The sequence below is a fragment of the Tasmannia lanceolata genome, unplaced genomic scaffold (assembly GCF_043159265.1).
Source record: "Tasmannia lanceolata isolate RefF3 unplaced genomic scaffold, GAP_Taslan_0.1 ptg000003l, whole genome shotgun sequence".
Classification (NCBI taxonomy): Eukaryota; Viridiplantae; Streptophyta; class Magnoliopsida; order Canellales; family Winteraceae; genus Tasmannia; species Tasmannia lanceolata.
The window spans coordinates 9,749,867-9,893,555 of record NW_027518680.1 but is presented as its reverse complement, the minus strand read 5'-3'; the positions used below and the strand labels follow the sequence as shown (position 1 = coordinate 9,893,555).

At 38.2% G+C, this 143,689-nt stretch overlaps 7 protein-coding genes and 2 pseudogenes across 19 annotated transcripts; 5 read left to right on the top strand and 4 right to left on the bottom strand.

Annotated features, from left to right (window-relative positions):
* The first annotated feature begins 404 nt into the window (after window positions 1-404).
* On the top strand, window positions 405-3,565 carry LOC143861102 (uncharacterized). The gene is made up of 4 exons (XM_077372000.1): window positions 405-894; window positions 1,633-1,806; window positions 2,521-2,664; window positions 2,749-3,565. Exons 1-4 carry the CDS (start codon window positions 778-780, stop codon window positions 2,869-2,871), a joined length of 558 nt encoding a protein of 185 aa, XP_077228115.1. The 5' UTR covers window positions 405-777; the 3' UTR covers window positions 2,872-3,565.
* A 2,173-nt stretch (window positions 3,566-5,738) lies between these two features.
* On the bottom strand, window positions 5,739-17,386 carry LOC143864935 (uncharacterized). The gene is made up of 7 exons (XM_077375774.1): window positions 16,531-17,386; window positions 16,245-16,418; window positions 14,082-15,221; window positions 10,731-10,981; window positions 8,074-8,956; window positions 7,804-7,977; window positions 5,739-7,184 (listed from the first exon to the last, which is right to left on the bottom strand). Exons 1-7 carry the CDS (start codon window positions 17,384-17,386, stop codon window positions 5,995-5,997), a joined length of 4,668 nt encoding a protein of 1,555 aa, XP_077231889.1. The 3' UTR covers window positions 5,739-5,994.
* A 3,686-nt stretch (window positions 17,387-21,072) lies between these two features.
* Window positions 21,073-25,007, top strand: LOC143861092 (putative wall-associated receptor kinase-like 16; annotated as a pseudogene).
* Window positions 25,008-28,827: 3,820 nt separating this feature from the next.
* LOC143850521 (pyrophosphate--fructose 6-phosphate 1-phosphotransferase subunit alpha-like) lies at window positions 28,828-47,539 on the top strand. The gene is made up of 19 exons (XM_077359766.1): window positions 28,828-28,989; window positions 30,056-30,228; window positions 31,497-31,609; window positions 32,938-33,012; window positions 33,975-34,088; window positions 34,173-34,240; window positions 34,674-34,757; window positions 35,460-35,513; window positions 36,796-36,876; window positions 36,988-37,081; window positions 37,216-37,289; window positions 37,459-37,569; window positions 37,696-37,740; window positions 39,060-39,116; window positions 39,193-39,297; window positions 39,385-39,501; window positions 40,128-40,231; window positions 42,259-42,424; window positions 47,061-47,539. The coding sequence occupies exons 1-19, from the start codon at window positions 28,900-28,902 to the stop codon at window positions 47,190-47,192; spliced, it is 1,857 nt and encodes a 618-aa protein (XP_077215881.1). The 5' UTR covers window positions 28,828-28,899; the 3' UTR covers window positions 47,193-47,539.
* Window positions 47,540-49,307: 1,768 nt separating this feature from the next.
* Window positions 49,308-56,680, top strand: LOC143861084 (diacylglycerol O-acyltransferase 2D-like). The gene is made up of 7 exons (XM_077371982.1): window positions 49,308-49,568; window positions 52,236-52,342; window positions 52,424-52,579; window positions 55,148-55,234; window positions 55,392-55,495; window positions 55,774-55,861; window positions 56,245-56,680. The coding sequence occupies exons 1-7, from the start codon at window positions 49,388-49,390 to the stop codon at window positions 56,344-56,346; spliced, it is 825 nt and encodes a 274-aa protein (XP_077228097.1). The 5' UTR covers window positions 49,308-49,387; the 3' UTR covers window positions 56,347-56,680.
* A 2,170-nt stretch (window positions 56,681-58,850) lies between these two features.
* Window positions 58,851-74,205, bottom strand: LOC143850506 (protein PIN-LIKES 1-like). 4 transcript variants are annotated; one of them, XM_077359762.1, is made up of 11 exons: window positions 73,881-74,205; window positions 73,420-73,635; window positions 72,067-72,146; window positions 71,423-71,547; window positions 70,328-70,449; window positions 69,619-69,714; window positions 66,699-66,791; window positions 62,058-62,158; window positions 60,129-60,181; window positions 59,831-60,016; window positions 58,851-59,100 (listed from the first exon to the last, which is right to left on the bottom strand). In XM_077359762.1, the coding sequence occupies exons 2-11, from the start codon at window positions 73,552-73,554 to the stop codon at window positions 58,976-58,978; spliced, it is 1,116 nt and encodes a 371-aa protein (XP_077215877.1). In that variant the 5' UTR covers window positions 73,555-73,635; window positions 73,881-74,205; the 3' UTR covers window positions 58,851-58,975. The 4 variants fall into 4 exon arrangements, with proteins under 4 accessions (XP_077215877.1, XP_077215868.1, XP_077215865.1 ...); XM_077359753.1 differs by having other exon boundaries at window positions 69,619-69,804; window positions 73,771-74,196; XM_077359750.1 differs by having other exon boundaries at window positions 69,619-69,804; window positions 73,881-74,195.
* A 3,055-nt stretch (window positions 74,206-77,260) lies between these two features.
* On the top strand, window positions 77,261-89,537 carry LOC143850485 (AT-rich interactive domain-containing protein 6-like). Of its 5 annotated transcripts, XR_013236000.1 has the most exons (15): window positions 77,272-77,520; window positions 77,684-78,614; window positions 78,710-78,749; window positions 79,082-79,134; window positions 80,056-80,101; window positions 81,092-81,184; window positions 84,768-84,890; window positions 84,976-85,027; window positions 85,116-85,191; window positions 85,692-85,788; window positions 85,888-85,938; window positions 87,460-87,552; window positions 87,646-87,760; window positions 88,109-88,731; window positions 89,319-89,492. XR_013236000.1 is itself a non-coding variant. In XM_077359734.1 (13 exons), exons 1-12 carry the CDS (start codon window positions 77,941-77,943, stop codon window positions 87,748-87,750), a joined length of 1,503 nt encoding a protein of 500 aa, XP_077215849.1. In that variant the 5' UTR covers window positions 77,267-77,940; the 3' UTR covers window positions 87,751-87,760; window positions 89,319-89,537. The 5 variants fall into 5 exon arrangements, 1 of the variants encoding a protein (XP_077215849.1); XR_013236004.1 differs by having other exon boundaries at window positions 77,261-78,614; window positions 84,768-84,869; window positions 85,722-85,788; XR_013236002.1 differs by having other exon boundaries at window positions 77,264-78,614; window positions 84,768-84,869.
* Window positions 89,538-94,215: 4,678 nt separating this feature from the next.
* On the bottom strand, window positions 94,216-129,470 carry LOC143850471 (AT-hook motif nuclear-localized protein 25 pseudogene; annotated as a pseudogene). 5 transcript variants are annotated; one of them, XR_013235994.1, is made up of 4 exons: window positions 129,215-129,470; window positions 128,174-128,235; window positions 126,962-127,060; window positions 94,216-94,571 (listed from the first exon to the last, which is right to left on the bottom strand). The product of XR_013235994.1 is annotated as an AT-hook motif nuclear-localized protein 25 pseudogene, transcript variant X5 (transcript). The 5 variants fall into 5 exon arrangements; XR_013235992.1 differs by lacking the exon at window positions 126,962-127,060 and adding an exon at window positions 104,033-105,905 and having other exon boundaries at window positions 94,226-94,571; XR_013235991.1 differs by lacking the exon at window positions 94,216-94,571 and adding an exon at window positions 103,891-105,905.
* An 8,968-nt stretch (window positions 129,471-138,438) lies between these two features.
* On the bottom strand, window positions 138,439-143,112 carry LOC143850464 (3-hydroxy-3-methylglutaryl-coenzyme A reductase 1-like). The gene is made up of 4 exons (XM_077359716.1): window positions 142,119-143,112; window positions 141,163-141,344; window positions 140,354-140,700; window positions 138,439-139,204 (listed from the first exon to the last, which is right to left on the bottom strand). The coding sequence occupies exons 1-4, from the start codon at window positions 143,006-143,008 to the stop codon at window positions 138,962-138,964; spliced, it is 1,662 nt and encodes a 553-aa protein (XP_077215831.1). The 5' UTR covers window positions 143,009-143,112; the 3' UTR covers window positions 138,439-138,961.
* Window positions 143,113-143,689: the final 577 nt, after the last annotated feature.

Genomic DNA, 143,689 nt, shown 5'->3' with positions numbered 1-143,689 from the left:
AATGTATACGCAATCGGAAAGGTGTTTAACCTTGAGGACACATCTAACCTAAGCTTGAATTACATATAGAAGAATAAGTAAAGACAAGTAGGTACTGCCCAAATTTTGATTTTCCTGAGAAATAACCAAATTTCACCTAAGGGCTTTTCCATATGGCCTCACTCTCTCTCTCTCTCTCTCTCTCTCTCTCTCTCTCTCTCTCTCTCTCTCTCTCTCTCTCTCTCTCATGTATTATACATATACAGCTATCCATATCTGATACACTGTAACTGTGGTGTAAATACTATCCACATGCTCATGCAATCCCTGACGTATAGCGCCATAATTCATTCACAAAAGTCATTGAGAAATCATGGAGAAGAAAGATAATGGTGTATATAACTCACAATATAAGATAGAAGATCTAAAGCCCATCTTGTAGACATAAAGACAAAACAAGATAAGGCAGTTGCAGAAGAGAAAAAAGTATGAACAAACAAGATAAGAGTATGGAGATCACGGACCATTTATTGCCCACAACAGATTCATCCCCTATTTCATCCCTGACTACCTTTTTCTTCACATCAGAAAATTCAGTAGTTTCCAAACATCAAACTTCAAAGCCTCAAATACCATTTGTTTCAACTCTGCAATATGCTGTTGCTTCAGACAGATCTTCTCTCAAAAAGGATGCAGTTCAATTGCAGAATGTAGGTTTGGAACTAATTAAAAGATTTATGTGATCATGTGCTAATTGGGACGGAGGAAAGGCGAAGGGTCAGACTTCCTTTAGATCAAATGAGTATTATGGAACTCGGGCAACGAGAGGAACATGTATCAGCCATGGAAGGAGAAGAGATTCAGCAACCGCCGGCCATGCCTGTTCTTCCGAGATTGGATCGCCTTGATTATCTGGTAATGCATCTTTGATTGCTGAAAATTTCCTGTTTAGGAATATAGATTTCTGTCTTTTTTATCAGTCGTTTTCAAGCATGCGGAGAGCACTAGCATCTGATAGTAACAAAAGTAGAATGTCCAAAAGGCAGAGCATGAGAAAACAGAAACTGAAAACCCGACTGTAATGTCTTGAGCATGGTGTTAAATTTCGGTTTCGGTACTGGTTTCGGATCTCACCGAAACCAAAATTTTGGTAATTTCGGTAACATATTAAATTAATTAAAAAAAACAAGTGTTTGGGTGAAATTTCAGAATTTCGGACGAAATAAAATACCATCTCGGGTATGTGCCATTTCGGTGTCAATCCCGACCGAAACCCGGATTTCCGTCGAAATTTAAAACAATGGTCTTGAGTACTACTATAATTATCAAATGACAGAAAATAAAGGGGAGTGATAAATCAACCCCAATATATCTTAGATCGACCCCTTTAACGGAAAATGTTGGGCCGTGTGAATAAAGTTTTCATCTACCCTTAGACATCGTACAAGTGTACAACTCACACACCCCAACGTTTTACTTTTAAAGGGGTCGAATTAAGATATATGGGGGTCGATTTATCACTGCCCAAAATAAAATATACAAAAAAACACTAAAATTCCACAATTTTTTAAATGGTGACAAAAGATCCCAAGTTTGAAGAATGCCTCAACATTCATCTTTGTTTATCCTATCTAACATAATTCATTGGTGCAGCTAAATTATCTTGAAGAGAAACAGGATTTATCTAAAAGGAGTTCCACTGGTTCCTTTCGAACTAAAGCAGAGTCAGACAAGCAATGCAAACCTTTATCCTCTGTGCTTGAGGAAGTTCATTTCAAAGGCACACTCATGGAGCGTGTAGCGATGCTTGAGAACCGAGTGTTACAGGTAAATGACAATCATAAATCAATCATAAAATACCACATCTGTTACTAATAAGACAGTGATTGGGACTAGAGGCTACTTAAGTCGGTCACTTTTCAAGCTCCATAAAAAAAATGTCAAGCCTTCCGTAAAATAGATGGTGACCCAATATGGTCGTTATAAGTTTTGAGATCAATTGCAACTTTGCAGTTCATATGTCATAATATAAAAAAGCATTAGAAAAGCAACTATTCTTCAAAAATAACTAATGAAGGTTTCAAAATATGACTTTTGCATGCCTAACTATCAGAATCTGAAATTGTCAAGATTCAGATGTTCCCTTTGCACGCATCTCAAGGTGTCAACAGTTATTTAGGTATATAGGTTTATTAGCCCTCTTCTATGAATATGTAATGTTTATGTTTATCATTACTTACCATGTCTCTGTACGTACCTATATGCCAAATTCTTCAATCTGTTCTTTCTTTCTATAGATGGTTAACAAACCCCAAAATTCATCAGTTTCAAGCTGCCCGACCCACCAACTAGTCATCTCAAGTGGCAATTTAAATAATTCAGAAGAATGTTAATAATTAAAAATGTCAAAAATCAATGTTATTATTTCTTGTAGATTGTATCTGGTTTTTATGAATCAGACTTTGCTGGTGCCACTGGATTCATTGGAAACAGCTTAAGAGGTTACTTGAAATTCCGACACTGTTCTATTTTTTCTATCAGCTGAGCCTGGAGGTGGAGGAGCGAAGTACGTCAAGCTCTTCGACAATACCAGTTTCCGAAAACACCGTACATGATTTGCCTGGGAAAAACAATGAGGAACTTAATAACACTCTTGATGAGAAAGAAAACCAAAACAAGATCCAAGTAAGTAGCAGCTAGAGAGCAGATTAACAGTTAGTCAAACTCATTTGCCTTCCGCACATTAAAAGGATTCCGGTAATTTTGCAGGAAAAAGCCTCTCAAGAAGTGTGGGCATGCAAGCCCCCGGCTTACAAGAAAAGCAGCAAACACAGAACTCTCCCAGTAATGCGATACAGAAAATGGCTGGGATGGATTCAAATGGGATGCTGATGCCCATTAGTGTTTTTCAGAAATATTGACACGAGGAATAAAAAATGAAGTGTTAGTCTGAAATGCTTAACAAACAAAAGATTGCAGCATCTTCCCACCCATGTTCGTATCATTGCACTTGTGTATGGGTAACAGAGCTTTGGCAGCTTTGGCATTTGGATTGATAGAATGGTATTTGGGAGAATAAAAACCCTTTGCAGTGATGAAGTAGCAAACAAAAATGGCCCAAATCATAAACAAGTTACAACCTATTCAGATCACCTGTATCTTACCAAACTAACAATAGTTTTATAATCTATACCCCTCTCCTACCTTTTGCCATGTATTTATAGAAACCGTTTTATAATCTATACCTCTCTCCGACCATTTACCATGTATTTATAGGGAAATGATATCAACATTCCAATGTTTTGATATCACGCTCTACTAGCTTGTCTTTTAGTATTTAAAAGGCTGTCAACAGGTTATTACACTTCCCAAAAAGCTCTCACAAGCCCATTAAACACTACGAGACAAGCAAGGAGAGCGTGGATATCAAAACATTGAAGTGCTGATATCATTTCCCTATTTATATTCTATTTCTGTATTATAGCAGTATATTTATTTCCTATGACTGTTACCACTTCAGTAGAAACACATCTGTACCTCTTTCCATACTATTACCGTAATACACTGTGACATACATACGCTCACCCACTCTTTCTACCATAGTTTCAAAACTCCCCTGGGTCATTGTCGACTTACCCGAGTTGACTCCCTTTCACCTTGGCTGTGTTCTTTTCCAGGTGCGTGTTTGCCATACAATAGTAAGTCGAAAGTCCCTTGACTCTCCCGAGTTATGGCTGCATCAACCGATTACTGGGCCGCATGAACTGAGCACTTGATCGTGCTGTGCCGAGTAGACTAGGATTTCCTTTGACCGCGTTTTGCCTCACATCCGAATTTTGACACAGTAATTCTACACTCGCATGGGACACTTGATTCTTACAAATATATGAACCGTCTTCAAAGCGTAACAGAATGAGTAGTGAAAGTCTATATAAATGTGAATGACTCGTTTCTAAAACACGACAAACTCCGGTACAGGAAGAAAGGATAAAGGACAAGTTGTTAAAAGAGACCATCCTCAACCCGACCCGACCCGATCTGAGTTGCACCCCTAAAGAAAACATCCCTAAAAATTGTCAAGGGCTTTGCACTTTAAATCCTCGGATGCTACTTACATTTCCAAGGGGATGAAGTATGGAGCCTCTCTATGTTGAGATCTGCTAGGGTCCATCGCAGAAGGCATTTCACACTTGGGCTTTTGCATGTGAGAGCTGCCCCCGAGGCTCATATTTTGTCCTATTCATTTAATTCATCTAAGGTGGGTGCTCTCACATGCAACAGCCACGAAATAATAGCCTAGATGCGAAATACCTTTCGCGGAACCCATACTCCATGGAGGTCCGTACCTTGATTCCAAGATTGCGCAATTATCTTGTAAAATTCATCTTTCATGTTTCTTATCAGATTTCGATGATCTCGCACTCTACGAAAAGCTCAGGGAGTCTGCTTTTTATAAAAAATAATTTAAAAATTTTCAAGAGCCATTATATCCATAAGATAATGGGCCTTTGTCCAACCAAGCAAGTGCTAATTTGCTCTTTTTCCATTTTATCTTTTCTTTGGCTTATGGTCTATTGGTCCATTTAATTTCCATTTAACTTATTTTGGTCTGTTTTAGGTGCCCTTGAATGCCTATAAGTGATTTTAAGTGAGGGATTAGACTTTTACAATCTAAGGTACAAGACTTGACTTTGATCTTCAAATAGGTCTTCTTCTTCAAGTCTTTCTCTTGTCCTTCATGGATTGATTTTCAACTTTCTCCAATGCTTTCAATCCCTGACTCCTTGGCTTTGTTCTTGGATGATGTGATCTTCAATTCAAACATAAAACTTAAAAACAAAATTCATTAGTAAATAATGAATCAACTTGTGTTTGGAATCATCAAAACAGGATTAGAAGATTTCCAAGGGTTAATATAAGCTCTCTCTTAAACAAGAAAATATTTTCCCAATGAAAACTATGACCAGGGAAAGGTGCAAAAGGGAACTGATATATTAATTTTCAAAAAAAAAAAAGATTTCCAAGGGTTGAACCTCTGGGCTTCAATTTGCTTCTTTTTTGTCTTATATTAAATTTTGGAATGTTTGATCATTTTTCGTAGGTTTTTGAAAGTAGAAGAAAATCATTTTGATCGTGGCTTGTTAGTTTTCTATCAGAACTCCCATATTCGCACGTTCCATGGGTTATAAGTTTATTACATATTGAAATATATGTAATGCGAAAGTCTTTCATTCGGTTGTTATACTCTCTCTCTCTCTCTCTCTCTCTCTCTCTCTCTCTCTCTCTCTCTCTCTCTGTAGAAGATTTTCATGGAAGCTCTAATTGTAGATTTTAACATTTTTTGTATTTTTATAAAATGAAAGCATTGTAATTCATTGGATGATATGTTTAGAGATATTTTGCATTTTAAGAGAAAAATGTTTCGATCGATTGATTCTTTCCATGACCCGAATGATATCAATCCTTTTATTTGTTCCCTTCAAATATGGTCAATTAGAAAATAAGAAGGCGACAGGTCGACATTCATTTGTGTGACTCTCTAAGAATAGTATCTTAGGTTCTATTTGCTTCCCTAAAAACACAGATTTACTAGGTGTAATTCTCTGTTTCAGAGTGCTACAGCAGCTACTAGGGGAGTTGGGTTGCCATAGAGCAAGTTAACTACTAGGAGATTACTTACCCTGTTGGTCCAGTTGATGTCTATTTTAACTCCTGCCAAACGACTTACAAAACACTTCAAAAATACTGGTTTTTTTTTTTACTGTAGTAAAATTTTGGGCTTTGCCAAACCACTTGAAAATGCACCTTCTTCTATTTCTTCACTCTTGTAATGGATATTTACATGACAACCAAACAACATTTTGGAAAGTCTACTTAAAAGACTACCAAAAGACAACTTCACTACTATTTCACCAGGATACTATATACCAGACTACTGCTCTATGGAGACATAAGACAACCAAACAGCCCATAGTTACTAATTTGGCATACCTTATGGTTTTAACTCTTAACAACTTAAACAACATTCACCGTCTCATCTAATTCCAATATGTCATGGAATAAAAGACTGTCTTCCTCAGCACCATGGAGGCTTCCGTAGCGTCTTGATGGTTCGCTAGCAAACATGCATTGAATCTCTTCATGGTTTTCTTCAACCCTAGAGTGCACCTCCAACTTTCTCAACCCATTGAGTTCTGCAACCACATCTTTCATCGTCGGCCGATCTTCTCCTTTCAATGTCAAGCACCTTCGTGCAAGATTAGCCACTGCGTAGAGCTTCTCTATCACTCCCTCATCCACAATTCGATTCTCCAAGATTTGAAAGAGGCGGTTTTCATTCATAGATGAAATGAAATACATAGCTAAGTTTCTTTCATTCTCTGGCCTATCTTGAGAAAATGCTTTCTCCCCTGTTAGGAGCTCCAACAGAACCACTCCAAAGCTATATACATCACTCTTCTCTGTTAGTTGACTTGTCTGAAAGTATTCTGGATCCAAGTAACCCAAGGTCCCTTGTACTAAAGTGGTTATTTGAGTATAATCCAAAGGAACCAGTTTTGAAGTGCCAAAATCAGAGACTTTTGTCGAGTAATTTTCATCTAATAGTATGTTGCTAGATTTGACATCTCTGTGAATGATTGGAAAGGAAGACGCAGAGTGCAGATAAGCAAGTGCTCCTGCAGCTTCAGCAGCAATCCTTAAACGATTTTCCCATGAAATGGAAGACTTACGGCTCTCATCATGGACATGGTGGAAGAGGGTTCCATTGGAGACGAATTCATAAACCAGTAAAGGAATTTCAGTTTCTAAGCAACAACCAAACAACTTCACTACATTCCTATGCTTGATCTGTAAGAGAATCGAAATCTCATTTATAAACTGGTCGATTTGGATTCCATTAGCTACTTTGGACTTCTTAATGGCGACTATTCTATGGTCTGATAAAATTCCTTTGTAAACTGTACCATATCCCCCTCGACCAATGATTCGGCTTTGTGCATAATTATCAGTTGCCCTTCTAAGCTCTTCTTCTGTAAAGATCTTGGCTGTCTTGGTTATATTTTCATGGAAAGAAATTTGTTCTTGTAATAGCAAGCCTCCGTTTTGTCGAAAGAATTTCTGTTTCAATTTGATGAGCTTTCTTTTCCTTAGTCGGTACATCCAAGAAGTGCCAACACGTAGAGATAGATGGCCTAAAGTTATACCTGGATCAACATATAAAAAATGACAACTGTTAGAGTTAATAAGGAATGAGACAAAAAAAGAGGTGATGGGACCTCCATGCAATTAATTCTGACGCAGGGCAAGTCGGTGGAAGTGCGGGCTCCGAAAGTGATATCAACTTGCAACATCCAAATTTAATTGAGAACCATCTCGGTTTCTCTTCCTTCAATATATAATTTACCATTTCAAAAAAAAAAACATCCAAATTTGATTTTGAAGTAGCCAAATTTAATTCTCAATGCGCCAATCAAAAAACAAAAAAGACCGCCTTTTTTTTTCAAACGGAATCCCGTCTTGCTAGCAACCCTCAATAAAGTAATCCATCTTATTTCATGTGAGTGCGTGCCTTTGTGCGTGCGTGGAAGTGTGTGAGGGAGATCTAGAGAGAGAGATATTAAGCACGATTAAGTACGCTGGTAATAGGGATTTGCTAAGGACTGTAGCAGAAGGGATTTTGTGGACCAGCTGTTGCATAAGAGAGCAGCCACATAGGCTCAGAGTTTGTCTTCATTTAATTATTCATGTGAGATGGCTGCCCTCTTACGCAACAGCCCGTATGCAAAATTCCTTTTGGTAATAAGGAGATTAAGAGAGGATTACCTAGGAAAGCTTGGATGGCTAGAAATCCTGTAGAAGGGTTGGGAATGCAACCTTCTCCATCTATCCCATAATTGCCATGAGTGTCATTTGGGCAGCTGCAATAATAACTTCCTTCCGTATTATGGCACTTCCCTTTGTTGCAGGGATTTGGATTAATGACACATTCATTTACATCTACGGAGCCCTCACAAGCAAGAACATCTCTTAGGACTTAATTAAATATGGTAAAAAATAATAAGTTGCCAAACAAGAGAGAGAGAGAGAGAGAACCTTGGCATCCGTTAGTGAGGTAAGGATTCCCATCATAGCCATGGTTGCAATAACATCGATATCCAGGACCATTAGTTGAAGTAGTGCAGTTACTATGTTGATCGATACATGCATAAGTGGTTGAGCTTCTGTGAGCCTTGTGGCAGGGTTTGCTACCTATCCCCCAGTCTAATACTATTGGTAAACTTGGGATGTTGGTCTCAGAGAAATCTTGACGGGAGACAAGGGATGAGTTGAAGGTAAAGTAATCTTCATCGACTAGAAAAGCATAACTGCATGGACTGAAATTTCTGTTCTGGATGTGGAAGTTGAGGCCATTGACAGAAACCCCGAATTCCTTGATACCCATGGGGATAGAGGTTTGGCAACAGCCAATTCCGAAGCAAGATCCATTGATGATGCTCTCTTTGTTAGAGCAAATAGATGCGCATCCACCAATGTTCTCTGAGTTTGATCCTATTAAGGCGAAAGTGTCACAACCGATGGCTGTGAATTTATTACGTGTATCCGAAAACGTGTATGGGGTACCTACAAAACTGATGGAGAGAGTGGTTTGATTGAGCATGTTGGGGATAGAGGAGTGACAGTCCGATGCCATCCTACCACCGATGAGTACTTGTCCTTGTAAAGATATATCAAGAACCTCAGCATTCCCAGTATGAATGAAAGGTTTTGGAGGGTTGAAGGATTGATTGCAGGTTATGTTGAAGCCTTGGATGAAACAGTGGGGATCTCCAATGCCAAAAGGGTAGGGAATGGTGACATTACCGCATTGATCTTGGCACCCGGGTTTTGCTATAGAAGATGCTAATGCTGCTGTTAGCCATAATAGATGAAGCAACACATGAAATACCATGTCTCTCCTTTTTTTTCCTTTCTCCTTCTACCCAAATATCATGTAAAGAAACAAGAAGCAAGGACATATATAAGCAAGAAGAAGCCCCGATTGGAAATATTTATCAGGGAGCCTTCCAAGGGATTGTCTCTTTTGAAGTGTTGGGTGTCAACGGTTTGAGAAAGGGACATAATCGAGAACGAAAATATGCTCCAATTGAAGTGTCAGTGACACCACTGGGCATTTTAGTACCAGTCATTTGGATAAGCTTCTGATAATTAATACTCACAAAAGGTCATGAAAGAGATTTTAGGATTTTTATTAAGGGTAGATAGGGTTGGTCTGTCTATCCTCAATTTAATTAATCCCCTTGAGAGTATGAGATGCCTTAGATTTCATTTATATATTGTTGAGGATTTTACTTGGGTTTTAATTATGAAAGTGTGAGACATCAGACAATGCTATTTTGATTTAAGTAAAAGGGAATCCTGAACAGGCGGAAAAGTAGCCGTGACTCTTTCAACATGGTGAAGGCTAAGAGCCCATTACCCCCTTGTCTTTTTTTATAAGCTTCTTATAATTAGTATTATGAAAAGCCAGTGATAGAGATTTTAAGATTTTTATCAAGTGGAGAGAGGTTTTATCTGTCTACCCTCAGTTTAATTAACCCCCTTAAAAGTATGAGAGGTTTTATTGGGTATAAAAATTGGCACGCAATCGGAGGCCGACGCATGTCATGCGCGGATTCGAAGGCACCATAGACAAAAAAAATTAACTTCATACATCTTCCAGAAGGCCTAGCAACCCTAAATCTACATCCTTAAAGCTCAGCCGCCAAAGATGATCTTGGAAATCGAAATTCCCGCTTGGAAATCGAAATTCCCGAAAGCCAGCAAATCAGGAGAGAGTCTCGGGGAAGCAACTTTCCTAATTGGGTGAGGACTCGTGCTCAATAAAAAGGGGGACCAAGGTTCAAAGTTACGGATTCGATTCACTTCTTTGAACCCGCAGAGAGATCAGTTCATATCTATTGCCCTTTCTAAGTTAGGCATCAGAGAGCCTCCACTGAGTCCAAACTCTGGTGGATTTATGACATTATTCTGTTCATGGAAGTTGCACATCCTCGTCTTGGGAGCCATTTCAGCGTCGTCCGTCGTTTCGTCGTACGGGAGCCTCAGTCCAGATTTCAGTGGCAACAGATTTCATTTATATATACTTAGTGATTTTACTTGATTTTTAATACGGGAAAAATACAGATACACCCCTCAACTTTCTGACATTTCAATGATTCTTCAACGACACCCCCTTAGTTTTCAATAATTCTTATTATGTGACGGGGTGGACGGGAATGAAGAAATTGTCAGGGAGTGTCTTTGATGAATTTTGAACTATAGGGTCAAAAGTCAGGGGGTTTACTTCATGGACGGTGAAAAGTCAGGGGGTGTCGTTGATGACTTCGAAAAGTCAGGGTTATTATTGAAAATGTCAGATAGTTGAGGGGGTGTATCTGTATTTTTCCCTTTTAATAATTAAGGTGTGAGACCTCAGACAAGGCTATTTTGGTTTAAGTAAAAGGAAATCCTGAACGATGAAAAGTAGCCATGACTCTATCAACACAAATAGTATTTTCTAATAAAATGGGGGAGGTAAAGGTATTATAGCTTTCTCCCAATGCTTTTAGTGGATTTGCTAGAAGGGTTGTTTCATCCGATGTTTAAAAACTCCCAATGCTTTTAGTGGATTTGCTAGAAGGGTTGTTTCATCCAATGTTTAAAAACTCCTAGACTCGACAAGGAAATCGCCCGAGTCGACTACTTTTTACCTTAGCAGCGTCCCGCGTTGCACCACATCCGCATTCCACATTTTGCCCTAGAGTCAATAAACTCATTTGACTCTCCTGAGTTATGACCGCGGCAAACGCGTCAACCACGTTCTTGGCCGCGTTCGCACAGAGTCGACAAGGATTTTCCTCGGCTGCGTTTTGCGTCACATACGCATTTTTAAACACTGTTTCATCCTCTGCTAAATATCGTGAAACCCTGATCCCACTCTCATCAAGGGTGCTCCCAGGCTCTAGTTTAGGGCAATATGTCATGATTTTGAATAACCTTTTTTATGGGGTTTGAAATATCTTGAAAGGTACAATAAGAACTCCCCATTCTATTCAACATCATGATCGGAATGCAAAAATAATTTCTTATAATCTTAAAAGATTTCGACCATATTCTACAATTAAGGGCGGATTAATAGTTTATCTGTTTGCCTTTTTTGTTTCTTAGTTAGTTTTAATCTGTGACTGAATGGAAAATGGGATTGTTTAAGGTGCACTTTAATGTACATGGATTTAATTTGGGCCTATTTAGGTGGCAATTTAAGTACGAACTACAATCTAAAAAGGCTCAAATTGCAATTGGAATGTGCATTCCGATACAACTAAATTTTCAAGGAGAAAAATTAGAGGAAACTGGATTAGGGTTCTGTCAAATAATCGTAAAGCTCTGCTCAGGAGAGAAAATGCAATAAACCAAAGGCCTAGGTCAAAATTAATGCGTTAAGAGTGAAAACATAAAGGGCTTCTACTGAACACACCTGGATCAATTCGGGATTGAATTTGAGGCTGATAAATCCAAGTTTCTTCGTTGATGGAAAAAGGCGGATCTTTAAGGGTTGTTTCGTTAATGCAAAATGGTGAGTCTTTAGGGGTTGTTTGGTTAGCAAGAAAGTAGTGGAAATTTTTGGAAAGGAAAGGTCTTTGCAGGTTTTTGCTTCTTTCCATTGCTTGTTGCGTATGGAAGTGATTTCTTTGGAGGAAAGCCCTTTCCATCTAGAAAAGAAAACTAGGGGTGCAACTTGGGTCGGCTCAACCTGAACCTGACGGGTTCAACCTGATTTTGGCCTGGGTTGGGTTAGCATTTTCTCGGGTTGGGTTGGGTTAAAGCCAACCTGATTTAATTTCAAGTTGGTTTAGGGTTGACGCCTTGGCAACCCGAGCCGACCCACCCAACCTCCGTCCTCTAAGTTTTTCAAGATTTTCTTAGGATTATGTTTTTTCCTTGTATTTTTCTGTTTGGCTCTAGATGAGCCCGAACTCAACAAGAAACTCAACCCGAAGGCGGGTTGGGTTAGGGTTGACCATCCTCTACCCGAGGCTTGTGTTGGGTCGGGTTAGTGTTGAGGGAATGCTATCTCGGGTTGGGTTAGGGTTGGCCTCAACCCGACCCAAGTTGCACCCCTAGGTGAAAACACCCCTAAAAATTGTCATAGGCTTTGCACTTTAAAACCTCGGATGCTACTTACATTTCCTAGGGGATGAAGTATGGGGCCTCTCTATGTTGAATTTTGCTAGGGTCCATCGAGGAAGGCATTTCACACTTGGGCTGTTGCATGTGAGAGCCGCCCCCCAAGGCTCATATTTTGTCTTATTCATTTAATTCATCTAAGGTGGCTGCTCTCACATGTAACAGCCACGAAATAGCTTCTGCGATGGTCCCTAGCAAAGAAATTTTTAGTTCCTTGAAGTGGGAAACCCAGAAGCTCCAATAGCCTAGCCACGAAATACCTTTCACAGAACCCGTATTCCATGGAGGTCCGTACCTAGATTCCAAGATTGAGCAGTTATCTTATAAAATTCACATCTCTCTTGTTTCTTATCAAATTGATCTTGCACTCTACGAAAAGCTAAGGGAGTCTACTTTTTATTAAAAAATAATTTAAAAATTTTCAAGAGCCATTATATCCATAAGATAATGGCCTTTGTCCAACCAAGCAAGTGCTAATTTGCTCTTTTTCCATTTTATATTTTCTTTGGCTTATTGTCTAGCTATTGGTCCATTTAATTTCTATTTAACGTATTTTTGGTCTGTTTTAGGTGCCCCTGAAAGCCTATAAGTGATTTTAAGGTGAGGGATTAGACTTTCACAATCTAAGGTACAAGACCTGACTTTGATCTCCAAATTGGTCTTCGTCTTCCAGTCTTGCTCTTCTCCTTCATGGATCTTCTCCTCCTTGGCCCATTGATCTTCAACTTTCTCCAATGCTTTCGATCCATGACTCCTTGACTTTGTTCTTTGATGATGTGATCTTCAATTCAAACATAAAACTTAAAAACAAAATTCATTAGTAAATAATGAGAATCAACTTGTGTTTGGAATCATATTCCCGCGTTCGATGGGTTAACAGTGGGCAACTTTAACGCTTTTTTATGTCAAATCACACTATAAGGGGGGCGCAGCATAATGCAGGGGGAGTGAAAATATCATCGCCCTATATGTAGTGAGAAAATCTTTCATTCGGTTGTTATACTCTCTCTCTCTCTCTCTGTGTAGAAAATTTTCATGGAAGCTCTAATTGTAGATTTTAACATTTTATTTTTATTTTTATCTTTTCGAATAAAGAAAATGAAAGCATTGTAATGCATTGGATGATATTATGCGCTCGTATATCAGATATGTTTAGAGATGTTTTTTATTTTGAAAATTCTATTACAAAAGATTTTTAAGTGAAAAATGTTTCGATCGATTGATTCTTTCCATGACCCAAATGATATCAATCCTTTTATTTGTTCCCTTCAAATATGGTCAATTAGAAAATAAGAAGGCGACAGGTCAACATTCATTTGTGTGACTCTCTAAGAATAGTATCTTAGGTTCTATTTGCTTGCCTAAAAACACAGATTTACTAGGTGTAATTCTCTGTTTCAGAGTGCCACAGCAGCTACTAGGGGAGTTGGGTTGCCATATAGCAAGTTAAATACTAGGAGATTACTTACCCTGTTGGTCCAGTTGATGTCTATTTTAACTACTGCCAAAAGACTTACAAAACACTTCAAAAATACTGGTTTTTTTTACTGTGGTAAAATTTTGGGCTTTGCCAAACCACTTGAAAATCCACCTTCTTCTATTTCTTCACTCTTGTAATGGATATTTACATGACAACCAAACAACATTTTGGAAAGTCTACTTAAAAGACTACTAAAAGACAACTTCACTACTATTTCACCAGGATACTATATACCAGACTACTGCTCTATGGAGACATAAGACAACCAAACAGCCCATAGTATATCATAAAGTTGTTATTTGTAAATACTAATTTGGTATACCTTATGGTCTCAACAACTTAAAAAACATTCATCGTCTCATCTCTAATTCCATTATGTCATGGAATAAAAGACTATCTTCCTCAGCACCATGGAGGCTATCGTAGCGCCTTGATGGCTCGCTAGCAAACATGATTCTAGTCTCTTCATGGTTTTCTTCAACCCTAGAGTGCACCTCGAACTTTCTCAACCCATCGAGTTCTGCAACCACATCTTTCATCGTTGGCCGATCTTCTCCTTTCAATGTCAAGCACCTATGTGCAAGATTAGCCACTGCGTAGAGCTTCTCTATCTCTCCCTCATCCACAATTCGATTCTCCAAGATTTGAAAGAGGCGGTTTTCATTCAAAGATGAAATGAAATACATAGCTAGGTTTCTTTCATTCTCGGGCCTATCTTGAGAAAATGCTTTCTCTCCTGTTAGGAGCTCCAACAGAACCACTCCAAAGCTATATACATCACTCTTCTTTGTTAGTTGACTTGTCTGAAAGTATTCTGGATCCAAGTATCCTAAGGTCCCTTGTACTAAAGTGGTTATTTGAGTATAATCCAAAGGAACTAGTTTTGAAGTGCCAAAATCAGAGACTTTTGTCAAGTAATTTTCATCTAATAGTATGTTGCTAGATTTGACATCTCTGTGAATGATTGGATAGGAAGACGCAGAGTGCAAATAAGCAAGTGCTCCTGCAGCTTCCGCTGCGATCCTTAAACGATTTTCCCATGAAATAGAAAACTTACGGCTCTCATCATGGACATGGTGGAAGAGGGTTCCATTGGAGATGAATTCATAAACTAGTAAGGGAACTTCAGTTTCTAAGCAACAACCTAACAACTTCACTACATTCCTATGCTTAATCTGTAAGAGAATCGAAATCTCATTTATAAACTGTTCGATTTGGATTCCATTTGCTACTTTGGACTTCTTAATGGCAACTATTCTATGGTCTGATAAAATTCCTTTGTAAACTGTACCATATCCCCCTCGACCAATGATTCGGCTCTGTGCATAATTATCAGTTGCCCATCTAAGCTCGTCTTCTGTAAAGATCTTGGCGGTCTTAGTTATATTTTCATGGAAACAAATTTGCTCTTGTAATAGCAAGCCTCCATTTTGTCGGAAGAATTTATGTTTTAGTTTGATGAGCTTTCTTTTCCTTAGTCCCCAGTATATCCAAGAAGTGCTAACAAGTAGAAACAGAAGGCCCAAAGATACGCCTGGATCAACACAAAAAATGACAGGAGTAAGCTGTTAGAGTTTATAAAGAGTGAGAAGAAAAGCGGTGATGGGACCTCCATGCAATTAATTCTTGCGAGAGATGAGACTCTCTTCATGTGATTTAAGGCACCCCACTAGTTGAAATGGTCGCATCAATTTTCCACCAATGTGAAGTAGTGGACCTACATTTAGGGATCTTCAAAGGTGGAGTCGGGAGGGACCATATAATTAAACATTGAGAATGTAGAACAAAAAACTCGTTTTATTGGTGTGCCGTTTAAAACTCAATTTAAAACTTCTACAACTAATAAAACTCCATTTTTTAGGGAAACATTTTAAACATGTTTTTTGGCCAACTTTCCAATTTTAGCCCCACCATATTTTTTATATGGCAAAATTTTAAACTCATTTTCTTGTGTTTCAATTTTTTGACAACATTTTTATGAACCCATTTTTTTTTTTGCAGAATCACGTTTTGGTAACTACGATCTAAATGAAGGAAGACACTTCTAACACGAGGTCCCGTTTAGAAAATAATGACGGTTGACAATCACCTTTGATTTTGTCATTTTCTCTTATTTTTGGCATTTTGTGGGGATGTGAGTGCACGTTCTTGTCTTTCTTCGCATGTGTCAAATCCAAAGACATAGCTAGTCTTCTTTTTTTTCCAAACGCAATCCCGTCCTGCTAGCAGCCCTCAATGAAGTAATACATAGTATTTCATGTGTACGCGCCTTTGTGCGTGCGTGGAAGTGTGTGAGTTTGTGAGAGAGATTTAGAGAGAGAGAGAGAGAGTGATTAAGTATTCGATCTGGTTATTGGGATTTGCTAAGGACCATAGCAGAAGGCATTTTGGGGAACAGCTGTTGCATGTGAGAGCAGCCACGTAGGTTCAGGTTTTCTTTTATTCATTTATTTCATCTGAGGTGGCTGCTCTCTCATTCAACAGCCGGTCTGCGAAATGCCTTCTGCGATGGTCCCTAGTAAATCCCCTTGTAATAAGGAGATCAAGAGAGGATTACCTAGAACCACTTGGATGGCTGGAAATCCTTTAGTAGGGTTGGGAATGCAACCTTCTCCATCTGTCCGATAATTTCCATGAGTGTCACTTGGGCAGCTGCAATAGTAACTTCCTTCCGTATTATGGCAATTCCCTTTGTAACAGGGATTTGGATTAAAGGCGCATTCATTAACATCTACAGAGCCCTCACAAGCAAGAACATCTCTTAGGACTTAATTAAATATGGTAAACAATGATAAGTTGCCAAAGAAGAGAGAGAGAGAGAGAGAGAGAGAGAGAGAGAGCACCTTGGCATCCGTTTGTGTGGTAAGGATTCCCATCATAGCCACGGTTGCAATAACATCGATATCCAGGACCATTAGTTGAAGTAGTGCAGTTATTATGTTGATCGAGACATGCATAAGTGGTTGAGTTTCTGTGAGCCTTCTGGCAGGGTTTGTTACCTATCGCCCAGTCTAATAATATTGGTAAACTTGGGATGTTGGTCTCAAAGAAATCTTGAAGGGAGACGAGGGATGGGGTGAAGGTAAAGTAATCTTCATCGACTAGAAAAGCATAACTGCAAGGACTGAAATTTCTGGTCTCGTTGTGGAAGTTGATGCCATTGACAGAAACCCCGAATTCCTTGATACCCATTGGAATGGAAGTTTGGCAACAGCCAATTCCGGAGCAAGATCCGTTGATGATGCTCTCTTTGTTAGAGCAAACAGATGCGCATCCGCCAATGTTCTCTGAGTTTGATCTTATTAAGGCGAAGGTGTCACAACCGATGGCTGTGAATTTGTTACGTGTATCCGAAAACGTGTATGGGGTACCTACGAAACTGATGGAGAGAGTGGTTTGATTGAGCACGTTGGGGATAGAGGAGTGACAGCCCGATGCCATCCTACCACGGATGAGTAGTTGTCCTTGTAAAGATATATCAAGAACCTCAGCATTCCCTGTATGAATGAAAGGTTTTGGAGGGTTGAAGGATTGATTGCAGGTTATGTTGAAGCCTTGGATGAAACAGTGGGGATCTCCAATGCCGAAAGGGTAGTGAATGGTGACATTACCGCATTGATCTTGGCACCCAGGTTTTGCTATAGAAGATGCTATTGCTGCTATTAGCCATAATAGATGAAGCAACACATGAAATACCATGTCTCTCCTCTCTTTTTTTCCTTTCTCCATCTACCCAAATATCATGTAAAGAAACAAGAAGCCCCGATTGGAAATATTTATCAGGGAGCCTTCCAAGGGATTGTCTCTTTTGAAGTGTTGGGTGTCAACGGTTTGAGAAAGGGACATAATCGAGAACGAAGATATCCTCCAATTGAAGTGTCAGCTGTGACACACCACCGTGCATTTTAGTACCAGTCATTTGGATAAGCTTCTTATAATTAATACTCACAAAAGGTCATGAAAGAGGTTTTAGGATTTTTATTAAGGGTAGATAGGGCTGGTCTTTCTACCCTCAATTTAATTAGTCCCCTTAAAAGTACGAGAGGGCTTAGATTTCATTTATACATACTTGGGGATTTTACTTGGGCTTTAAAATGAAAGTTTGAGACATCAGACAAGGCTATTTTGCTATTTTGATTAAGTAAAAGGCAATCCCGAACTGTGTAAAGTATACATGACCCTATCAACTTCATTCATTACGTACACTAGTCATTTTTATAAGCATCTTATAAGTAGTACGGTGAAAGAGATTTAGGATTTTTATTAAGAAAATGATATGTCCACCCTCAATTTAATAGTCTCCCTTAAAGTATATGAGGCCTTAGATTTCATTGATATATTGTTGGGGATTTTATTTGGGTTTTAATTATGAAAGTGTGAGACATCAGACCATGCTATTTTGATTTAAGTAAGAGGGAGTCTTGAACAGGCGACAAGTAGCCGTGACTCTTTCAACACGGTGAGGGCTAAGAGCCATGCATTACTCCCTTGTCTTTTTTACTAGAGAAAAATATACTTAGACCCCTGTGGTTTCTGACACATTCAACTTAACCCCTAATGTTTAAAATGTTACAAGTAGACTCCCCGTGGTTTCAATTTGTGTAAGGTAGACCCCCTCAGTTGACGGTTCGTCTATAGATTGAAGGGTTAGGATGACCCAATGTAGCTGATTTTTTAGGCACACCCTATCTATGTTAGGGCCCATCAAATGAACGGTTTGGATCATCCACACAATGTGGGCCCATACCCGAATCAGAACACTACCAAAAACACGGTGGGCTCACATTGTTTGGATGATCCAAACCGTTCATTTGATAGGCCCTGACATAGATAGGGTGTGCCTAGGAAATCAGCTCCATCGGATCATCCTAACCCTTCAATCTGTGGACGAACCATTAACTGAGGGGGTCTACCTTACACAAATTGAAACCACAGGTCTACTTGTAACTTTTTAAACATTAGGGGTTAAGTTGAATGTGTCAGGAACCACACAGGGTCTAAGTGTATTTTTCCCTTTTTAATAAGCTTCTTATAATTAGTATTCTGAAAAGCCAGTGATAGAGATTTTAGATTTTTATCAAGTGGCGAGAGGTTTTGCCTGTACTGTCTACCCTTAATTTAATTAATCCGCTTAAGAGTATGAGAGCGCTTAGCCGCTTAGGTTTTATTGGGGATAAAAATTGGCACGCAATCAAAGGCTGACGCATGTCATGCGCTGATTCAAAGGCGCCTTAGACAAAAAAGATTAACTTCATACATCTTCCAGAAGTCCTAGCCACCCTAAAACTACATCCTTAAAGCTCAGCCGCCAAAGATTATCATGGAAATTGAAATTCACGGAGAGCCAGCAAATCAGAAGAGAGTCTCAAGGAGGCAACTTTCCTAATTGGCTGAGAACTCGTGCTCAATAAAAAAGGGACCAAGGTTCAAAGTTACGGCTTCAATTCACTTCTTTGAACCTGCAGAGAGCTTTGTTGCCCTTTCTAACTTAGGCATCAGAGAGCCTCCACGGAGTCCAAACTCTGGTGGCTTTATGACATTCTTATGTTCATGGAGGTTGCACATTCTCGTCTTGGGAGCCATTTCAGCGTCGTCTGTCGTTTCGTCGAATGGGAGCCTCAGTCTAGATTTCAGTGGCAACAGATTTTATTTATATATACTTGGTGATTTTACTTGAGTTTTATTAAGGGAAAAATACATAAACACCCCCTCAATTTTCTAACATTTTCAACGATAACTCTGACTTTTCGATGTCATCAACGACACCCCTTTAGTTTTCAATAATTCTTGTTACTTGACGGGGTGGACGGGAATGAAGAAATTATTAAGGAGTGTCTTTGATGAATTTTGAACTATAGGATGAAAAGTCAGGGGGTCTACTTCATGGACGGTGAAAAGTCAGGGGTGTCGTTGATGACTTTGAAAAGTCAAAGTTATACTTGAAAATTTCATAAAGTTGTGTATCTGTATTTTCCCATTTTTATAATTAAGGTGTGAGACCTAGACAAGCCTATTTTGGTTTAAGTAAGAGGAAATCCTGAACGATGAAAAGTAGCCATGACTCTATCAACACGAATAGTATTGTCTAATAAAATGGCGGATCAAAGGTATTAGACGGTTTAAAAGAATTTTTGGGATGTTTGAGATTTTTTTGACATTTTTCACATATTTTTAAATTTGTGAAAAAAAAATCATCGAGGGAATAAAATATTTAATATGGAAATTAAATGAGGTGTAAGAAGAGATAGATGAGAGAGAGAGAGATATATATATATATATATATATATATATATATATAGGGGGAGAGACAAGAATAAGGAGAAGAGATGGAGCGTACGAGGTCTACAAATTGCAGAGTAGGCAGTACGAGTGTTTTCAATGCATCCAGAAGCGTACGACAGTCTTTTTCTTGTACAGCATATGGGTCAGGATGTAAAGTTTCTAACTGGAGCTAAGAGGTATTTGTAGAAATAAACTATATTTCATGGATATTTTTCTTTAATAAATTTCCTTCTTTTCTATGTACCAACATAAAAATACTTTTCCTTCCGACCCCAAAAATAAAACCGGAGAAGTAAAATATTGATGTAATTGTGGCTTAAGAAAGGAAGGAAGGGGCCTTCTTCGGCAGGTAAGCCGAGTTTTTATGGTTCCTTTCAACTATTTGGCCTTGTTTATTAAAATGGCTCTTAGCCCCCTCACACTTCCATAATTAATACCCAAGTAAAATCCCCAAACTATATATAAATGAAATCCTAGCACTATCTTACTTTTACGCCACGTTTGGTTAGCCACAAGATTTAGAGTTGGATTTAGTTGACATTTTGAACTGGATCAGATCCTAAAACTTTCCAAATCAGCTACAACAGTGTAAAAAATTCCGATTTTCAAATCTATTCTGTGAGACATTATTTGGAAATCAATATTTGTAGCAACTTCCTTCACCGTTGCTGCTCCTCGACGTCGCTCCTCCAGGAGCGAGATATCCCTTCCTGCCTCCCTCCCTCTCTTTCTCTCTCTCTTAAAACATGTTCATGAAGATGATGGATATATTTTGTATCCAAAACTCAAATCAAAATACAAATGCATGAGGTATCCAATAAATTAAATTGGCGGTAGATAGACCAACCCTCTCCCCCTACTTAAAATAAATCCTAAATTCTCTTTCACTGCCTCATTGACATTTTCGTTCTCCTTTCTTTCCCTTTCTCAAACCATTGACACACCCACACTTAAAAAGAGACTAAATCTCTTGAGAATCTCACTCGTTAAATATTTTACATCCGGGCTTCTTCTTGCTTATATATATCCGGATTCTTCTTGTTTCTTTATACAATATTTGGGTAGAAGGGAGAAACGAAAAGGAAAAAAAAAAACAGGGAGAGATGGTATTTCATGTGTTGCTTCAGCTATTATGGCTAACAACAGCAGCATTAGCATCTTCCATAGCGAAACCTGAGTGCCAAGATAAATGTGGTAATGTCACCATTCCCTACCCTTTCGGCCTCACAGATCCCAACTGTTTCATCCAAGGCTTCGACATAACATGCAATAACTCCTTCAACCCTCCAAAACCCTTCATTTACAACCTTGAGGTTCTAGATATATCTTTACAAGGGCAAGTACGGATAGGCGGTTGGATGACATCGGACTGTTACTCCTCTTCCCCTGACGAGCGCAATGGAACCTTTGTCTCCTTCAATTTTGCTGGTTTCCCATACACGTTATCGGATACACGCAACAAATTCACAGCCATCGGATGCGATGCCGTGGCCTTTATTGGATCGAACTCAGAGTTCACTAGTGGATGCGCATCGTTTTGCGCTAACAAAGAGATCATCATCAATGGATCTTGCTCCGGAATTGGCTGTTGCCAGACCTCTATCCCAAAGGGTATCAAGCAATTTCGTATTGTAGCCGGAATCTTGAACAACCATACCACAACCAGAGATTTCAGCCCGTGCAGCTATGCTTTTCTAGTCGATGAAGATAACTTTACCTTCAACCCATCACTCGTCTCCCGTCAAGATTTCTCTGAAACCAACATCCCAAGTTTACCAATGGTATTTGACTGGGCGATAGGGAGCAAACTGTCTCGATCAACATAGTAACTGCACTACTTCAACAAACGGTCCTGGATATCGTTGTTATTGTAACCATGGCTGTGATGGAAATCCTTACCTCACAGACGGATGCCAAGGTTCTCTCTCTATTCTTTGCCAACTTATCACTGTTTCCCGTATCTAATTAAGTCCTAATAGATGTTCTTGCTTGTGAGGGCTGTTAGTGATTTTGCATTTTCAAAATCATGTATATTACATGTTTTAGTGTTTTGGAAAATGTTTTATCAAAAGCGTTTGGGAAAAAGAAAATGTTTTCTTGGAAATATTTGCTTTTACAAAAGGATGTAGAAGTGTATTTGAAAAAGATAGTTCCACATCGGATGAGAGAAAATAAAGAGAAGGGCTTATAAAGCACTACCTTTTTCTAACTCTTGTTGATTGCACATTGGGTTGAACCCATGGTTGGACCCGCGGGACGGTGCAACGCACCGTTGGCACACGCGCACGCGCGCGCGCGCGCGGCGTGGGCAATGGGCTATAGGGCGCATAGTGGCGCTTTTTTAGGCGCACTTTGCACGTACGCAACGTCGCGAGGTGTTTTTTCTTACCCAACGGGCCCATGACTCCAACGGTCAAAGGGTGTGATCAAATGGGTTGTGTCCCTTTCCCCAACGGTCATGTGCCAAGGGGGTGCGATCCACACCATAGATGGTTGATCTAACGATGACTGGGTTGGAGAGAGGTTTTACTCAAGCCAACAGTCACATCTAGGATCGATCAGGACCATTCAATATCAATGGGTGCGATCTAACGGTCAGATTTCAAACATTCTGGAAAGGTGCCCTGTAGAGGTGTTTTTCACACTGAAAAGACACCAGATGGTCTATAAAAAATGTGCAAACTTCAATCTTTTTAATAGAGAAATCGAATTGGCAATTCTGACTGACTTTACACTCTCTTCTACACTCCTACAAAAATCCCCAAGTATTTCTACATACTGTTTTTTCTTTTGTTTACTGTTCTAGATACTGTTTTTCTGCAGAAACATAATCTAGAGATTTCTCTAAGGCTTGAAATTTCGGAAGGGCATTTCGGGTTTGATTCCGCTAGTGCTACGCGTCATCAAACATTAGTAGGGCTTCCCTACTAGGCTTCATTGTATCTTGGAGGCAATTCGCGGATCCCCTTTGCACACTACTAGTGGGGGCGAATCTTGTCTTAAGGAAAGTGATATCACGCCTTGAAGCAACAAGTTTCTGTTTTCTATCATCAACAGTACCCTCAACAAATTTTTCCAACAAGGGCTATGTAGATATTAATGAATGCGCCGGTAATCCAAATCCTTGCAACAGAGGGATTTGTCATAATACAGAAGGAGATTATTATTGCAGCTGCCCAAACGGCACTCATGGCAATTACGGGATAGCAGGAGAAGGTTGCATTCCCATCCCTTCTGAAGGATTTCCAGCCGTCCAAGTAGCTCTAGGTAATCCGCTCTTTATATCCTTATTTCCAGGGGACTCTCTCTCTCTCTCTCTCTCTCTCTCTCTCTCTCTCTCTCTCTCTCTCTCTCAACACACACTATTCCACACACACACAAACGCACGCTCACACAGGCACGCACACACCTGAAAGATGTATTGCATTATTGGCTTTTGCTAAGGGCACTCTTAAATGCACCTGAAAGCATCATTTTACACATTTTTTTCTTGGGTTTTACACTTGTTTTGATGAAGAAGTCTGAAAACATATGTAAAATTAAGTTCTCAATGCATCTTAATGTTAGCAAAACCCTTCACTAGATAACCTGGACTGTTTCTGCATCTTGAAGTTTATATAGCTATAAGGGACAAGGGCCCTCTCGAGTTTAGCGATAGAGGTCTCTAAATGGAGTTCCACCAATTCACATTGGTGGAAAATAGATGAGACCATTTCAACTCGTAGTGGTGCCTATATCACATCAAGGGGTCTCATCTCTCTCAAGAATTAATTGCATGGAGGTCTCATCACCTCTTTGTTTCTCAATCCTTGATAATTTCAACAACTTATTCATGTCATATGTGTTGATTCAGGTGTAACGGTAAGCCTTCTGTTTCTACTTGTTAGCAGTTCTTGGATATTGTGGGGGCTAAGGAAAAGAAAGCTCATGAAACTAAAAGAGAAATTCTTCCTACAAAACGGAGTTATGCTATTACAACAACAAATTTCTTCCCATGAAAGTCTTACCAAGACCGCCAAGATCTTTACTAAAGAGGAGCTTAAAAGGGCAACTGAGAATTATGACCAAAGTCGAATCATTGGTCAAGGGGGTTATGGAACAGTTTACAAAGGAATTTTATCAGATCAGAGAATAGTTGCCATTAAGAAGTCCAAAGTAGGCGATGGAATCCAAATCGATCAGTTTATAAATGAGATTTATATTCTCTTACAGACCAACCATAGGAATGTAGTCAAGTTGTTGGGTTGTTGCTTAGAAACTGAAGTTCCCTTACTGGTTTATGAATACATCTCCAATGGAACCCTCTTCCACCATGTCCATGATGAGAGCCGTGAGTCTTCCATTTCATAGGACAATCGTGTAAGGATCGCTGCTGAAGCTGCAGGAGCACTTGCTTATCTGCACTCTGCTGCTTCCTTTCCAATCATTCACAGAGATGTCAAATCTAGTAACATACTACTAGATGAAAATTACTCGGTAAAAGTCTCTGATTTTGGCGCTTCAAAATTGGTTCCTTTGGATCACACTCAAATAACCACTTTAGTAAAAGGAACCTTCGGATACTTGGATCCAGAATACTTTCAGACAAGTCAACTAACAAAGAAGAGTGATGTCTATAGCTTTGGAGTGGTTTTACTGGAGCTCCTAACTGGGGAGAAACCAGTTTCTCAAGAGAGGCCCGAGAATGAAAGAAACCTAGCTATGTATTTCATTTCATCTATGAAAGAAAACCGCCTCTTTCAAATCTTGGAAAAACGAATTGTGGATGAGGGGGAGATAGAGCAGCTCAATGCAGTGGCTAATCTTGCAAGAAGGTGCTTGAGAATGAAAGGAGAAGAAAGACCAACGATGAAAGATGTGGCTGCAGAGCTTGATGGGTTGAGAAGTTTGGAGGTGCACCCCTGGGTTGAACAAAACCAAGAAGAGATTCAGTGTTTAATTGCTAGTTGAGCCATCAAGACGCTACGACGGCCTCCATGGTGCTGGGAAAGATAGTCTGATATCCAAAGACATAATGGAATTAGAGATGGGACGATAACTACTCTTCAATTCATTAAGACAATCAGAAAACAAGATTAGTATTCTCAAATAACAATGTCAAGAAAGATTACTGGTCCGTTTGGTTGTCTTCCCATGTCTTTGTGCAATAGCCGTCAAGTGGTCGATCTTTTGGTGAAATAGAAGTGAAGTTGTTTTTAAGTAGTCTTCAAGTAGACTCCCCAAAATGTTATCTGATTGTCATGTAAAAGTCTAATAGAATAGTTTAAAAATAGAAGATGGTGCATTTTCTAGTGGTTTGGTGAAGCCTTGGATTTTACCAATGGGGGGTGAATTTATCCTCAAGCAGTGAACCACTCTCACAGAAACAGTTTAAAGGGGGGGATTTTATCCTTTGGCGCGGGGGGGAGGGGGGGGGGGAGAGGAGGGATAAGTTCTCTATATAAGCTCTCTCTTAAACAAGAAAATATTTTCCCAGTGAAAGTGAAAACTACGTGACGAGGGAAGTTGACAAGAAAATATTTTCCCAGTGAAAACTATGACGAGGGAAGGTGACGAGAAAATATTTTCCCTGTGAAAACTATGACCAGGGAAAGGTGCCAAAAGGGAAATGATGTATTCACCTACTTTTCTTCCTTTGGCGGCCGTTGTAGTGTAAAAAGAAAAGTCATAAATAGAGGCAAATATATCACTTCCCTAACATATGCTACCCCTATGCCCACTTGTAAGACCCAAAATTTGACTTTCACCATCGATCCTGGAAGTGACCCAATACGAGAAACTACGTAGAAGTCACTTTCGCTATCAATGGAAATGGCTACTTTTTGAGCCCTGGCAGGGGCATAGGGTGAAATTAAAAGGCAACATCATGAGATGTGCCACATATATTAGGTCCCAAGTCAGGAGCCTATGATATCTGATCAAGGTGCTCACAACAGCATTTAGCCGGACTTACTGTTGGTGTTCCGATCAACGGATCTTGTCTCCTAAACCAGGCAAAAGTGAGATTCAATAAATTAAAAAAAAAATTTGATAAGTTGCCCCTCCGCCGCATTGTACATGATCATGGTTTGAAATTTCGGTTTCGGCATATATTTCGAACCTAACCCAAACCGAAATTTCAGCCGAAATTCGGTAATGACGTGCGAAATATCGATTTTTTGGGCCGAAATTTTGTAAAAGAATAAATAATTAATATTTTTTTTGAAATTTCGCCGAAATTACTGAAATTTGGTAAGTTTCGGTAATTTGGGATTTCTGTCATTTCGGTGTTGACCGAAATCCGAAATTTCAGTCCGAAATTTTGGATTTCGGTCGAAATTTAAAACCATATACATGACTACATGTTGGTTGTGCATGATGAATGAAATCGTGGAAACAAAATAGGTTAATCCACAGTTAAATGGGCAAAAGCCTACAAATCCGACGGATAGCATCATCCGATCGGTGATGGATGAGATGTAGATGAGTCCGTTATAGATCTTGTCTGATGGAAGACGTGGCCCACAATAACCTAACACGTGTACAGTGGGGATCGGGCCAGACTAGGACTACCATACTTCCCCTCCTTTCTTTGAGCATGACGTTGTCCTGTCATTGTTTCTTCTAATCCTTCCTTTCAAAGGCGTGAAAAGTTTGGGGTTTAGCGGCTCTTGTGTTTGGCTTAGCCGAACGCTTCCGAGCTGAATATTCTCGGATCCAAATTACATTATGCCTTCACCTGCAAGACTGCAATGTTAAGTGAATACCCAAAAATGATATTTTCACCCCTTTAGTTTATCTTTTTATAGAAAATGACTTTATTTCCAACGAAAGGCAAACAGTAGGAGTGGGAAGTGTGGAAAGGGGTGGGAATATCATTTAACGTCCCCAAAAGTAAGTAAAATGTCCTCTCTAAAATTCCAGGGATGTTTGAATTTACGGAAAGTTTTTATTGGAAATTATTTCCATGGAAAAGTATTTTTCCACTGCGTCGTCTAGTTAAAAAAGTGATTCCTTATTATGGGATTTTCCATCTACTTAATTATAACTTTTTGGAGAAATGATAGAATGAAGGGCGCCCTTGCAAAAATCAGCTCCAACGGTGCCACTATTGGTTTATTTTCGCCAAGTCCACACGTTTTCCACTTTTTTTGGCACTTTTTTCGGCGCTGCACCCTTGGAGCTGATTTTTGCAAGGGCGCCCCTCATTCTATCATTCCTCTAACTTTTGGTTACCATGTTTTGGCAACTAATAGTCTGATATAACTGACATGTTTTAATAATTGCACAAACTCAACTCGTCTTTTTTAATTAGCCCTGGAGAGAACTTTAATAACCTTGAACAGCTGTTTATATAATAAAAGACAAGATGACTTAATGCAATTATCAAAACAAGGTAGTGCAAACCATGGTTTTAAATTTCGACCGAAATCCGAAATTTTAGATTTCGGTGGAGACCGACACCGAAATCAGTAATACCCAAAATGGTATTTTATTTTGTCCGAAATTTCAGAATTTCAGTTCAAATTTCGTTTTCCCCCAAAATTTCACCCAAGAAACTGTTTTTTTAAATTAATTTAATATTTTACCGAAATTTTGACTTTTCGGCAATTTTGGCCGAAATCTATTATCAAATAAAATAGTGTTTTGTTGTTCTGCCGGATTTCGGCTGAAATTTCGGTTAAATTTCCGATTTCGGTCGAAATTTCCGATTTCGGTGGGGTCCGAAACTGGTACCGAAACCGAAATTTAAAACCACCAACAACAGCAGCCCATGTTTATTACACCAATTTGAGGATTTTTTTTACAATAAAATTGGAGTCAGCAGTTGGGTAATGGAGAGCCGATGGAAAAGATGGAGCCGGCTGGAGAGCCAAGCCGGTCCAACGGCCAAAAGGCATGGTTACTGGTTTTCTATGGGAGTGGGTGAAAGGTGGACTCCGTTTCGACTGAATGGTTAATCCCTGGCTTAAAAAATCATATTACAAGAATGCCCCTACTTTTTACCAAAATATTACATTTCGACCCACCTATTCTGCCAATCTTCGGAAACTTCCCTAGAATTAATGAAAGAGGATAGTCCTTAATATCTTTTCCTATCCTACTATTGTCCTTAACCTACTATTGGCCTTTGAACTAATCAGCCCAAGTTGGGCCTTAAACTGCTCTTGAGTCTTGACAAAAGCATAAGTGGACTCATTGGTTTAGTGATCCAAACAATTCAACCATTCGGACCTACATGGGCCATGTATCAGAAATCTGTTACATAAGTCAATAATGTAGGCGATTGCAGAACTTTCTAACAATCTTAGGCTCCGTTCACTTGCGTTCTCGGGAAATCGAATCTTGAGAAAACACCTCTTTTTTTTCTGAGAAATCTAAAATACTGGTGTTCACTTGTTTTCCTGAGAAAGTAACAAGCCTACGTGGAAAACGTCAAATAATGACATGAAAATTGCCAAAAATGACGTGGAAATGTCTCTTTTCTCACAAGTGTGGGAAACCAAATCCCACTATTTTGGTGAGATTTGGTTTCCCGGGAAAACAAGTGAAAAAAATATGGGCAAACAGTTTCTCGGGAAACCTGTTCATGCGTCCGTAAGCAGGCATGGGAAACCTTTTCCTGCAAAATTTCTCAGGATTTCTTTTCCTTTTGTCACGTCAGCTTCTCGAAAAAGTTTTTATTTTCCTTTCCCGGGAAAACAAGTGAAAAGAGCCTAAAGGGCCTAATGCATCCAAATCCCCCCAAAAGTCTCTCACATTCGAGTAATGGCAATTCCGCAAATAATCTAAAAATTAGTGGTACCTCTGTAGCTTAGACAATCTATGGGTTTTCCGTAGTATCGTTCCGACCACAAACCGAACTATAGGCAGCAGTATAAAAGGACTGGACCAAAGAAAAAAAGAAAGAGAGAAAAAGAGAGAAAAAAACAGAGTAGAAGAAACTGAAAATGGATTCGGATTTCGGAATTCCGAGAGAACTCTCGGATCTTCAGAAACAAAGAGTTCTTTACAAGCCCCAGCTTCCTCCTTGTCTCCAGGTTAATCTACTTTCTCTTTCCTATTCCTAGGTTTTCTATCCTCTTCTTTTCTCCTTTTCATGAATTCAATTTTCATGATATAATAATCTTTTTTTCATTAATATCCTCATTTGATTGTTCCTATTTCTCATCTAATCAAGATCTGGATTGTTTCTAATACTACTAGATCGATTTTTTTCTTCTTTTTCATATGTTTTTTTCGCAGTTCGTATTGTTATGTTTATTTTGAATGAGGTTTGCTTTCTTAGGTTATTGTTATAGCATTTGATCAGTGTAATTTGGCAGTTTTTTTGTGGTATTTTTGATTCGTTTCTTCAGTTACTTTGATGATCAGGAGTTGGTTGAAGAAATCTTGTGGTTGAATTTGAGTTCTGGAAGGATTAGAAATTTGAAGGAATTATGTTTTTTAACTGTATGAGAATTTGCTTGACTTAATCTGGTGCTTGCATTTTGAGTTTCTGAAAGAATTAGAATTAGGAAGATATCATGATGTTAACTGTATGAGAATTTTGAGTGTATTCGGAGTTTAAGTGATTCTTCTTTTTGTTCTTGTTTGATTTGCAAAAGAAGCTCGTGTACGAAGTGCGAGTGATTTGAATTTGAATGCTTTTCATCTTTTTGACAAACTTTACAGTTTTATGCTTTTCATCTTTTCATCTTGTGAGCGTAAAGGAAATCTGCTGTAAAATCAGTTTGCCCATCAAATCTGTTTCAAAACAATTTAGTCAAACTACTAAAGTAGTACAAACAGAGTGTGTGGAGGTAATGGTTGTTGGTTTTATCGGATGAAGAGAACCTGTAGGGCTTGTTCCTTTGGCACTGGAAACATTTGACATCTACTATCATGTTTTATTTTGTGGGTCATGCTGAACTAGTGATCAATATTTTTGTGTTGTAGGATATCAGTTCTGTTTGGGCTTTATGCCTTTTCTTCACAATGTATACGCACTTGTTGTTATTTCATGTGAAGCTATTTTCTTATAATGCACATTACAATGAGGGTGGCCTCACTGCTATGTGGGCATATTGCATGAAGCTCATTATATTATAATTTCACTATGAACAGGGGACTGCAGTGAGGGTAGAATTTGGTGATGCAACTACTGCGGCTGATGCTTCTGATTCTCTATCAATCAGCCGGTCGTTTCCACACACATATGGTCAGCCTTTGGCTCACTTTTTGAGGGCGAAAGCTCAAGTCCCTGATGCTCGGATCATAACAGAGCATCCACCTGTCAGGTTCATAATTTCCCATAGTTGTTTTACTTTTGTGTATTAATTCCTCATTTATTTACATATTGTAAGAATCTGAAATCTAGTATATTGAAAGAGTGATGTTGCTGGGTAAGATTTTATGTTTCTGAAAAATAACAAGATTTTAATGAGAACATGATAAGAAAAGAAACATGAGAACATGATAAGAAAAGAAACATTCAGTCCCCCCACAAATATCTGACATCCAATCCACCCAATGCACAAGCCTCCAAACCCCAAACTTTTGTGAAGCACCCATGGCATAATGTTTGTGGAAACACCTTCCACCACACAACTTTTCACTCATCTCGCTTACAAGAATTTGTATTCCAGTAAGAAACAGGAACAGGAGAAACTCAGCTTCATTAGAGTTTTCCTATTCAATTGGGCCATAAAAGACTCATTACCTCACCCTGCTCGTCTCTGAAGATGCCACCGATACCAATAGGGCCTGGACTTCCCGAAAAGCAATCATCAAAAGTTCAACTTGGCAGAGGCAATCTTGATTAAGACTTTATTCCCTTTGTGTGTCTGATCAAAATAATCTCATTCCACTTCAACTTGGCAGAGGCAACTTGATTAGAGATCGTGTCATAGTCTCCATAAACTCACCAGTCACTGGTTCACCACTTACAGGCGCCCAATAGAAAACTGTGATCTTGATATCTTCCAAAGTATTGAAGATTTATTCTCAAATGCCTTTGATTTATCTCTTTTTGAAGTTCCCAAACCAACTGAAAGGTTCATGTTTCAAAGAACATGTCCAACTCCCCCAAGGTGCAAACTCCTGCTTACATTCTTGGCTTGTTGGAACCAAAATGTGTCTACTTGGACAATAAAACTGAAGCCAGATCTTTTTCTCTATACTTACTCAATTTTTAAGTCAATCTTCCTTCATGTATAGCTTTTTACATTCTTTAAAGCTTTCTTTGGATGTGCTTTTGCTCTAAATCTTACCAAGTTTTGTATGTGGTGCAATTACGAGAATATGATTTTTTTTCCTGTGACGTTCTTCTATATTAATGCTAGTGCTAACCATCACCAATGACATCGATATAAGTTCTTGTTCCTAGCCATTATGAGATAGTTATATCTTCTTTTTTGTTCACATGTATTTAAACATTTAATTTCAAGTATTCTTATGTTTATCTTGTGCTATAACACTTCCTTTTGGTTCCTTGGTCTTTTATTATTTGTTCAGCATACAAGCATCTGTTTCAGTTATTTCTATGATGTCAAATTCTTCATTGCAGAGTGGGAGTGGTCTTCTGTGGGAGACAATCTCCAGGAGGGCATAATGTTATTTGGGGTCTTCATGATGCTATTAAATGCCACAACCATAATAGTACTTTGCTTGGATTTGTTGGTAAGCATTTTTCCCAATCAAAACATTTGCTAGTTGGCATTTTGGATATCAAAGTTTTTTCCATCCTTGGTTCATTTAGACTATTAAACATTTCAAAAGAACTTTACTTTAGGTTAGTGCTAATAACTTTATTGTGCTTCTCATTCCTAACTTGACCTCCTTTTGTTCACTGCCATTTTTTAATCTCCTTTGCTTACTAGCTTACATGTATTACAGTTTGTCATCATCTCAGTCATCTTTGCTTCCTTCTCTGCCATTGGTTGTATCTTGTTTCTGTTCTCCTGGATACTGTTACAGTTGTCTCTGTCCTTTGTGGAGATATAAGAGTTAGTTTTTGCTTGGTGGGTTGTAGATGGGGTGATAATTGCAACTTAGAGGCAATGCCATTTTTATTTGAATGGGCGAGCCTTCTATTCTTTTATTCACACTCGCACGCACGAGCGCGCGTGCGTGCGTTTACACTCTATGGAAGCACTTGTCTCGTCTGTTATTGTGTATCTCTTATGTGAAATCGCGTCTAACAGTAGGCAGTTTCAGATGGTCCAGACTACAGGCTATGGTTGCAAGCTTTGCGTTTAGGCTGTTGCCTCTGCTTCTGAACCTATTGCAGTTTGTAGATGCAACTGGAAATTTAAAACCATGGTGATAATATTATATTGGGAAATGATTTCAGCACTCCACTCTTTTTATAAGATGCACGACGTATCCAGTTGTGTAGTATTTAAAGGGCTGTCAGGAGAATATTACAGTTCTCAAAAAGCTTTTACAAAGCCCTCAAATACTAAACAATAAGATGCTTTCGCGCATCTTATAAAAAGAGTGGAGTGCTGAAATCATTTCCCTTTATTTTATCATATGTATACCATTTTAAATTGTAACATTATGCTACATTAAGAATGCATGCTATCAGTGATATAACCATGGCCCCATGCATCTTTCTTGGTCTCTGAGTGGAGCATCTTGTCTCTTGTCCATACCTGTGTTCATCTCCAAACCAGGACAGCTTGTCTAGTGGTTTTGCATGGATTGGTTCTCCACTTCATGCATTTTGTAGTTGGATTTCCTTGCTGCTCTAGATTCACGTGCAAGCAAATTCTAGGCAAGATTTTATGATTCTATAACTTATTCTCAATGAGATGCATCTCTTTTCCATTGAGGATGATGGGATCAGTTTTTTCCTTTGGAAACCTCTGAACTTCTCAGTGATGATGTGTTTGACATGTCATTTACTGGTTCACTTTCACATGCTGCATTCTACTAGTGAAATACTCTAGTGGGATTTCGAAAATATTATCACCAGAACTTATGCCTTTTCTTTCTGACAACAGGTGGTACTGAAGGTTTATTTGCCCAGAAAACATTGGAAATCACTGATGATGTACTTTCAACCTATAAAAATCAAGGTAATGTTTTTCCATCATATTCTTCCTATATGGTAGGTTTAATTTTATGTTAGCTTTGACGTTTTCACTAATTTTTATTTCTGTAAAAGGAGGACGAGGGCCCTTGTGTCAACCTGAATCTTTGGTCTTTGGGATTTAATAATGAAATATTCCAATTCTGTTTGCACGCAATTCCTATGTCCTTCCAATATTAACTTGTTTAAAGTATAAAAGATCAAATAACGCCATCTCCAACAGCTTAAGCTTTTGGAGTAATTGCTTGTTTCACATGGTATCAGAGCAATTGCCCTGGGTTCAAAACTCCTTGATATTAAAAATCTACATATAATGTCGCAACCGATCGACTATGATGTCAGGTGCATGGATGGGTAGCAGCGGGTGAAGCGCTAAGGTGCTCGCTCCCCCATGAATAACTGGGTCGATCTCACTCAATCAATTTCCCACTAGATAGTAAGGCGTCGGGTCAGGGTATCGGAAGTCGATCAAACCAATTTGAACCGCTCACATCATAGTAGTGGTAGCATAAAGGCCGCCTTACTGATAGGGCGGGGGGCGGCCAACACATAAATAAGGCAATGACTTTCACATCTCTAATGGCCAACCCCAAAGAAGGGGGCCACATAGCCACACATGAGGGGTAGTGTTTAAGTATAAAAAATTAAATAACGCCATCTCCAACGGCTTAATCTCTTGGAGTAATTGGTAGTTTCACAAACTTTTTCCTTTAATAAAATCAATTTTATTTACATATTTGCTGTTTATTACATGGTTTATTTGTTTCCATAAACCACTACTTAATGCTAGGACATTTTGTCACAGAAATTTTGCTAGTGAATATGCTTTTCACATTCCATTAGTAACGGAGCTGAAAATGAGCGTCATCACTTCCTCTACTCATCTTGATATTATGTTCCATTATAGCAATTCAAGAACTTGATATTGATTTTTTTGTGCTTGTGAAGGTGGTTATGATTTGCTAGGCCGGACAAAAGATCAAATAAGAACTACTGAGCAAGTAAATGCTGCATTAGCCTCATGCCAAGCTTTGAAGTTGGATGCCCTTGTCATCATTGGAGGTAGATCCCGTGATTTGCTTTCGCATCGACACATGTCCTTGTCAGATTAGAGCTTTGAGTTTCTTACATAATTTTTTTTTCAAGGTGTTACATCCAATACAGATGCTGCTCAGCTTGCAGAGACATTTGCACAAAGGACATGTCCAACAAAGGTACTTACTCTTTCTGGAATCAGCAGACGATAACATCTTTTATATGTTTCCTATATAGCATAGTTTTTAAACTCCCCTTCGTTTGCGTTGACTCCCCCGAGCCGACTCCCTTTTACCTTGGTCGCATTCCACGTTCGCTGTGTCCGCATTTTTTCCCTACAAAGTCAATAAAAACTCCATTGATTCTCCCGAATTATGACCGCGTCAACCGAGTACTCATCCGCGTCAACCGAGTATTTGACAGCGTTGTGCCGAGTCTGCTAGGATTTTCTTCGGCCGCGTTCCGCGCCGCATTCGCATTTTTAAGCACTGCTTCTCAGTCTTCTTCTTTTTTTCTTTTCAATAAATTTCAATTATTTTCAAAAGATGGAAAATATATTTTGGAATTTTCCGTAACAGTTTCCAAGATAACTGTACTATTCGGGTCTTGCAGGTGATAGGAGTTCCTGTTACTTTGAATGGAGATCTGAAGAACCAGTTTGTCGAAACCAATGTTGGTTTTGATACAATATGCAAGGTATTTATCGTAAATTATGGCAGTAATGTTATTAGGGTTTTTGCTGAAATGATTATTATTTCAAACTTTATGTCAGTACCTACAATATTCTGCAAAGACACATATTTTCCGTTTTCTGTTGCATTTCATATTTTAAACCTGTACCTGAAACCTCTCTGTACCACATCACACCATTCTAGCACTGTTCTATGCTGTCATTTTTACAAACTTGATCACTGAAAAAATTCAGATGCGGTTTGTATGCACTTGCAAACAGGTTACTGTATAGATGCTAGATACGAATGGGATCTCGTCATTAAATATTTATCTGGAGTATGGGCTGTTTTTATTTATTTATTTATTTACACATGTCAAATGGTCTAATTATATATTGCCTTGAAGCATGATTATTTGTTCTCACCGTTAAAAAAAAACAAATGGTTATTTGTTCTCAATTTTTGAATTTGTTGTTTCATACCTAGCATCTAGTTCCTAGAATCATTTTGTACTGCTCCCGGTACTTTGTCCATCCAAGTAGTGTTTCAGGGTGACAACAGGTTTGTCACTTGGGGCTATCTGCAACACAAATTAATTCTCTGCAGTTATTCACAAGACCTGGAAAATGGTTTCTGATATGTCTGTCTTTTGTTATAATTGTTTTATGCAATTTTACACTCTGTTCATGGGCATTAAATCTTTTTTTTTCTTGTTTATTCTCTTCAGGTTAATTCCCAGATAATTAGCAATGTCTGCACAGATGCTCTCTCTGCAGAGAAGGTAATTGGCTTAATTAATAGAATAGAATTGTTCTCTTCTTCCAGCATGTCTCAAACTGCTTATGTATTGAGGTGGAAACAAACACGGAGGCAATTGTTGAAGACAGAGGTGATGGTCAACCATGGAAAAAACTTGTTCGGTTTTATCTTTCTTAAGTAGTTTCTTGATTACATCACAAAAAATGAACAAAAAAAAAGAAGGAAGAACGGAGCATGCAAATACCATGGATAGTATTTCCAATGAGAGGGACACAACTTTGTTCTTGAAATAGGTTGATCTTTGATTTGGACATGGATTTAGGAAATAATTTGGTATGGCCCCAAACTACCCACTTAATAATTTTTAGGAAATAATTTGGTATGGCTCCCAATCTAGCCATCTAATAATGGCTAGCCTGCCCTGAGGGAAGGCTGCAAATGATTATTATTGGGTGATTTATCTTCATATCAGAAAGAGGGTCGTCGTAGTGCATGGACCCAATGTTTAGTGTTCTTTTTGTTTACAGAGTCCATTAACATTATTTTTGGCTTTAAAATGGTCTTTGTGAAGAAATAATTTTTTTACATAATCTAGTTATCTATGCAATAATTAGTAACAACCACATTTCTCTTATTCTAGGATGCTGCTTCTGGACAATTTTTAAATTTTGGTTTCGGTTTCGGTCGCCACGGAAACAGAAACGTTTCGGTTTCAGTGGAGATTCTGTAAAATCGAGAAAATAGAAGGAAACATACTCAAATGATAGAATTTAAAGCTATTTAAAGCTGGAACTTTAGGGAATGCTAGAATAAGCACAAATACACTTAGAAATCATCATATAAGCATGAAAACCATCCATTATGGTTTAAAAACATCGAACACCTTGTGACATGCACTGTCGCGCATGTCCATGAAATTCATATAGATATTTATACATAATACATGCGCAACATTATACTTGAAATTCATATAAATATAATTGTGCAATGCATACTTTTTTTCTTTTCTTTTTTTGAAACGGTATAATTATGTTATACATATTAATATAGTATACTACAGTTACACTTACTCTTTTGGTTTATGCATCTTGGTCATTTCGATTTCACTATTGGTAGGGATAGAAACAGAAATATTTTGATCGTTTTGTATCAGTCTCGGTGGAACTCTAAAGCCATGTTTCTGGTTTGTCAGATGTTCACTTTCTGCTTGCAAGTTGAAACTGTCTATTCAGTACATGCATTTTTTCTTCAAAATTTGTCCTTATGAAATCTTGTACAGACCAATGATATGTATTTTTTTTCAGTATTACTATTTTATAAGGCTCATGGGCCGGAAGGCATCTCATGTTTCTTTGGAATGCGCTCTTCAGTCACATCCAAATATGGTTTGTCAACTTTTCCCATTTGAAATGAATTTTATTCGATGCTTTTGTCTGCTCACACAGATCTGCTTTCTTACTAGTTACTAGCCCTTGCCTACTTCTTTTCATTCTTAGGTCATTCTTGGTGAGGAGGTGGCTGCATCAAAGCTTACTCTTTTTGACCTGACAAAACAAATTTGCGATCTAGTTCAAGCCAGAGCAGAACACGGTTTGGAGTCAATAGTTTTTTTTTTTTTTTTTGAATGGTTTTTTTTTCCATTAAAAGAAAATTTCTTCTAATAGTTTCTTTATTTGTTGTCAGCCTTTTTATTCTTCCTGATGTACTATATGTTTTTGGAACAGAAAAGTATCATGGTGTCATTCTTCTACCAGAGGGGCTTATAGAAAGTATTCCCGAAGTGTATGCACTTTTGCAGGTAGTTCACTTGATTAAAAATTTAAAATAAACTTCAGTTTTACACATATTTACTCTGATTGTTGTGATTAGCATTAGAATTGGAATCTGATAGCTTTTGTTGACTTCATTTCACAACAGAACTGGATCAATTTTGTTTAATCGGTGCTGTGTTTTTTTATCTGCCTTAGGAAATTCATGGCCTACAAGGGCAAGGTATTTCTGTTGATAACATTTCCACACAATTATCACCTTGGGCGTCTGCCTTGTTTAAATATTTGCCTCCATTTATCAAGCGACAGGTTACACTTTTACTTTATGTTGATGTTTACTGAGATATACCATATAATTCTCTTTCTATTTTTTGCTGATATATTCAACCACCTTGTTCGTTATTGCTTATTTGGAGACGATCTTTTATGATACAGCTGCTTCTTCACCCTGAATCAGATGACTCTGCACAATTATCCCAGGTAAGGAGAACAAATTTACAATTATCACATGTTTTGAGTTTTATCTATCCTAATAGTGAGGTTTTTATATGGAAATAAAATGTTATATTCACTTAATCTACTAAAATTCCCAATCTATAACCATGTGATTATGTAAAGGAATTAAAATTAGCTGAATCCATGAATTTTATTTTTTTGAGGTTAGCCGAATACGACACTAAATATCCGTGTTGGATTCCGACACTCATATCCGTACTCACGTCTATGTAAACATATTTAAATAGAAAAGAATATTTTTTAGCGTTAAAAATCCAATATTAAGAAAAGATATGTATAAAATTAGGTATAGAAAACACTTCTGTTGTTGTCAATAGGAGTGTCACTCGGTCGGGTTGGGTTGGGTTGAGGCCAACCCTAACCCAACCCGAGATAGCATTCCCTCAACCCTAACCCTACCCGAGCCGAGCCTCGGGTTGAGTATGGTCAACCCTATGGTTGAGTCAGGCTGGGTTCGGGTTCATCTAGGGCCAAACAAAAAAATACTAGAGAAAAAAATGAAAATCATGATAAAATTAGAGAATGGAGGTCGGGTTCGGGTTCGGGTCGGGTTGCCAAGGCCTCAACCCTAGCCCAACCCGAAATTAAATAGGCTTGGCTTTTCCCAACCCTAACCCAAGTACCCAACCCAACCCAATCCGAGCCAAAATCGGGTTGAACCCGTTGGGTTCGGGTTGAGCCTGACCCAAGTTGCACCCCTAGTTGTTAAAGACATGAGATGTCATGTCAACAGGACCCTGGAAAGCTTAAAACGCTATATAATTTTTGTACAGTTAACTATACTCTTGAAAATTGTTTTACTATATGTGTTTAGTTCATAGAAGCAGGTAACAAATTAATGTAAATTGATTATACATATATATATATATATATATATATATATATGGAGTCATATAGATAGCCTATAAATACTGGGAGAGGCTCTGAATTTTGCAGCCACCTCAAATTGGAAAGGTCTGGCAGGGTTCAGCCACGTGACCTTAGCTGTTTTGAACCTTTTCATTGCTTGTGGGTGGCTCCGTTGTATAGGACTACTTAGAAACTGCTGCCCTTTTTTTCGGTGCAGCATGTCTTCCTTTATAGCATTCCTTATAAGTACTGTTAAAAAACAAGAAAAGAATACTAATGTGTCTCCAACATATGTGCTCTCACATGTCCGGGATGTCATTTTCCCTTTTTTCTTAAGAGTCCTTGGTATTGTCTCTAATGACATTGCCAAAAAGCTTAAGTTCTGTGTCCTTTGTATTTTAGGCAATGTTTTTACTTCATGCTTTCTTGTCTAGATTGAGACCGAAAAGCTTCTAGCACAGTTAGTGGAGACAGAAATCAACAAGCGATTGGTAGGTTTTATGGCAATTCATGATTATTTTTATAGTTAATATTCCATGATAATGACATATGTGAGGATCTCTCCAGAAAGCAGGCGCGTACAAAGGAAAGAAATTCAGTGCAATCTGCCACTTCTTTGGCTATCAGGCTCGGGGTTCTTTGCCATCAAAATTTGACTGTGACTATGCCTATGTATGTTGTCATTCACAACATCTTTCTGTTCTTAGTTTCCTAGTTATATCAACGGTTCAAGATTAATTAAAATCCACATTCATGCAGGTTCTTGGGCACATCTGCTATCACATTCAAGCAGCCGGTTTGAATGGCTACCTGGCAACAGTGACCAACCTTAAGAATCCTGTGAACAAGTGGCGATGTGGTGCTGCACCTATTACGGTAGGATCTCCATTCTGTTTTCTCAGAACCAAAGGGGCTGTTTGGATACATAGATTTAGAATCCAGGTTTTAGTTTGAAAGCGGTGTAAAATTCTGGATTTTACAATCCATTATCCAGGATTTTAAGTAAGAAATCCAGGTTTTAGAAATCTCTCCCCCATCCTGAGATTTCTAAAACCTGGAAACAGGGACGATCCCCTACTCTTGCTCGACAAAAAGAGGGGCGAGAAATCAGAAAACGACGGACGGCCTCCTTCTTCTCTCGTCTCCCACCCAGGATTTAGAGGAAATCCAAGATTTTAAAATATTAATATCCAAACGGCCCCAAAATGTTTGATAGTTCTGGTTTCTGTCTGTCAATGCCAGAGACCCTTTTTTTTTGAATAATAATGCCAGGGACCTTTCTCTTACAAATATGTAGATGACAAAAATTATCTCTGTCTTGGACATGCAGAATATTCCACAGTGTTGCCTTCTCTGGTTTCCATAATAATCTTGGTGTTTTATCCTTGAAAAACAAACCCCTTTATATAACAGTGTATTGGTTACTCCACTATATGTGTTTTGGGTTCTTCCACTTGTTACCTGCAATTGAGAAATGACCCCTTTATATGGATTTATTTTAGGCAATGATGACTGTAAAGCGGTGGTCACGTGGTCCTCGGGCTGCCTTGATTGGAAAACCAGCTGTCAATCCTGCTACTGTTGATTTGAAAGGCAAAGCATATGAGTATGTTTTTATTGTTGTGACTTGGTGGATGTTCTTTTGGGGAAATCTTCCCATTTTCCTATCACATAGTAAAGGACATCTTTTATAGAGGTCCTCGGAATCATTTAATCTTGGAGCAGATACATAGCAAATGGGATTCTTTATAGAGGTTTACAATCATTTGAATTTGGATATAAGGGTGTCAATTTTGGCTCGGGCTCGGAAGCTCGCTCGGCTTAGTAAAAGCTCGGCTCGAATCCTTAACGAGCCGAGCCGAGCCGAGCCCAAGATAGGCCAGGCTCGGCTCGGCTTGTTAAGGATTTAATATATTTAAATATATATATTATATATTAATTTATATACTAAAAGGGTTGTCCATGGAGTGAAAGAGGGAGGCAAAATATGTCACTTCTTTTTTGGTACCCCATTTGTTACTTGGACCACCCCCCATGGTGTAAAAAGAGTAGTCAAATTACACTGGATAGGGCTGTCCAGGGAAGATGAGGGGTGTGAATGTATCATTGACCATAATATAACCCAAGCTCGGTAAGGCTAGCGAGCCGAGCCGAGCCGAGCTCGAGCCTGGTTCGAGCCCGAGCCAAGCTTTTGAGCTTAACGAGCCGAGCTGGGCCAAGCTCTGCTCGGCTCGTTTACACCCCTACTTGGAACAAAAGAAAAATAGCCTCTCAATGACTAAATTTTATACTTACCGCTTGTTTTTCTCATTTTTTTGATTTCTTTTATTCCCAAAGCGCTCCTTTGCTTCCTTCAAAAGTTGAAAGATTAAACTGCTCTATTTTTAGTATAATTTCTTTAGTTTTAAATTTATTGTTTTTTCACCTTTTGGCCTACGAAACGCCTCCTGCGATGGTCCCTAGCAAATCCCTATATATATATATATATATATATATATATATATATATATATATATATGTATATACATATATAGGGAGAGAGAGAGAGAGAGAGAGAGAGAGAGAGAGAGAGAAAACGGTTCCTACACATATGTGTAGAGAGTTCTCTACACACTAGCTTAAAATACAGTGGGGGCCCATATTGTTTGGGTGATCCAAGCCATCCATTTTAAAGGCCCTCACATAGATAGGGTGTCTACAAAAAATCAGATCCATAGGATCATCCCAACCCTACGATTTGTGGAGGTAAAATGGATGTCTTTAAACCGTCACAAATTAGTCCATTTTTTGCCTCCACAGTTCGAATGGTTAGGATGATCCTATGGATCTGATTTTTTGTGGACACCCTATCTATGTGAGGGCCCTAAAAATGAATGGTTTGGATCACCCAAATAATGTGGCCCCCACTGTATTTTAAGGTAGTGTGTAGATAACTTATCTACACATGTGTAGGAACCGTTTTCTTATATAAATATATATATATATATGAGAAAACTGTTGGTGCGCTAAAGCTCACCATTTTTTTGGTGCGCTTAAGTTGTTATAACGCCTCGCATTTGTTTAAATGTTTGGGTCTCGCTGGGTCCCGCTTAAGCGCACCAATGGGAAGCGTTATAACAACTTAAGTGCACCAAAAAAATGGTGCGCTTAAGCTCACCAACAGTTTTCTATATATATATATTTCTTGAGTGAGTGAGATACATTTTTCTTTTCCTGGTTGAAGCTGCTCAAAGCGTGTTAATGCTTCACGGGCTCCCAACCAAAAAGGATAGCTTCATTACCAGAAAATCTAGGGGAAATAGCCTGTCAGACTGTCCATAAGAGAAACTACTGAAATTTTGTTACATGGCCCCTTATCTATAGGTGTTATCTTACTGGATAAGGACTAAATCTGCACTTTGAAAACTATCAATATCATTTAAACTGTAATTTCTGAAATTTTCTTCTCATTAGATAATGATTTTCCATGTATTGGGAAATGAAATTCTCGCAAGCGCCTGAGAGCCAGCAAATTGTCTTTATGACTTTCTGAAAAGATAATGCATCATTATGGTTGATTGGCATTATTTCCTTTCCTAGTGATAATAAAATATGTTTAGTTTGTGCATGTAACAGATAATGGATTTGTTACAGGTTACTGAGGAAAAATGCACCGAAATTTTTGATGGATGATGTCTACAGGAACCCTGGGCCACTTCAATTTGATGGCCCAGGCTCCGATGCTAAAGCTGTTACACTGTGCGTCGAAGATCAGGACTACATGGGCCATATAAAGAAGTTGCAGGAGTATCTGGACAAGGTCCTCTCATACCCCACCTTTGTCTTTATTTTAGTTATTTCACCTTTCTTCTTTTGTTTTAATTCCTTTCATTTTCTTAATTCTATACCCTCCTGATTGGTGGAAATTTTTGGCTACAGTGTTTTACGTGTGTATGTATTTATTCTGAGTGATAATAAAGTAAGTACATATATAACAACACACATATACTGATGGGGTCCATCAGATTTTTTTTTTTATTGTTTTTATTTATGCAGACAATTATGGGTTGTCACATGTCATTCTCTCTTTTAGAGAGAGTGCCAAATAGTTACGTCCTACCAAAACCACTCATTCCCATTGTAGGTCTCTTTTTTAAAGAGATTGTCCCAGATAATATGTAACTATCAGACAGTCCCATTTCTTAAAGGAGAAAGCCTTGTACATTTTTGAATAGATGAATGATAATGAAAATTGAAATTTTTGGTGGATAGAGTAATTCTCCAACTAGATCATAGGTGAGATGCCCTTGGATCATTAGAGGTGTGATGTCTCCTCTTCCCCAAGGTGCAATGCCTTGGAACATTGCGGTGCGATGCCTAGGAAACTTCTGGAGTGATTCCCGGTCTGAACATCCCAACTTATGCCCATTGCCTATACCTAAACCCTAAACTGTCAATTCCGCTTCCCTACGTTTACCCAAAACTCCTACCATTCGAATAGTCCAAGAAACTAAGATTGCTACTTACAGTCCTTCGATTCCCCTTTTTCCTGCAACATATAACCCATATCTGTTCATACCCCTTTACCCTTAGCTTATCAATTCCTTAGGAACCTAAAAATACGCAGAAATTATACCAGTTCACAGATCAAGCCAAGGACCCCACCCGACCACCATTACCCACGGGAAAATTCTGCTTTCTGCAAATGTTACATACCTGAAGTTTTTACCTAAAACAATTCTCAGCCCTAACTCTGAAACATTGCTTAGCACTCGATACCCTAATCTAACCCAGAATTTAGACTGTAAACCTGCTGCTCCTTACCCTTGAAATTCCATATCTTTTCTCATTCCCATTCCAGGGATTTTTACAGGGTTTCAACATTTCTGTTATGTAGAAAAACCGAGAAATTCCTTTTCAACAAGGATTGAACTCAAGGTGCAGAAAAAAAAACATCAAGAAACGATGCAAAGAACAGAATCACACAAGAAGCACGAGATTTATGTGGTTCAGCAGTGTGTGCCTACATCCACAGGAGAATAGTTTTCACTATTTCGGTTCTAGGGTTACAAACTCTTCTTTGCCAAGACAACACAAAGGAATTCTCTCTACCTGTAACCCTAACATCTGGCTTATATATCAATGCCACTACATGAAGAAATTTACCAAAGTACTACTTTAGTGAAACGCGGAAATTAAATTTTCCTTTCGGGGCACCCTGCATGAGTGTCACGCACATTAGTCCGTCAGGGTCTTGTATAATGCCAAAATACAAGACATCTGCACAACACATTACAAACTGCTTATCTGTAAAACCCCTCAGGCCAGAACCTTGTTACAAACCTTGGAATTTTTTATCAAACCTCTGTTACAGATTTCCATAACACAGAATTTTTTTATTCCAACAGCCCTTTAATCCCTGTCCGCCCAGATTAATTTTAAGATTTTATTCCTTACTATTTCAGGTAAACCCTTGTAATCTCTGATGCCTAACCAGTTGTCCAGCATTGTGAGTCAGTTGCCAAGTTATCAAATCCGTTTCATTTCAGCCATAATGGACCGGAATTCCTGTTCTGGCTCGGAATCCAGAACAGTTTGGACATATTTTCTGTTCCAGCCAGAATTCTCGTGGAGATCGGATTTCCGGACGAAACGGGCGGAATGCCCTATTTCGTTCGGAATTCCCCATTTTTTTTGGTTTTATCATCTCTTGTTGTTTCCTCCTCTTGGTTCTCTTTTCCACTTCATTTTTTCTTCTTAGTATTTACATGTAAAGTCATCAAGTAAATGTCATTTACTTAAGATTTGCATGTAAATAAGGGAATTACCCCCCAGTTGGATCTATTAAAAAAAGTTTCAAGACCCAAATCTAAAAGGATAAAAAATCAACTTTCCGGTTCTAGTACAAAATTCGACAAAAATGGGTCGGGTCAAAATCTTAACTTCCAAATGATGGGGTATTTTTCCAATTTTAAAAATTCATAAATTCTGGCATAGCCAAACATAATTAAATCCCAAAAGTCCGGTAAAAAAAAGATGTTAATTTGGTCTCTAAAATTTTTTCATCTTGTCAGGCACTGTTGAACCCACTGGTCAACACATGCATTTAAGCTAATAATGATTTTCCTTTAAGTAAATGTTGGATCTTTTACATATTTTGTTCCTTTAATTATTTCTTATATTTTTCTAACAAATTCTGATTTTTTTTTGTTTTTTGGATTTTTTCACATTTTTAACTATTAAAAAAAATTTCTCCCGTCGTAGTGGAACGAAAAGTTTCCAACGAAACACCAAAACGTTCCGTTCCGGCCACCAAAACGAGACGGTGAACGAAACGGAATTTATAACTTAGGTCGGTTGTCAAGAAATTTATAAAGACTGTGTTATAGAGCCAACCCGTTCCTTATACCTACTTGTTCAGTCCACATACTCTACACCTGTAAACTGAAACAGTCCCCTTTGCCCTGCGACAAATATCCTAAAACCTGCAGCCTTTTGTATAAAACCTGTCATTAGTTCTTTTCAACAGTATAGATCTGTCAGCCCTCTAATACATGTCCTATCAGTCCTAAAGCATATAAATCCAGATCAATCCCTCGGTCTACTTAACCCAGATTTAAACTTCAGCCTTTTATATAAAACCTGTCATTAGTTCTTTTCATCAGTTTGGTATCAGAGCAACCAACACCTGGGTTCAACATGCTGCTGTAGGGTTCTTACAAGGAGGATTCTAATCAAGTCCCAAATAAAATAAGAACAACACCACCTCCTCAAGTGGGCTAGATCCTATGTTACATGGATTCTTCTGAATGGGCGAAGAATCCGTGTCGGACACGTCTCGGATTCCAATACTTTAGTATTCAGAGTCACTTCTAGGTCTTTTTCAATTGTTTTTTTTAATACTGCTTCCACAACCTTACAGTTACTGCATGTTTTAAGTTTTATCCATCCTAATAGTAAGTTTTTTATATTTTGTATATGACATTAAAAATATAGTAAGTTTTTTTTAATATCGTGCATTATTAGTCTATTAGAGTTCACTACAGCAGCTGATCATGCAATTTCATTATGCTAAGAAAAAAATCATGTAATTCAATGCATAAACAACTAATTCTTGATAGTTTCCGCACATCGCACACCCATGAAGTAGCTTCCTCTTTTTCATGTGAGGAGGTCCATGACACTGGTCGCGATCAGCACAAGAAGTTAAGCCCGGTTGCAGGCTAATTTATATTTAATGTTATCTTTTAAACTCTTATTATTTTAGTATTCTTTTCTGAACTTGGCGTACATCACCAGCTGAGGAGTTGAGGCATTCTTGTTTCAACGAGAAGAAGAAAAAAATAAGAAAAAGGATGAAAATAGAGAGCTTGGACATATGTAGTGCATCTATCCGTTGAACTGGCCAAGCTTTAACACCACATAATGGCTTAAGGACTGGTAAAAAGCTTCAAACAGGTTGTCTGATTCTTATACACATTATTTACTGAGATCTTCCAGATAGATTGGACTCTATAGGCGTTCAATTTTTCCATATAGAGTGATGCAATTGTGAAAAACCAGGCATAAAGAAGTTGGATGATGAATTTTCTGTCCTAGAAGTATGATATGCTGTTCTCTGTGGTGCTTTTTTTGTGAGTCTTGCTCTTTGATTTGACAAAAAGAACATCAGAGGGCTTGCTGATTTTCAGAAGGCATAACATCTGGTTCTGCAAGACAGGAAAAGATGTGTGGGTGATTTGTCTCCAAGTTTCATTTGGAATAATTGGGAGTATTTCGGTATTTCCAATTTCCTCACTCTTGTCCACACTTTGATCAAATCTACAAGAGTTTCATCAGGAGGGGCACTTCCCACATTCCACACTCACTGATTCCATGAGAGACCTGCAACACAAGGGCATGATCAGAACTTCAGATTCCACCCATCACCAATCTGCCATTCAATCCCTATATTGTTACATTCCATCTATTGCCAATCCTTTCATTTCCTTGTAGTTTTGCACATCAGATCTTCTTTGACAACACTAGAATCACATGGGATTGTTTTGTAGTTGATGTATGCAACGTAAGAATGTTCATCATAATAGAAGATTGTGGGAGTTTGTATTTCAGCAAGTACGTGAAGGAAGATTCTAATTCTTTATAGTTTAGATTCTTTAATAGTGATGTTAGCCATCATTGTCTGATCATTTATTTAAATATTTTACTAATTTCCCTCGGTTTTTGCAACATTTTGCTAGTTTATTCATTTCTCTTTCAGTCTTTCATTAGAAAATGGTTCCTCTAAGACTGCATGTATTGATAGGTACATTTGTTATCTGCTTTACCAATTGAAATGAATCCACCCAACACCTCTTCAATTAATAATAAAAAAAGATACAAACCTTAATATTTCTCGATTCGGAAAATAATTGTCTTTATTTTTCCGTATCTCATGCTCAGTTTTTCCTTCTCAGGTGAGAAACATTGTGAAACCTGGTTGCTCACGAGATGTCTTGAAAGCTGCTCTAAGTTCCATGGCTTCCTTGACGGAAGTTCTCTCTGTTATTTCTACACCTTCTTTGGGTGGTCAAGAGGCACCCTTTTAAGTCATAAAAATCATCACGGAACACTGTTTGCACCCTTGAGCCCTTTCATTTATCTTCCCTTGTTATCTTATTTTTATTTTTGGTGTCTTCATTAGCAAATCAAAGCTATCTGTTTTGTAGTCTGCTTGAGGTTTGATTACTGAGTTTTCTCAATGTAAAAATCCATTGGATCCTATCAGAACTCGGAAGTTAAGCGTGCTTGGGCAATAGTACCAGGATGGGTGACCTCTTTGAGATGTCCTCATGTTGCACCCTTGTCTCTGTATTCTGTAACAAAAAAGAATGAGGTATTTTAATGTATCATTGACGGGAAATAATTATAGGAATGTTATGTCATCTTCTTCTTATTTTGTTACTGTAATCAAATGTTGTTTAAGATCATCTATTATTGAGTATAGTTACAAAATTCTCCAAATAATTGAAGAAATCTTGAAAAAACAGCATTTTGGATTCTCATTTTAAACTTTAAAAATGCCATGGAATTCAAGATTTCTTTCAATTTTGAATTAATGGGTAAGTTTTTTCAAATTAAACTTGAATTTTACGATTTGAACATGAATTTAACTATGATTTACCAATTTCTCAATTTGCTTTGTAGCTGTGGCAAATTATTAATAATAAAGAGGAATGATACTATAAAATGTTCTTAATGTGAGAAGCACCTCATCTTTGCACACTCAATGATTCAATATGATCCTAATCCTTCATTTCAGGGCCACAGGCTAGAGATTAAATAACATAAAAATAACTCCCTTCAATGATTTCTAACAGTTAGATCATAGAATTTAAATTTGGATTGTTCCTCATTTTTCCTTTTTATCCTTATAGAAAGCATTGATTAGATAGTTGGGATCATCTCACACGAGTATAAGTTTGGGTAGCTTTCTCTGGAGCTATCATCAATAGTCAGTTTATGGGTCACACAAGGAGGGGGAAACGAAGATGGAAGGAAGCGGGATCATCCTAAGTAGTTCTCCATATCAGTCACCCCTTCTGTCACTAAACACAAGACGTAGTGTTGGCTCAAATACCAAACCAACATGCCAAAGCTTTAATATTGATGGAACACATTAGGCTTGTCCCTTAAACTACTTAGGATTGTAATAGAATGTGATCTTGAAATCTTAGGACTAAGCGGAGACTTCAATACCCCCTCTGTCCTTGATATCGGTTATCCGAGCCATGGAGTATGTTCTAAGCATGGATTTAAATTTCGGTTTTGGTTTTGGTTTCAGTATTGGGCAGCCCTACCAAAACCAACCGATTTTTATTTTATTTTCCAAATTTTTACAATTTCGGTCAAAATGACAAAATTTCGGCCAAAATCCGAAATTTTCAGGTTTCGGTCTCAACCCCAAAATTTAAAACCATGGTCCTAAGCAACCAACAAGAGTGTGACAGGCATACTGACTGAGGCACAATCTCAATATTCAGGAAGAGTATGACAGGCATACTGACTGAGGCACAATCTTAATATTCAGCTGTTTTCTTTAGCAAATAAGGACTATTTTAGTTCCAAGGATGTGTATCCAGGGACATCACGGTGAACAACCCAAGAAGTATTTACTAAATGAAGGATATGAATCATAGGCCCAAAATATGAATGATTTAGATGATTGAACAAAATGGGTCCTGTTATATTTTGGGCGATGATATTTTCACCCCACTGCACTACGCATTCGCCAACCTTATAACGTGAAGAGTGGGGCGAATGCGAACTACAGGGGAGGCGAAAATATCAACGCCCTATATATATTTTTTAATTTAGTAGACCTGACCAACATGCATACATAGTGAAAGTGAGTGGAAATGGAATTATTTTTAGGAAAAGACAAGTAAAATGGGTGGAAATATCATTTCCATTCAGACAAAAAGAGTTCAGTTTTGTTTTCAAGTGCATGGGAAAGAGAACGTTAAAGAAAAATCCCAACAACGCCAACTGAATTCTGTGAAGAAATCCGTGATACCCCTTTTTCCCGGAGACTCTCTCTCTCTCTCTCTCTCTCTCTCTCTCTCTCTCTCACACACACACACACACACGTGCCAGCGTGTGAGAGCACCTGCCACTACCACGTGTCATCATGGTATTTCATCTTCCCACGTGTCTCTCTCACACAAACTAAAAAAATCCAGCTTTTAAGCCACCCCCCTCTCTAACTCCAACGTCCCTCTCTCTCTGTGTCTCACTCAAATTCATGGAAGGGACAAACGGAAACCGTCAGCCATCCGTTACCTCCGTCACGGAGCCAGCTGTATTCCGTCGGACGGAATATTCCCTCTTCCACGCCATAGTCGCCATGGCCGTTTGGCTCGGCACCATCCACTTTAACGTGGCGTTAGTTTTAACGGCGCTTCTGTTACTCCCCATTCGCATGGGTATGGCGTCCGTACATTCTCTCTCTAGACTCTCTCTCTCTCTCTCTCTCTAGAATTGAATGCTGATACTATATTTGTTTTCAGGGTGTTTGGGTTTTTGGTATGTTTCATGGTGGTCCCTCTTAATTATAAGAGCAGATGGAGGCAGAATTTGTCAAGATGATGGCAATTTTAATTCCCATTTTATCAATTTCTTCTTCTTTGTTTTCTCTTAAAAGTTAATTTTTATGTTAAAATAACAGGTACATTTGCAAATATGCATGTGGGTATTTCCCCATTACCCTCCATGTAGAAAATATTGAGGCATTTGATTCAAATCAAGCTTATGTTAAGCTCTTACATTTTTCTTTATAATCTCCATTTTCTTATGTTTTTATCAATTATTGCTTGATTTTTTTTTTTTGTTGTATTTACCTATTCTTTCTTTGTGTGTTTGTGTGTTCATATGATATATGCTAAAATTAAATGAGAACCTGGAGTCAGGTTGTTATGGGATAGTTTCAAAACTCCCTTGTGTAATTGTCAACTCACTTGAGTCTTCCCCCTTTTACCTTGGCTACATTCTTACCTGAGTCCGGATTTTGCCCTACAAAGTCAATCAACGAGTAGTCGATCACGCCCTTCTGAATCGAATTGGATTCTGTTGTAACTTAAGGCCATGTTTGGATTGCAAGAACAACATTTCTAACAAAATTTTCTTTCTATGATGTGGAGGGAAATTATATGGTTATGGTTAATTTAGAGAGATATTATCATAAATTGAAGGTCCCTCTGAGTAAAAATAAATAAATTGGATTAGTTCAAGTTATCTTATTCATGTGTAAAAATGTAGGAACTTTTGGAAATATTTTTCCTTTCCAAACTTCTCCAAAAATTTCCTGCGATCCAAACATGGCCCCAGGGAGTTGAATTTTTTTTTATTCATTTATCATTTTGGTGGGTGATTGATAGGAAAATCTTGAGGTTTACACTATTTTGCTCAACTGTTTCTTAAGTTCCAAATAATTAATTGAAGTATTGAACAAGTGTCTTTGAATTTATATGCAACTTCCAAATTCTCCTTAATTTCATTGAAGATGAAACTATCCAGTTTGTTAAAATTTTGATTGCATTTATTTAATCATTTCTACTTTCTTTTTACCTCTAGATGAAAGGTGATAACTGAGCTGCCATTCATGTTTACTATGCTCTCTTTTTTTCTGTTAAGATCTTATAAGCTTATGATTCAGTTCTGATAATTTGGTATGAATCCAATCATAGGGCAATCCACATTTCAATTTGAATACTGTCTGATGCAAATTGTACTTGGAGAATGTATTGTGAGTATTTTTGTTTTACCACTGTGTAAGAATCTATTACTGGGGAACATTTGTCATGCTATTGCATGATGACGGGATTGTTATCACAAAAACTAGTGTAGAACAGACAATTTTTTTATGAAAGAGCCAGGGACTGTTAGATGTTCCCTTGAACTTGAGTTTGAGATTCACACAGAGATGATGGAGAGATTGCTTCACAATGCAAGTGTGTATACTTGATCTTATCATCAACTGTGACAAAAAAATTAGCATACCTAGTTCATGCAAGACACGTGAACCACAAGAACCAGATTTTCTAGTTCATGAACGAGGCATGAACCACAGTGCAAACGGTAAAAAGAAATCTTAGATAATAAATGACACATAAATAGTGGCCTATGTGCCTAACACTTCTAAGTAACTTGGGATCAATGATGCTGATTAGGAAGCAGGGCTTAATTTTAAGAGATCTATTTAATTTAGTTGTGTTATCTTGGAAAGAAATCATGTATCGTGGAGCAATAAATAATAAAACTGTTTCAAATGTCAACAGATGGCATAAAAAATAAAACTGTTTCAAATGCCAAGATTAAGACCTTTGAAGTTGGAACACATCACACTATATGCGAGAAGGGCATGATTGTAATATCTTTTTGGTTATAAAAAGGAATAAAAATCTGACACTTAAGGTCTGTTTCTTTCGACTTAAAATGGGTGTAAAATTTAAGTGGAAAAAATGGATGTAAAATTTGTTTTACACCCATTTTATGTTCAAAGAAACAGAGCCTTCGAAAAATAAGTGTTGGATTTTGATGGTTGATTTGGAAGGGAATATTCAATTATAATATGGTAGTTCCTCCTTTCTTAAATCTGAAACAAGCAAGAAACATAGAAACACTTGAAAATATCAGCATTTGGGTTGCACTTTACCTTTTAGGCAGCCAGATCCTGCTTGAGTGTATGGGTCTTGTTATACTGTTATCTATGTCATCCGATGTGAGAAAGATGTATCAATGGGAATAATAATTTACCATTCCTTCAACAAATTTTCTCATTAAGTATCATCCATGTCGGTAACCGAAGTGCAATTGAGATTAGCTTCATACTGGTTTGCCAGTAAGTACTGAATTCCCATATTTTCTGAGAAAAAAATTGAGATGTTTCAAACTGTAATCCCATTTTGAAACACATTTATTCTGTATGGATGCTGGTATTTTCAATTATTGGGGTCTATGTACGGCCTATGCTATTGTACTGGTTTGATTTGTGTAGGATCAGATCTTATTTACATAGGCTTTCTTGTTAGTTTGGTTAATGTCCATAATAATTTCTATTCACTGCTGTTGATTTTTTGTTTTGTTTTGTGCAGTCTTTGGTTTTGAACCACATTCAGTTTTCCCAATTGGTGTTGTTGCTCTTGCCAACTTTACAGGTTTCATGCCTTTGCCAAGGATTAAAGTCCTTGCAAGCAGTGTTGTAAGCTTTTCTGCCACGACTCCAAAGAGCTTTTTCCCATCCTTCGAATTGCATTTTCTCACAGTTTAAAAAAATGATCAGGCATTTTACACGCCACTCCTAAGGCAAATATGGACATGGCTGAGAATTATACCTGCGACAAAGAAGAATTTCATTTCGTACTTGGCTTCTGGTTATAGTTGCATTATAGTCCCAGGTGGTGCTCGTGAAATTGTTCATATGGAGCATGGTTCTGAGGTTTGTTTTTATGTCTTGTACATTTCTTTGCTACTACATGGCTTTACGCATCTATTTTTTAGATTGCCTGGCCTGTCATTCGACATTCTATGGTGTACAGTTTTAGAAAATAGCCTTACTGTTGTGGTATACTGAATTATTTCTTAAAGAAATGTCGATGCAAGTAGGAATATAATCTGAAATTACTGTTGCTACTTGCTGCTAGTAGCCCAGAAATTCAGTAGTCTGATAGAATCTCTAATCTGAAAATTTCAGGCTGCACAAATTTCAGAATCCTTCTGAAATTTATGTAAGCGTAAATTTTTGCATCTCTAGAATTTCCAGATTTCTTGAAATTTCAAACCGCAGAAAATTTCAGTATGCTGAAATCTTTGCAGACACTAAAACTCAGGCCATGGAAGTCTGCAGATCAAGCTCTTCAACATAGACTGATAAGAATGCTAACACCACCTCAGATATACTGCTGAAAGGATCTCAGATAACTTCAGTACCGCTACAAATTTCATGAAATTCTGTTCTCTGAAAATTATGAACTTGGAGTGAATTCAGCTCACAAGATGGTGATCAAATAGTAAAAGAAGCTGCAGTGAGAACATGAATGAGCAGGAAAGATACAGATGGAACTGTTCCTGGAAATTCCAGCAACATAAATTAAAAAATCATAAAATTTCCCTTCTGGGCTTACCCCATAGCCCTTATTGATGCACAAACTTAACCCCCTTTCCTACCCACCATCTACTTGTTATCACACTTTGTCACGTAGATTAGGAACTGAAAGACTATTCTAATTATATAAACTAAGTTAAACCCAGAAATTACGGATTCTTTTTAAAATTTTCCTTTCTAACTTAACTGAAATTTAGAATATAGACTTACTGTTGTGGTGTACTAAGTTCTTCCGAGCATTTTAGCACTAGCTTGCTTTTAACTCGTCTCTTCTGCACAGTAAGACATTCATTGTTTTCTTTCTTGCGAAAGAACCATTTTGATCGAAGTGATAAAACTTATAGGGAAGAATTCTACATTTCTTAATCTAGAGTGTACAAGTACGTGATACTTGCTCTTCCCACAAAAAAAAGTGTACCGGTAGGGGTCCCCGGTACTTAATCTAGAGTGTACCGGTAGGGGTCCACGTTAAACCCCAGCTTACCTATCAAAAAAAAAAAACGTATGTGATATTTGCTCTTCCCACAATTCAAGCTCCTTTCTTAGAACATCTATGAAACCCAAACTATGCATAATTCAAATAAAAAACAAGAACCTGGCTATATCAAGTGATAGCTTTGAAGAGCTTATGCAGCTTAATTTCTCTACAACTCATAATATGCAATCTGATTAGGCTTTTAATGAAGAAGGGCACCTTTGCAGTTTAGAACAGAAAATATGGAAAATAAATTGAACAACTGCCATATAGCACACTCACCCTCAATCTCAGAATGATGTTAGAAATATGAAGAGAGACTATTTACGAAAAATCCGTCACTGAAGATCATCTGAACCATAACAAATCTACAATCAAGAAGTGATGGTTGACTAAAGAAAATGAGCAAATGACTGGCATGAGTATCAAAAAGGCTGAATTTCTAAAGCCATGGCCAGGGATCTTATTTGATACCCTCTACTGCCTCTATGAAAATAGAATAATATGTTTAGGTAAAAGTTACTAAAAAAAGAGGCTATTTCATACAAACTTACTCTTATAAGTCAACATGACAAAAAACCATTCTCCGCGTCCATCTGAAACATGGCAACTAGCAAACGAATACGTTCTTAGTTTTTTGTTAATAGTCATTTTCTGAAGGAGCTAAATATGTCTCTTTGCAATGAGGTGAGATTTATATTTTCCAAGAGTATTGTTAGCCTCGGTTTTATTTTTGTACCATCTACAAACAATCGTAGCTTTCCTAGAAAAGATACTAGATCCCAAGTATGATCAATTTAAAGCTAAAAGTTTTTGCGGTTTTCGAGGAAGGCAATATAATAGCTATTTCTTTTCAATGGAAATGACTCAAATTTCCATGCTGGCTGCAATATGAAGACTGCAATGGGTGTAAGACAAATCATTAGTTCATATATTGTTACACAATATTAGTTCTTGAAAGCATAGCATATAAAAGATGTTTCTACAAAATGAAGAAGACATCAATATTACCCATGAAAAATGATATAGTAGTTTCATCTCAACATCTGTGCCCATGTGTGTGTGACATGCGTATCTGGTTTGTCAGTTGTTAAAAATGGAGTGTTACTGTTATGTTGCCCTAATATTCACTTCCTAGGACAGTCCTGTCATGCATCATAGATAATCTTCTGAACTCGAAAAGTCTTACTTTAGGTTTTGTTCTTTTCAATGGTTTTTTTTAAAGGTTTTGTTCTTTTCAATGGTTCTAAGGTCTTACTACGGGTGCCCAGTGAAGGTTTGATTCAGCATTTCATCTCCTTTTCTCCCATTGTGCTTAGACTAGTTTTTGCCTCTTCCATCATAGTCCGTTGGCCCCAAGGAATGAAAGAGTATTTATTCAATCTAGTTTTCATCATTTTTTATACTCTTTTCTTTATCTTTTGCAGGTAGCCTTCCTTAAAGCAAGAACGGGATTTGTGCATATAGCCATGGAAATGGGCAAGCCTCTAGTTCCAGTGTTTTGCTTTGGTCAGGTAATGGTACTTTCCAACTTATTATAGATGCATATTTTGTAAATTCCTAGTTGTGATGTGGTGTTGGCCTCTGATATGTATCTCAATGTTTGCACGCTGCACGATTTCTTTTCTTTTTTTCATTCTCATTTCTTTTCTTGAATTTTGCGACGGACAGAGTAACGTTTACAGGTGGTGGAAGCCCAGATGTGGTGGGAAGTTGTTTACTTGCATTGCAAGAGTAATGAAGTTCACTCCAATCCTCTTTTGGGGAATGTTTGGGTATGTTCTGAATTCTCTCTTTTCCTTCTTGTGTGTAATTTTAAAGAGACAAAAGTGTTTTGAGTTTTTACACACTATAACAACCAAACCACTCTAAGAGACAGAGATACTTTAGACTGAATTTGAATTATTTATTGTTGATTGTGCAGAGATACTTTAGATTGAATTTGAAGGATATACTTGTGATCAATATAATTTCTTATGTTTTATACTAGCTCACCATTACTTTTCATTAAAGAAAAAAAATGGTGGCTCACCATTACTCCCTCTTTATGTAGATCACCATTACCCTATAGAAAACCAATGCATGTTGTGGTGGGTAGACCGATCGAGCTGAAGAAAAATTCACAACCAACCATGGAAGAGGTATGCAAATTGCAGTTCTAGTTCTTGTTCTTATTGTGTTTGTCAATGATTAATGTATTATATTCATCCGAAGAATAATCCAAATCCTGACAGAAAGCCCTGGTTCTTGTTGGGTTCTGTAAAAAAAATTGTTGAATTATTTATGCTCTACATTTATCTTTAAAAATATCCACAACCCACCATGAAAGAGGCAAGGAAATTCCACATGCTTGTTCTTGCTGGCGTTGGAAACTAGTCATGGAATATATACCACCTTTCTGTTTATAACTAGACAACTCACTATGGAAGATGTATCAAAATTATTCCACATTCCTTGTAGTTACATAGTTTTGGGTGTTTGTTACATAAAATAATTAACAGTCTTGTCTGATTGTTTTGGACAGGTTGCTGAAGTTCATTGTAAGTTTGTTCTAGCTCTTCAAGAGCTCTTTGAACTTCATAAAGCAAGGGTTGGCCATGCTGATCTCCAATTAAGGATTCTTTGACATGAGAGTTTCCCTTTTTTTTCTGCCTTTCATCCCCATTTATCTTCTTGAACTCGATTAGCTCAATGCTAAGCTTGATTTAATCAGTTCTAAGGAAATAAGAACTCAGAACCCATCTTTTAGATTTGGGTGACTGATCTTGGTGGAGACACCCACTGTTCCAGCAAGCAAATTTGGCTAGAAAATTCCCATGTAGTTCCCTGCTTTAAGAGCCCCACTTTTGTATCATGGCATTTTACCACATCAAAAGGCAAAAGGTCACATTGAAATTGATCTTTATATTTGGATTTTGGCCTTTATATCTTTCAATTACTCAATATCTAGTTACATCTGAGCTTAAGTGATGCTAGTTTGTTCCAACTCAATATTGACTTCTCTCTATCTTTAATTATGGCCTTTGCAGTTAACATCCTCTACACAAACTGGCTAACTCATTTTTATGGATTTTTTTTTTCTAATTTCGTGTTTTTTTTTTTTTTTTTTTTTTTTGCGTTTTCTTAGAAATATTGGACCCTTGATTTATTTATTTATTTTTTTTCTCATTGAATATTTTGTTCCATGACTTTCCCCATAAAAGCGTTTCCCCTATGTATACAAATGGCCCCAAAAATTACTATGCTTTTAATTCTCTTTATACTTCAATATCTCTAAAAGATATAATTGTTTGTTTAGGAAGTTAAACTTTTAGGGCATGTTAAGTATTCTTTTCCATAAAAAGGAGACCGATTTCCAAACCATAAAGGTCCAAATTTATCCAATCTTTGTTATAATTGTTTTATAATTATTCTTAATTGTATTGCATAATTAATCCTTAATTCAATTAGATTTTTAATTTATTTTTTATTTTCAAATCAATTTATTTGAAAAGTGAATTGTTTCTCATGTTACCAATTTGTAAGTGAGATGTGCTAGAAGGACCAGTTGGGGGCAGGAAGGCCTTTGTCTACTGTGCAGAGGCCCCGACCTGGCCCTATGCAATCAGACAGCGCAAATCTAAAATGCATAATCCTACAATAACTACTTTGTAACTACATTGTATACACCATAACATGTGCGTATCAGAATCTTCGGAAGCGACTATGATTCGATCCGAAGAATCTCAATTTTTAGTAAAAAAAGGTCAAAATTAAGAACCAGATTTAGCGGACTTAGGGGGTCGGATAGCCGAACGATATTTTCGAGATCTTTTCGCGTTTGTCATTCTCCGCAACTAAAAAAAGGAAGAATCCCACGTTGCCTAAATTTTTCTCATAAAACATAAAAAGAACTAGATGGGTTTTCCCTATTGATCACTATTAGCAAACCCAGAAAGTCATAAATCAAGTATTTCCAGCAAACCAGAGCCTATTCACTTGGGCCGCTTTTGTTTTGGATTTTGAGAATCTATTTTGAGTCCAAAACTGATTATTGGACTCCAAATTGAGTTTAATTTTGAGTCCAATAATCATTTTTGGACTCGAAAAGTTCTTAGAATCTAAACAAATAGGGCCTTAGAAGTGGCAACACAGGATTCAGACTCGTAAGTCTTATTCTTTTGCTAACAGTGATCGAAGCATCATCAGCAAAGAACAGTTTGGAAAGAGCTCTTTTGCATGGGAATTTTACTCTGAAATTTATTAGTAACTAATTCCAGTTGATTCTATTTGTTCAGCCCTGTCGAACTTTTCTTCAAAAACATGTCTATAAAACCGTAGATGGAATCCTCAATGATTTGTCGCTTTCACTGACCACAGCCCAAAACTCAAAGATTGGACAAGATATCATATGGGTTGTTGCACAGTATTTCTTAGCATCCATTCAATTGTTCTGGAAATTCGCTTAACTTACGGGTTGTGCACAAATATCTGAGCAGGAAACATGCTTTTGTGTGTGAATTCATTACATCATTCCTCAAGTCATCATCAGGGTCACTAAAGATGGATTGGCCAAAGATGGGTCCTAATTCCGGTTAGTGAAAAACAAAAACAATTCAAGGATGATTTAATGCTAACATTAAAATCAACAAATGATCAGAATTTCGGTTGCTAACAAAGGCCTACAACATAGGGGTGCAACTTGGGCCGGGCTCAACCCGAACTTGAAGGGTTCCAATTTCGGCTTGGGTTGGGTTAGCATTTCCTCAGGTTGGGTTGGGATTGGGAAAAGCCAACCCGATATGATTTTGAACTCGGTTAGGGTTGAGGTCCCCGACCTGACCTGAACTTGCACCGTCCTAATTTTATCACAATTTTCAAAATAATAAGGTTTTTGTTTTCTTTTCTTTTTTCCTATTTTTTTTCTAGTTTTGCCCCGGGCCAACCAATTCAACTCGGCCCAATTTGGAAAGGATGGGTTAGACCGTTTGGGTTAGGGTTAAGAGGTTTAGAGGCGGGTTGGGTTAGGATTGATCCTCCTCGACCTGAGACTCTTGTTGGGTCGGGTTAGGATTGAGGGAATGCTAACTAGGGTTGGCTCAACCCAACCTAACCTAGCCTGAGTTGGACCTCTACTACAACACCAGCTGATCTATCAATTTTCATGTTTCTTTCATATTCTCGTTTAAGATGGCATCATCATCATCCGTGCAATGTTCAATACAACAAGTTGAAATCCCCAAATAAAGGAATCATGATGCTTGGTCATTTGTTGATCAAGAGACAAGCCACATGAAAAAGGTGGACCAAAGTGTGAGAGAAACTGAAGCCAAGGCATAGCACCATAGAAATATAACAGAGCATTCACTTTCACCTGCTCCAAACAATTGGGTCATTGTACCTGCAAATTCATTAAAAAAGGGGGGGTCAGGGATTATTACAGAGGAGCCTGGTACAAAAATAATATATATATATATATATATATATATATATATATATATATATAGGCGAAGTACTCGTGTCAGACACATGTCGGATTCCAATAATTTAGGATTCTCTGCTACGCTTCTAGATTTCTTTTATCTGTTTTTTTATAAATACTATTCCCATAATTTTACAATTATCGCATGTTTTGAGTTTTCCCCTTCCGAATATTAAGTTTTTATATGGAAATAAAATATTATAGTACTTAACTTATTTAAAATTTTAATATATTACTTGTTATAATCATATTATGTAAAAAAATTGAGAATTTATTAAAATATTTAGGAGAATCGACGAATCTTTCTTTTTGACGTTTTCTTATTCCAAAACTCAACATCCATGTCGGATTCAGCCAATTAAAAGTGTGCAAAACTAGGTGGGTTCGCCCCATTATCAAAACATAGTTGTGTAGATAAGAAAATAATGGGTTCGCCACATTATCCAAAAATCATGGGCTTTCGCATTTTAAATAAGAAAATAACATCTCTTCACCTCTTCAGTACAATCATTGGTATGTTCTAATTCTTAAGTACATCTTAACTTGGAAGTTATATACATTTCTCGCCCATCTTGGTATAAGGGTAAGATAGCATTAGAGTAAGAAATTAGTAATATTTTCCATATCCCAAAAAGAGCATGTATCATACCTATGTTCATTGCGGGTGGAAGTGCAAACTGTATTAGAAGAATGAACTGGTATAGAGGATCGGAGTGCACCAAGCCCAAATAAATTGCCCCTTTAACGACGACTATACCCAACAGGGGCAGGACAATATAACGAACAACTAGAACTCCGATGATGAGCGAAACTCGAATTCCTGACCCATGTATTCCTGGATGATCACAAATTTGTTTTCAGAGATGTGAAAAAATGATTCTTTTGATATAAATGAGCAACCATTCCAAGATAAGTATGAGATGGACCAACATCAAGTCACTTATTACCCTTGATAAGATTTCCTCCCATTATTAGTGTGAGAGATGGGATTGCTCCATCACTGTTAACCAGAAAAGTAAGAGAATAAGTACGCTGATAACAAATGCTTATAAAATTCAGAAAGTATATAATTAGCGTTGGTAAATTGTAATATATGTGAACAACAAGATCTTGTAACATCAAATCCCACAATCGACAAAGGAGCCATGCACCTGTTAATGTAGCAGGGACATAACAGAATATGATGATGCTATTAAAGATCTAATGGTCAGATGTTTGTGTCTTCTTTACCAAGATGAACCATGGTGTTTTGGTTTGCCGCATGTCAAAAAAAGAGAGAACCAACAGAGAATGGCAACAGGGTGACTTCTCAATTTCCATGGCTAGACAAAGTATTGAGTACAACACTGACACTTTCAATGTTTTTATCACCTTTTCTTTCCATACTAATCTGCTGACATTTCGATCATTTACACATCCAGAGGGTGCTCTAATACGTTCGCTTAAATTTTAATTATCGGAGATCAATATAGACTCTGAACTGAAACATCAAAGAGCTAGAAACAATCTCAAGGCTAGTGTAATGTTTGGAGCTATAGAGTTCATTAACTGGATAAAGAAAATACTCTGCATCATTTGATTAGAGGATTAGTTTATTTTAGTTTTGCTCTTTTGACTGTGACTTACTTCGATCTGTGGATTTACTGGTTGAGTATGAGTTTGATCTCTCAAGAGTCCAATGTCATAATTTCCTACAATCAAGGAGTAATAGCTTTTGGACCTCATGAGAGTTTTTCAGAGTGACACTTTCCATTAACACTTTAATGTAGACACTTCTTCTGCCTTCAGAATTTTCTCATGATTAAAAAAAATGGCTCTTGGAACTTGGAAGTGCTTTATTAACATACTTTATGACCATGGAAAAACAGTTGTGATAGAACATGTTCTAAAAGGGACGCTCCAAAAAAGTATAATGAGAGGACATTGTAAATAAAAGCCAAAAGAAAATATCATGCGATCCTTTTTCTGCCTTCAATATTTTTTCTGTGATAAGAAAAAAGGTCGTGGGAAGTGCTTTATTGGCATACTTTATGACCCTGGAACAATAGTTGTTATAGAACAGGTTCCAAAGGGGATGCTTCAAAAAAGTACAATGACAATAACATTGTAAATAAAATCTAAAAGAAAATATCATGCAACAAAAAGCAAGACACCCATTACTAGGAGCTTTGAGGGTGCTCTCTTCCTCAGTCGGACTAGTTTTCTTTCTCCATATGTGGCTGTAAGTCTATGTTCTACTTTTTTACACTTACAAACTGTGTAACCATTATTTTAATTAAGATTGTATGCAAATAGGATTAAATGCATATAAATATAAGATTATGTGCGGATAATTTTTAGAGGTATCCAACGATGGCCTTAGTTTGCACTTACAACTTCAATATATTTTAAACCAATTCAGTCAGTCTATTGATTTTCATGCACAGAAGACCATACTAATGGAAGAATGCATAATAGATGTCATAACTTGTCCAAAGGTTCACACAGGAGTGGTAATAATAGAAAAGTTTAAAACCAAAGACAAATTTGACAAAGCAACTTAGATTGACTATCATGGAAAGCTCGATGATTATCCTCCTAAACACATTACTGTTAAACTGTTCCCATGGTTTTAAATTTTAGCCGAAATGCCAAAATTTCTGAGGACCGAAATTTAAAACCGAAACTGAAATTTAAAAATTTCAGCCAAAATTATAATGTTTTTACCGAAATTTCCACTGAAACTTAAATTGCCACTGAAATTCATTTTCGGCTGAGGCCGAAACCGAAACCGAAATTTCAAACCTTGACTGTTCCTAATATCTTGAATGCTATGGATTTTGTGTTCCACAGTTAGTCATCTGATCCAATTGAAAAATGATGACGAAGGTTTATACCTCAACAAAACAGCAGAGTCTTGGATCACACGAAGAGGAGCAGTTTCACCAATAAGCGCCCTTCGAGTTTGAGGGATAACTCCAACAACAAACCCAACAACCTAACAAGAAAAAAAAACATAAGTTTAGCTGGAAAGCAAATACCTATCTATAATTAGCAAAATTTCATTTCAGACCAAGCCATGGTTTCAAATTTCGGTTTCGGAATGCGTTTCAGTCCTCACCGAAACCGAAATTTCAGCCGAAATTTCGAAAGTTTCAAATTTCGGGAAACTATTAAATAATGAACAAAATTGAGATTTTTGGGTGAAATTCCTTAAATTTGGTCGAAATTTCGGGAAAAACAAATTTTCGAAATTTCGTAACGTTTCGGTTATACCCGATTTCGGTTTCGGTCTCGACCAAAACCCGAAATTTCAGATTTCGGTCGAAATTTAAAACTATGGACCGAGCTCACCATTTTCTGAAAAACATAGCGTTGATCAAGATACATAGGTCATACACTGTTTAGACTATTCCTCATGTTGATTAGATCCAAACAGTTGGTTCTACAAAAATTCAGCTTAGATTAAAGACATAATTATGGACAATGTTACCAGTGCCTACCATGAGTGTGGCTTCCCAATCAGTCATGGAGACATCTTTTCACTTAGAATCGAAGTGTTAAATGTAGTGCTTGATCAACATAGACCATGCATACGACATTTTAATTGATCTATTACTTGTTAAGTTAGTCAGCAATATCTGAAAGGAGACTCTTCACCATGTAGATCTGATGAAGGAAGGAGGGTCTGTCCACGTCATCCTAACGGTAACCCATCCTATTGCTATTATTTATTTATATAACATATTAGTATAAGCAGTTTTATTATATAAGCAAGTGTTGGGGCTGTATTTTATTATGATTGAGAATACAACTTTCAGCCCTACAAATTGTGTGGGTTCTCATCTTTCTTTCCTAAACAATCTCTTCTTGTCTTCTATCTTTCTTCATAACCTTAAAGAGATCTTTTTGGTAGTAGCAGAGCTAGGAGATCAAGCATTCAAGAAGTGATCTTCTATTCTCAAGAACAAGGTGATCAAGGATTCAAGCACCAATTTGTTGCCATGTAACCAAATACAAGTCCTGAGATCGAACTTTCTCACCAATTATGGTACAGTAAAAATAGAATAACAATTACAAATTTCAATCTTAAATTCAACCCAAAAGAAAACCAAGCATGTACCTCAATAAAAGACGAAGAGCAGAATTTGGTGCCGCCACAAAGAGAACAACAGAGGAAAGAGTAACCTACTTGAGTAAACTTCATTTTTTGTAATGGTTACAAAATTAGTCCAAAGACCACTTATAGAGATTATCCTTACATAGACTATAGTACTATACACTTGCCCTTTTATGACTCCAAAGCTTTCTCAAAGTAAGAACTTAAATAAGCTACAATTATTTGAGAACAAATATAGAGCATTTCCAAAGAAAAATAACCCAAATATCCTCTAGAAATTGAAATTTCTATCATAAACTATTTTTAATTTTTAACATGAACTAATTTAACCTTCATACTTCGATTTCAACCTCACTAGAAGATTCAAACAACCTCATCTTCTCGTAAGTCATGAACTTCCTAAAATCCAACAAAAAATATAATCATCCAAATGCATAAAAAAAATTTTCTTCAAAAGTCATCCTTCCTTCTTCAAATTCAGGTTAAAGGACCTACAGATTTGCACTACATCACAAACCTAATAAAGGAATATTTGGTGTAATCACTTAGTAGCCCTCATTTATGTTTCATATCAAGAGAATACTCACTTGTGCACTTATATCTTTGGCCATTCATGACTAGCGGCACAATGGCCTTGATTCGTATCCCTATTTTTGTGAATATAGGCCCTCATCTGAGTTACCCATGTTCTAATATCTCCCCTGCTTGGATGATCCTAATCATCCTATCACGGTCTTTGGAAAAGGACAGTCAGAAAAATGATTGGGCAGTAGTCCACATTCAACATCAAAAAGATACTTTGATTTGTAGCCTCAGGTTCCTTCAATAAAAGGGACTTTTAGGGTATGAACCTTAGTTGTAAATTCCGTTTCGGTCGTCATTTCGTTTTGGCCACAGAAACGAAATTTCGGTGGGATTTCAGTCGAAACTTTTCGTTCACACAAAAAATATATTAAGTGATTAATACATCATTCATTAGAAAAAAAAGTCTGTCACCAGTATGTTGACCAGTGCCTGACAAGATGAATAATTTTTAGAGACCAAATTATGAGATTTTTTTTACCAAACTATTGGGATTTAATAATGTTTGGACAAAATAAATTTTATGAATTTTTAAATTTTGAAAAATACCCCACCGTTTGGAAGTTAAGAAAGTTAAAATTTTGACCCGACCATTTTTCTTTGAATTTTGTACTAGAACTGGAGAGTTGACTTTTTTTCCTTTTAGATTTGGGTGTTAAAACTATATTTAATAAATCCAAAAGGGGGGTATTCCGTTATTTACATGTAAATCTTAAGTAAATGGGCAGCAGGAAGTGTCGGGTACGCGTGGTGCGCACCAGGTTCCAGGGGCATTGTTGTAAAATCTGGAAAATCCAGTCAAACTAGCCATTATGCATGATTCCGGCCGGAATGGAGAATTTCGTCCATTTCGGACGAAATCCGGATTTCGGAAAATTTCGTCCGGAATGGAACGAAATTTCCACCGGAACGAAATTTTTGGAATTTCGTTCCGGAATTGTAACGAAACCGGTTCGTTTCGTCCATTCCGGACGAAACGAAACAGAATTTACAACAATGGTATGAACAGTCCAAGTTGGGCCTGCAACCCTAGTGGTTTAAATCGTATGTATTTGTCAATTCATTCTGATGGGTATTTCGATTTACTAATGGAATGGAACAATTTGACATTCTACCCATTCCGATGTTCCATTCTGGAAAAGATGTGACAAAAAACTTGAAGAAGTTGAAAGTTTTAAAATCAACACAATAGAAAAATATGGGAGAACAATAGAAAAACTAAAGCAATACATAAGTACATATTTGATTAGAACTAGCATTTATCAATCTCTATTTCATTGAACTAAAGAGATGGTTTGGCTTTTCGGTAACCCGGGAAAAAAAATGGTTGGGTTTTTAGGTGCAACTAACTTTTCTAGGGAGAATGTTAAGAGAATATATAAAATAAAAAAGGAAACAGAACAGAACACGCAAAATGATTGGAATGACCAAAGTGAATATCCAGAATTGACCGGAAGATGGGCCAATACATTCCTGTTTCCTTATCAAAACCTTTTGGAAGCTCTGTACAGAATGGAATGGAGTTGACAACCATGGTTTAGATCAATCAATTAGAGGGTGAAGCCTACTTAAATGCAATACTGGCACCCATTTGGTCCTTCCTGTTAGTTAATCTGTCATGCTAGAAAGCCGAAAACACAGATGCACAATATCAAAAGGCCGTGCACTATTTACGTCAGTCGTATCAACTAAATCTGGACTGCCTAAAAAGGCAACCTTCGATGTTAATCGCAGTTGAAAGGACTGTGTTAATCGCAGTTGAAAGGACCATGCAGGTATTATGGGTGAGCCTTCTCTAACTCATTTTTTCTTTCTTTCTACACTTAGAATTTTGAACAATACAAACCTTTACCTTTTTTGCACACTATAGAATTCCCTCTAAATTCTACAGGTGATCTAGTTTGAGTGATGTCCATCTCTGTTTTGCATAATACCCAAAAATATGGGCAAATTGTGGGCAGGGCAGGGACCACATTGCTCGACGTGAAGTTGTCTTGTTTTTCTCTTTTTCTTTTTTCTTTTTGAAAGAAAGTTGTGTCTTCTATCATATCGGTAGATTATTTTATTCCAAATGGAGATTTTGGAGATTCTTTTGCAAGTTGTTTGATGAGATTGGGGGTGAGATGGAGTGCACTGGTAGATTGGAACAAGGTAACAGTGCCCTCATTCAAGTTCCCATTACCAGCCACTTGAATGACTTTATGATTTCAAGAAATGTTTCCGCAACAAGCTGATGATGCTCACTTTCTTTGCTTTTTGCCCAGGCGCATGCGCGTGCGAGAGAGAGAGAGAGAGAGAGAGAGAGAGTGTACCAATAGTCTTTATGATGCGCATCCTTCTTGTCTAAAATTTGGAGGAACATTTGAGAGAGGAGCAGATGATTTGGAGAGGTATCTCCATGCCAGGGGCACCAGCAGATATTATAATCCCTAATGTCAGTCTTATGGATATCAACGGAGAAGTTCTCTCAAATGTTGGTCAAAAAGTAACTTACGAAGAGAACAATTAACCTATTTCACTTTGATGCCTCACTTTTCTTTTGTAACTTAGATGGAGAGTAACTTTATGAAGCTGTCTTCCTAGAATTGCATCAAAATTCGCATTTTTTCTATCTAAATATCATATCAGTATATGACATGCTTCTATTTCTGGAAAGCAGAGGCAAAATTTTATTATAGACATCATATAGAAAGTCACATTATACATAAACACCAAAAGACTTGGAACAATTGCATTTTGGCAAGAAAATTTACGACATGAAAGAATAATGTTTATATTTCAGACCACATTAGAGATATAAGTGGATATTGCACAAAAAATAAGGGCAGTTGCATACCACTCCGATGGTTGAAGGTGCCAGCAATTTCTTCAAGTCAATTTTTCCTGAAACCATCTTTAAAAATTGTATAAACTTAACTGGAATTGACACCTGGTAAAACACAGAGAAAAGGTTAGGTGATACAGAGGGGTATCTCCTCTTATTGAAGACAAGAAAAATAAGTTTGCCAACAGTTCTACAGAGAAATGGTTAGGTGATGCAGGAAGGTATCCCCTCTTATTGTAGAAAAGAAAAAAAAAAAAAGAGCATTGCCAACAGTTCTACAGAAAATCATCCATATATAATATCAAGAAATTATTTCATATGTGATATCAAATCAATTCAATAAGGCAATGGACATTTGATGGAAACCATAAAATTGGAATTTTTGAATATCAGCAGTTTATGAAGGCTACACACAACAAACTGACAGTACTTGTTTATTATGGTCGGTTGTCAAGATCCAGAATTACATGCATAGATCCACATAACAAACTAATGGCCTTTATAAGTTACAGCCTACTCCAATAATAAGTCAAGCAATTTCAAACAATTGTCAAAAAAATTTAATGCAGAATTAGCAAGAATCAAGATTGACAACAAATAAGCGCTAACTGGATGAATGACAACACATTACTATCACTTCCATATTCATAAACCAAGGAGGATCCATGAAATAGGATGACCTGTTAGAAACATCCAGAGAGGTTTCTTAAATTTAAAGAAAACCAGCAGACTTTGAACCCATTAAATGGGGACCTATGAGGTTTAAGTTGGTGCTTTCTTAGTGGAAGGGAACCAGATACTATATTTATTAGACTTGATTGTTCTGATTAAATTTAGATTTTTTATATTATAGCATATGATAAATGACTGTAGTTATCTGAGGCTGATCAAAGGTGGAGGGATATCAACTTTGTTGTGCTAGAAATGGCCTTGTATTGCTACTTCGTGAACTGCTTTATATCCTTCTCAAAGGCAAACATGCAGTAAATTGTAACAATCACCATGGCATGAAAAAAAATAAAAAAAATGGCTACATGTTAGGGGTATACACCTCCATAAAGTTGGGTAACAGGCTAATAAGGTCACAAAGGCTATCTTATAAAGGTTCATAGTTTACTCTGCCGCCTTCTCCATTGATACTCCTCTTCTTCCCTCCTCTTACCATGGTCACCGCCTCGTCCACCATTGCCACCTTGCGGCACAACCATCACTGCCTTCTTCCACCATTGCCGCCTCTGGCCACCCCTATTGACACCTTCTTCAGCCCACATCACAGTCTCCACCACCACCATTGCCACCTCCCTTCACCTTCCCTCTTTCACCGCTGCCACCACTTTCAACCACTGCATCGTTTTCTGTTGTCCAAGAACACAACTCCTTTCTACCCTTCCTAGAAAATACCACCTTTTTTGGGTTTGGATCTTCTAAACCATTCTTGAAGGAGATCCGGACTGCTCTTTTCTTATCATTCGGTAAAAAGATCCATTCTCTTCATAAAAAATAGGAGGAAGAACTAATAAAGATTTCTTTTTGATTAATCCCTTGTTTTGAATACCTCATTCAAGATTCTTTTAATCCAATAAATAGGAATCAATAGAAAAGGCAACTCTCTCTCTCTCTCTCTCTCTCTCTCTCTCTCTCTCTCTCTCTCTCTCTCTCTCTCTCTCTCTCTCTCACACACACACACACACACACACAGAACTATAGATTTCCGCATTCATTTAAGAAGGGTTTTGAGCAAAGCAAGGACGCAGTGGCAAAAAAAGGAAAGGTGGTGACTCAAGGCGGTCGCTGCAAGCAAGTCAAACTTTGTATGTGAAGAGCAAAGCCACAAAAGGGCACATTTTGTTGTTTTGACAAAAGAGAGGGCACTTGTCATTGTTTCGAAGAGGTGGTCGAGAATAGTCTGGTTTCCCGTTCTTTCTAACAATCGAAAAGAACTGATTTCTAGTTGGTTGTAAACATGTTTCAAATAGAGAGTATCAGGTTTCATTGCTTGTCTATATTGCAAGTCCCATAGCATTTTTCATACGCACATATCCCTAATAGATCTCTCTCTCACACACACACATATATATATATATATATATATATATATATATATATATATATATATATATATATATATATATATATATATAGAGAGAGAAAACATTTCCTACACACTTGTGTAGGTAAGTTAGCTACACACTAGCTTAAAATACAGTGGGGGCCCACATTGTTTGGGTGATCCAAACCATTCATTTGAATGGTCCTCACAGAGATAGGGTGTCCACAAAAAATCAGATCCATAGGATCACCCCAACCCTACGATTTGTGGAGGTAAAATGGACGTGTATAAACCTTCACAAATTAGTCCATTTTTTGCCTCCATAGTTTGAATGGTTGGGATGATCTTATGGATCTGATTTTTTGTGGACACCCTATCTATGTGAGGACCATTCAAATGAATGGTTTGGATCACCCAAACAATGTGGGCCCCCACTGTATTTTAAGCTAGTGTGTAGGTAACTTACCTACACAAGTGTGTAGGAAATGTTCTCTCATATATATATATATATATATATAAACTTGGGCAGCTTATACTGGAGTTGCTTCCTCCGAACTTGAAAGATACCTGGAAAGCATTTTCAGGGTGGAGAATGCAGGACATGGACAATGAAGGGAATTGAAAATATTCAGTTCAAATATAAAAAGTGAATATAGTCAAATACCTAAAAGAATATTGAACACATGCTATATGAATCGACACATTGAGTATGAAGGAAATAGAAGTAAAAATATAAAGCGTGAGAGCAAATTAAACAATGAGTAAATGCTGTGAATTGGTATATTGATACAATAAACATCACATGACTGGCGTGGAAGTGATCAAAGTCCATTAAAAAAGAATGAACTAAAAATAAATGTCAAGTGGGAAAGAAACCATTACTTTTTCAAGTAGCCCCTCAGATTTAGAGGAAGAAGGGGAACATTGAGCGGCATAATGATCAGAAGTTAAGCTCCCGGTGTGCACCTCGGGCAGTAACTTTACACTGAATTCATCTTCTTTAGTGATGACACTTGACGATATTCGTAAAATATTGTAGACATAAGACCATAGAAAAATAGCCCCTATCTAAAGAGTTACAATACATAACAAGAATAAATGGAAATTAGTTCTCTATAGTGGGACTCAAAGTATTTAAATGCAGTAGATATATTATAAGTTTTTGATCATATCATATGTTAATGCACATCAGGTCATCCAGACCATAATCTGCATGTGCATAAATAGACATGCAATGGTGGAGAAATTTCCCACATGTGCTTTCCCACAATAGAGGAGCCTGTAGGCCATGTTTGGATTGCAAGAAAAATATTTCTGTTGAAAAAATTTCTTGGGAAATCTTTTTTTCTTTCCACAATTTAGAGGGAAATGATATGTTTTAGGTTAATTTGGACGGATATTATCGTAAATAATAAGTCCATCTAAATAAAACTTGAATAGGGTTGATTTTAGAAATTTTCTAAGTGTGTAAAAAAAGTAGGAAATTTTAGAAATACTTTTCCTTTCCAAACTTTTCCACAATATTCTTGCTATCCAAACCGGGCCTATGGAATTTTAGAATACAAAGAAGCTTTTCCAACAAAGATCATACCGCCATAGAAAGCGAAACATATGCCATTCCATATGTATGGCAGACATCAGGATCTCCAAACGGACTGCCTTTTTCCTTACAGATCGCCGGGATGATAATGAGAAGCATATTTCCTAGATTTCCTGTTAACAGAAACCAAAGCTACGGTAAGTCTCCACTTAATGACAAAATAGTCTGTGAAATGCTGTAGAAATTTCCCAAGAAATGAAAGATAGAATTATTACAAAACTTGACCGGTAAGCTTGGCAATATGTTCTCCAATTATAATGATAATTCCTTGGAGATATATGTTGCAATATGAATCCTCATATAGAACTTTGAATAAAAATATGCAAGAGTGGAAAGGGTGCAGAAAATGACACACATGATGATAGATGAGATAGAGGATGAGAATATTTATTTATTTTTATCATTATAGAGCCCCTTGTTTGGGAACCGGAAAAGTGACTTTCTTGTTTGTAAGCAAGGTTAAAATCCAATTGTATTTTACAAACTGGCTTCCGATTTCAGATTTCTATTCAGACTGATTCAACAAAAAAATCTAGCTAGATATTTATAGAATTTACCCAAATTCGGTGGTCAAGTTTTTCATAAAATTTAAGTTTGGACTTGGTACTTGCTACTCCAATGTGACTTGTCATCTGATTTCTGGCTCAATTAGAAAGGTTTCGAATATTATATCTAACAAGCACTCCCTATTTAAACTATTTTCATAAGATAAATGTGATCGACCATAAGTCGGCACAAAATCATGAGTTCAATACTCAAACATATGCTGTCAAGTAAGCATGCAAATATAGGGATCCTTAATAAAAATTAGTATCCAAGAGTGATATGGATACATGGTAAACTTATAGATGTATGGGTTATTCAACTGGTCTGCTGTTCAGCCCTTACTTGGCATTCAACTAACAGTGTCTGTGTACCAGAAGCTAAAAAGAAATTTTTTTTGATAGGTAATAAAAATAATATTAAATGTATGTATAACACTTACCATAATATAAAAGAATTTTAAGCTCGAAAGATGAAATGTCACTATTATATTTATCAAATACAACCCACCATAAATGTCTACAGAATTATATAGACACGTACCAGCAGCACAACAGCCCAGAATGAGGCCCCTCAAATGGGAAGGAGCATTTGTAATTTGGATGACAACCCACCCAAGTGCTGAACCAATAATAAAAGTGAGAAGGATATTTAATGGCATGAACCACCTGCGCAATTAACAAAAAATGAAAGTGAGAAGGATATTTAAAGTCATGAACCACCTGAATAATTAACAAAAAGTGGACCATTAGAAAGATAAACCATCTACTAGTCAACTAGAAATGCTACAAATTGGCCAGTTGAGAGGACAAGAAAAACATAAAGCTCTCACTAAGACAACTATTACGCGTACTAAATGGCCCACTTTGAGGCAACTAGTTAAGAGATATCAGCATATATCCACGATATCCATGCAAACACAGTTAACACAGGAACATGTGGCATACATTTATACAATTCTTGCCATTACGATGAATGATATCAATCTAATCTCTAGTGTCCATTTATGAACAAGAATATTAATAGGACCCACACAATTTTAGGTGAATTTGGACTTGTATATTATAATAATAAAAAATCTAACATTTCTTCCATCGTCGTCAGATTAGAAAAGGCTAACAGCACTGAAATAAATTCTCATCAAAATTATTTCAACTGAATTATCACCAGGATCAAAAGAAACTCACAGGGAAATCATGCTTTCAAATGTGATCGTTCTAGATAGGTTGGTAGACACAAGGGCTGGATTAAATACATAAAATACAACCTGTTCACAAGCAAATTGCTCGAGTTAGTCTTGAGAAATGTAGGCAAGAGAATAATCAACTATGTATAAAAGAGGTCAACTGATAAGGAAACATGACAAAACAAAGGCTTCTTAATTAAAATTCGTATTAAACATTGACGATTCAAATAAAATATATAAATCTACAAAACAGAGTAAAAAAAAAAAAACCCAACACCTATTCAAAAAAAGATATGTACATTAGAATAGATCGTGCAAATGAATTCAAATATACCGCCCACCTATCACTTAAAGGAGGACGACATAATCAACCTCAACAAATGCTACCATAGGAGTGGGTGATGCTTTCTAGCACTGTATCTAGCGCTTGGCATGGGTATCAAGTACAAGATGGTACTTTAAAATATTTGGATGCTCCAATCATTAAACAAAAACACAAGGTGATCCTTTTTTTCTTGTATCGATTGCACCCAAGTTGAAGGTTATTGTGGGCCTCATGTTATATCTAATGAAGTTGTGTTATTATTGCATTTCAGCAGCTTCTGCCTGCCATTTGGTAAGTGAACATTATGTCTAGAATATCATTTTTTTCCTATATCTTCTTGGAAGAATTATCCTATACATAGACGCATCACAATAATTGCTAATATAATAAAGGGGGGGGGGATAAGGAAGAATTTTGATTTCTGTGAGGAAAAAGGAGTGGTTCATTCCGTTCCGTGTGGTGTGTTTGCTCTTGATCGGCCAATATATACTCAGGATGGAGCGATGGATCTATCAGTCATAGGCGCAAGCTAGGGACGTGACTCAACTCACTCAAGAACCAAAGCAGAAACATGAGAACTAGTTAGATGAAAAAACAAATTGACTCAACAAGACCAACCCAAGTTTTCAGTTAGATCTAGTTAGCCAGTCACGTCACACATAAATACAGGGAAGGTTACTTGAGTTTTGGGGAAAGAATGGATCAACTTGTTTTGAAGGTTAAAAGAGGGGTACTACTAATTGGGCTGTCTAGCAGCCAAACATAGAAAAGTCAGGATTTGGTTTCTCCTCAAGAAACCAGAACTAAAAGAGGGATGTATTAGGTAATATTTCTGACTCTTCAATTGAATAGGAGTCCAAAATCCAATTACGTACATGCGGTTTGCATGTCACAATTTACTCTGTTGGCTTCATATTCTTCTGGTTTAGTAGTTAAAAACTATGAACATGAAAACAAAAAGCATAAGCTACATTAAAAAAAAAGCATAAATTACAACAACAACAAAAAAAAATCAAGAAAACTACTCACATTGTTCAAATGCTTCCTTGCATCTTCACCTAAAATATCCACACGACTTGTAGCAAGAAATGACCCAACACCAGTCACAATAAGCACTTTCAGAACCGGTATCGAAGCAGCAATAAAAAGATCCAAAAGCCCCATATCAAAATCTCCTTCACAAAAACCTTCCTCCTATCTTTTACTAAATAATCCCACTGATCTCAACTTGTTTCTATGCAAAATCTGGCAAAAAAAAATAAAATCAGAAATGGGTTTTCATTTTTCAATAAAACAGAGACGGGTATATTTCCATTGAGCCTGCCTCATGCAAAAACTCATAAAGTACAGGGCACATAAAAACTTTCCACAAAATCTCACCACACTCTTATAAACTTCTCATGTAAGCCTCATGCAAAAACTCATAAAGTATAAAAAGAAATCCAGTTTGGTGGAGAAGAAAAGAAAACTGAAATCTCAAAACCATTCACCTCTCCTTCCCAAACAACAACTTCACATGAACAAATCCAAGTTATTGAATAAGAATGGGTTATTACTTATAGTACACCTCATGCTCACAATCATTCATAAAATCCAAAAAACATTACAAAGTAAATTCAGTTTTGATTTCTATGGAAATCTATTGTATTATATAAAAGATGGGAAGTAGCAAAAGGAACTTGGAATGGAACGTTTATAATAGTGTGAGGAGAAGGGCGCTGATATTTTCACCCCCACTGAAGTACGCATTCGCCCCCCTTATAACGTGAACAGTGGGAAACTTTAATGCTTTTTGACACGTTACAAGTGGGGCGAATGTGTACTGCAGGGGGTGAAAATATCATCCCTGGAGAATTATCTAACGATTTCTTATAAAAAAACAGAGAACCAGTGGTTTGAGTTCATGACGGCTTGACTAAGTCTAAACTGCACACGTCTGTCCAAGCACTTAAACACAGTGGGGCCTACCCTCTTTGGGGGCTGAATCCAGACAAAAACTTAGGCCAGTTCGTTTTGGATTTTGAGAATCGATTGTGAGTCCAGAACTCGTTATTATTTAAGATTGTGGCAACCGATTGGAGCCCAAAACCAGTTAAAAGCAACAAATAAAAAATCTGCTCCATAGAATCTTCCATACATGGAGTTTTTTGTTAACCATTTTTCTTTCCAATCCAATGGAATAAGAAATGATACAAGTTAAAGTCGACAAGGACTGCCATGTAAATTGCAAAATGACAATTGAACACTGAAACAATGATAGGAAATAGGTTGGACCACAATGTAAATAGGTTTTACACTGTAGATCATCTTCCATAGGATGATCCTAACCCTCCCATCTTTAGCGCTTTATGTGATGTGCAATTCCCCTACCGATCGGAGGGTTAGGATCATCCTATGGAGATGATCTACAGGTACAACTTATTTAGTGGAATCAACTTATTATGTCTCAACAAATGAACGGTTTAGATCATCCTATGAAGTGGGCCCAACTATGCTTTTTGAAAAATAATCGAATTATTGTGCCGATATAAAAACTATTTAGATGTCCAACAAATATTATTGTGTGTGCGCGTAAAGTCCATTATTTTTCAAAAATTTATGTGGGGCCCCTTTTATAGGATGATCCAAAATTTCATTTATTGGGTCACAACGTAAATAAGTTGCACCCTGGAGAACATCTCATAGGATGATCATAACCCTCGCATCTATAGAGCTTGTGCAGTCCCTCTATAGATCGGAGGGCTATGATCATCTTGTATGGATTACATTGTGGCCCAACAAATGAACAGTTTGGATCATCATAAGAAGTTGGCCCACTGTAGTTTTTGAAATGTTTTGGACTTTCACCCCCACCCCCCACAGCATGTAAAATAAAAGAAAATTCATATAAAAACTCAAAAGAGGGAGTCCGTATAGGTACTTTTCTCTTCAGGTGTCCTCTGATCTATAGAGGAATTGCATATTATGGAAACCTTTATAGATCAGAGGGGGCTAGGATCATCCTATGGAAATGATTTTTCGGACACATCATATTACGTTGTGGCCCATCAAATGGACGGTTCAGATCATCCTATAGTGTGGTCCGTACAGTACTTTTTGGACGATACGGGACTATAAAGGCTTACACCATATAAAATCTCGCGAATATATTCCATTCAGAAAACTCCTAGCAACCTTTGACCGCTATCAATGAGTTTGTTTTATAAGATGTCTGCATACACGTGCATGTATCTTTTAAAAATATAGTGGGGCCCTGTCAGCGGCTGTTCCTATTGGATTTAGTGAACTGAGTGGCTCGTTGCTGTCAGAAGGCCCACTTCCACTGGCTGGGTTTGGTGGCACCGAAAGGACTCATAGTTCTGCTTTCGAGCCTCGAAGGGCCAAGCATCTTTTGGTCAGCTGGAGATGGACCATTGATACCGATACCAGTAGTTCGGGATGAAGACTTCAGATTTCTTGGCTTACTCGCCTCTCATATGGGAGATGGAATGGGATTGATAGCTGCGCCTGGGAAGGTTCATAGTTATGCTTCTCCAGCTCCTGATCGCCAGCAGAGCACGCTCAAAACTGATTGACTTGACCAACATAGCTTGGTCGAAGCACCTCCAGGTTGCAGATCGGGGTCCTTAGTGGTCCGTTCTTGACTAATTACAGCTTCCTGGTGCCCTTTCTCTCGAAAGAGTCCGTTTGGGTGGCCTATCCTGAAACCCATACAGAACAGAGGTCCTGATACTGTTTATTGAGGCCCATAAAAATGTCGAGTCAAATGGATCAGTTGTGAGCCTGTGGCCTCGAAATCAAATTCTCAAAATCCAGAAGAGCGGGCCTAAGTCAGGCGTCCCATTAGGGGTTTTTTTGTCATTTTATTTACGTTAGGAGTACTTTTGTCATAAAAAATGAAGGGCAATGATAAATTCGCCCCCCTCTATTACCATATTCACCCCTTATTTTTTCAAAATGGACCGTAGAGCCCATACCATAGGATGATCCAAACCGTCCATTTGATGGCCACAGCGCAAATCGGTTGTTACCCCGAAATCATTTCCATAGGATGATCTTAGCCTCTATAGATCGGATGGCTAGGATCATCCTATGTAAATGATTTTTGGGGTACAACCTATTTACATGGTGGCCCATCAAATGGACGGTTTGGAGCATCCTATGGTGTGGGTTGTACAATTCATTTTGAAAAATAGGGGGCGAATTAATCATTGCCCAAAATTAGGGCTGCAACTTGGGTCGGGTAAAGGTTTTACCCGACCCACATTGACCCGAGCCGAAAATAGCTTGGGTTGGGTTCATATTTCTCAAGTTTTAGGTCGAGCCGGGTCTACGATCCAAAAGCCTGCATGAATCTCAGGTCGAGCCGAGTTTGAAGGGGCCCGACCCGACCCGACCCGACCTAAGTTACATAAGTTATAATTTGTATTTTGATTTTCTAAAACTTTGTTACTTTAATAATGAAAACTTGAAAGTAAAACTCACGCACGTACACAATCACAAGAGCTCTTTTCATCTTCTATTAGTTTCCCCTCTTTAGCTCTAGGGATTCAAGTTTCAACTAAATAGTTAATGCATTAAATAGTTTGTTGTTTATCTCATATGAGTATAATCATTTTCATTTGATAATGCAGCAATTTATTCTCTTTGGACTAGTTATTAGTTAATGCACTAAAAAGTTTACTATGCTTGAGTTTTTCTACTTCTAGGAGTTGAGTTGCCTTGCCAAACAAGAGTTTTCCTTAAAAAATTGCGTCAACATAAAAAAACCCGACCCGACCCTACTCGACCCGAGATTTATCATGGGTAGGACCGGATTTGGGAATCGTGGGTTTTCCGGAAAAAAACCCGACCCGAGATATTTCTCGGGTAGGGTTGGGTTCTTCCCGACCCGAGTTGCAGCCTTACCCAAAATGAATCCTTGAGAGGACTGTCCCTGACAGCTACGTGTCTTTAAATCAGCTCCGTTTTTTCCTTGTCTTTATTCGAAACTCGTGCTCGGTGCACAGTAGGGATTCCGGGGTCGGCAATTAGGGTTTTCTGAGTCGCTCGAATCCAAACCCTAGAAGCTGTGAATGTCGTCCATCCTCTGAAATGCTCATCCATCACAAGGGAGAAACTCCATATCAGGCAAGCCCTAACCTAATTTCTCGTAACGTGTAACTTTCTCGGCACTAATTTACCCATTTTCACAGACACACGAAACCCTAGATATTATCTCCTTCGTTTCATCGATTCGTTTGATTTCTTAGTACTGAGAGAACGTGATTCTAGAACCTGTAAACTGTTGCAGGATTTCCTTTTCTCTGTTCGCCATCGAGAAAAATTTGGATGTTTTTTTCTGAGTAGTGGGAAATCGAGAAAAAAAAAGAAGGAGAGCAGTTAGGGTTTGTTACGAACAGCATCTGATTTTCTATTTGGTAGCGGAGTATGAACAACAGAATTGGTTAATGCGGTTTTCATAAATTATTATTATTATTTTTTAATTGGAAATATTTTTGGAGGTTCTTTGTTGTATTGTTGGAGACTTAGAGGATTGTAGGAAGCAAGATGAGTGAGGCAACGGATAATGAGGAATTAGGGCAAGATTTAGAAGCCTCCATAAACGAACTAGTTGATGATGAGGTGGAAGATGTAATTGTTGATCGATTAAGTGAAAATCCTATTGAATCTGCTCAATCTGATGAAAATGGTTCTCAATTGCTTGCTGAAACTCATTTTGACGATGTAAATGTTTCCGTTGAACCGCTTTTGGAACCCACTGCAACTGTGCAGACTAGCGACTGTGATGGACTGTTGGAAAGTAAGGATAGTGACAGTGAAGATATGGATCCTGCAAATCAAATGGAGAATGCTGCTACTTGCAATGGAATTTCAGAAGTGAAGGATGAAAACGAGAATGCGTTGGATGATGTTAGGCATGAGAATGTGGGGGAAACTATGGAGACGAATGATGGTACGAATGGGGTGGAGGTAGTTCAGTCTGAGGATAATTGCTTTAAGGAGGAGTCATTGAAACAGGAAACTGCAGGTGAAGAATGCCCAGTTAACATGGAGGGTTCGAATCAGTTGGTCCCTTTGGAAACACAATGGAGTGAAGGTAATGAATCCGGGTCGGAGGCGGAGCAAGCTGCATTCATGAAGGAACTGGAGAATTTCTTTAGGGAGAAGAGCATGGAGTTCAAGCCACCAAAGTTTTATGGCGAGGGGTTGAATTGCCTCAAGTAGGTTTTTAAGCATTTACTTCTTTTTGATATTTAAGTTGTTTCATTAAGAAAATTGAGCCTGGGTTAAACTTTTCACTCTTTTATGGGGGAAGGTTATGGAGAGCTGTGATTCGACTTGGTGGTTATGACCAGGTACTAAGTTGTTTTGATTTCTTCTTACTATAGTCTTCCATGTAACATCAATTGCTATCTATCACGTACTGGTTAATGGGTAGAGATCCAGGTTTCAAACTCTCGAAGTGAACTTGGACTGATGATGAGTTGATGAGCACCATATCTAAGTTGATACTAATTTAGTCAAATACTTAGTTGTGTTTTTTTTTTTTTTTTTCCAATTTTAAAGTCTTGGCCAGAATTTTCAATGTTTAGGATAATCAATATGTAAGGCATTCATCATAACATTAAAAAAAAATGCAAGGCATTCACCAGTTACGGTGCCCTTTAATGTGCCTGGATTTCTGCAGGTGACCTCATGTAAATTGTGGCGTCAAGTGGGAGAGTCTTTCAAGCCCCCAAAGTAAGTTATTTCATTGGGCTCTTTTCTTTGGTTTCAAATGTATTTACTGTTTTCCATTCATGTGCTGCCTCCATGGCTTCTATGAGCCAGTACCTTCTCTAACACTTACGTAGACGCAACCCACTAGACTGATAGTTCGAAACTTCGATAACCTGTCCGCTCCATCCTGCTTGGGAATAAGCGAGATGCAAGTTGCACTGATACTCCTGTCTACGTTGTTTCCTTCAATAAACTCACCAAAGAATGACATCAAATCACCACGAACTAACTCCCAAAAAGACTGGAAGAAAGCCAAATAGAAACCATCCGTACTCGGGGCCTGATTGCAATCTAGGGTGAACAGAATACAGAACCTTCTTCACATCATCCTCATTGAATAGCATCTTGATCCAAACCTGATCGAGCAGGTCTGGGGAGTCGAAGACAATCCCTTCTAGGACCTCTGGGATCCGTGGCTCGTGGCCCAAATTGTTTCCTTGTTGTTCCTCACTTCATTCTTTTTTTCATAGCCCTGGCTCGGCTCCCCGCTTTCACTTTTCGCATTCCTTCTCACACATTTCCTGCTGAAGCAACTGTGGTCCTTATTGGAAGAATGTTTCAGAAAGAAAGGATCTTAATTAAATTCACATTTTAATATAATTGATAAAGGAGAACTTGTTAAACAATTTGAGTAAGATTATTATTGTATTTTCTTGATTGCATTGGCTTTGGTTTCACTCATCATCATAATTTTTCATATAGTAACCCTTAGTGTCCACTGTCTTTCAGTACTATGAATGTTGATGTCCTGTGCAAGACGTACTATACCTGCTTCTGATATGAATATTTGTTTCTTCTTTTAACAGTTCTGCATTGTAGACCTTCTCTGATTCCATTCGATTTTGGTAACTAATTTCCCGGCGAACATCTTTGCTTGTGCAGGACCTGCACTACAGTCTCTTGGTCATTCCGATGTTTCTACGAGAAGGTGATACTTAGATTTCTACAATCTAATTTCTGCATAGTCTTCTGCAACACTTTGGTTAAATCAATTTTGTTTTGTAAGCCACTTTTGATATGTAATCTTCGGTTTACTTTCTTGTGTAACTAGGGCAGAATACATGTGCTTTGATGTGATTGTTTCCGGTTTTCGAGATTCTTACCTTCTGTTGTACTCCTGTCAAGTAAATTGGATTTAATAACTTTAGTTGGATGGATTGTTTTGAATTATAGCTCGCATATTGTTGTTATTATGTCTACTAAACAATTGACAATTTGTTGACTATATGTCAAGAATAAATTGGGAGGCACATTCACTTACTGAAGTTATAGCTCACATTTTTCCATTGAGTCGAGTTAGCTCGGCAGCTTGGATGAATCCTAATGTGCTGAATCGAAGTCCATGTTAGTCCTTTTGAGTAAAGTGCCAAGTCTTGAGCTAAATCTTTGATTGGAGCACTAAAAATTTTGGATGGTGATAGGCATGCTTTCTGGAACTAGTAGGTGTCTTTTCATGGTGTGTGTTTTGTGGAGTTGACCATGTGTGATGTGGGTATCAGCCTTAAACAAAGGCCTTTCTCCCATTTCACCTTTTGTCTCAGTATATGAGAAGTATTAGAAGTCTCTTGGGTAATTGCTATCATGGATTTAAATTTCGGTTTCAGACCCTACGAAAACCGATTTTTTTTTTTTTTTTTACAATTTCAGTCAAAATGACCAAATTTTGGCCGAAATCCAAAACAGAGTCCAAAATTTTCAGATTTCGGCCAAAATTTAAAACAATGATTGCTATATGCTTTTGCTTTTCCCTATTGAGATACATATTCTTTTTTTTAATTGATTTGAGGTTTTTCAGATAAATTGATTTTAGGCTTACTGCTCCCACCATCAATGGGGCTCTTGTTTGTTGTTGTTTAGCTATTATCTATCTTTTAGTTGCATCTATTTGTTGCTCCCTGATTTTTTGATGTTTCTACAGGCACTCCTTGATTATGAACGACATAAAGTGCGTAGTGGTGAGCTCTGTGTGCCTGCTACTCCCCTCATTGAACCTATGGGTGTTGATAATCAGGTGAGGTTTCTTCTTTCTTCATTACCTCAGGTCTGGTTTTCAATTTTCATTTTTCATTTTCGTGGATCTACATGATGTCCGTTGAGGTTTTCAAGTAATTCATTTGTTTTAAATTATTTGAAGCTGCGGAATTGTATGTTTTCACTTATTATTATATAAATTTTATTTACATTTTATGGATGTGTAACATTTACATTGTGAACGTGCCTTTGTGACAGTTGCATTTTAGAGTAGGGCTTGAAACAAATAATTTGTTAAAACATTGTTTTTTTTTTTGTTTCTGGTGATGCACTGTCATTTCTTTCTTGAAAAATGGTTGGTGAAAACGTTATTCTACTCAATGAAGTACCAAGACTTTCTTGTTAGGCTCGATCTGGCGTTGAGGTTTCTCACTGGGAGGTATCACAATTTTGGGGTTCTCTTAACCACAACAGGTTGTTACCAGAAACAAAACCATAACATATATGTATATCGAGATGTGTTTTTGCGTGAATTCTGTGTGCAAGTTTAACACCTGATATATTGTTGGGGCAATGAACCCCTATATACATGTCACCTCTCTCTAGTTCACCTGCACTCAATTCTCCAGTCCTTATACGTGCAAGAGATACTTCATACTTCTACTATTCCCAAGCCGCAGGGCAAAACTTCCATAAAATAGGTTGACACCAAAGGAAAGGTACCTGTGTTTACCGGGTATGGAATTTATTCCGGTCAACTTGTTAAGACTTGCCATAAAGGTTTTGACTGCCGCATTCGTGGCGTGAGTGGCCTAACAGGGCCTTTGTCATACTATATAAAGTTCTATGAGCATCATGGCAATTGTCTTGGAAGAATCAGAACCCCAATCTACTTGTACTTCTTCTGCTTAATGTTTAATTGGAGTAGGGACATGGGAATGATGTGTGGTCAAACTGCCCTGCGTGGTGGTCAAAGTACTTTTCTCCTTACAAGAGGGTTGTGTTGATGAATATGAGGGATCTTATCATACGATTTCAAAAAAAAATGATGGATCTTATCATAATACAAATATTCAGACATGGAAGGGGACCATGATCGATGAGGAAAGGGTCCCAAATGGAGTGTATAGATCAGTGTTTAAAAACTCGGAGTAGGACCAGAACTCGGCCAAGGTATAAAGAAGTCAACTTGGGCCCGTCAATGATTGACGCGGCCAACTTTTCATTATCTTGGGAGAGTCAAAGGAGTCTTTGATTGACATGGTAGGAAAAAAACTCGTATTCGGACAAAAACTCACCCAAGGTAATAGGGAGTTGACTTGGGTGACTCGATGATGGACTCAGGGAGTTTTTAAAGTTTAAACAGCGGTATAGATTATGACATTATAATTGTGCTCAATCCATATCCCTTTTCCTTAAATTTTTTCATGGCGGTGGTTATTTTGCAAGGTTGCTTATGAAGTTTTTAATGGAATTAGGAATCAGTTGAGGTTGATTTTACGTGGGTTCTATAAAAAAGTGTGAATAGACTGAATAGTAATTTTTGGGTTTATTTTTTTTCAAATTCAAATTGGTTATATGTTCTGGTTGTATTTAGGAGATTCAGGCCTAGGAATTTTTTTTCGTGTCCTCTATGATTGTATTAGAAGATGTTAAATGTCTAGGAATTTGTAGAAGGTTTATGGTTATAAAGAGGCCTCCTTTAGGAATTAATATATTGATGAAAGTATGTTTGGATAAAGCTGTATGGACAAATTTTTTAGAGCTATTGAAATATTTGGAATAATTCAAAGTTTTTGAAGTTTTATTTTCTACTCACATATTGCTTGTTACTATTATTATTTCTTTTAATGACACAATCAATATTTTTAGGGGAATGATGTATTCACCCCTTCTTCTTGCGCCTGCCCCTTGTAGTGTGAAAAGGTAGTCATAAATACATTAGAGGGGGCTGGCCAAGGAAGAGAAGGGGGCGGATATATTACTTCCCTATTTTTTGTTCTATTTTATTTTTCTTTTCCTCATATGTTTATCTTTCTATACAATGCTACATCAAATTGTTAGATTTGTCCACTTCCTTACGAGGGTGCATCTAATTTGTATCAGAACCTTGAAATCTGTGATTTTTGTGGATTGGCGTGGTTGGTCTTGGAAGAAGTTTTGGATCTCACCAAGGAGAGTGTTTACAGACGATTGAAGATGCCATTCTGCAAAACCATACAAGGGAAAAGAACCCCTACAACTAAATTGTAAAACTGAACCAGGCCTCCAGGCTATGAATGGCAAAATCCAACAAAGCAGAAAAATCTTGTCGGCACTGCTAGGAGACAGGGCCAACTTGGGCAAGGTGGCACTGCTGTGTCAATCAAGGCTTTGCCCCCTCTTACCCTGCTGGCCCGCTCCACATCAGCCACCAATCTGTCAATTTATTAATTTGGTTCAAATCCAACCGGAATCAAATGTAATATAGTTGATTTCATACTTAATAGCCTTGAAATACCGAACTATCAACTGATGAACATGGTTCAACCCTGACTTAAGTCAGTCGTTCAGGATGCACTAATGTTGATAAGACTGGTATTCAAGTGGACGGACCTATGCATTAGGAGAGAGAGAGAGAGCTAAAAGGAGGAGGGAGACTCGTCTTTTCTGGTGGAATTTATGATGTTTGGGGAGATGTAATTTATGATGTTTATGACGATGGTGAAGAAGACTTTGGTTTGTTTCTATTACAGGATTTACATCGGGAAAGATATCATTCAGGATGGAGTTATGCTTATCGAGATCATAACCAGAATGTAAAGCGAAGTATGTCCTAGACATATATTGGGATCAATTATTGAGATTGAGGGCATCAATCTGAGAATGGATTTGTTGTTGGATTCAGACAGTTTGAATTCGAGGGCAAGGTGTTTCCAGCTAGAGGAGATTGATGAGAAATGTGGGCTCCTTCAGATACAGAACCTCACAAACATGAAAGAGGCCAAGATCAATTGAAAAAGGGAACCGGGTGGACCTTACCGATGATGACATTAAAAGTAGGTCCTAATCATGCCATTTTGGACTGAAGCTATGCAGTCATGACCATAGTTATATTAGAATATTTTTTGTGAATGTTTAATTGAATTCAGGAGCAAGTCTGGTTTGTTTAAGCAGGTTCCATAAAAAGGATGTGAATAGGGTTTATTTGCTACTTTTTAAGATCTATTTTCTGTTTTTATTTCTAAGGGAAATGATCTGAGGATGCCCAAGGAGGACGGGAGGGCCAGGACTCCCACTTCATGCGTTGCTGCATGTGGGCCAGCTCGTGCAGGTGGTGTAACTCACTTGCAAGGCGCACAGGGAGTAGTGGTCCTAGCCCTGCTGTCCTCTTTGGGTTCCGCTAGCACTTCTCTATAACTGATTGCTACATGGATAGGGTTGGTTCTGTTATTGTTATTGTATCCTTTATTTGCCAGCTATATTTCTACTGTTATTATTATTTTTAGTAGTATGGGTAGTGTTGGTACTGTTCTAATTATTTTATTTTTTTCCTTTTCTGCATATTTTTGCCGATATTTATCTTCCTTTGCGTGGCTACATCACCTATTTTCCTTTTAGACTGATCTGTGAATTTCTTGCAGGTGGGTGGCAATCAAGCTTTAGGATCAGGTAGGGCCCGAAGGGATGCTGCCGCTCGTGCTATGCAGGGTTGGCACTCTCAGCGTCTTCTTGGTAATGGTGAGGTTGGTGACCCAATTATTAAGGTTTGTGGAGGTTATTATCAAATGTATTGTGTGACTGTATTATCTTTTTCATTATAGTCTTCTCACAGCACACTCTCTTATGTAGGATAGGAGCCCTATTTCTTTACCAAAGCGGGAAAAACAACTTAAAAGCGTGGGTATGGGTGTATGGATCTTCAATTGGATTAGATTCCTTGATGCAATTACCATATTGGTTACTTATTATTGAATTTATCTTTGACTTAGGTGTGCTTAAACGGAAAAAGTCATCCAGTCTGGAGCGTGCTGTCAAGGCCGCACGCACAAAAGGAGCAAAGCCACAGTTAAGATCCTAACATGGTTTTGGTTTTTCTTTGTATTCTGTGCCGTTACTTGGGAACAAAGTAATTTAGGACATGTAGGTTTGAAGGTCTGTCATATCTTCTACTGTGTAGACATTATTTTCTTGACTACATAAATTTGTTCGTATTCCATAATTAGAAGCTTAAATTTCAGTTTGAACTAGTGGTCCACATGTATGGCATGCATCTTTGAGAAACCTTTTTCCTGGGTCTTTTTTGTTTTGCATAAATCGTTCATAATAGAAGAAGATTGGATTGGATTTCCCTTCAAGGCCTATGGATAAATAGGAAATTATGCAATAATAAAATTTTCAGCTCTAGTATTCTTATCATTCAAAAAAAAAAAATCAGCTCTAGTATTCTTGTCTGGAAAGAAATCCATCCATTATCATGTGCACTTGTTTTGAAGCTTTCTTGCTTACTACAGATCAATTAGTTTTTCCACAATCTGTTGCTTAATGTTTTGGTTGGATCTTGGTAGTGATGGCCAAATCTGTTTCTCTGCTGTCAGAGTGGATACAATGGTGGCAGACATTGGACCCTCTGCTGACTGGGTTAAGATCAATGTGCGGAGAACTGTAAGTTTTATGATACAAATGTGTGTATGATAATAATATGCCTATTGAATTTCTTCAGATCAAATTTTAATTGTTCGTGTTATTTACTCATGTCTGCAGAAAGACTGCTTTGAAGTCTATGCTCTAGTTCCTGGGCTTTTGCGGGAGGAGGTAAAAGTTCATGTTGCATTCTCTTCTTATCTTCTAAATTTCTGACACTGCTAGTTTGATTCTTGATTTTGTTTGATTCTTCTCTACTTTCTTAAGAAAAAGTACTTTTTCATCATATTTCATAAACTGAAAATGACTTGTGAGTTGTGTTAATTTCCAAATTTGACTTCGTCAACAAGGAAGTTTAGGGAGAACCAACAATGATGAGGAAGAACATAGCTATCTTTTCAATATCCTTGATGGATATGTTTGTTTTTTAGTTGGATGAGGAAAGGGATTTCAAAAAAGTGATCAAAGTTACAGTACCTCAAATTGGAGAATAATATTCAAAGAAGCGATCAAAGTTACAGTGCCTCAAATTGTATAGAAAAATATTTAAAATGGATCAGGTGGAAATTATAAAATTGCCTATTTAAAATGGATCAGGTGGAAATTAGAAAATTGGCTTCCCATTGCTAGCTTTCATAGTTTGGACAAACTCCACTCAACTCAACAAAGCTTTTGTCCCAAGCTAGTTGGGGTCAGTTAAATGAATCCTTTAGAAAAAAAATTCATTTTCTAATGGATTCATTTAATAGAAGAGTGGCAAAGTTTTTCGGCCGGCTGCATTTTCTTCCTTGTAATACAATATTTTTCATAGTTTGGACAAAGTTTATGAAAAATTAATGAGTAAATTGTTGACTCTAATTGCTGATTCTATAAATTGTAGGACTACATTTTCTTCATTGGAATACAATATATCACTTATAAGATGGAAACTGATGGAATTGTTGTTCATTTAAAGAAAATTTGCCTTTTGATCTCTGTTTTGAAACTCCACATGTCAGTAGTTGACTCACCCAGGTCAACTCCCTTTTACTCTGGCTGAGTTTTTGTCTGAATCCGCATTTCACCATATCAAGTCTGTTAACTTACCAACTTCTCCAAAAGCTTAAGCTCTTGGAGAAGTTGGTGAGTCAACATGGTTTCAGAGCCAAAAGGTCTCGAGTTCAAACCTCCCGGATAGCAAAAATCCACATGCGATGGTTGGCCCAAAGTGGGACCACATGTGTTTGCAATGTGGGCCACACGTGCGGGGGAGTGTTAAAGTATAATAGATAAATAACACCTTTCTCCAACAGCTTAAGCTTTTGGAGAAGTTGGTAAGTTAACATGGTATCAGAGCCAAAGGTCTCGAGTTCAAACCTCCCGGATAGCAAAAATCCACATGCAATGGTCGGCCCAAAGTGGGACCACATGTGCCACGTGTTTGCCAAGTAAGCCACACGTGCAGGGGAGTGTTAAAAGTATAAAAGATAAATAATGCCTTTCTCCAAGAGCTTAAGCTTTTGGAGAAGTTGGTAAGTTAACCAAGTCAATCAAAACTCCTTTCTCCCAAGTTATGACCTTGTCAACTGAGTACTTGGCCACACCCCACCTATTGGATTAGGATTTGCACTGGCTGTATTTTGGCTCGCATCCACATTTTGAAACACTGGTTTTGATACTCCTTTCTCACGTGCCTTTCTTTGATGGATCCAGGTGCGCGTTCAATCGGATCCTGCAGGTCGCTTGGTTATATCTGGTGAGCCAGAGCAGCCTGATAATCCTTGGGGTGTTACCCCATTCAAAAAGGTCTGATTTTCAAATTTTTTTTGCTTGTAAAATTTAAAAAGCTTAACATGTTATTTTGCTTGCATTGTAAGGAAATGAATTCTTTTTTTGCAGGTTATCACCTTGTCTTCAAGAATTGATCCACATCAGACCTCTGCAGTGGTTACCCTGCATGGCCAGTTGTTTGTACGTGCACCTTTCGAACAGCCAAATCTGTAGGGTATACCGGGTACGTTCTTTTATTCCTAGAAATGACTTTAGGCATCTATTTTTGAATAGGTGACAAACATTCGGTTGATTTTAACTATCATGCAACCCAATTCTGATAGGTACACTCAAGCTAGATGATTTATGCCCTGTTTGTTTTGGATTTTGAGAATTGATTTTGACACCAGAACTGACTGTTGGATTCAAAAGTAACAATTTTGAGTTCAAAACTCCAACAATCAGATTTGGACTCAAAATTAATTCTGAAAATCCAAAACGAACAGCGCCCTGGTATTACTATTCTTCTATGTTGATCGATGTTTCTATCTTGAATTCATGTTAAATACCTTTTTCTTTTCCATTATTTCAGTTCCGTAATGCCACCCAATTGATTGGTCTACAATCCCCGCTGGAGTTCTATCTGTTGAAATATGGCTACTTTATGCAGAACAAGAAAAAGCTCTGTGTGAATAGTGATGGACGAGAAACATTTCTAACTGGAAGTTAGCTCTAACCACATTACAAGACTGCTGTGTAGATTTCACTCTTACTGTAGTCATGTGGTAAATGTACAATGTAGATGTAAGAATCAGACACTGTCACTGATCATGCCTCCCTTTTCGCATTGTCCGCAAAACTATGGGAAAAGCAAAACTGTTTGAAGTAGAATTGGAACGAAAGAGTACCAATTTCAGAATTTGTTGTTCATGCTAATGAATTCTCTCAACTAGCACCTATTTGAGAATTCGATTCACAGGTCGCATTTCATCTCCGATGGTAAAAGCCGTGTTACCTAATCGATACTCCAGAAGCCCTAGGATTGATGGAATGCATTAGGCTAGTCCCTTTGAACATGACCCATACTAGGCTGTGTCTCACCTAGTCTCATACCCAGGTAGTCTCCCATGTGGGCCCGTAATATCTCGCCAAGCTCTTGCATCCTTCCTCTTCGAAGGCTCAATTTGAGGAGGCTTTCACTGACTTTTTATCCAGGTAGTCCTTTCCACTGGCTGTCCATTTCACAGCGGCCTCTGTGGCTTTTCACTTTGGCTTTTTTTTGGGAAGTGATATATCCGCCCCTTTTGATCACCAGGAACACCCCCTGTCAGTGTTTGTGGTAGTGTTTGTGGCAATCAGGGGCATTGAATTCTTCTAACAAAAGTACAATATCCCCTCTTTAGGCATTGATATACTGACAAGGGGGTGTTCCTGGTGATCAAAAGGGGCGGATATATCATTTCCCTATTTTTGTTGTTGGAATGACTGATCTGGTGGCTGTTTTGATACGAAATGTTACATAACTAACCGATATGCCAAAAAACCCCAGTACTGATGGTACTTGCTAACCCACGTTAGGACCACAAGAACCTGATTTTCCATCTTTGGATGACATTTTGCTATTCAAAGTTATCTCCCTCCATGGTCACAGTAATCAAATCATGACTACTCATTTTATCCATATGCAGATTTTCATTTTCTTTTTCCTCCAACTTCTCATTGTTTGTTTTTCCTTTTTGTTATGACTCCAATGGAGTCTTCCTTATTTCGATATACTCTGACTATTTTCATCATTTTTGCAGGGCCTGGATAGTCTCTGTCCTCCTCCTTTTCTCCATTTTACCTGATGAGATCTATCCTTGCCCTCAACGCCCACATTGAGAGGAGTCTCAGTTTGTGTTATTATCAAAGCATAGTAGTGCAAATATCAGTTTCCTTGATAAAGTTTATTTTTTAATGGTTGGATACTTGCTCAAGTTTCATTCCAAGTTCTAGATGTAAATTTAAAAAGTTGTTGTCCAGAGTCTATAACCTGAACTGACGTACCTTATGGCCCTCTACATTTTGGATTTTGAAATTTTATTTTTGAGTCCAAAGATTGGACTCAAAATTAAACGCAATCTCTAGTCCAATAATCAATTTTGGGCTCAAATCCATTCTTAAAATCGAAATCAAACAGGGCCCAAGTATGAAGCACTGCTTTCTATCATTTTTTATGCTCACGACATCTAACCATACGTGAGCTGCCAAGAGCATTTGATCACAACGGACTAATGACTTGCAAGATCATAGATGCATGGCAGATCAAAGGGTTGTACAAGTTTGCAGGCTTATATTCTGTTATTAGATTAGACTTGCCAGATACCCTATAGTTTATCGTTAGGCCACGGGCTCAGACAAATCAGTAGATGTGTCCTCCAATGTGTTAGACACAGGTTACATAGGTTATGAAGGGGCTGTTTGGGTACGCGGATTTTAGAATCTTGGATTTTCTGAAAATCGTGGATGGAAGATGAGAGAAGAAGGAGACCGTTCGTCGTCGTTTTTTGATTTCTCGCCCTTCTTTTCGTTGAGCGAGAGAGTAGGAGATCGCCCCGTTTCCTGGTTTTAGAAATCTCATGATGGGGTAGAGATTTCTAAAACCTGGATTTCATACTTAAACCCTTCATCTACAACCTACTTGCCATCCTAAAATCCAGAATTTTACACTGCTTTCAGACTAAAACCTGGATTATGAAATCCATGTATCCAAACGGCCCCTAAAGTTATTATACTAATCAAAGGGTATAAGTAGAAAAAGGAGGGAGGAGGATATTCAAAATGGAAATACCCTTGATCTATGGGTAATTTTTTGGGTAATAGGAAATCCAAAGCAAGGCCTTTTAAGTGGATGCTTCTGATCAATCAAAGGTGGGACCCACTATGCCATAGCGGCCCTACTGCAGCATTCCACTACTTTCACAAGTGACTTTCGGGCAGGTAGTACCTAGAGGCACTCTCTTATTTACCGAGAAAGGATGTTTTTTTTTTTAATCTTTTCTTTGAGATCAACTAACAAATACATCATATTGCCTTCATTGATAATAGTTAAAAATCTTGGCTGTATGTTATTATTTCAATTTCCCGAGCGGTATGAGGATTTGAAGGAGTGGAATAAGGAAATGCATGTTAAATGCACCTATAATGGTGACTTATGTGCTTGGTGATTGGGACCCTTGATCTGATGAGCCATTAGAGGAGTCAAGATCTCATTCACAAGATTGATGCATGGTAAAGTTAATTAACTGCTTGAAGACATCTTAAAAGGATGTATTGTTCACTACACTTGATCAAAGCACTAAAATCATTCCAATAGGATGTGACTAAGGGCAATAGGCTTCACTTATGGTGACCAACAATATTTATGAAATCGATTACCGTACACTTGAAGTGGGTAAGATACTGTTTTCCTTGAAACTATTCATTTTTTATATTAGTAACGGGGGATTTGCTAGGGACCATCGCAGAATGCATTTTGCGGACCGGCTGTTGTGTAAGAGAGCAGCCACATAGGCTTGCTTTTTGTCTCATTCATTTAATTCATCCTATGCGGATGCTCTCACATGCAACAGCAGGTCCGAGAAATGCCTTCTGCGATAGTCCCTACCAAATCCTTAGTAATAGTACATGTTTAAGATAATTAGAACAGTGGTGTGGTGTAAAACACGTCTGACCTGGACGAAATCAGGGGGCGTGAGTTCCACTAGTCATGTGGGCGCGAGTTCCACTAATCATGTTGGTATATATTAACAAATCTTGATATAATATAAAAAAATTATTAGAAAGGAGGGGTTGATAGACAAGCTTTCTGACTTAGATATTATCTCATTTGATCTTTTTTACCTGTCTTGCTCTGGACATCTCTACCTTTGGAAAGCATTCTCAGTCACAAAAATTGCAAGGGAAGATGACCATTTTTAATGAGAAAGCTCAACACTGTTTTAGGATAATGGGAATTGCACTTGAGACCATCCTTGGTGCAATAATGGTCTATGTTCCCAAAAACTCTGATAATACTTTTAGGGGATTTGCTAGGGTCCATCGCAAAAGGCATTTCGCAGCTGGTCTATTGCATGCCAGACCAGCCACCTCGTGAATAAAGACAACAGCTTTTGTCTCCATTCACGAGGTGGGTGGTCTCACATGCAACAGACCAGCCGCGAAATGCCTTCTGCAATGGACGCTAGCAATTCCCTACTTTTAGTTTGGAAAATGAAATTTCCACTTTCCTTTTCCTAAATCGACTCCCCAAATTGATAAATTGACTCCCCATGTGTCTTTCTCTCTCCTCTTGGTTAGAGAGAGAAAGAGGAGAGAGATAGACACATGGGGAGTCGATTTATCACTGCCCCTTTTTTTAACTGGACTTAAAAACCCAAAAATGGAATTTATGATTTCATAAGGGCATTCCAGTAAGACAAACCAAGAAAAAGAGCATTGGCATTTTTTATAGCCCCCAACTTCTTACATCATTCCTCCTTAGCGTTTTCTTTCTATGTTTAACTGAGCAATGTTCTGACTTCGGAATATAAAGAAAAAACCCCGTTGTAAAATTCCTTCTTTCTCAAAGCCGTCCAAAGGTACTATTTTCCATGTTCTTTCCCACTCAAAGTTTCAAAAGCCATAGCAAAAAGTCTTTACAAAGACCTCTCAGCCAAACTATCTTTCTAAACTATATACAGAAAACTACGTGTCCTGCACTTCCCCTAGGCCATGGGTCATATGAGCTACTATAGGTCTAGCCGCCGGAGATGGCTTCGGCTAAAGGGCTTTAGAATGAGCTCCGGCAAGTTCTCTGTTCGCCGACTACGTATCAGGTTCGTCAATTTGATGAGGGTGTTGCGTAGTTATTTTACCAGTATCAGTAGAAATAGTAGAAGAAAGGGTCTGGTATCAAAGGAAAGAGGCATTAAAGGATCCGAATACAAGTTCGAGTCATGTAGGTTCTCAAATTCCGTCAATGCCGAAGCAATCGCGGACTGTTTGGAGTTCATCAAGAGGTCAGCGGTTACTGTGGATGAAGATGGTTCGATCAACGGTGGATAAGAGTGCACAACTTTTCGAGTTATGTTGTGTTATGTGAGATTTAATTTGGTTGTTTCTTGTCTTGGTTTTGAGATATATTTTATCACTATTCTTGATTATTCTGCTAGGGAGCTTGGGCCAAGATGGAGAGTGAGAATCCAACTTTTGTTTTTTTTTAATTTATGGGTCTGCAAGTGTTTTGTAGAATTACAGTTTGGTGATCCATATTATTCATTTGCCTTATTGATTTGAGGAAAGTGTTCCTTCCTGCACAGGGAGCTTCCTGCACTTTAGTGTATTAAAAAGCCACCGATTGGTTCGTATGGTGGGTCCACCTTTGTAGGGTCCACAAAAAGCGACCAATCGGTGGCTTTTTAAGCCACTGCTCCTGCGCAGCTGCGCAGGAACACTTTTCGCTATTTATTTATATAGTTATTTTTTTGAATGACATTTGATGGGCCTTATTTGATGATCCATATTATTCATTTGATGGGCCTTATACAATGGATAAATAACAAACCAAAGATCATGCATATGGAGGGCAGTATCTGAGGTCTGTGCACTTCAACAAAGATTGACAATTTCCATCAGGCATATGGAGGGCAGATTGGAAGTGAAAAGCGATTCATCGAACAAAACCTGATGGGTCTAGGGATTAGAGACGGTCCCCGGAGAATCACCAATTTCATGGATGAGATTAAAGATGTTTATTTGTACGGTGTTATCTCCTTTTTCTCTCCATTACATGATATGATCCTAATCTTTCCATTTTTTTAGAGTTTTGTATCAAAATTTTTTTTTTGTTAACTTTCAGAGCTGGCAATATTACACCCTACAGGCCTACATTATGGATGATTAAGATTTGTCTAATGAAGAAGATTTTGGGGGCACATATCATCTACAATGGGGACAGGCAAATGAATGGTTTGGATCATTTGAAACGTAGTCCAAACTTGCACTTTCACTGGCCTTAATTTTTAAGAAGAATGCCATGAAGATAAAGAAATCAACACTGATCCTTGAAATGGCTAATCATGTTTCATCCAGTATTCGAAGGCTTTTATGAGCAATGGAGGGACAGTTCACCAATCAAGACATGTGGCATGATTGGGCATTCGGGGTTTCTTATCCCATTTTTATTTAGGCCCTGTTAGTTTCAGATTATGATAACTGATTGTCAGCCCTAAACCTATTATTAGACTCAAATTTAAATGTAATTTTGAGCCCAGTAATAAGTTTGGGGCTCACAGTTGGTTGTCATAATCTCAAACGAACAGGAGCTTAGAAATATAGACCTAGACCAACGTAGGATGGGCTCAACCCAACCCGGCCCGAGTTCAACCCTACATAGAACTATTCGTGATTTGAGTCGTTTCTAAATACATTCAGGCCCTGTTTGTTTAGGATTATGACAACCGACTGTGAGTGCCAAACCCATCATGGATGAGTCCAATAATGGGTTTGGCACTCACAGTCGGTTGTCATAATCCTAAACAAACAGGGTCTTAGAAGCTATTCATGCTTTTTCGTAGTAGGTTGTCAATTTTCTTGATATTGACACAAATCACACTCATCTTATATTAAGCTATTTATGCTTTTTCCTAGTAGGATGTCAATTTTCTTGATGCTAAGACAAATCACATTCATCTTATATTAAAATGTGAACATGTTGGATAAAATATTTGGGGTCAAGGAGATTAGTTCAACAATCTATTCAATATGTAATCTGGAAAAATGAAATTGAAATTACCTTTCATGATCTTGAATCTAAATCTCAAATTCGTTAGCAAAAACCAAAACAAATAAATAATGAAACATAATGAAATTTGAAATAGAGATGAGTGGTAGATGCACGTTACGGAATAACGCTACCCTTAAGATAGATTATTGCCCCACCACGAACGGTATGCAATCGGGTTCTTTTGCGACCTATCTCCAGAATACAACATCACTTTCTATGTCGTTGACGGTGTGCACGCACCGGCTCAGACCTAGCGAACAAGGTTTATGCCGAACAATTGGACCAAATAAACCAAATCTTGCAAAATCTTAAAAAGCTTGAAACATGTAGCAAAACATTTTTGAAAGAGTAAACAGTAGGAATAGAAGAGACTTTCTCGTGAGAGTAGTTCCAACAAGAGGAAGAGGATAGTCTTGTATACAGTATAGAGGTGTATATATCCCCTTCCCTAACGGCTCTTCCCATTAATAAAATAATCAAAGTGAAAACGTACAGAGAATGAAGCAAGGAATAAAAAATTATTAAATGCATTGGATTCGTAATGTTACAAAAGTAACGAAATGAAGAAACGTATTCCAAAATGAATAGAAAGGTAAAACCATGGGCTGTTGATAAATTGCCGGGTATTTCTAGAGACAATAATAAAAGCAAAGTTTAAGAAGAATAGGACCACCCATGTCAAAACAAGGGACCCAAAGACCCTTTTTTTCCGCTAATGCAACCACTTCCAATAAATATCAGCAGAAATCTTTGTTCAGAGTAGATTTTGCCTTGACTGGATGATCTTAAGCTCTCAATCCAGGCTTTACAATTAAAATCTAAACCGTTGATTATTGTAGTCCTTTACCTTGCTGATGAGATCCTTTAACCTTGCTCATGAGATGTCTGTTTTAAATGAGATTAAGACTGTGCGTTGGCTCACGATGTTCGACAAGATCAACGGTCTTGATTTTACACAAATGCTCCTCTTAGCTTCTGTAAGACCCAAAAATTGTCTTTTACCATGTAGTTGCTCTCTAAACATGCTTACGTCGTGATTGTAATATTAACATGCCTACCAAAATTGGGGTTTGTTTGTCTTTATATGAAGGTTAGGAATGTCCAAATGGTTATTAATTACTTATTAGGTTTAGAGATTCAAAAATAAATGTTCTAAAAACAGGACATATTTAACACATAGGAAGTATGGTAGCTGATATTGGCATCCCCACTTTTTTATATTGATTCCCCCTTTTCTAGGCCTTCTTTTCCCTATATCCGAACGGCTTCAAATCCCTCTTGGTTAGATGTATTGTGGATATGAAAAATAGGAGGTGGCTGTATAAAGAAGAACAAGAGGTGCCAATATCAAGTCCAAGAAGGAATTTTTGTTTAAGCAAGGCCGAATTTATGAAAAATGAATAATTCTTATCCCCAACACATGCCCCTCCCATTTTGAGTTAAATTTGAATTTTCAAGTCAATGGAATTCTTGTAAACTTGATATAGAAAAAGATCAGTGCTATAATTACAGATTAGCACTAAAAGATCATGATAAGTAGGATTTTGTGTGAGTGATTTGATGTTTAATCAGTTTTTGAGTATGACAATATATTTTATTGCAAATAAGAGAATTTGTTAACAATGAATATCCTGAAAAATAGTGGAAATTCATGTACTTAATCAACTAATGGAAAATGAGAAAATGACATTGGTTTTTAGGCTCCTTCCTAAATCTACTCTCTTCGCCTTCTATGATTGGATCTGTTGGTCCGTCTGGCGATCACACGGTCGGCCAAATTTTGTTGAGTACACCTTTGATCATATGAGACTAAGAAATTGATTCATAAAGCCTCTTTTAGGGTTCCGCCAACAAAGCTAAACCATTGATTTTTGTTGTTATTGGATGTCCGTTCAGCATGCGACGAAGACCATGTGGGTTGTCTCATGATGTTTATAACATGATCAACGGTCTTGATCGCACATACATGTACCCGTGTGGGGGGCCTTAGAACTGATCGCTCATTGATTGATATTCTTCACCTAGTCGTTTTCTCAACTTATACATTTTATAGGCGGGAACTCATACAAAAATACTACAACTAACATACATGTGAAAACTGCAATGCAATCCCAAAGATCAACTCTTAACCTATTTCTAACACACTAGAAATATCTAGAAAAGACATTAACTCTTAACCCATTTCCAAGGAATTAGCAATATCTAGAATGAAACCTCGAGAAAGGACATTAATTTTCAACATATCAAAGATTCTAAAAACCTGCAGATAGACCATTATAAGCTCGATTGTATTGGTATAAAACTCATTCCATATAACTGTATTTATTAATGTGATGAAATAATAAAAGGACAGAAGAAAAGTCACGAGTACGAAAACACTCAAGCATGCATATTTTTTTATTCGTAAAGAATTGAATTAATAGACAAACGAAACAGACCCCGCTGATCGAGAAGATCGAACCATTCAAAGAATAAAAGAAAAACCATACAGGAAGGAAAAATAGATCATGGAGGAAGAAATTAAAAAACTTTCAACTCTGTCCTTGAGACCTCCTCTCGGCAAGGCTAGCCTAGGCTACTATTAGCCGATCATCTTACTCGATGAAATGCAATGGAGGATCCCACCACTTGATCCATGATCTCACCAATCCACCAAGTAATCTGCCATGGATGAGCCATATATGCTTCCTTTCAACCATCTTATCACGTTCAAAGAGTCACCCTCTATTATGACCTTGTGTAGAAGCTCTTGATTGATCGATTTGACTCCTTAGTAAACTGCTCTAAATTCCTCCTCATTGGACTCGGCGACCCCAATAGAAACTGAATAGGCCCATAACGGATTTCCGCTTTTATCTCTAAGAAGGTTGCCTACTCCAGTCAACCCAAGGTTCCCCAAACTGGAGCCATTAAAATTCAACTTCAGGTAACCTCTGCTCAGTACATGACACCCGATCATAATTTATGGTCTGCCTCATTTTCCTATTGTCACAGAGCTCTAACCATCTCTGACATAGGTCATGCATTGATACAAATCGTAAGCTAGGCAACGTTCTTACCAAAGTGATGCTTAGAACTAGAATCTTGACAAAGAGGAAGTGAGACGTACTTCACCAAGCCTTCAAAAACCCTCGCGTTCCTTTCTTTCAATAGCACCCAGATCGTAGTTAGTAATATAGGATTTTATAGGATTTAGCTCTTTTGTGCCATGGTGTTGGGTTTTTTGCCGAAGAAAACTCACTCTAATTACGAAGCAAATAAATATGTGGATAAAATAATCAAACAATCAAGAGAGCAATCACACAAAAGATTTACATGGAAAACCCTCCACTAATCAAATAAGTCATATAACGTCTCTTTCTCAAGTTTTTCACCCAAAACTTGAGACCATAAAAGAAATAAGAGAGATAAAAGGTTACCTTGTTGCGAACAACAAAACCTACTTTCTCACGAAAAAATTACCCACTTCGATCTTCAAGTCGAAGAAGCTCAAATCCTCGCGAAGTCTCCGTGCAACTAGAGGATCCAACGGCGCGGTGAAAATCTCCAGGAAGAAACGCTCCAAACGTTAGGTATTGATCCCACACAAAACCCCTAAAAAATAGCACAAGAAAAACCCTAGTTTTCTTCTTCTTCTCTTCTCTGTCTCTTTCTCTCTCTTTCTTTCTATTCTCTAATCTCGTTTTTTTACCTTTTTTTTTTCACACACACAGCACACACTCACACGGCACTATTTCCTTTTTTTTTCTTTATCGAAAACTCATCTTTCCTATTAAGAATAGGAAACGATGTGTTAGTGTGGGCCCTACATGGGCTGGACCCACAACAAATGGGACCAAAGACCATCCTTCTATGAGCTCCGATAGCTTTCATGAGAGAATCCACGATAATCCAAACTTGCACAAGACTTTATGCCATACGTACTTGGTGGTTTTGCAAAGAAGTAATATGTGGTTGACCAGCTGTTTCTCTAGCTTCCATGCATAAGGTACAATGATACATGATCCACATATGCCGATTACGAAGAAGATCAACAGCAAGGATCTTATCCCAGGCCGTCGTCCAAGCAAATGTTACTCTGGGTGGAGCCGGAATTGACTATGGGGTTTCAACTGATCCTTTCCGGAGAATTAGATGGTCGTCCTGAGCAGGTCTTTTATTTGGACCCATTGCAGATACTAAGTAGCAGAAAAAATTTTGTATCCATTTTTGATGATATAATGCATGGATCGGATATATCATGATCAATTCCAATTGTTGCGAGTAATGTATCAAAAACACCTCTTCTACTTGATCACTACTTGAATATGCTGGTCCCTTGGGAATTTTTCAAGCTCTAGCAGATGGGACCAAACATATTTTCAAAGCTACTGATCATCGCCTCGGTAAGCTATTGCGTCACCAACTAGCTAATCAGATGTGAGTCCCTCCTCACTTGTGTCGATTCTACATATTGATCATTTTGAACTAAAAGAAAACGTTTTGGTGAAGTTGCCTTGGAACCAAGAAAGTTCCATGGAGTTCATAATTGTATTAAAGGAAGGAATCAAAGTGTCTTAGCCATTGACAGGATTGGATGCAATCAATTTGTAGAATGATTTGGAACACTGGATCCAAATCCTTTTGTCTACCCTGATCTTTTAATGTAGCAGGACGCCAACACTTGTAGTATACTCGCTATCCTCTCCATCTCCCTTTTGTCTTCCCCCCATCTTTTAACACTCAAACACTCAGGCATATATTATTGCTTCTAGTTTTTGGATTTGCATAACTGTTTACAGGTATGAGAATAGAGTATGTGTGTGTGAGCAGCTGCAACTATTGTTGCATGCTCATGTGCATGAGTGTTGTATCTGACATGATTTATGTGCCTAACAAATTTCAGTTATTTCATTGCATTACTTTGATCATCGAAAACATATAGAGTCTGTTTGGTTGCACATAGTTGCCTTGTTGAGCAGCGATGAATTAAAACTGAAATACTTATCAGGTGTAATAGCAACAAAGTAGTCTACTCATAGAGTAGTGTTAGTGATTGGTTGTCAACTGAAATACATAGTTTCTTGGTGTGGAGAGACACTAGCAAAATAAAAGGGTAGTAGGGGTGTCATTACCAATATGCAGAGAAAGAAGAGAGAGAAAAAGATAGGAGTGCTAAATCGAAAGACTACTAGGGAAAAAACCTTTTTTCAAGTAGTTTGGTGGGGGGACTAAGTCATGCTACATGGACCTACAAGGGGGATACAAAGCAAGTAGTCTCCTAGTGGTTTGAATCAAATCATGCAACTAGCTAGACACCACTAGTAGCTGACATGGTACCCCAAAACCTACCAAAACACCTAGTAAAACACAGAAATTGTGCAACCAAAAAGATCCATAGGAAAGGGATAAAACTGAGGAGAGGCATCTATATATATATCAAGTCTACGAGAGAGAAGAATTCGTAACGAGGAAAAATGAGAAATGAAGCTTCTAATTATAATGATAGTTTGAAAATCTTTGAGTTTGAAGGTTAGGTTTTAAAATGCAAGGCTCGAAGGCTCAAGGTTTTGAAACAACATATATAAATTGACTTTAAATGCAACTTTCATTAAACAAACTAAATAGATTTTGATGATGCATGATTAAGTTAGATGAAAATACACTTGCATGCCCATACAAAAAGAGTGTCCGTAATAACACTCAAGGCAACACCCTCAAGACTAGGAACTATAGGTGATAGAACGGAAGGTCGATGATCAAGAAAATGAATATACTAGATTTTGCGCTAGCTAAATCTGAGATTTTGCACTAGCTATGCTTAAGTTAAATGAATATACTAGCTATGCTTTGCAGTGGCTTTTGAAAATGAAGAGGTTTTTTTTTATATGAGATTTTTGTATGGATTACAAAGAGCCCTAAAAAGTGTTTATGTAGAACACTCAAGGAATAAACATAGAAAGTTATTAAGATAAGTATGGAAACAGATAAATAAAGATTATCCTAATCTATCATAATTTTGATTAATCAAGCACTTCATGATTCACTGGTCAAATCTCAGAAGATTTGATACTTTTATATCAGTTTTTTTTTTTTTTTTGAAGAGTGACATATGTTTTAAGGGATTTGCTAGCGTCCATGGCAGGAGGCATTTTGAGGATAGGCTGTTGCATGTGAGAGCAGCCACCTCGTGAAGGAGGACAAAATCTGCTGAAAAGTGAGCCTTTGTGGCTGCTTTCACATGCAACAGCCCATCGGGGAAATGCCTTCTGCGATGGTCTCTAGCAAATCCCATGTTTTAAATGATTTTTCTAACAGTTTTTATTTGTAGGCAATGCATGAAACTTTGTCCAGGCCGTTAAATGTCTCATGCTTTGATTAAATATTTTGGGATTTAGTGTATTTCAATATGTTATTAAAAAATCCGTCCGGCCTAACACGATCTCAACATACAAAATGAAAATTATAAACAGTGCGGGCCACATGATGAAGACACAAGTTTACATGTTTTGTCTCGATTGCCTACATCAACAAGAGAGAAATCATCTTCCTTCTATGAGCAACATGCACAAGATATTACATTAGTCTATTTTGACCCATTTCTTACCCATTCCGGCATTGGTCCATAGTGACCCATTTCTACTAGCCCATCTAGCCCCATTAAGGCTATGATCTATTGGATTTTAAGCCCTCTTTGTGACTCAACAAGCAGTGTCTTCTTCGGCAATCAATATTGGTTATCATTAGATATTCAGCAACAACATCAGGAGATATTCATCATCAATATACACCGGTGCTCTTCAAATCAAAGGATTCTATTTTCATATTGGGGAATTTTTTATTGTAATCAAACATATGTTGATTTTTCAATCCACATACGTTTGAGGGGGCATGTTAGAGTATGAAGATCCCACTGTTGGATCATCTTCGTGGAAGATTAGGAAAGTTTGTTGGATGGAGCAAGCTTAATAAATTAGGATTTTAGATTAGATTTAAATTATCTCTTTCCCTTCTCACTTAATCTCTTTCCATGTTTATTATATTCTTCTTTATATGTTCATCATGTAAGTGCTCTATATAAGCACCATTGATCCTCTTTGTAATTCATTCAAGAATTAGTAAAATCTTTGAATCTTACACCTCTCACTTCGCCTAGGTATGAGAATACCTTAGGCCTAATGGAACTTGTGTATTCTTAACCTAAAATTCTCTCTCTCTCTCTCTCTCTCTAGGCTAACTAAGAAGTAAACAAGAGAGTCCCAATCTCTCTCCCTCTCCCTCTCTCTGCTAGCCTAACTGAGAAGCAACAAGAGAGTCCCAATCTCTCTCTATGCTACTCTAACTAAGAAGCAACAAGAGAGTCCCAATCTCTCTCTCTCTCTCTCTCTCTCTGCTAGCCTAACTAAGAAGCAACAAGAGAGTCCCAATCTCTCTCTATGCTTGTCTAACTAAGAAGCAACAAGAGAGTCCCAATCAATCTCTCTCTCTCTCTCTCTCTCTCTCTCTCTCTCTCTCTCTCTCTCTCTCTCTCTCTCTCTCTCTCTCTCTCTCTCTCTGTGGGCTAGCCTAACTAAGAAGCAACAAGAGAGTCCCAATCTCTCCATCTCTGTCTGTCTCTGTGCTAGTCTAACTAAGAAGCAACAAGAGAGTCCCAACATTTTAGAAATCATCCAAAAACACTCTTGCTTTCCTAAGCCGGTTAGGAGACTATGTTATCTCCAACATAATAAGCCAACGCAAATATTAGTAGAAGCATGGAGGAAGAAAAGAGCCCACGTTCAAAAGAAGACTACCTGCAAGATAATGGTATCTCCAAGTTTCAAAGTTCCAATGTTCCAAAGTTGCAGACTCACGTTTCCTTACGTTTTTCCAGTTCATGTCAGGTAGGGTTCTCTTTTTTCCCCTTTTTCTTGTTTGGAAACAGCTACAAATTCTTTTCCCTAAAAACTTACACAAAGAGCTGAAAAACCGATGTTGACTGACTCAAATTAATATCTTCTCAAGGGAAGTTTCTGTTTTTTTCCGGTGTAACGCTTGGTCAACAAATAGGACGTTAGCAGAGTAGCAGATAAATCTGCACTACCTTTCTCTTTTTACGCATTATCATGACACAGGAGTTTAAGGTTTTTCACTGTTGAAATTAATAAGCTCTTTTCCTTATTGGCGTAAGAAAAAAAATGAAATTAAAAACAGAGAGGAGAAAAGCCACACATGGAAGGACATACATGTTACTTGGTAGTTTTTGAAACATAGAAAACTAGGGTGTTACTAGGGGTGTCAATGGATCCAGACGGACCGATGGATCGTCCGAATCCGAACGTTAATGAACGGGATCTAAACATATGAATAGGATCCATGGGCATATTTTGGATCATCAAATATGGGATTAGAAAAATTTCGGATGGGGTATGGGCACCCCACAGATGCCCATTGGATAGCCACGATCCGAAATGTTTTGCAAAAATACCCTCCAAAATTTTGTTAACGCTAACCGTTCTATGAAGGTTAGTTTGGTCAAAACCTCTCTTATCACTTAATGAAATACTATTTAGAAATGGTTTAGAAGAGCAATACTATTTTTGGATGGTTCCGTGTCATGTTGATGAGAATTATCATGATGAGTCTTTTTTTCTTGATTCATTTTCTTAGTTTTTAGTCTCATTATACTAGTCTATTGAACATATATGCCGTCACGAATATATTATTTGTTCATCATTCTTTATTACTGAATGTTATTGTTATGCATCATATTCTTTGATAATAGTTATACATTATATTCGTGTATGTAATTTTGATTAATTTTATTGTTTACAAGCATTATTTTACACATAGATTAAACATAGCTAAATTTTTAATTTAGTTGAAGAAAATGCATAGAGGCACACTAAAAGTGGACTGCAATTCTAATTAGACTGTCATTCTAACTCTTATTTTAAAAAATTAATTGTTTACTTAGCTTAGTAGGACATAATAGGACACTTCGATGGATGGTTCGAATTAAATTGGATCGTGATCATGACGTGGAAACTAGGATCCAAAGAACAATCCAAATCCGACCTGACCGATAAGGAATTTGAATGGATCGTGACTGTCACATAGGTGGATCCGACCCGAAGTGGATCCGTTGACACCCCTAGGTGTACGTGCCTCTATGGGCCCCACTTGGGCTGGAATAAATTGGTTTAGATTTATTAGTTGGTAGGATTTGCTTTGTAGTTGTTTGTGATGTGTAGGAGTCTTAAAATAAGGATTATCTAGATTATGTATTTTCTACAAATAACTTGTACGTAGCCTTTTTTGAGGAAGGAAGAAATTTATTCCGAAATTGTGTTTTTGCATAGTAAAGGAGGAACGACCCTTCCCTTGAAGTGGGTCAAGAGGCTAATCTTCCCTCTAAGAAGATCAAATCCGTTACGAACCGAATCAGGTTCGTAACATAGGGTAGGGTTTCTCTTATATCAGGACACAGGTTGCTTGAAACTATATAAAGAACTCATGAGAATATTCATTTTTTTTGTTTTCTTAACAAGATGCAATGCTATGAATTCTATTCAAGGAGAAATTAAGGATTTTATATGAAGAGATACCCATGAGATGAAGCAAGAGTGCAACCCTAGAAATGTGCATCAGCAATTCTTTTACATTATATCTACAAATTAGAACAAGACAAGTAAAGAACGAGAACAAGAAGAATAAGGAATCTAAAAGCTTTGTACATGAATGAGTACTGACCTCTAAATTTGGTAAATCCCTTCCAACATGAGTCCTGTCATCATCTCATTCTTTTGAAAGCCGACAGTCTCATCTTCTTCAACATCTCAGATTCTTCTTCTAAAGAAGCTTTACTCTGAGAAACCCTAATGCTCCACAAAAGTACATGTTGCAGCTTTCACCTTATATCCATCTCTTCTTCTTCTTGAAAAAAAAACAGATATTCTTTTATTATTCATCAAGTCAAAGCTATCTAACCTAAATCAACCCTCATGAAATCAAAACCTTCTCCCACTCATAAACTACAATCCCAGCTCCACTTCATCATCATCATATCATCAAAAGGGTGGCCTAACAGCATTCCCACCCCAACCAAAAACATCCCCAGGGAATGGATAATTCCCCATATTTACCCCCAAATTATAAAACGAAACACCACCACCACCACCCCCACCACCATCACCCAACTGGCCATTTCCACCTCCACCTGTCACCACCGATGACTGTGACGCCGCCGGTTGCACCTGCACCGGTGATTCCTCCTCCTCCAATGGAAGCCGCTCGAACACTGCATTTGCAAACGATGCCGCCATTAACACCACTGGCCCTGACGCCACCAGCGGCCCCACAACACTCCCTCCCACTACCTGCCCCTGCCCACCCGCCAAAAATATAGTAAGACTTCCGGCCCCAGGCGGAGCCTGGGATGGGAGCACCGTCCCAGTAAGCGAAAGTATATCAAACCGCCCATGGAGAGTTGCCACCATCCCCGGTGGTGCCGCCGGCTGGCGCAAAGTAACATTTGCCACCATGCCTCCACCACTTAATATACAGATGCCTCGGCCACGGTGGCGGGCATAGGTCGAGAGGCATTCGACAACATCGGCTCCGGTGGAGACCTCAAGAACATGCGACCGGAGGGAATTTGGGCTGTCGCGGGTAAGGATAATTGGCGGTTTTGGCTTGTTTTTTGACCCTGGAGGACGGCCACGGGCCCGCCGCCCGCAGGAAGGTGCACCAGAGGTTGTTGTCCGGTCACCCGTATTAGGTTTTGGATCTTCTTCTGGGGAGCTTTCTGTGTTGGTGATCTGGGTCTCTTGTACTTGTGATTGTGATGACCTCTGTAAGTATAATTCTGGTGGGAGGACGTGATTAAGGTAGCAAGAACTGGGGCCGGTTTGCAATCCCGCTGCCATCTTCGCATCTATTCTCTCCCACCACTTGTTTCCCAGCCTTTAATTTCTCTTTCCTTTCCTCAGTAGCTATTTCTAACCTTCGTGTTTTCTTCTTCTTCTTTTTTCTCTAAAGTAAGACGAAGTTTCTAGTTCTACTACCCATATTAAATCAGTGATTCAATTATCCAACAGCATAAAACATCAATAGAGTGAATAAAATCCAAACACGAGCTTAAACTCAATCAGTCTTTGTAATTTTTCTTCCTGTCTCTGTAAGAAGATTTTTTCTTATAACCATTTTTCCTCGATAATTCTTCAAAACCCATACACCAGATTCTCAGATCATAACCAAAGATCTAGTAACTCTTCTAGCCTTTTCGTTTATTTTTTATCTAGGACAAAATGAATCCACTGTTAACCCATTTCTATTAACTAATTCAGTCACACAACAAATCCAAATCGAAAAGATGGAACTCTTCAAATGTAAAAACTAGAAACAAACAGTCAAACCTTCAAGCCCTTAAAACAAGTATGATCCAATACACGACTTTTCTCCTCTATCTCACCGCTTTACAGATCATAAAAAAGAGAAAAACACAAATTCCTCCAAAACACAGAGCCTTGAATTTCATATACCTGTCTTCAAATGTTGAATTATCACTCAGAGTCTGATCTCTAGATGCAGCAAAGAAGCAAAGCAGACAGAAATGGAAGAAACCCTAGATAAGATCAAAGTAGAACACCAGCAATCAGTGCAAACAGCAAGTTGCACAGAAAAATAAGAAAATATTTTTGCCAAGGAATCGAGCATTTTAGATGTCTGATTGGAGGTTTGGGAGAGGAAAAAGAGGAAGCAGATGGTGGAAAGCATACACAGGGGGATTAATTTAAGGAAGAAGCAATTACAAAGACTAAGAAAGCATTGGCATATGCCAAGCGAAAAGAGAAAACTGCATATAAAAATGTTGAAGGGAGACATGTGCATTATTTTATCTAATAACATATACACACTGATAAAATATATACACAATGATAAAAGATGTTAAAATATAGTTTAATGTAATACACATGTAAATACATTTGTGTATGAGGAAGAGGAACTTGCCCGTTTAAACCCTGGTTAATTAGTTGACTCTAAGTTCGAGTTGAATATATGGGCATGGGTATAATTTCAAGGAGATTGTATTAGCATTATGGTTATTTGAAATATTTTTTCTTGATAAAGATGCCAAATTCAGTAGAAAGAAAAGATTAAAAATGCATTTCGGGCGGTAGAGATTGTGTTACGGTCCTGAGAGGGTCCTACCTGGGTATGAGACAAGGTGGGACCTAGTCTGGTATATGACATGCTTAAGGGCCTAGTCAAACATGTACCATCAGCTCTGGAGCTTTTGGTGTATTGATTAGGTACCTAACGTTTAGAGCAACCACCATGTCTCGTGTTCGACTCACGGAATGGGTGATTTGTGGAGAGAATTGCTTGGAAAGGGCTACCTGGTATAAAATGTCAGGGTGAAAGCCATCAGAGTACGGGTGCAACTAGGGTCGATTTTTGGGAATTCGAGTTGAGCTTTTACCTTAAAATCGGGTTGGGTTTGGTTTAATTCCCATTCATTTTTTAGCAAAAGCTCAACCTGACCCGACCCAAGTTGCACCCCTACGTCAGAGTGAAGTTACCACAAAGTGGGCCATCACAGAAGGAGCGACCTTTGAAAAAGGCTACTTAAAAAATATGCCATAGTGAAAGCCGTCACAGAGTGAGCCGCTGGACGGCAGATGCAGAAGCATGGTGGAATGCTACGGCCCCTTAGTGGGGGCCTGCTAAGGTGTGAGACCATGTGGGACCCGTCTAGTGTAGGGTAGGTTTGGTATCATGAAAACACAAATCTTTAATCTCATCCAAGAAATTGGATAGTCCTTTCGCAAGTTCCTTTGAGCCGCAAAATTATATTAGATGAATCACTTTCCACTTCCAAACTACCCTCTAACTGGGTGATGAAAATAGACAATCCTCAGTGCATTGCACGGACCTCGGCTTCTGTGGAATCAGTAATTCCAATTGAACTCACAAAGGAACAGATGATATTGTCCAATGAATTCCTAAAATACCTCCAAGTGCCTTGCCTATGTTGCCATGGGAGCAACCATTGACGTTGAATTTTACGACGTTTCTAGGAGAGGATTTCCATCTCGCTACCACTTTAGTTTTGGGAGCACCACGTCTCAAAATTATGCAATGTCTGATGATATCTGCCGAATACCCTGAAAAAGAGTGGTGTTGAAGTGCCCAAACGACTATTGTTTATCTTATATTCCGATGCATCTGATCAAGAGAGGAATCTAAGTCTTATAAAATGCGAGAATTCCTCTCCTTTCAAATAATGCAAATGACAACAAAAGGTGATAGGAACAACAGTGTCAAACTGAAAGAGCCAAGACTTGTTATTCTTTATGATTGAAATCGAAAATACTCAATTGACTCCATACTAACTGAATACCTAGCTATAAATAAAAGAAACCACCCTGCAGTGAATGAAAATATGTGAAGGGGATTCCTCATCGCATGCATCACAAAGGTAATTGTTGGAAAAATATATCTCAAGTAGCAATGATGAAGAAAATGAAATTACCGGTGATGATCTCGAATATAATCCGCAAAGGTAGACTAAGAGTGAAACCAAATAAGTGAGAAATTGAAAAGAGTTTAGTGGTAGAGGCATGTTATAGATTAATGCTACCTTTAAGATAGATTATCGCCCCCATCATGCTTGGTATGCAATCGGGTTCACTTGCGACCTATCTCCAGGATACAACACCACTATACTTGTCTTTGACGGTGTGCACGCACCGGCTCGGACCTTGCGAACAACGGTTGATGGCGAACAAATTGCCCACTTAAAAGAGAAACTTGCAAAGCTTTGAAAAGATTGAAACTTTCAAAACAGTACTCAAGAATAGAATGAATAGAACATTCAAGAAGAGGAAAACGTGTGTATAAGAGGAAGGATCAATTACCAATGGGGGACAAAAATTAGGTGGAATTATCAACATGACCCATGCTTTTTAGAAATTATCAATGAGGGACAAAAGAGGTCTTGTCATTAAAAGCTGGACGAAAATGCCCTTTTCTTAAGCAACACATTTTGCTTTTCCAATTTTCTCTCTTCTCTCTTCTTTCCCTCTTTTTTTTTTTACTTTTCCATTTTCAACTTGTTTTTTTTGCCCTACGAGTCATCTTCTTCATCATTTTAGCCATCATTGGAGGAGGGAAAGCTCGAAAACTTGAAACGTGAGTTCATTCCCATCTCTCTCTATATCTAGGTTTTGTTTTTCATTTGTTTTAGGATTTTGTATTTCTCCTTCTCACTTTCAATGGAGGATGAGGAAGATGAATCGTATGGTAGAAAGAAAAAAAACGTGAAAATGAACGAGTGAAAAAAACAGGAAGTAAAAACGTGTTCATAAGGGACTTGATAAGCCCATTCAGAATTTGGTAACCCCATTTTGATACTGGATAACCCCATCTCCAGAGACTTGAAAACCCCCTTCCAAAACTCCAGTACCCTTGGGCAATTTTAAGGTACTTGATAAGCCCATTCGTAAATTGGTAACCCCATTTTGATACTAGATAACCCCAATCCCAAATACTTGAAAACCCCTTTCCAAAACTCTAGTGCCCTCGGCCAATTTTTAGGGACTTGATATGCCCATTCGGAAATTGGTAACCCCATTTTGATACTTGATAACCCCAATCCTAGAGACTTGAAAACCCTCTTCCAAAACTCCAGTACCCTCGGCCAATTTTCAAGGACTTGATAAGCCCATTCAAAAATTGGTAACCCCATTTTTTATGCTAGATAACCCCAGTCCCAGAGACTTGAAAACCCCCTTCCAAAACTCTAGTATCCTTGGCCAATTTTCAGGGACTTGATCACCCCATTCGGAAATTAGTAACCCCATTTTATACTAGATAACCCCATTCCTAGAGATTTGAAAACCCTCTTCCAAAACTCCAGAACTCGGCCAATTTTCAAGCACTTGATAAGCCCATTCGAAAATTGATAACCCTACTTTTAAGAGTTACTAACCCCGTTCCAGAGAGTTGATAAACCCCTTCTGCTACAAAACCCCTTACCTATAGCAACTCTTCTAATGGCATTACAATTCCGCTCATGATAGAAATAACAAAAGAAATTAATGTTGTTTTCATTAAATGTGCTTCATGTATTACATCCCAATTTGTGTATTACAAAATTTTTTTTAAGTACATCAAAAAATGTGTAGCCATCCATTCATGTATTACATCTCCTTTTTCTTATACAACCACTTGTCTTCCAAAAAAGTGAGTGAAGCCATCCATGCATTATCTCCAGAACTCACCCTAAAAAAATAGCTTAAACCCTAAACAAGATAAATCAGAAACAGAGGAATGAAAAATAGTGGAAAACCCTAAATACAAAGAGATAGATGGTAAGAACTCAACATTCAAGTTTTCAAGATTTGCCAGCAACAATGGTGGCTGAACAAGGAGGAAGATGACTGGTAGGGTAAAAAATCAAAAAGGTGATAATGGAAAAGTAAAAGAAGATGGAAGAAGGAAAAACCAAGGTCAATACGTGTTGTAAATGCCAAAGGGCATTTTCGTCCAACTTTTACTGACAAGACCTCTTTTGTCCCCCATTGATAATTTTTGAAAAGCATGGGTCCTGTTGATAATTTTGCCTAATGTTTGTCCCCCATTGGTAATTGGTCCTAAGAGGAAAAGAGAGCTTGTCTTGTATACACTGTTGATGTGTATATATTAACACTCTTCAACGTCTCTTTCTCTCTCTTAATGCACACAACGTTTGCAAAATAAAGACAAAAAAAATGTATAAAATAATCAAAGGCATTTAAGATTGCATAGTAGTGATGAAATTTCAACCGTTTGAAATTTGATTCACATAAGACAAAAGAAAAGGCTTTAAAGGGAAAGCATTAAAAGCTTAAATGATTAAAAATCCAACAATCCCCCACATGAATCAAAATTCAAATAAAATTAAAAATAAAAATAATATATGGGCAACTTTGAAATATCATGCACTGGGTGAAGGTGTCTTGTGGACTTGAACCTCCACTTAGTGTTCACATATTCCACTCTATAAAAGTTCCAAGTGAACTACGTCTTGAACTGAGAACCTTAAGTAACAGACCTTCACATATTACACACACGATACTGGCAATATAACTGTGTTCTATCGGGGTAGCACATTTCGGCAATGCGTTGATCCTGGTTCATGAGCGCTCTAGAGAACAAGCCTTAATTCTCATAGGAAGCGGCCCCACTTCTACACTCATATATGTGAGTCCATCAAGGGTACCTGTAACTACGCACCCCGCTTATAAACAGCTATAGACCCATTCAGAGCAAAGATCTTCCGCCATATCGTTACAGTTAGCACTATTTACATCTTAGGGATAGGCCAGGAGAAGTCTTTCATTCTCTTGAAAATTTAAGTATAGTGCTTTCACCGATCACTCGAATAACTTGTTTTTCCCATTGAACCTAGTTCTTAGGATCTCCAGTCATATAATTTGGGTCGCCGTTATTGGTGATTCTATCTGACAGGCTTTAACCCCATCCCTCATGTTTCAGCCACTAGCTTTTTAGCTAGTCCTTTGGCTAGTGGATCTGCCAAGTTTCTTTCTGACCTTATAAAGTCAATTGCAATTACCCCATCTGAAAGTAATTGCCTCACATTATTGTGCCTTGGACGTATGTGTCTGGATTTACCATTATATGTTCTGCTCTTAGCCCTTGCTATTGTAGCTTGGCTATCACAATGAATAGAGATAGCTGGAATTGGCTTACACCATAGAGGAATATCTGTTAACAGATTCCTAAGCCATTCTGCTTCTTCACCTACTTTATCTAAAGCAATAAATTCATATTCCATGGTGGAATGTGCTCTACAGGTTCGCATAGTAGATTTCTAAGTGACAACACCACCACCCAAACTGAAAACATATCCACGTGTGAATTTAGTTTCTTCAGAATCTGAAATCCAGTTTGCATCATTATATCCTTCTAATACAGCGGGATAACTACCATAATGGAGTCCAAACTCCATTGTGCCTTTCAAATATTTTAAAATTCTGATAATTGCATCCCAGTGATCTTGACTAGGGCTACTCGTATATCTACTTAGCCTACAAACTGCGTAAGCTATATCTGGTCTAATGCAGTTCATTAGATACATTAAACTGCCTATAATTATGGAATATTCTAATTGGGATATACTTTTTCCTTTATTTTTCTTAAGTTTTGAACTAGGATCATATGGTACCCTCAAGGGAGTACTATCAAATTTGTTAAACTTTCTAAGGATCTTTTCAACATAATGAGATTGTGTCAAAACAATCCCTTCTGAGTTTCTAATTATCTTAATCCTTAGAATTACATCTGCCAATCCAAAATCTTTCATGACAAAGTTCTTCGACAAAAGATTTTTAGTGTCATTTATAACATCTAGACTCGTACCGATGATTAACATATCATCGACATAAAGGCAGATCAAAACTCCAGAATTACCTTCAAATCTACTATATACACATTTATCAGAATCATTTATGGTGAAACCATTTGATAACACTTCTTTATCAAATTTCTCATGCCATTGTTTTGGCGCTTATTTTAAACCATAAAGGGATTTTATAAGTTTATTCACTTTATGTTCTTGACCAGGGACAACAAAACCCTCAGGTTGATACATGTAAATTTCTTCTTTTAATTCTCCATTTAGAAAAGCGGTTTTAACATCAATTTGATGGATTTCTAAGTTATAGATAGCAGCTATAGCTATCAACATTCTTATGGTCGTTATCCTAGTTACAGGAGAATATGTGTCAAAAAGTCTATCCCTTCTTTTTGTTTAAAACATTTGGCTACTAATCTAGCCTTAAATTTTTCTATAGATCCATCGGTTCTAAGTTTCCTTTTAAAAATTCATTTACAACCTACTGGTTTACACCTTGGAGGTAAATCCATTAACTCCCATGTGCTATTTGACATAATGGATTATATTTCACTATTTATATCTTCTTTCCAAAAGTTTGCATCCAAAGAAGACAAGCTTCCTTAAAAGTAGGTAGATCATCCTCTACCAAAAAGGTATAAAAGTCAGAGCCAAAGGCAGTAGCTTTCTTTGCTCTTAGACTTCTTCTAGGTTCTACCTCCAGGTTACCTTCATCTCTACCTCTTTTTCTTTCTTTAGGTTCTTGATTTTTCATATGAGGAATGTCACGACTACTAGATGCAACTTCTGTTTGAGGTATTAGAGTTTGACTCACACGAGTTTGTTTAAGAGGAAACACGTCCTAAAAAAATTCCTCATCTCTAGATTCTAATATAGTGTTTACATCTATGGAATTATGATCAGATTTCATCGCTAGAAATCTATAAGTTGCACTGTTTTGTGCATACCCTATGAATATACAATCCACTGTTTTAGATCCTAACTTTGTTTTCTTAGGGGGAGCTAAGCATACTTTAGCTAAACACCCCCACACTTTAAGGTATTTAAGACTTGGTTTTCTACCTTTCCATAACTTGAATGGAGTTCCATTTTGATTTTTCTAGGGTAATTTTATTTAATATATGACAAGCTGACAATAAGGCTTCCCCCCACATGTTGAATGGTAGACCTGAATTAGTTAACATGGCATTTACCATGTCAATTATAGTCTTATTTTTTCTTTCTGCAACTCCATTTTGTTGTAGAGAATAAGGTACCGTCACCTCATGAATAATTCTATATTTTCTACAATATTCAGAAAATTCATTTGAGGTATATTCACCATCTTGATCTGATCTAAGTATTTTAAGCCTTTTGTCTAATTGATTTTCCACTTCAGTTTTAAATTTCTCTAAAGCTCCATCTTTAAATTTAAGAAGAAATACCATTGCAAATTTTGATTTATCATCGATGAAGGTTATAAAGTATTTATTTCATCCTCTAGTAATAGTGTTCTTTAGGTCACATACATCACTATGTACTAATCTTAGGATTTCTAAATTCCTTTCTATTGATTTAAATGTTTTTTTGCTAAATTTTGATTGAACACATATTTGACACTTTGGTTTTTGTTCAATGAAAACATTTGGAATCATACCTAAGTTTTTCATCATTTTGATAGATTGTGAATTTACATGTCCTGATCTACCATGCCACACATCATAAGATTCAACAATATAAGCGGAAGACTCAGAAACTTAATTAATTTCATTCATGGATACATTAAGCTTGAATAGACCCCCACAAGCATAACCTTTTCTCACAAACATCCCACCCTTGATGAGAATAAACTTATTAGATTCGAAGACGAGTTTGTAACCGTGCTTGTTCAACAAGTAGCCAGAGATTAAGTTCTTTTTGACTTCTGGAACATACAGAACTTGGTGCAGTGTGAGAACCTTGTCGGAAGTTAGTTTGAGATCAACCTTCCCTTTCCCCATGACTTTAGCCGTTGAGGAGTTACCCATGAAAAGCATTTCACTTTTATCTACTTGATGATAGGTGACAAATGCACTTCTGTCACAACAGACATGTACAGTAGCTCCAGTGTCTACCCACCAATCACTCACATTGAACACCATGTTCACTTCAGAGTCTATGATTATAAGCTTCTTCACTTCGGTTCCGTGAATAACAGTCCCAAATTCCATCACATTGGCTTGAGGAGCGGGTTTTGCTTTTCAATGTCGACATTGTCTAGCATAGTTTCCAAGTTTTTCGCAATTGAAACAACCCTCTTTCTTCTTATTCTTGTCAATCTTTTTGTAACTTTTGAAGTGGTTTTGTTTCTCAATCTTCTTGTTTTGATGAGTCCCATGATTTCTATTTGATTTCTTTTCACTAGTCTCAACAAGATTGGCCTTGGAAAGGAGTTCCGATTCTTTGTCATTTTGATCACGATTCCTATGTTCTTCTTCAATTTGGAGTGTTACTAGGAGATCTTCTAAAAATGATTTATCTTTTCGATGTTTCAGACTTTTTCGAATTCCTTCCATGAAGGTGGAAGTTTATCAATAATGGCCGCCGAATGGAAACGGTCGTCCATTTTGATTCCTTCCGCTAGGATCTCATTCATGAACTTGTCCTAAGACGGATTTTTCATCCACCATCTCATTTCTAAGATAGTTTCTGACTACATATTTTTTCACTCCGGCATCCTCGGTTTTGTACTTTTTTCCTAAAGCTTCCCACATATCTTTTGCAGTCTTCTTTCCACAATACACGTCATACAAGGAATTCGTCTTGGCACTAAGTATGTAACCACGACATAAAAAATTATCATTTTTCCATTTTTGTTTGATGTCGAATTGAGCAGGTTCAAGTTCTTCGGGACTATGTTTGGGTATGCTCAAGACATAGGCAACTTTAAGAGTTGAAAGCCAAAAGAATAAACGTTGTTGCCAACGCTTGAAGTTCAATCCGTCAAACTTCTCGGGACGAGTGTAATCTTCACCGGCCATGTTGAACTAATCCAGATAATCTTTCTTAAGATTGTAGGAAAAATTTGGGGTAAAAAGATTAAATCAACAATTTAAACAATATATCTCACGTATCAATGCTGAAGAAAATGAAATTACTGGCGATGATCTTGAATATAATCTGCAAAGGTAGACTAAGAGTGAAACCAAATAAGTGAGAAATTGAAAAAAGTTTAGTGGTAGAGGCAAGTTACAGATTATCGCTACCCTTAAGATAGATTATCGCCCCACCACGCTTGGTATGTGTAGACACCCCATTTTGACCGTGCCCTAAACCTTCCAATTTTGTGCAAAACCCCATCAAATCAATGAGCTAGGGTCCCAAACTTAACCCTATGCTATCTTTGGGTCCCACCAAGGCCCCTGCGAAATTTCGTCGAAATCCGAGCGCGTTTGCCTAGCGAACGAGCCAAAATAATGTGCGTAGTGTAAACCAGAAAGGGGGGTGAATGTATCCTGAGAGAAGAGCGATTTATCTAGTTAGGAGGTGTTCTAATTAGGCTATTTTCGCAGAAAAGGGTTATCTGTGGGTAACTAAAGGGTCTAATAAATATTCTAAATTTTCATTGAACATTTTTTTTTCTGTGGACCACCCTTCCCAATCGAAAATAAGGTTAATTCACTAATGAGGTGGCTGTCCATAGCAAAAGCAAGGTCAAGTTTATCATTGCCCTTTTTGATTTCCCATCTTTTTTTTTAACCTAGACACCCCCCCTATAGGGTACAAAAGTAGTCACAAGTGCACAAGAGAGGGCTGTCCAATAAGAAAGAGGGGGCAAATATCATTTTAGAATGTATTACCCGAGCCATCTTTTTAGTGTAAAAGAATGGTCATAAAAGTCAAGTGGGGGGTGTACATTTACTAAGGCAAGGGGGTGTCAAAATCAACACACCCCTCATCTCTAGACCATAAAATTAAGGTCTGTTCGTGGGTAGAGGGGAGGATTTTTTCTTCAAAAAAAATAAAAAAGCCCATCCTCACGAGAAAAACAGAGGGAGAGAAGGAGAGAAGGAAGAAAAGCCGCCGGCCATCTCATCTTCTCCGGCAACTCGTCGGATTTTGGCCGCACCTCCACCTTGCTTTCTTCTTCTTCTTCTTCTTCTCTCCACCATCGAACCCCTCACACCTCCACCATCCTCCACCCACCTCCACCATCCTCCACCCACCTCCACCATCCTCCACCTCCAGCACCACCACCTCCAAACCCTTCGAAAATCCCCTCCATCTCCATCCTCCCCTCCCTCCAAACCCAAAACCGAAACCCTTCCTTCCATACCCCATAAAACCAAAACCCAAAAAAAAAAAAAATCTCAAAACCCCATCTCTGCAACTCCCAAAATCCGGCATCACCACTTCAGCCGCCGTGCCTCCACCTCGGCTCCACCAGCAGCCACCACCTCGCCGGATTCCGGCCGAGTCTTCTCCACCTCCTCCTCCACAGCCACCGTACCCCAAAACCCACTTCGAAAATCCACCTCCAACCAACTCCGGCCAGCCGCCCATCCTACTCCGGCCAGCCACCCTCTTCCTCTCCACCTCCTCCCATCAAACCCCCTTTCATCTTCACCCTCTTCTCCGACCGGGTGTGCCAGAATCCGGCCCCAACTCCGACCAACCATCAACTCTGCCCAAACCCATTTCGGTTTTTACCCAAATCTCCCTCCCTTTGCAAGATCAGAGAGAGAGAGAGAGAGAGAGAGAGAGAGAGAGAGAGAGAGAGAGAGAGAGAGAGTGCTCCGGCAACCTTGCCGGAATCCGGCAATATCACTCCGGCCACTCCCCCACCGAGTCATCATCCCAACCCCCATTTTTTTTTTCCTTTCATCCACCATCCTCTGCCGTTCCCCACCACCATCATCCGACCCTCCCGCCACCGACCACCCTCCTCCATCTTACCCATCTCCTTCCCTAGATCTAAAACCCATCTCATTTTGATTTTCCCCATTTTCTACCAACAAACCCATTTCATTTTCACTTCAACCACCATCACCTTCCTTTCCACCTTCACTTCTAACCCAAAATCAGCATTTTCCATTATCTCCATCTCCGGCAAATTGACCGGAGGTCCGATTGTCATCATCGTTCTTCCTCCCATTTTCAACCCATTTTGAGAATTTTGCAAAGATCAGCTGCTTGAAGCTAAAAGAGAAATCAAAGGGGATTAAAAGCATCAATCGATCAGGATTCAATCTAAGGTAAAGCTGCACCTAGTCTCAGATCTTGCTTTGGCATGCTGCTCTTAAATCTGTCTGTAAATTTCCATCTATGTTTACCATTTGCCGCACTTGTCTATTGGTCAGTGGTTGTAGGGCCCGCTGGTGGTGGGACCCGCTTGTGTGGGACCCGCTTGTGTGGGGCCCGTTGATGTGGGACCCGCTGTGTGTGGGACCCGCTTGTGTGGGACCCGCTTGTGTGGGGCCCGCTGATGTGGGGCCTGCTGATGTGTGGGACCCGCTGTGTGTGGGACCCGCTGATGTGGGACCCGCTGATGTGTGGGGCCCGCTGATGTGGGGCCCGCTGATGTGGGACCCGCTGATGTGGGGCCCGCTTGTGTGGGGCCCGCTGTGTGTGGGGCCCGCTGTGTGTGGGGCCCGCCGATGTGGGACCGCTTGTGTGGGGCCCGCTTGTGTGGGGCCCGCCGATGTGAGACCCGCCGATGTGGGACCCGCTTGTGTGGGACCCGCTTGTGTGGGACCCGCTGATGTGGGACCCGCTTGTGTGGGGCCTGTTTGTGTGGGGCCCGCCGATGTATGAATAGTACTTGGTAGGTCCTACTGTGAATAGTAGTTTTGAATAGTAGTTTTGAATAGTAGTTTTGAATAGTAGTTTTGAATAGTAGCTTTGAATAGTAGCTTTGAATAGTACTTATAAATAGTAGCTTTGAATAGTAGTTTTGAATAGTACTTATAAATAGTAATTATGAATAGTATTTTTGAATAGTAATCTTGTATAGTAATTATAAATAGTAATTATAACAGTCTTCAGCACAGGAGTCAGTCCTTCAGTCAGTCCAGGAGTTTTTCCTATCATCATAGGGGTTAGGATTCTGTCCATCCTCTCATCAAGTCGTGATCTTTACCCGCTCCTGCAAGGTATAGGATGCTGTCCAACCCTTGCCGAGTTATTTTCCTGTTCGTTCCCCCGCAAAGCATAGGATGCTATCCAACCTTTGCGGGATATTCAGGAGTCTGCCGTACCCTTATGATGATAGGGTTGTGTCCTCTCGTGTCAAAAATTCCAAAAAAATATTTCAAAAATACTTGAAAATTCAAAAACATCTAAAAATCAAAAATCTCAAAATCTCGAGTCATTAGGAGTAGTCAAGTCCGAACTACGGATGGCTTGATCCCTAGCTGAGGGGTACGTAGGCAGCTCAGGCGTGCTGCTGGCACATTGAGTTCAGTCACCATTTTTTTCATCACCTCTTTTTTTACACATAATTTTTACACCATTTTACAAATATTTATCACCTTGTTGTCCGAACTACGGATGGCTTGATCCCTAGCTGAGGGGTACGTAGGCAGCTCAGGCGTGCTGCTGGCATCCTGAGTGCAGTCACCATTATTTTTTCCACTCTTTTCGCCACCATTTTTGTAAATATTTCCACAATTTCCAATATTTCCACAATTTCCAAAAATTTCCAATATCCAAAAATATCTTTCAAGCTTTTCCCAAAAATACAAAAAAACCAAAATGGGCAAGGACGGTGATTGCCAGGTCACTCGGAGCCCTCTTTTCATTCCATTTCCGGTTTTCATCGTGGTTTGCCGGTTTTATCGATTTTCCGACGTTTTTATCGCGTTTTGGGACGGGCGACGACGTAGCGTGGCCCCTTCGCAGGGATTGTCCTCGCTGAGCCCAACGATAGGCTATGACGATCGTGAGACCTATCCGATCTTCAGCGGATCAGGATTGTTGAGTTTGATTCATTAGACTCCCTGAGCCTATCGTATGCTCCCTTTTATTTTCCCTGGTATTCTCGGTCCTCATGTACCGTCGATTTATCGATTCATTTCTTTCCTCACATCTTTTGTTTATCGTGTGTTTGTCTTTGGTTCCTTGTGTGTTTACTTTCAGATTGCTTATTATTTGTGCGCTTAGTTTCACATGCTTAGCTGTGGCTATTTACTGCTTTTCGCTTACCATATCTGATATTGCTTGTTTAGCTGTAGCTGTGCATGCGGATGTTACTGCTTTCCTAGATGTGATGGGTTAGGAGTAGATGCGGTGAGTTAGGATTTGGATGTCTATTTTCTTTTGCCCATCCCCGGGTCATGCATGCTTAGATAGACGTTTTCTCGGGGATGCTCGTTCCCATTTCACATGATTTTCGCCCAAAATTCTTCAAAGTTAATAATAAATGGCGTAAGAGACCAGGTGCTCGCACTTGGGCGAATTGGGGGCGCCTAACCCCTTCCTCATTCGTCATCAGGCACGGACCCTTTATATCTCTGGTTATCTGTTGCGACAGAGCACAGCATGGGATCCAGGGCCCACTTCCTTGGATGGCGACTCTTTCTTTGTTCGAGGTGCGTCTCGAATCCGGGCTGGTCCCCGAATCGAGAGGTATCTCACTTCACATCGCCGCTCATGCTGTGAGGGGCACTCTTTCGAGAGTTCCTTGGCGGAGCTCTCCTTCACGTGGATGATCCTGAGACTTGAGTGGGGGCACGTCCCCCGGCCTCTCTCGGATCGGGTTCCACAGTATGCAATCAGGTTCACTTGCAACCTATCTCCAGGATACAACACCACTATACTTGTCTTTAACAATGTGCACGCACCGGCTCGGACCTTGCGAACAACGGTTGATGCCGAACAAATTGCCCACTTAAAAGAGAAACTTGCAGAGCTTTGAAAAGATTGAAACTTTCAAAATAGTACTCAAGAATAGAATGAATAGAACATTCAAGCAGAGGAAAACGTGTGTAAGAGGAAAGAGAGCTTGTCTTGTATACACTGTTGATGTGTATATATATTAACATTCTTCAACGTCTCTCTCTCTTAATGCACACAACGTTTGCAAAATAAAGACAAAAAAAAACGTATAAAATATTCAAAAGGCATTTAAGATTGCATAGTAATGATGAAATTTCAACCGTTTGAAATTTGATTCACATAAGACAAATGAAAAAGCTTTAAAGGCAAAGCATTAAAAGCTTTAAATGATTAAAAAATCCAACAATACTTATTTGCCAATTGAAGATGATGATCTTTCATCCTATCATGTGTGTTAATACTGTTAAGACTCCCGGTAAAAGCTTAAATTCTTAGCAGGACAAGGACAAGGGGTTTCCAATCATGAGAAATTATATGATGCCCGACCGTAAAAATGTAAAGGGCGGAAGGACAAAACCTGCTGCCTTGGTTTTTGAACCAAGGAAAGTAAAAAACATGACTTTCTCTTCGATTAAAAATCAAGGGAGAGATGGTTCTCTCTCTCCGCCCTTTACGTTTTCACGGTCGGGCATCATATAAGTTCTCTCCAAACAATATGCATGCTAAGAAAAAGATTAAACTAAAGGATTGCCCAAAAAATTAAACAACAATTTTATTATTTTTTTGAATTATAAAATTGAACAACAATTTAACAGAGAATATGATTCTGGTGCCCAAAGTCTACAGTTTGGATGATCCAAAGGAATTTATATCTCTTCCAATCTGCAAGAAAGTTAGTATAACAACAAATAAGCTCAGAGTCTGTAAGTTTCCTAGACAACTCTAACCCCACATCACCCTCCCCCCTACGCACGGGAAACACTCCTATACCCTCACATTTTTATGTCTAGCAGTCCTATAAAGGCTCGGAAAGATGTGGGACAACGGGATATCTAACCACCTATCTCTTCAAAAATCCCCTCTTTTCACCCCCCACCTTCATATCTAATCGCTTGGGAAACTATGTCAAAAAGAGGGACAATAGGCCTCGAGCCACAACCTCTATCTATTCTATTTGCCTGCTATCATATTGCGACGATCATTCAGTGGGCCCCACCACATCAAAACATGAGGTGTAAAATGGTGGGACTCACCGCTTCAAAATATTAGGCGCGTAAATGGTGGGCCCACCCTATGTATGGGTTTGGTGGAGATGGTGGACCCACTACATCAAAACATGATGTACAAATGGTGGGCCCCACCCACCCTCATCAAAACATGTGTAAAATGGTGGCCCACCCTATGCCTGGTTTTAGGTGGAGACAACGTGGTGTAAAAGGGTAGCCCCGCACATTAGTGAGCATAAAAATGATGGGTCTCACCCTATTAAATCATGTAGAGTAAAATGGTAGGCCTCACCCTTGATACACACGAACTGTAAAAAAATCCACCATATAGAAAAAAGTTTCAAGTAAAAAGTTTTTCAGTATAAAAATTTCATGAAAAAAAATGAATTACTGAGTAAAGATTCAAGTTTAGTACATATTATAGATATGACTCCAATTGTATGAAAATAAATTTTATAGGCTTATTCATATAAGTATTATGGTCACGTTTTACCTTTGATCAAGATAAATTCTCAGAATTTACTAATTATTATTAACTTTATGAAAATATTATATTATTATATTTATTATTTTTAATATTGCCTACCGGTGTATTACCAATTAAAAACTGATAAATCAAATTGTAGTGATATTGCCCATAAGTTCTTAGTAAACTTTTTATAAGATGTTGCCCGTAAATTCTTGATCTTAGTTAATGACCACCAAAGGGTGCAATTTGGGCCAGGCTCAACACTAACCTGGTTTTGGCTAGGTTCAGTTGGCTTTTCCTCGGGTGGAGTTGGAAAAAACTAACCCAATTTAATTTTGGATTAGGTTTGCGTGGTTAGGATTGAGGCCTTGGGCAACCCGAATCTATCCCTAAAGCCCCGTTCCTTTCATATTATGACCAAGGTTTAAAATTTCGGTTTCGATAACCGTTTCGGACCCCGCCAAAAACCGAAATTTGGTAATTTGGTTCGAAATTCCGGACCCAAATTCGGACCGAAATTCCGAAATTTTGTAACACTTTATTTTTTTAATAAATAATGTCATTAAACCGAAATTTGGTAAATGGCGAAAAATTGAATTTCAGAAATTTTCGGATTCGCTCCCCACCGGCATCCGAAATTTCGGATTTCGGTCGAAATTTTAAACCATGATTATGACAACCAGTTGTAAGCCCTAAGCCTATTATTAGACTCAAATTTCAATGTAATTTTGAGTTGAATAATAGGATTGGGGCTCAAGCTCTCAGTCGGTTGTCATAATCTCAAACGTACAGTCCCTTAATTAAATTATGATTTTTAAACTCTATGGATTTTGGGAATTCTATCTTGGTTTGGGCTAAGGTTGCCCTTAACCCGACCCGAGTTGCACCTCTTGGTTTGGGCTATCTAGGTTTGAGCTGAATAGTAGGTTTGGGTGGATAAATCTTTCCTCTTTCTGATAAGATTATCTTATTTTACAGAATTACAGATATACCGAAATGAACCTGTGCCAATTCCAGAAAAACACAGGTTTTAGTCTCTCCCACCCTTCCCGGCTCACTTTCTCTTTCCTCCATCACGTGCGGTCAACAAGTCAAACCTGACTTGACAGCTGTCAGACACGTGGATGATGCCAGGCATCGGTACTTGCGCAATCTTATCTAAATTTTAGCGGGAGCCCAAACCCCCGCAGTTTCGCGGCAGACTGTCCTGTCCGGCTGTAGGACAATAAAATTCCTGATTGTCCCCACCTAAGGCGAAAATGTGGGTCCCACTTAGTTCTACCTGGCTTACATGAAAGTAAAGATCCCGAATAGGAAAGGTTCGACATAGGAAAGGTTTGAGGATGTGGATGGGCTTATAAGGATTGGGGCACCCTCACCTTAACGGCTAGCTGTTTTAGAGTGAGTTCTACCCTGATTCCAACAAGTGGTATCAAAGCCCTTTCGATGATGGAAAAGTCCCTTGTGGAAGATCTTAGTAACCCTAGGTGTGCCTCCAAGGATGGTGAAATTCCTTAAGAGAAGATCTCGTAGTTCCCATGTTGCTGCTATGTGGAGCGGCGAGATTGTCCACGTTGCTTCTGCATGGAGGGGAAGATTGTTGGAGTTCTACGCAAAAGCCCACATCAGAAAAGTTGAAAGATGTGGATGGGTTTATAAGGATTTGGGCATCCTCCCATCAACGGCTAGCTTTTACGGGTAGTTCCACCCGGGTCCCTACAAGTGGTATCAAAGCAAGGGTGTGGTAACCCCGGTTTGACTTCGAGGACAGTGAAATTCCCTCGGAGAAGACCTCGTAGTTCCCACGTTGCCGCTCCGTGGAGGGGTGAGATTATCCATGTTACTTCTGCGTGGGGGGGATTGTTGAGGTTACACGTGAAAGCAAAGATCCCAAATCAAAAAGGTTGGAGGATGTGGATGGGCTTAGAGGGATTCGGGCATCCTCTCCTTAATGGCTAGCTTTTGAGGGTGAGTTCCGCCTGGGTCCCAACACTACCAGCCTCATCAGCAAGGGCCCACCATTCCGGTAGATCTTGACGATTAATGTGGTAGCCCGGGTGCGGCCCACTCTGTTATGGAGCGATGACAATATTTAATTAGACATCGGGAAATGATATTTTTGCCACTTTTTTTTTCTCGGGATAGCCGCCTCTAGTATAAAAGGGAAGTCACAAATACAGTGGAGGGTGGCTGTCCCAAGTTAAAAAGTGGGTGAATATATCACTTCCCTTGACATCTACTGGCACTGCACCAAAGAAAGGGGTGCAAAAATTGTATTATTTTCATGGCAAGTCGGTGGCCCCGGTACGTAGCAAAGATGCATGCTTTGTTAACCACGTACATCTAACGGTTATAATTGCATCTCAAACACGGCCCATCAACTATGAGGCCAGTAAGTTTGCCTCCACAATCTCTTTAGAATGTCATATTTATGTCTCAAATTCTATTCTATCCCATGCATATTCCTATGCCCATATAATCCAAAATCTCTAATGGTTGCTTAGATGGGAGGCAGTAGTTCCGGAGGAGGGGGTGCTTCGCCCTCGAAGCACAGAATAAGAGTATTTATATGGCATGAAATCACATAATTTTTGGGTGAAATTAACTTTGCATTGGGATTAGGGTTGAGATTTTATGTAAGGTCCTACATATAGACAATTTTCTCAACTAGTAATCTTTGCATGGCAGGAGCTCTTTGATCGCGTCTGCCCATGGTCTATATTGAACCACATAAATTTCTTGTGTTTTCGATCAAAATACCTTATAATTTCTCTGGTCTATATTGAACCACTTAAATTTCTTGTGTTTTCGATCAAAATACCTTCTAATTTCTCCGGTCTATATTGAACCACATAAATTTCTTGTGTTTTCGATCAAAATACCTTATAATTTCTCTGGTCTATATTGAACCACTTAAATTTCTTGTGTTTTCGATCAAAATACCTTATAATTTCTCCGGTCTATATTGAACCACTTAAATTTCTTGTGTTTTCGATCAAAATACCTTATAATTTCTCCGTTATTCATTCGATCCTAGACTGATGTTTTCACAAATCACGACAAAGTACACATTGTAACTTGTAAGATCTTATGTTAGCAACCTTTAATCTTAAATTGAAATTATTATATATATCCATTGACCAATTGATCAATAAAGGGTGCTTTAAATTAACTACATCAGGACTAGTAATTAATTAAGCTGATAAGAGTTAGGTTACAGGTGAAACAGTAACATTTTTTTTCGGTCGATAAAGGGGTTGGAATTTACTGCCATATAATTGACCTTAATGATATCTTCCCCATCCAACCCAGATGGTCATCAGACTCAAGCGATCAAGACAAGTTCTATATGATCTTTTTTTTTTTTTTTTTTTTTTTTTTTTGTATTTTAGATAACTTGCATAGTCAGATAAATTTCATTAGATCCATATAATAGTATTGATTAGGCATATTGTATGATCATAGCAGTCTAGATTTATGTATTGAACGAGTCTTGAATGCTCTGATTCTAGATTTACCTACTTACACCCCTTAGTTTGATCCGTATGTGTTTAAAATTTCTCTCATTGGCTGTTGCAGTCCACAAGAAGCCATCATCAGCCAATTAAAAGTTCAAAAAATTGGAAGATGAAGATATGTTAGAAATTGCATAAAAAAATATCTCAACTCATATACTATTTATACTTGTTTTCATTCTTCTATTCAAATTAAAGGTTGACCCTTTTTGGGCATAAGGGATGAAAATCACTGGCTTCTAAAATTTCAATCCCCCACAATGAGCTCCAAAGCACTCATTTGAAAGGCCCTAGTTTACATAGATGACTTTTATTTAAATCTTTTTAATAATGTCTTATCTCAGCCAACCCAAGTATCCCCCCAGCTAAGTCCCATTTTATATCAGAAAATCTCAGATTTAAATAAAAGTCTATGAGGTTGATGTTTTTTAGGTGGATGAAAAGCGAAATATCATGACATGACTAACATAAACAACTTTTCCGATCATATTAAAAGGATTAGTAACTAGCTTGCAAACTTGAAAGTTTGCATTGTAGATACTTAGTAGATTGTTTTGGACGAGTATTGGAACCAGGAAAAGGCAAAGAGTATTATGGATATTAAATTGACTATAACACTCTTTTATATAAACACACGTTGTGAGCAGTAAAATAATGGTGCTTGACAGGGATATTGTATTATGGTAGTGATTCATCACTCAAGCAGACCAATGTGCACAATGCAGACGTTGGTCGAAAAGAGAGTTTGTAGCCTTAATATCGAAATAGTGAAATTATCTTCTCCTGTGGATGTAGGAACACTGCTAAACTATGTGACTCTTATATTTTTTCCTTTGTGTGTTTATGTTTCTTGCATCTTATTATTGGGGTTCCATGCAAAAGCAATATTTCCACATCGGACATGTGAGATGCATGTGGATGGGGTTCTAAGGGAATGGGCACCCTCCCTCTAACAGCTAGCTTTTAGGGGTGAGTTCTACCCGGTTTAGTTCCCTACAAATGGTATCAGAGCTAGGGCATGGTAACCCCGGTTTGCTTCCAAGGGCGGAATGTCTCTCGAGGAGGATCTCAGTAACCCCGATAATGCCTGCGAGGACGGAATAATCCCTCGGGGTAAATCTTGTAGTTCCCACGTTGCACCCGTGTGGATAGGCGAGATTGTCCACGTTGCTTCCACGTGGAGGGGGAGATTGTTGGAAAGTTGCCTTATTTTCCACCACAGTCGGTGGGAAGGCAAAAGGTAAATACGCAAGATGCTCTTTCGGTTTTTGGAAAACCCTAGTGTAAAAAGAGAGTTGGCATTCTCTCTTGTGCGCGAGAGAACGTCAACTTGAGGAGAGAGAAGAGAGAGAGAAAAAAAAGAGAGAGAAAGAGGGAGAGAGAAGAAGAAGAAAGTGGATTTTCTTTGGGTTTTTCTTGGGTTCCTCTTGGAGCTTTCTCTTGGAGTTTTTCTTGGGTTTTCTCTTGTGGGTTTCTCTCAGTTTACTCTTGTACGGTTTTGGTTTGGGAAGCAAGGAAAGGGTTGCGGGTTTTGGGTTAAATCCATTGTAATCCTTGTATATTGTTTTTCTCATAGTGGAAGATCGTGTTTCTCCCCCGTGGAGTAGATTTGGCCAAACCACGTAAAATCTTGGTGTTCATCTTGTGGCTTAATTTACTAGTTTTACTTTCCAGATTAATTTGTGCACGATCGGATTGCTTTGCCCGACGGATTATCTCAACACTTATCATGTAGTTGGCTGAACATTGAGGTGGACCCTATTTTGTAAGAGATTGAGAGATCTCTCGATTCGAACAAATAGCGGACAAACTAACGCATGACATAAAAGAGTCTTTACAATTCTTACCGTAGTACTTGATATATATTATCATGTTTATCTACTTGTTTCTATTACCCTCTCTTGCACTAACAATCACGATTCATTCATTAAACCTGGTTACATAACATTCCTCCATGGAATATAATAAACCCCAATTCTAAATGATTCACTTGAGGACTACGAAGTGGCTTTTTTTTAATAGAACATCCTTAAGAGGACAAACATGGCACTTAACTATGGTAATTGAAGAAAATGATGACAAAAGGAAGCACGCAGTTGTGGGAGAATCAATTAATTGAGAGTTGATTTTTAGCACGGAAGTTGCTAAATTTTTTTATTTTCTAGGCTTCAAGCGCTAGACGTCCAAAGGTGTAGAGGGTTTTGAATGAAAATTGCTTTTAATTAAGTACTGATATATGGAGAGAATCTAACTAACCATGTGTACACAGAGATTGATATATGTTCTTCTCCAATGGTGCTTTCTTAACAGGTACCATGTTCAAGTGATCCCAATGTTGCAGCTAACAAGATAATTCTGTTCCAAGAGGGTTTAGTTGTTCATTAATTCTTAAAAAAAATAACCATGTTGATATCATTATTCATTTTTCTAGTATAAGCAACTTGAATCTCAATAACCTAGTGGCCCACCTCGCCGATAACTTTGATTACGTCTAATCTAATCGGGTATAACCTTAACTCCAAGACCTTAAATTTGGCTTATCATAATCTAATCCCCCTGATTATTTTATTTGAATAGTAATGTGTTTTAAGTATATGTCATGTGCTTGTGAAGTCCATTATTTCTCTAGAAATACAGTGGGGCCTACTTCAAAGGATGATCCAAACCGTTCCTTTGTTGGGCCACATCGTAAATAGGCTGTACCCGTAAGTCATCTCTATATAACCCTCTGATCTATACATGTTTCTATAATGTGCATTCCCTCTGCAAATCGGAGATTGATCATCCAATAGTGATGATTGGTACAATCTATCTACATTTGTGGCCCACCAAATGAACGGTTTGGATTATATTTTGAAATCGGGGATAAAATACTGGACTTTGTGTGGAGACCATATATGGGGAATAGCAAGAAGTAGGGTTGGGCTGCGCGTGGGTGGGGCCCAGACCAAGCGATGTGACGATGTTGGACTTTGGCCCATGCAGTACATGGGCCCCGGTGTTTTATTTATTAATTTATTTCTTCTTTACTTTTATTTTTTCCAGGTGATGACGTGGGAATGTGGAGAATCGCGTGAGCGGCTGAGTGCGCCCCCTCGTTAACTTTAATGAAACGCAAACCATTGGGTTAATTAATTTAATTTAATTTAATATTCCCATAGTGGTAGCCACGTGCCTTATAATTTATACTAAATCATGCTTATAAATTTAGGAATGCTAAACTAAAGGCCCCCCATGCCCAAAAAAATAAAAATAAAACAGCTATAAATATGCCTCCCTTGAACAACAATCTCACCAAAGTGCATTTATAATGGCACAGAAAATATATAATTAAATGAATAATAAATGCACTTTGGTTAGATTATGTAACGGGGGCGACCCTTGATTGTGTTTTGCAAGGATGCCCTTCAGTTTAGCATTGCCCTGTAAAAAATTGTTAATTTTTTTATTTGTAAGAAATCAAACTACCTGTTGGTGCTGAAATCCGCTTCAAGGGTTGATGCCTGGTAGAGCTTCGATTTGTGCTTGTCCTGCTCAAAGAAAACGCGTTAGGGTCCCGGAGTTTAGATTTCAGGTGAACACTCCAACGCTTAAGTTAGAAATCAGCACACAAGTAAGAAATCCAAGTAATAGGAGAACAGAATAACAATGCTTGTGAGTGCATGATTGAAGATGTGTAGGTCTATTTTTAGAGGAGTCCAAAGTAGTTTATGATACTTGCTCCAATGAGAGACTTTCCTTATTGGTCGACCGCCTATGGAGTTAGTTTCCATGTTTATCTAGATGAGTACTGTGTTTCCTCATGAAAACTGGTTTCTATATTGAACCATCAAGCTTTTAGGAATGTGGCCGTGCTTGATAGGGACTTCCCTTTTGAGGTACTTTACTATTTGTCTGGTGTTGCTAATCCGTGGAGGTGGAGAATTGTTCCTGCTCTTGTTATCCAAGAGGTAAGTTTGGTTTCTTATTTAAGCTAGGTGCCAAGTGTCTTGCTTTTATTGGAGAGGCCAATTTTACTCCGAACAGTGCGAAATTGTTAAAATACTCTTTTAATTGGCTACTAATATCCGCACTATCATATGTTGATAACAAGACAAATTTTTTTTTTTTTTTTTGAAAATGGTGAATCATATTAGAATGGAAAGGGAAGCCCTAGGTGGGACAGCCCAATAGAACAGATTACAAGATAAGAAAGCAGAAACTGAAAATACACAACATCAACATAAAAACATGGATTTCGGTGGAGACCGACACTGAAACCACACAAAACCGAAATGGTCATTTATTTCGGCCGAAATTTCTGTTTTTCCGAAATTTGACACAAAAAATCTGTTTTTTTAATATTAATTTAATATTTCACCGAAATTTAATAATGAATAAAATATTGTTTTTTTTGTACCAAATTTCAGTCGAAATTTCGAAATTTCAAGGTCCGAAACCGGTACCGAAACTGAAATTTTAAACCTTGCATAACAAGACATGGTTGATCAAGGGGGAAGATAATCAAACCATTTAAAGAGTCACTATTCACACCCCTCTTGGCTAACAGATCAGCCTTCTCATTGGCCTCCCTCCTCACATGTTGCAAGACAGCCGATGACCCTGATATAATCTCGTGGATCTCATATGAACGGCAAGAATCTCCAAGAAGGCGTCACTCCCCCTTAAGCCACCGGATAACATTTAAGGAATCCCTTTCAATAATAACCTTGTGAAGACAATCACCACTTGTTTTCTTGAACTGTAGAATACCGCCTTAGCTTCCACCTCATAAAGCGATTTGAAAATTGTAATAACCTGGGACCGCTAGTTATTATAAAAGACAAGTGAGTTTGTCTTGTTGTCAAAACATGGTAGTGGGATTGGGATTACTAGGAGCCTCTAATTTATGATAAGCTATACAACCCATATGAGCATTTTTGTAATGGAAAATGCTGAAAAAGAAGTCACTTTTACGTCCCTTCCTAAAAGACATCTAGTAAACCCTACTTCTATCTTGTTTAAATGATTGGATTCATTGATCTGAACAGCAACCATAAGTCCAGACAAATGTAGTTGAGAATACCTTGATTGAATGATCCTAAGCCTCTGATCCATCAAGTGGTGACCCACATACTTATATTATTGGACCAAAATTAAAGGAGCCTCATCATGGGTTGTACACAAGCTGAAACGAAGAGGCCATAAGGGGCCGTTTGGGTACATGGATTTTAGAATCCAAGGTTTTAGTTTAAAAACAGTTTAAAAGAGGGTTCATGATCAAGTTGTTGTATGCTGTTCTGACAGCGTTTTAAGAGAGAAAATCAGGTTTTAAAAATCTCTCTTGCATCCTAAGATTTCTAAAACCTGGAAATATGAGAGGATATACTACTCTCTTGCTGACGGGAAGAAGGGCGGGAAGTCAAAAATGAGTAAAAAACGACGGCTGGTCTGCTTCTTCTCTTGTCTCTTAGCTACAATTTTGAAGAAATCCTGAATTCTAAAATCTGCGTATCCAAACAGCCCCTAAATGGCCTAAATGTCCTAATCATTCTTTTTCTCTTCGCCATCTTCTTTTCTTTTGATTATTTATTTCGGATTAGGCAAACCAAGACCTAACAACAATGGGACTAGAGCCCCTAACTTTCCTTTACTAGAGGAGTCTCGTTACCACTTGAAGTGAGGACATTTGCTTCTTCTTTTTTTTCCTTTGCCAATCAAAAGAATCACCTCCAACCGTGACCTTATTTTATGACACATTCTTGGGGATTGCTAGGCACTTTTGCCAAAATCTATTTCGCAGCTAACTTTTGCAGGAGCGAAGAACCACACAAGCTTACATTTTAGCAGATTTTGTCTTATCCATTCAATTCATCTGAGGCGGCAGTTCAATCCTGCAAAATGGCTTTCCGTAATATTCCCTAGCAAATCCCCTTATTCTTGTTACCCAACATAAACACCTCATTTTTTCTCAACATTGACCTCTCAATAGTCGATTGCAGTAGTAGTTAAGGGGTGACAAGCTTATATCTGGGTGTTAAAATTTTTTTTTTTGAGGAATGAATTTAAAATCATAAAGTTTGCAAAATCACCACCTTTCTAACTTTCTTTCAAAATCTTTTGAAATCCTATTTACAGTTCTTTTCATTTCATAGAACAATGACAGTTTAAATTCGATATCTTCATAGAGTACTTCAAAAACGTATGTTAATTTCTTTCTTGCCTTTTTATGGCAGACCAAAACTTGCCAACAATGAGACAATGGGACAGGGGGGCGGGGGCGCAGGGCATAATCTCTCTCTCTCTCTCTCTGCTGCAAGTTGTATGGACTGTCAATGGGCTGTGTTGCTGGACCAGATTGGTGGGCCCAAGGTCTAATAACCTCATTGAGCTAAGTTTGAGCCCAAGATGTGGTCCAAGCCTAGTTAATTAGCAATGGGCTTGGGCCAAAACCCACATGAATCTTGCCACCAACTATTTGTTTTCTCTTTTGTTAATAAGGATGGCATGAATGTTGACTAAATGTTCCTTACCTCAAGAGAACCAATAGCCGAAGTCACTTTTAGGAATAATGATAAAGGACTACAAAAATCAGCTGCTTATATTTTCTTAGCAGAACCATGAATGAGGCTCGATGGATTAAGGAGCTAATTGTTGGGGGTTCCACGAGAAAGCAAAAATAGCCCCACATAGGAAAAGTCAATGGATGTGGATTTGCTTATAAGGGATGGACACCCTCCTTCTAACAGCTAGCTTTTAGGGACGAGTTCTACCCTATTAAGAGTCCCTACACTAAGATCATCCGATCCAGTTGTTCTCAATGGCATTTGTCTGGAGTTCTGATTATTGATTATATGAGTGAATTTTTGCCAAGTCGTTCTCTGAATCTAAATATGTGGCTATTTCAATATAAGCAATCCATGACATGAATCAGACAATTTGCTTTTTTCATTAAAATTTTGGAGCATGGGCCATTCACAACCAGGCCCATTAATTGGTGGGGGTTATCCTTTTAAATGGGCTGCTCGATCAACAGATTCTTTAGGCCCAATTTAGCTTTCGTGTGGGCCTAAGTCAACTAGATCCGGGTTTACTCACAAAATTAGGTCTGATTGAGAATCTAACAGTCTAACTATTTTCACCTGACTTGAACCAGGCCACATAGGCCCATTTGCGGGCCCAGACAACTCTTGAATAATTGTGTAGGCCTGTTATTGTATTAGCACAAGTGTTACCGAATTTTACATTTTCCCAACAATATTCGGCTATATCATTTCCCATGGGAATATTTCCAAAATCGATCATTTTTCCTATGCTACAGGACTTTGAAACCTTTTTCCATGGAAAATTTTAAAATAAAATCAAGACCATTGATCATATAGAACATCATCAAGCGACCCACACGGTCTTCGGTTCAATCTTGAATTGAAATCCCATGTGTAAGATAAAGTGATAAACCACCCAGAATCAACATTTTAGCTTTTCTTGGGAGAACTCCGAAACCAGATTTTACGCACAAAAAACTTTGATCATCCTATCTAGGTGTTCTCAAGGTTGTCATTCAGATCGACAGATCATATCATGTAAACAGGGTAGAACTGTGGCTGTTTGTATGTAGGGAAAATTTATCTGGGAATTTATCATGTAAATGACTTTCCCAATGTTTGGGTAACACATTTTAAGGCAAATGAGTTTCCCAATGTTTGCATAACACATGTTTCATGAAAAAATAATTTTCAAATTACAAATCCACCCTTTTTTCAAAGAAATTACAGCCATACTAGACCTTGGAGTTCTTTTTTCATGAGAGAGAGATGTGAACGTGAGTCACCACCGACTCTCTTAAAGTCCTTATTTAATTTGGTTTTTCTTTAGACTCTGTTCACTTGTTTTTCCAGGAAAGGAAAAGAAAATGTTTCCCGGGAATCTGATGTGGCATTAAGAAAAGAAATCCAGGGAATCTGTGCAGGAAAAGATTTCCCCGGATTATTTTTGGACTGTTCACTTGTGCAGGAAAAGGTTTCCAGGGAAACTGCTTGCCCTTCTTTTTGCACTAGTTTTCCCAGGAAACGAAATCCGAGTGTTTTTGGTTGGAAATGAAATTCCTGGAGGGAAGAGGGGGGGGGGGGATGGGCTTTTCCATGTCATTTTTTGACTTATTGTAGAAATTCCACATGTGTAATTCTATTTTCCCGGGAAAGCAAGTGAACACCAGAATTCTGTCTTGTCAAGGTCTTGTCAAGGGAAAAAAAGGCTGTTTTCCAAGGATTTGCTTTCCCGGGAACGCAAGTGAACAGAGCCTTAGAGTTATGTAGAATAGAAAGTACAGTTCGTATCTATCTTTGTTGTTACCAAGTAAAACAAAATACTACTGTATATAAAAGAGGAGTTGACGTGAATAAAGATAGAGTGCCTTTTTCACAGTTCGGCTCATTTGTTCTCTCTCTCTTGGAAATCCAATAGTTTGTTTTCTTCTTCTAAATATATCAAAGAGGGTTCACAAGTGGTATCAAAGCAGGTGTTCGATCGGAATATCGGTTTGTTCTTAGATTTGCTTCGAGGGGGATATCGAAGTGGGAGTACCGGTTTGTTCTTTGGTTGCTTCGAGGAGATATCGAGGTTGGAAGAAGAGATGGCGGAAAGTGTAGGTATGTTAGCGGGGGTTGAAAAGCTTAACAATACCAATTACATCTATTGGAAGTCATGCTTGGAGTCGTATCTTCAAGGCCAGATCTATGGGAGATAGTGAATGACAACGACACCAAAACACCAGTCGAGGGAGGAGTGGATGCGCTATGGAAGTGGAAGATCCCTGCCGAAAAAGCGTTATACGTATAGAAGGCGTCAATACATAAGGAGTTGATTGAGCATATTAGAGATGCGAAAACTCAGAAAGAAGCGTAGGAGACACTTTCATCTCTCTTTTCACTTGCGAATGATGCACGGTTGCAGTTCTTGGAGAACGAGATCAGCTCATTAACACAAGGTAATTTATCTGTTTCTAATTACTTTATGAAAGCTAAAAACTTGTGTAATGAGATATCTCAATTAGACGAGGAGTCTAAGATTAGTGAAAGCCGAATGCGGAGAATGATTATCCGCGGCTTGATGCTTGAGTTTAGCGGATTTATCACCGCTATACGTGGTTGGCCAACGAAACTGTCTCTCCTGGAGTTGGAGAATCTCTTGATTAATCAAGAGATGTTAGCAAGACAGATCGCCGGATTATATGTGAAAGAGAGTGAGGAAGCACTTGCGGTGAATAGAAAACAGAAGTGGCAGAAAAATAAGAAGCCAAGGGATGGCTATAAGAGAGCATGGTTTTAAATTTCAACCGAAATCCGAAATCTTGGATTTCGGTGGGGACTGAAACCGAAATTCGCCGAAATTCAAAAATTCGCCAATTTCATTTTAATGGCATTTTTTTATTAAAAAAATTGTTACAAAATTTTGGCCGAAATTTCAGAATTTCGGTTTGAAATTTCGAAATTTCAAAACCAAATTTTGAAGCTTAATACCAAATTTTGGACCGAAATTTCGGATTTTGGTGGGGTCCGAAATAGGTACCGAAATCAAAATTTTAAACCTTGTAAGAGAGATGATCAGGCTAATAACAATGAAAAATCACAAGAAAAATGTGACTTTATTGTTATCGATGTGGCAAGTCTGGTCATATTAGAAGAAATTGTCACGGTAGGATTGAGATCGATGATGGGAATGTTGTCATCGAATCCAAAGACAAGGAGGATGATGACGATGGTGAATGGGACATCCAAGCTTCTTTTGCTTGTGATGTGGCAGTGGAAGAGACTGCTACGGAATATGATTTTGAGGTGGAGGTTTGTTTTGCACTGAATGTTGCAGAATCTCCTATTGTGAAGAGTCATGATTGTGAAACAAATTTGGTTGGTGATCAAGAGACACTTACGGAAGATTGTAATGTCTTAGAAAATCGTAAGGTGGAGGAGCCGACTTCTTTTGAAGAGGCAAAAGACATCAAGGAGTGGCAATTCGCTATGGGCCAGGAGATCACTGCCTTGAGGAAGAATGAAATGTGGGATCTTTTCCCACCTCCACCAAACGTAAAGCCTATTTCTTGTAGATGGGTATTTAAGGGGAAGCAAAAGGCGGACGGTTCGATTGATCGATACAAGGCGAGGCTAGTGGCACGACGTTTTTCCCAACAATATGGGATTGACTTTCATGAGACGTTTAGTCCAGTAGCAAAGATCACAACGGTTCGTGTTGATTGCACTGGCAGCAAGTAAAGGATGGAAGTTATGGCAGATGGACGTGAAAAATGCATTCTCGCATGGTGAATTGGGTCGAGAAATTTTCATGGAGCAACCCAGGGGATTCGAGAGTACTAAGAATCCACAATACGTGTGCAAGTTGCGGAAGATGTTATATGGGCCGAATCAAGCTCCGAGAGCATGGTACGGTGAGATAGTGAAGTTTCATGATGCTTTCAAAGGGTTGAGCTACATGAAGTTTGTGAAGTTTTGGAAGGAACTTAGCGTGGCTTGTGAAGAGTTAACGCTGAAGGGGAGTGCTAGAGTCACTGATGTCTCGTGCACGGCGTCGGAGGGGTCGGGCCGACGGAGTTGATTCATAATGGCTGGGTTTGAATCGTAGTTAGTTTGGTGAGTCGGTGTTGAGGGGGGGAATTGTGAACGTGAGTCACCACCGACTCTCTGAAAGTCCTTATTTAATTTGGTTTTTCTTTAGAGTTATCTAGAATAGAAAGTAGAGTTCGAATCTATCTGGTTGTTACCAAGTAAAACAAAATACTACTGTATATAAAAGAGAAGTTGACGTGAATAAAGATTAGAGTGTCGTTTTTACAGTTCGGCTTATTTTTTCTCATTCTTGGAAATCCAATAGTTTGTTTTCTTCTTCTAAATATACCAAAGAGGGTTCACAAGAGAGAGACCACCCCTCCTCTTGGTGAGAACAACATGACCCCTAAAAATGATAAGACACCCCTTCCTCTTGTACTTTATTAACATAACTCATTTTCAAATCACCAATAATAGAGGTATGTCGAAGTTTGAGCCACTACTTCCTAAGTCCTGAATGCTATCTCACCCACCCAAGAAAAATGTAGGGCCATTTCTCAGCCACATCTGGTTGTGGTCTTCCACTCTTACCCTGTCTACACCAAATGGACAACTCTTAATTGTACTCTATCCGTCACAGAAACAGAAGATAAATGAGTGAAGCCCATTTAGTGTTGTAGATTCTTCTTGATTATGTGGGTTGTGTCCAAGGTAAAGCTAACAAAGTCCTACATTAACATCTCATCCAAGAGTTAAGAAACAAGGTTATGGGTGACTATGGTCTCTTGTCGGTGTTAAAAACTCACAAATGGCAAGATGTGATATCAATGTAGCAAAGGCCATACATATTTTCCCTATATACACATCCATACCCAACCACATATAGACAGATTGCAAAAGACCCAGTAATGCTTTATTATTGAAGGAGAATGATATTTTCAAATGGCAACATGTATGGCAACATCACAAATGGCAACATGTGATATCAATGTAGCAAAAGGCCATACATAGTTTCCCTATATACACATCCGACAGATTGCAAAAGACCCAATAATGCTATATTATTGAAGGAGAATAATATTTCCACCCCTTCTGTTTTTTTCCTAATGCAATTTTTGTAGGAAGGATCCAATGCAGATTTTATAATTTCTCTTGATTTTGACACAATCAATGTTTGCCACGTGTTTCTAGAAGCTCCAAGGCTCCAAGCATTAGGAAATTAAATAGACCTGCAGCCCCAGTGGCACTCTGGCAGATATGAATAGATAGATCTCTTGATATTTTAGTATTTAATATAAGGTTACATATATTTAATGCTCTCTTATCATGTGATACTCTGATCTAGACATGCTTATTGTCCTTTGTTTGAAAGAGAAAAATCAAATGAGACCAACCGACAAGATGGAAAATGCCTAAATTTATGGGTGCCAATACATCTAATAATCTTTTCCTTTTCATTTTTCATTTCGTGTTTCTCAATTTATAGAAATATTGTAGCTGTTGTATCGCTAACACATGCAACATGCAACAAGGAAAAGTGAGAAAAGAGAAAAAGAAAACCAACTAGGCCCTGTCTGGACTGCAGGAAATTTTATTGAAAATTTTGGGAAAAAAAACTTTTCTTTTCAACAATTTCTTTACCGTTCTTTGGTTACACGTGAAAAAAAAAAAGTTTAACTTCGAACCACCCCAGTTCATTTTTTATCAAAAAAAGAAGAAGAAAACCTTCAATTTATAATAATATCCCTCTAAATAAGCCATAATAATATCAGTTCTCTCTAAATTATGGAAATTAAAAATTCATAAGAAAAAATTTCCGTAAGAAATGTTTTTCTGGTAATCCAAACAGGGTACTTAAACATCCTCTTTGGAGGATTAAATTGAACATGATGAATCATTAGAGAACTGCAAAGGGAAAGTTCAGTAAATGCATGCCTTAGAAATCAATTCTACTATCAATTCTCTGAGTAAGACCATATCCTGGTTCAACTATCTGCAAACCAAACAGCCTCCATAAGATCGTGCAAGAAATGACCCACCATAAAGAAGAAAGGTAATTGTAGACAATCCATTTGAAAGCAATTCCACATCTATATTTTGGAAGGCAAGGTGGAGTCATCTTAGCACATGGGTGGGTACTATGATCACATGACTGGTGACTGAAGAACAATGAAGAATCTGAAATAGTCTGTCATTACCCCACAACTCACGTGAACAACTAGGACAATGGAGAAATCCCACTTAGCAATGTTTCTCCTCCAACTTTTTGGGAGGTTATGATCACCAATATGCAAGGGTTTGTTCTTCAATGAATCTCATTCTCAGTTTTCTAGATCAAGCAATGTGGGCGGAATAGAATCGCTTGAAGAAACTCCGCTTAATTCGCTCCAAAAAATCTTAACTTATAGAAATGGGCAAAAAGAGTTTATTTTGTCCTACTACATTCTCATTTTTTCCATTCTCCACAACAACAAAAAAGCGCAGTGTTTATCTATGAAAGAAAAGAAGGAAACACAATTTCATCAGAAATTTCACAGAAAACATGAAAGAAAAGAACTTGAAATTATGAATCTTTTTTTTTCTTTTAATTCCACCCTCTCTGTAAGAAATATTGAGCTTAACAGTGTAGTAGTTAAGGTCTCGGGCTTTTAGGTTTTACATTAGTTCTGAAAACTTCAATTGTAAAGGATCAGCATAAAGAAATTGCATGTGGGTAACCTGTCACAGTATATAGAGGTTGCTGATATTTACACCCCTTCTCTTAATTTAAGGACATTGGTTAGCTGTTCTAAATCTAATACACAATGAGGTGTATGAGCTAATGAAAGAGTTTAAAATAGAGTTTTATAATATTTTCTATTGGTAATGAATCGATCTGTATGATAGAGATAAAAGGTAATGGACAGCATCCCGTGTGTATGTGTGTGTTATCACCTTTCTGAAAGACCTCTTCTGTGCTAGAGCTTTCTAGTTGTGCCTAGATAGTGGGAAAATGGGTGTAAAATTTGTTTTACACCCATTAACAAATTTACAGGCCCAGGTTATGGTAGCTACACCCTTGGCCTTTAAAAAGGAAGAAAAAGAACAGACACCCAGAAAGTAAAAAACAAGTTTCTAGACTGTGTTTTGCTTGGAAATGGACAATTAAGAAAAATGATATCATATTATCAAAGCTAACATCTTTTAAAACCATACTGACATCCAAAATGCATAGATAGTATTAATCTAATATAATCCCAGGAAAAAAAAAAACAGGACATCAACATGGAACACAAATTTCTGGAATGGTTCATATACAAAATGACAAGAGAGTAACAAGGCCCCAAATTGCTAAAAAACCCAATCAAGTACAGACAAACAAGCAAGAGAACAAAAGAAAGAGAAAGGTTAATCACATGAAAACAAAGAGACACGAGATCCAGGTCTCTAGTGGAGGGTCTGTTGCTGAGAAGTGGGAAGAAAATGGACACATGGGCACCAGCTTTTGGCTCCCCACTATTATTTTCCTCTTTGACTGCAAGGTAAATCTTTCACAGCTGAAAAACCCCATAAGGTCAAAGTAAGTGAAAATGGGCTTTTTGCTTGAGGTTTTCTTTGGAAATTGCTGCTGCTTCATTGTTCTCTTTCTGTCGCCTTCTGTCCCTCACATAGTCCTTGTGATTTTATTTATTTTTTGTCTACCTCTTCTTGTGGAAGCTACTCTCTAGGTGGGTTTTCTTCACGAGGCAGCTTTGCATACATCTTTGCTTGATCTATTATATTTCATGTGGCTCTTTACAAGCTGCCCCGCGGCAAGGGCAGACATGAGAGAGAGCTCGCCCGCGAGTACAGAACCGGCGATGATGGTCGCGAGGAGCCGGGAATTTGCTCCGGGCGATTCCATGCTGGCACCCTTCACACCAAGCAGATTCAAACAAGCTGACTGAGAAGCGAGTTGGGTCCCACCCCCAACAGTACCCACCTGAAATGGAATAAAACAGTAAGAAAAAGATGAAAAGTTATAATTAAAGGCGAAGAATACTAGTTGGTTTTGGTTTCTTCTGAAATAACAACTCCACCCACTTGAAAGGCAAATTTTTTAGGCCCTGTTCATTTTAGATTGTGAAAACCGATTGTGGGCCTGTTCAACTCCACCCACTTGAAAGGAATAATTCTCACTGGTTAAAAAAGGGGAGTGATTTTTTTTTTCTTTGGTTCAAAAGAAATAAGAAAGGACCACTTGTTTTTTCTTTCAAAGACTAGCCTAAAGGCATTTTGTCATTTTTAATTTTCAATCCTTTGCATGGATCGGCTAAAATATGTGGAAGAGGACAGAATAACACTATCTTTTCATATAGGAAAGGACAATTAGCTCTGGACTGTTTCTTGCAGAGTTCAGTAAAATATATGAATTCTTGCAGGTTTACCAGAACCCAGTGTTTTGGAAAAGAGAATGGGGGCAGAAAGCATGCTTGTTGTTTTACCAGACACCAACCTTTTAGGGAAAGAGAAACAGAATAGTAACAACAAACAGCCATGAATTAAAATATCACAAGATGCTTTAAATTCTCTGATTCATGTTTTGACACCGATGCAAATCAAATATTGAAATCAAAATTTCATATAAAAAGTAGAAAGCCAAACGAATCTTTCTCAATTCTAATGAAAATCATAGCTTGATAAGAGAAACATATATGAAAAATAAAAAAAAAGTAAGTGTAAAACTCAAAATAGATCTTTCTAAATTCTAATGAAAAGCATAGCTTGACAAAGCCAGAAAAGATACGAAAAATGAAAGCTTGACAAACACAAAAAAGATACAAAATATGAAAAAGTAGGTGTAAAACCCAAAAGACTCACCCACCAAAAAATAAAAACAAATGCTAGAAAGGAAAACGTTTAAGAGAAACAAAGAGGAAGGGTTCTGTTGAACCCATCTATGGAATGAATATAAATATCCTATCAGTGTCAAATTTTATTAAATCACAAATCAATCTTTGCTTACTCTAATGCAACAAAAAAAAAACTTTAAATGCACCCGAAACAACAAAAACCAATACTAAAAAAATCAGAGATTTGTTATTTAGCGTAAAGGAGATCGAGAGAGGGGGTCATAGAAGGAAGGAGTTACCTCAATGGAAGGCATAGTAACAGAGACGTGGAGATCCTTTCCATCATTTACAGCCTCCATCATGGTGATGCAGTGAGAGCTCTCTACATTCTGCGCGGGATCTTGGCCAGTAGCAATAAAGATCGCAGAGACGATGTTGCTTGCGTGAGCATTGAAACCCCCCAAAGCTCCAGCCACAGCTGACCCAGCAAGGTTCTTGAGCATGTTCAGCTCCACCAGTGCAGAAACATTGGTCTTTAGGACCTTCCTCACCACCTCCTCCTTGATGATTGCCTCACAAACAACTGATTTCCCACGCCCTTCAATCCAATTAACGGCAGCTGGTTTCTTGTCTGAACAGAAATTGCCTGCCCAATTTGGAGAAAAAAAAGAGTCAAATAGTTGAATTTTGACAGCCCAGAATATGAATTGATAATAACAGTGAGGAAGTTCACAAAAATGGTAATGAGTAAAGTGCATTTGACTATTGGAGATGTTAAAAGTTAAAACCTTCTTTATCTATGGAAACTTGATTGAGAGAAAAAGGAAGATAAAACCTAAATTTCACACCAAGAAAGAAGAAACTTTAAGAAACCAAACAAACTGGATTAATATTACAGTAACCAATTTAGACTGCAATGATAGCTCTCTGAATCCATAAAAAGACAAATGAACATGAGTTCACTCCATGAATCCATGAATAGACAGATGAAGACAACACACCTTTGACATTTTCTAATATAGTAAATTTGAATTCCTTCAAATTAGAGTTAGAATTATATTGGAAAATGAAGGTGGTTTCATTAAAAATGAGAAACATGAAATCTAACCAGAGATGCTGATTATGTCCATGTCAGGAAAATCGGTCTGAAGGAAATCCAAGACGTTCTGGACGCCTTTGGACACCATGTTCATCCCCATTGCATCTCCAGTGCTGCAGCTAAATCTTATGTAGAGATTCTTCCCCGCCATCGAGCACTGAATCCCTTGAAGCCGTGCAAATCTACTAGATCTACATCCCATAAAACAAGACAAAATCAAAAAAAGGAAAGGAGAAAAAAAAAAGGAAAATTCTATCATGGAAATGAAAATCACTAGAAAATACACATCATTATACCAAGAAAATAGACTCAGAAAACACTCAAAAGAACAATAACAATAGATTAGTAAATATAGTAAATGGTAACAACCTGAGAAAGAATGACAGGAAGAACCACAAAAAAAGAGAAAGAAAAGAAAAGTCACTAAAATGCATAAACTGATAAAAGATCCAGAAAATATATGAAAGAAAATTCTCGAATTTTTACCAAGAAAGGTAATTCATGATCTTACCAGAGAGAGAAAACATGACCTATTCCTCAACGATTAAAAAAAAAGGACAAAAATAAAGCCCCATAAACAATCCATCAACATTTTAACAATTAACAATAATAATAAAAATTTACAAAAGACGTAAAATTTACAACCAAATTAACCAAGAAAATGGCAAGAAACCCAAGGAATCAAAACCCACTATTCAAAAAAAAATAAAAAATTACAAATCTAAGATGTGCCTAATTGGCCGTAACACAAATAAACAAAGAAAATGATAGCAAAGAGGTTGATTTGAGGCAACCAAACCTCCAAGCAGTTCAATTCGAGATGATAACCCCATATACACCACTAACAAGCACATATCAAAATCCCACTACAAACCTATATTTACAAAAGAACAACCCATCAATACACCCTAAAAAATGAAAAAAGAAAACCCAAAAAAAAAAACCAAGAAGAATTCCAAACAAACCTGTTAAAAATAACACTGAGGGTATCAAAATTAATAGGATCTTCCAAAAAAAACTTCAACTCCGCAGCCCTCTTCGCGGTCCCAAACCTAACAACAGGAGCCCTAGTCATCACATCACGCATCAAAACACTCCTCGCCCCACCCGACTCAAAAATCGCCTTACAACCCCTATTAGTACTAGCCACCAAACACCCCTCCGTAGTGGCCATCGGCACAAAAAACTCCCTCTCATCCAACAACAAAGGCCCAGCAATCCCAACCGGAATCTGCACATACCCAATTGGCATCTCACAACATTGTCCTAAAATCGACTCATAATCAAAACCCTCAATAGGAAGTCCATCCAAACACCTCCCAATCATAATCTCCAACGCCTTTCTCCTAACATCCACAGCCCTTTTACAATCACCAACTCTAGATTCAAGCGAATAAGACGGAATAGACCCAGATACAACAGCAGAGACAATCTCCTCATCATCTAGGGTTAGGGTTTGTAGGGTTAGGGTTTCATTTTGTTTAAGGGGGGTAGGGAGGGGGGGATTAGGGGGGAGGGGAAAATCATCCCAGGAATCAGAGGAAGGTGGGCGCGAGATGAAGGATTGGACGAAATCGATGCCGAAAAAGCCGAGGAGGTAAATGAAGGAAGCGAGGAGGGAGACAATGGCGACGAGTTCGGAGAATGTGACGAGGTGGAGAGGGGTTGAGGTTCGGATTTTTTCTCTCCAACGACCCATTAAGAAATACGCGGCGAGGAAGAAGAGAGGGAAGAAGAATTTGTTTGTTAGGCGGAGAGGGAGGAGGAGTGCGTCGGAGGCTTGTGGTTGAGATGGAGGTGAGTCCCCGGGAGGGGATTTGGCCGACGGCCGGTGGGTTTTCGGGCGAATGTCCATTTGAGATTTGGGGTTTTCTCTCTCTCTCTCTCTCTCTCTCTCTCTCTCTCTCTCTCTCTCTGTGTAGGGAAAGGGAGGGAGGAGAAGAGGAGAGACTGGAGATTTCCTTTGAAAGCGGAGGGGTTTTATAGAGATTTGAGCGGGGGAAGAGGGGCCACACGTATGGTGTGGAGTTAGAGGGGTGTTTGTATAAATAAGGGGGTGTTGACTAGTAAAATAAAAAATTTCTTGCACCAAAGTCCGCATGCACTCTCGTTTACAGTGGGGCGAATTATCCGACAGGAGTGGAAATTTATCATTGCCTTGAATGAATTTTGGGAAAAAACAATGTTCGGTTGGTAGGAATCATCGTTAGCAAGACGTGATTGGGTAAAAAAACTGAACGGGAAAAATTGAGTTTAATATGGTATTGGTTCAAAAACAAAAAAAACATAGTAAAACAAGGGAAATGTTATCAGCACTACTGTATTTTGATGAGGGCACTCCTCAAGTACAGTATGGCCCGCACCATAAGATGATCCAAACTGTCCATTAGATGGGCAACAGCCTAAATAGGTTGTAACCCAAAAATTATTTTCATAGGTTGATCCTAACCCTCCGATCGATAGAGGGTTAGGATCAACCCTCTAACATTCAGATCGGATGGTTAGGATGAACATATGGAAATGATTTTTGAGGCAC

Excerpts from the sequence above, each read along its gene's own strand:
- LOC143861102 (XM_077372000.1), top strand. The coding sequence starts at position 778 with ATGAGTATTATGGAACTCGGGCAACGAGAGGAACATGTATCAGCCATG. Across the intron at positions 895-1,632 it reads TGGATCGCCTTGATTATCTG|CTAAATTATCTTGAAGAGAA; the intron begins GTAATGCATCTT and ends TCATTGGTGCAG. Across the intron at positions 1,807-2,520 it reads TTGAGAACCGAGTGTTACAG|CTGAGCCTGGAGGTGGAGGA; the intron begins GTAAATGACAAT and ends TTTTTCTATCAG.
- LOC143864935 (XM_077375774.1), bottom strand. The coding sequence starts at position 17,386 with ATGGTATTTCATGTGTTGCTTCATCTATTATGGCTAATAGCAGCAATA. Across the intron at positions 10,982-14,081 it reads CCATGGTGCTGAGGAAGATA|AGCCTGGGAGCACCCTTGAT; the intron begins GTCTTTTATTCC and ends GCCCTAAACTAG. Across the intron at positions 7,978-8,073 it reads CCTCACTAACGGATGCCAAG|ATGTAAATGAATGTGTCATT; the intron begins GTTCTCTCTCTC and ends AGGGCTCCGTAG.
- LOC143850521 (XM_077359766.1), top strand. The coding sequence starts at position 28,900 with ATGGATTCGGATTTCGGAATTCCGAGAGAACTCTCGGATCTTCAGAAA. Across the intron at positions 35,514-36,795 it reads ATGCTCTCTCTGCAGAGAAG|TATTACTATTTTATAAGGCT; the intron begins GTAATTGGCTTA and ends ATTTTTTTTCAG. Across the intron at positions 37,741-39,059 it reads ACTCTGCACAATTATCCCAG|ATTGAGACCGAAAAGCTTCT; the intron begins GTAAGGAGAACA and ends TTTCTTGTCTAG.
- LOC143861084 (XM_077371982.1), top strand. The coding sequence starts at position 49,388 with ATGGAAGGGACAAACGGAAACCGTCAGCCATCCGTTACCTCCGTCACG. Across the intron at positions 52,343-52,423 it reads AAGTCCTTGCAAGCAGTGTT|GCATTTTACACGCCACTCCT; the intron begins GTAAGCTTTTCT and ends AAAAATGATCAG. Across the intron at positions 55,862-56,244 it reads CACAACCAACCATGGAAGAG|GTTGCTGAAGTTCATTGTAA; the intron begins GTATGCAAATTG and ends TGTTTTGGACAG.
- LOC143850506 (XM_077359753.1), bottom strand. The coding sequence starts at position 73,554 with ATGGGGCTTTTGGATCTTTTTATTGCTGCTTCGATACCGGTTCTGAAA. Across the intron at positions 69,805-70,327 it reads ATGTTTCGCTTTCTATGGCG|ATAGGGGCTATTTTTCTATG; the intron begins GTATGATCTTTG and ends GTAACTCTTTAG. Across the intron at positions 62,159-66,698 it reads CACCTTCAACCATCGGAGTG|GTTGTTGGGTTTGTTGTTGG; the intron begins GTATGCAACTGC and ends TTTTCTTGTTAG.
- LOC143850485 (XM_077359734.1), top strand. The coding sequence starts at position 77,941 with ATGAGTGAGGCAACGGATAATGAGGAATTAGGGCAAGATTTAGAAGCC. Across the intron at positions 84,891-84,975 it reads TTGGTGACCCAATTATTAAG|GATAGGAGCCCTATTTCTTT; the intron begins GTTTGTGGAGGT and ends TCTCTTATGTAG. Across the intron at positions 85,192-85,691 it reads ACAAAAGGAGCAAAGCCACA|TGATGGCCAAATCTGTTTCT; the intron begins GTTAAGATCCTA and ends GGATCTTGGTAG.
- LOC143850464 (XM_077359716.1), bottom strand. The coding sequence starts at position 143,008 with ATGGACATTCGCCCGAAAACCCACCGGCCGTCGGCCAAATCCCCTCCC. Across the intron at positions 140,701-141,162 it reads GGACATAATCAGCATCTCTG|GCAATTTCTGTTCAGACAAG; the intron begins GTTAGATTTCAT and ends CAAATTGGGCAG. Across the intron at positions 139,205-140,353 it reads TTACTATGCCTTCCATTGAG|GTGGGTACTGTTGGGGGTGG; the intron begins GTAACTCCTTCC and ends ATTCCATTTCAG.